The sequence below is a fragment of the Schistocerca nitens genome, chromosome 5 (genome assembly GCF_023898315.1).
Source record: "Schistocerca nitens isolate TAMUIC-IGC-003100 chromosome 5, iqSchNite1.1, whole genome shotgun sequence".
NCBI lineage: Eukaryota > Metazoa > Arthropoda > Insecta > Orthoptera > Acrididae > Schistocerca > Schistocerca nitens.
Genome location: NC_064618.1, coordinates 351628237 through 351772415, shown reverse-complemented (window position 1 = coordinate 351772415; position 144179 = coordinate 351628237). Strand labels below are relative to the sequence as shown.

The 144179-nt window shown below is 41.4% G+C and overlaps 1 protein-coding gene across 1 annotated transcript; it reads left to right on the top strand.

Annotated features, from left to right (window-relative positions):
• The first annotated feature begins 78089 nt into the window (after window positions 1–78089).
• LOC126259918 (trypsin-1-like) lies at window positions 78090–139431 on the top strand. Its single transcript, XM_049957009.1, has 7 exons — window positions 78090–78187; window positions 90235–90308; window positions 98135–98223; window positions 106187–106325; window positions 122666–122779; window positions 131135–131284; window positions 138151–139431. The coding sequence occupies exons 1-7, from the start codon at window positions 78133–78135 to the stop codon at window positions 138301–138303; spliced, it is 774 nt and encodes a 257-aa protein (XP_049812966.1). The 5' UTR covers window positions 78090–78132; the 3' UTR covers window positions 138304–139431.
• Window positions 139432–144179: the final 4748 nt, after the last annotated feature.

Genomic DNA, 144179 nt, shown 5'->3' with positions numbered 1-144179 from the left:
TCTTATTTACTGCTCATTTAAATGCCTTTAAATCTGTCTCGAAATAATAAACTTCATTACTATATCAATACTAAGGTTATCTTTCGACTTCGTTAGACCTTTGCTATTCATTTACTGGTTCATTAACAAAACATTTCTTTAAATTCCTATTTAATATGGCTAGTTCCGCAAATAATTATTATTAACACAATTTTTAATTTTCATTTCGGGACACTCGGATTGCACAACGTTTGGAAAGGACCCTGTCTACGTTGGTTGTCAGGATAATTAAATGATGGAAAAGTTCTGGTAAAATTTAGGTTATTATTACACCAAACAAACTCTGATCACACCCTGATCCAAACGAATACAGTACTAAAAGTTTCAACCTGCTAGTATCGATGCGGCTGTTGGCGGGCGACAAGACGGCGAGACACAGAGCACACATACAACCTCAGCTATGGTTCTTGACGTATCGGCACTTTAATTCTACTTAGCGTCCCAATACTTTTCCATTTAGTGCCTAAGGAATTTTGCCATGCTGTGTGGGCGTTGGAACGGCATACCCGAGGCTCAGTGAAGCTATGTCTTCCAGGAGAGCCTCCTCGCTCCAGAAGGTGTTGCTCAAACCAGTGCCAAACTCCAACTACTAGTTTGCCCGTTGTGCCGTGCACTGCCCGAGACATTTTCCCACGCTCGCCTGCCATCCACCTTTTACTGCTCCCTGTCAGACCGGGTATTCACCCGAGGTTTTGCATTCTACGTATCCTAACACATTGCCTACGTATGAACCAGACGCAGAGTTACAATTTTAAACATCTTACAACAGTTTCAACATTTGTTAAGTTTCAATTCTATTATAATATTACTTGACATTTGGCATAAACATTAATATTCACATTGAAACTTATTTACAGTTTTCTTAACATAATGGCATAAAACAGAAAATTGAAATCAGAACATCAATTACACTAGTTTATTGTAAAATCAGATGAAATGAATTCCTTATATGTACAATAGTACAGAGTCGTTGTTGTTAGACATGCCCGATTCCAGTAAATTTCACTAAGTGCAAATTTGATGAAAACTCTAAACTTTACTTTTATAAAGGGGTTCTGAATCTTTGTGTGGATGTACCATCATAAAATTTTATATCACCAAACTTCCTTTCATTCACATTATATATATCTATACCTTTTAATATATCAAGAAAATTTACCTATCATATACTTAAGTTCCTCACAAGCGACTTCTGACTAAACTGCGTGCTTCTGAAGTGTCGTCTCAGCTTTGTGACTGGATTCGTATTTCCTGTCAGAAAGGAAATTCGTAATAATTGACGGAAAGTCATTAATGACTGGCGTTACTCAAGGAAGTGTTATGGCCCTCTGTTATTTCTTACCTACATAAACGATTTAAGAGGCAATCTGAGTAGCCGTCTAACATTGTTTGCAGATGATGCTAACATTTGCCGTCATCGGTTGCTCAAAATGAATTGTAAAATGATGTAGACAAGATAGCTGTATGGCGCAAAAAGTGTCAATTGACTCCAAATCATAAAATGTGTGATATCATCCAGATGAGAATTAAAAAGAATCTGTTAAATTTCAGTTTCACGATAAATCGTACAAATCTACACGTTGTAAACCCAACTAAATATTCAGGGATTATAATTACGAATAACTTAAGCTGGATCTATCACATTGAAAATGTTACGAGGAAAGCGAACTGAAGACGGCGATTTATTGGCAGAACCCTTAGAAAATGTAACAAGTTTATTAAAAAGACTGCCTACACTACGCTTTTTCGCCCTCTGCTGGAGTGCTGCCGTGCGGTTTGGGATCCACATCTGAAAAGATTGACGGAGAACTTAGAAGAAGTTATCATGAAATAGGGGAGAGTGCCACGGACATGATACATGAATTAATGTGGCAGTCATTAAAACAAAGTCGTTTTTTGGTGCGGCAGGAACTTCTCATGAAATGTCAATCCCCAACTTTCTCTTCAGAGTGTGAAAATATATTTTGGCCCCAACCTATATGGGGAGAAATGATCAGCATAATAAAATAAGAAAAATCAGTTCTAGAACGGAAAGCTTTAATTGTTCGATTTTCTCGCGCTTGGTTCGAGAGTGGAACGGTAGAGAAGTAGCTTAGAGGTGGTTCTGTAAACACACTTCCGGGCACTTAACTATGGATTGCAGAGTAATCATTTAGATTCAAGTGTGGTGGAGGTTTTCGTGCAGATGCCTTTTCTAATAATTACAGTGTATCCTATGCTTCAAGTAAATAGTTGTATTACGTTAACTGATCCTTAAAATTCTTTGATTGTGTTTCGTTACTATTACTGCTAGAAAGATTTGTCGGCTGAAACCTCCACTGAAAATTTCATCATTATTTTACGTTTCATTTCTGACAGAGTGCTCAAATACTCTGGATTATTTCCTACCGCTCTTCTTCCTTACTAGATAATGACAAACGCTTCTCATTGCATGCAAAAATCTGTACAACTTAAGTTGTTCTCCGGTTCAAATTGTCGGTGTCTGTACATCGTTACAGCCACTATATTCTTAAATGTGGTTCACTTTATCAAATTTGGGAAACTAATGAAAAACGTAATGAGTAACTTTAATTTGATAATCATGTAGATATAATCATATTGTTTCAGTAATACGTTCCACAGATCAGTTTCAGAATGGTTACGTATCAATGCTTTGTAATCTATTGTTTAATTGACTTTCTCTGCTCCCATTCTTGTGGCTGTCCTTTTGTTTTGTATTTTTTGTTTTTACCATTTTATTCGCTATTAATGTACCTAATCGTACTTTTTAATGCGTTGTCATTTGAAACCGCTGAAGTCAATTCGCCTGAAGAGATTACGAATTCTTTGAGTGTTTTCCAAGTGATATGAAGAGCAGAGATCCAGACGTGTTGTGATACTCTTGAGAGATAGGGTCTTTTTTATGTGAAAGTAGAATATGGTTATTTAAAACGAATATGGTTATTTAAAAAGTCTGTATGATATCAAGAGCTTAATTTTATCTTCATAATGAAAATCCAAAGCAGGACGTGTGCAAAACAATCTAATACCACTTCAGGATATGGAAAATTTAAACGGCAACCAGTGTCCAAAGTTCGGTTGGAGCACAACTACTAAAGAATGTCACTATATTCACACTATATGTCATAGGCTCAAGTAGCTTCCTCAGTGCGACCATTACTAAATGTTTCATTGTTGTAATAACTTCTCCGCTGTATGTTAATATAAGTAAGGGTAAGTATTTTAAAAAAGAACCGTTGTAGGATGACTTTGTAGTCCCTTTGGTTGTCTGACCGACTGTTAAGACCACCTTTCCTCAGGAGCGGTAGAGGTTCCAAGTTGAAATTTATGTGATATACTAAGGTTTCTTATCGTTTGGAGGTGTGCAAAATTTAAGTTTCTGGACAATACAATAAAAGATAAGACCATTTTTCAGATATTTTGAAACTCACAAACAAACAAATCAAATCGTCCCAGTTCACATAGAATCATAAAATTTGGCAAGATGTATGGTTTCATATTCGAAATTTGTTAATATTCTGGAAACATCCTTCAGGCTCCGGCTAGGCCATGTCTCCGCATTACCGTTTCTTCTAGGAGTGCTTGCCCCGTAAATTCCGCAGCGTAACATCTATGAAGTTTGGAAGGTAGGAGACGAGGTACTGGCGTAAATAAAACTGTTAGGGCGCGTCGTGAGTTGTACTTGGATATCTCGGATGGTAATACACTTGCCTGCGAAAGGCAAAGATCCTGACTTCGGGTTTCGGTGTGGCACATACTTTTAATCTGCAAGGAAGTTTCATTATTAATATGTATTTATATGACTTTATTCTTTTTCCGTCTGTCTGCCCGTCTGTCAAGACCCCTATTCATCAGGAACAAGGAGAGATATCAAGTTAAATATTAAGACATACGGTTCCTAAGTCTATGCAATCAAACGATGCGGCCACACAAGTCAGCAGTTTATTGCAGTTTTTGAACTGAAAGCCTATAACGCAGCTCTTAACGTCATTTACTTAATTGTATACAATTTTAGTACATAGTTAATGAGATGAGGAATCAAAAATGAAAACCATTTTAAATTATTCTGTCTTTCTATGGTGATCAGTTGGTCTACAAATAATAGACTGCAAGGAAAATTATAAAAACAATTATTCACCTGTGGTAGCCTGGGAAGTTCCCTGTTGTATTTGATGGGTGCTCGGAGAGAGATTTCTCGGAGCGAGGTAAGCCATTGCAGACGTGAAATGCCGGTGCTTTAATAACCATTGTAACCACCAGTATGTTGAACGCAAGCATGCAAACGTGTACGCATTGTCTTATACAGTATCTGGATGTCAGTTTGTAGTATAGAGTTTAATGCGTTTCGCACTTGGTTAGCCAATACATGGACGATTAATGCTGACTGTGGATGACGCTGGAGTTTTCGTCCGATAATGTCCCATACGTGCTCGATTGGAGACAGATCTGTTGATCGAACAGACCAAAGGCAACATGTCAACGCTCAGTATACGATGTTGGAATTATTTGAAACCGGTCTTGATTGTAGTCAGTGTTAACTTCTGACCGGTTTCGGTCTTTTATTTACAGGACATCATCAGAGTTTGCACCATATGAATGACGGCGATGGCGCCTAAAGGCCGAAACCGGTCAGAAGTTAACATCGACTGAGATCAAGACTGCTTTTAATTAATTTTATCATAGTAAGGTTGCTGTTCTCCAACAATGTTATATAAAATTATGAATGTCTTACCAAGTCAGGTTTTGTGAGAAGTTAACAGAACGAAAATAATGAAATTAGATTCCGAAGTTACTTTTAATAAACAATGTTAGAATTTTAGAGTTACTCCTAAATATGCAGCAGCAATGTTCAATACGAAATCTCAGGTTAGCACTGTTGTACAACGGAAAAGCAGTATCATCTATGTGAAGCATAAAATTAGAGACGCTTATAGAAAGAAAGATGCTTTAAATTCTCAAATGTATAAATTACACCTCGCATGAGCAACATATGTCCCCCCCCCCCACCTGTCCTTTTTTTTTCAATTTACTTAGTGTAATTGGTGACAAAATTAATTACACACAGGAATGTGTGGAAAACAGACATAACAGGAAAATTAATAAGTTGTTTGCACTACAACTTGGAGCTCACAATGAAATAGCTTCACAGGTACATAAATTATATCCACGAATTGTTAACAGAGATTCAATTTTCCTCTTCTGAAACAACCCTCCTTAGTAAGAGATTAAAATATCAATAGCTCCCATATTAAATGATATCAATGTAAAACGTATCATAGCTGATGTAAGGGTTGCCACCTAACGTGCCAAATTAAACAAACAAGACACATAAAAGATTGCTATTAGTGCTAAGAAAATAATAAAAGGTGAGAGGGAAAATGAAAAATAAAGATTATAGGGATTTATCATTAATAAAACGTATTAATAACAAGCTGACATTACACCACTCAATTGTCACCAAAGCAGGCAAAGATAATACTATTCTCATTATCAAAGAAGAGGAGTACGTTTCTAAAACAGTACAATTCTTCAGTGAGAATGAAATAGTTGAAGTAGCAAAAGATCCAACGTATAAATTTCAAACTACCACCAGAAAATTAATTGCTTAGAGTAATAGATTTTCACCGAAAGATGAAGTACAACTAAAGGTCATAAATCCACAACTGTCTAGACTTCCAGCACAAATTAAATTACGTGAGCTTGGTTTACCAATACGTCCAATTGCCAATAATATTAATTGTCCTTCATTGTGGCTCAACAAGAAACTTAATGAAGTTTTAAAAGAATTTTATATTTTTGAGGAGAACTATAATATAAAATATAATTATGAGTTAGCAACAAACATTTTTAATGTAGATATTCCACCTAGGTATAAAAATTTACATACTAATATTCCAATAATAGAAACAATCGAAATTGTGAGAAACAACTTAGCGAAGCATAAGTTGATGAAGTGTGAAGAAATTGTTAAATTAACAACACTCCTGAAAACCACTGTAAATTTTAATAGTTTTATATTTAATGGTTGATATTACACTCAGCTACGAGTAATTCTCTAAGGAGTACAATTGCCGATATTCTTGTCAACAATTCTGAAACAAATTTTTTTAAGACAATCCACAAATAAACAATAAAGTCATTTATTATAAACGTTATGCAGATGGCGCGTTATTGCTATACAATGGTTCTGAAGAAGATCTTAATTTTGTAACCAGTTCTCTGAATAACTTGCATCCAAATTTGATATTCACATCGAACATGAAAAACCAGGAACCATTAACTTTTTAGATCTATTTATAACAGAAATGGAAAACACTGTTATAGTATTTTAGGACACCAACCATGACTAATGCCATTATCAACCATAATTCGTGTCACCTCATGAAATACAAGACAGCTTTCATCTTAATCATGTTGAGTAGAATGATCAAACTTCCTTTAGCCACAGATCAAATACAGAAAGAACTCGAAATTTTAAAATAAATTGCATCTGCTAACGACTACAATTCTAGAATAGTTGATGATCTTTTGGAAAAGGTACAATCAGAACAACCACAGGCTGCTACAAAATAGACATTTCCTATAATCATGTGTATGGGAACAGTGTCTAACAGATTATTCTTTAGAAATTCCATTTTAACCATTGCTTTTTCAACCATGAACATGCTTTTCAACAAACTCACACACATTACTGGCAAATCTGATAAACAATACTGTGGATCAGGAGTGTATAAGTTAACTTGTAACGATTGTGACAAAATATATATTGGCCAGGCTGGTCGTAATTTCGAAACTCTCTTCAAAGGACACTTCTCACGTACATCATGTGACAAATCAGTTTTTGGGCAACATCTTACTAACATCAAACGTTCAGGTTATGCACACCAGCCCTAAAGGTTTACTCTTAAATATGTTGGAGGAATTGGAATTTTTGTTGGTTATAGGAAAAGTCCGCTGGTTCTGTTAAATGTATAGTTAGATTTTCGTGAAAAAAAAATATTTTATGAATTATTTGAAATCTTTTCGAATACATGATGCTTGCTCCTCCAACTATCTATTGTTCTATTTGATTTTCAAGCTTCTATGTTACAGCCAGTTTTAGGACTTTTAGCATCAAATAAACAACAAATCTTACAAATGTACCTCATTATCTAATAGTCGTAACTCTCGAATGATATAAAACGTGGAACAGTCACAGAAACTGTAATTTATAATAACAGTAACGTCACTGATTTTTACAAATGATATTTACACATTTTTTCTGCTCGTCTTAAGATATTTTTATTCTAAGCTCGAGATGTTTCTAAATTGTTAAAAAAGGGGCCATCGTCGTCATTCAGATGGTGCAAACTCTTTTGCTGGTCTGTAATTAAAAGGCCAAAACCTGTCTAAGGTTAACATCGACTGCGATCAAGACGGCTTTTAAGTAATTTTGTCATAGTAAGATCGCTGTTCTCCGATAACGTTATATAAAAAGAGACCATGTTGGGTTACAGCCGCGGTATGTGGTCGAACGTTATTCTGTTGAAACGCACCCCCTGGAATGCTCTTCATGAATGACAGCATAACAGGTCGAATCACAACATCAGCTAACAATTTTGCAGTCAGGGTGCTTGGGATAACAACGAGAGCGTTCCTGCTGTCATACGAAACGGGCATCCAAAACCATAACTCCTGGTGTAGGTCCAGTGTGTCTAGCACTCAGACAGGCTGATTGAATGCCCTCAACTGGCGTCCTTGCCATCAACACTGGCAGAGGCAGAACCAGTTTTCATCAGAAAACAAAACAGATCTCCACCCTTCCCTCTAATGAGCTCTCGCCTAACACCACTGACGTCGCAAATGGCGGTGGTTTGCGGTCACTGAATGGCACAGTGCAGGGCGTCTGGCTCGGAGCTGTCCTTGAAGTAACCGATTTGTAAGAGTTCATTGTGTCACTGCAGTGCCAACGGCGTCTCAAATTGCTGCTGCAGATGCAGTACGATGCGCCAGAGCCATACGCCGAACACCATGGTCTTCCCTCTCGGTGAACATGTGGCTGTCCGGAGCCCGGTCTTCTTGCGACGGTGTACTCTTGTGACCACCGCTGCCAGCAGCCATGTGCATTGTCTATATTCCTGCCAAGCCTTCCAGCAATGTCGCAGAAGGAACATGCAGTTGCCCTTAGTCCTTTCGCACGGTCTCGTTCAAACTCAGTGAACTGCTGATACTGGCTTCTTTGTCGCCTTAACGTTTTCTTGGCTAACATTAAGTCACCACGTCCAATCTCAAACGTAATAAAGGTACACGACCGTAACACCGTGTGTTTAAATCAAACCTGATTGCATCCGCATAGTGGAGTTACTAGTGCCACTCTTATCCTACTGGTGTGAAATTTGAATAGACATCATCTTTCAGATGTAGAAACATGTCTTCCAAGTTTCGTTTAAGTCGCACACTTCGTTCTTGGTTCATTGTATATTCTTGCGCCGCATACACTGTCGAAACATTCCATACAAAAACTGTCTGTGATTATGATTTGGTTATTGCGTCAATCAATAGAAATTGTTTGACAGTTCAAAGCCGATTCTCCGCCAGACTTCATGTCTCACAGACTCTCCCTCCCACGACGTAGTCCATCGTCTGGAGTGCCTTGCTCCGTTCGATCATTCCGAACTGTCTATGCTATCAGACACATTGGAGATAACAGTTAAACTTTAAATGAAACGCACGTTGAACAGAAATTACAGATTCATTCTTTGCAAACTACAGAATACAAAACACTTCACTCTCACGAGTCGCCAATTTGCACATGTGTCGTGTGTGACACTGTAATAGGAAAAGGTAGAAAACAGTACTTGCGCATGCGCTGATGTAAAAATGTTTGAGTTCCTCTTTAATTTTGACTTTGAACCAACACAATATAACGCTTACAACTGACACAATTAAAATTTGTAGCTGAGACATTCTTTAATGAACGCCCTGCATATGTCAGGAATGTGTTGGTTCACAAACCGTTGCCCACGTATGCTTCTTTGAGACTAGGCGCATTGTCATACTGATACAAAAAAAAACCATTGTCCCCGAACTTTTCCTTATATTTCTTTTTTCTCCTCAAATAAAAGTTTATAACATAATTACTTGATTTCTGGTAATAAGGAAAGCGAAGTTATTTCAGTGAGTTGAGCAAAGGGATAAATCAACATAATCAGTGATCGCTGATTCGTTATTAAAGGGGTCATCATGACATTGGATCAGTATTTCAGAGCCCGGATGGACTCTGCAATTCAGTCATTATTTGTAAGGCTTCTGACTTCGCGTGATAAATTTGCAATGAAGGCAGGTTCTATTACTCACCATGCGATATGCGTTTAAGGGTGCTGTAACGGTGGCCAATCAATGACAATTACTTTATTGGCACTGTCCAGCTTAGCTCTTTGCTGTCACAAAAATCTGCAAAATAATTTAAAAATCAATGTTAGGACAAGGAATCGTCATAATATTAAATAAAAATAGCTTTCTAGACTGTTTTATTAAACTAAGAAGTACAAGAACTAACCATCTTATATTACCTGTTGTGACAGGAGGGGCACAAGAAAGAGAAGTGACACATGGAACTGCCTTTTAAACAAAACACAAATGGTTGTCCATAGTTTCCACACTCGTACTTCACAAATGTTTATATGTTTATAATGTTATCTGAGCATTCCTAAGGCTGTGTAGGATATATTGTTCTATTATACCTCCACTGTACGCAGAACACAATACTGCAAAACACCTTTTCGTCCTACCGCTTTTAGCAATTTCTTAAGTGCAGTAAGGAGACCACATCCTAATCACGAAACACACACCATATTGTAAGACCACCTCTTCCGTACTTCAGTATTGACTTTACACCTGACGGCATGTAAGGTTCTTCAGGCATTCAGCAAACCCAAACTCTTCCGTCAGACTGCCACAGGGTGTAGCGTGATTCATCGCTCCAAATCACTCGTTTGCAGTCATCTAATGCCCACAGTTTACGCCACCTAAACGGTCACTTAGCACTGACTACACAAATGTCTGGCTCATAAGCAGCTACTTGGTGCATTCCTTTTAACTCCCCGTACACAGTAGTTGTGCTAGCTGGGCTTATGGTAGCACAAGTGATACCTTCCACTCATTTCATACGATTTCTTACAACCATTCACAGCTTTCAGTACATGAGATGTGTGGTCTTGATTTAGCTGGGGTTTTCCTTCGTTCACTACCAGCATTCGACTTGGGCGGCTTCAGAAGGGCCCTCTCGTGGATTTGTTACTCAATTGACATCCAGTGAGTTGTCCACATTCCAAGTCACTAAGCTCTCCTGACCAACCTATTAAAAAATTAATATTTTGGAAAAGAACACATTCCGTTTGCTTTTGTGGTGGTTGGCGTATTGTAAGCTATTATTTTTTGCACAGTCATTTTTTATGATAGAATTGTATGTTGTTTCGGCCTTCAAAGGATATCTGAAAATGATGTGGGCAGTATTTGTGAGTTATGAGCTACAACAATAGTTCACAACGCATGTATATTCGTTCTTCAAATGCCGCTCATAGCACCCGAAGATGGCCTATGAAGGCCAAAACCGCTTATAATCGTTTAATAAATAAGTGGTTATGTCAAAAATAAATATAATGCCTTAAAATAAATACTTTATCTTCAAAATTTTAAAGTATAAAGTACCAGACTAGATTACAATATTTAATAAAGTTTGGCATAAAGTACCTACAATCCCCCCCCCCCCACCCTCCCACCCTCCAACCACCTTGGTATAGCGAGGATTAAGTCCAATAGCCTTCTGTTGTTGATAGCTATTGTCTCTGAAAGTGAGACAGAAGGCTGGAGTTAGACAGCGCACTTTCTCCAGTTATCTGCTTTCTAGTTAAGATACCGCTTATTCACATCCGTCATAGTGTAAACACTTCACATCGATCAATGTCAGCTACAAGTGTCTTATTATGGATACGGTCAGTTAATGACATATAAGGTACTTGACGCGTGTTAAAATACGGAGAGTATTTACACTTCCAAGCACTCCAGGAGACACTGGTGAGAAATGTCAGATTTAGCCCAGGACACTCCTTCACAGTGCCGTGACCATGAACTTGATGCCACTACCTTTGCCTCTTTTCCCGCAGATATTTATAGTGAGGGATAACACGATGATTCCATCTCCCGGTAAAATAAAAGGCTATTTATTTCATGCGTAGACAGCCGAGAAATAAATGTACGCTTTTATTCGTTGCAAAGTCCGTAACGGCCAAGGAAGCCAGCAAAGAGCAATTATCAGAACTGGTAAAAATTTCTTGCATGATCCGAAGTGGCAACCCATATGTTTAGTGTCATATTACCCTAGTGTGAATATAGGAAGAGTAGGCTCAAATGACGCTTCGACGACGGATTTATTAGAGACGAACTGGGGAAGAAGAGCGACCATATCACTTGGAAAGAAACTATCCGGTTACGAAAACTGATAACGTCCGGAAGAGCGGTCTGCTGAGCACATGCCCCATCCGTATTCACATCCTGTGACGCCTAAGGTCTGAATATGACACGGCGGCCGGTCGGTGCCGATGGACATTCAAGGCCTGTTCGGAGGGTGTTTGTTTTATTTCCTTTTTCTGCTTTTTTTATCGTGGCATTTGAAAACATCGGTAACTAGACGAGAATCTGAACAGCGGTTCTCGTGTCACGTCGCTCGCTATTATCCTCATTTAATGGCCCCAAGGTGATGAACCAGATGTGGTACTTATTTACCTATTGCTGGAGATGGCGAAAGTGTCGCTTTCAGTATGTTCAAGGCATGTAAAGAATAAGCTTTTTGCCCATGCTTTCTCGTGCGTACACATGTCACATATACTTCACACGTATCGTCCACATCACATACATTTAACATATTTCATCCGTAATGCTAGCGAAATTTGTCTGCAATCCCAGCTGAATTCTGAGGACACTTGTGAGTCTGCCAGTAAGTGGTCGTCGTTTCGAGACAAAGGATTGCCACTGACATTTTTTATGACGTTTCTACATGTCACCACATCCCATCCTGATGCTCACCACTAGCGGGTGCAGTGATACCTTACTCCTGCAGTATTTTTACACAAGTAACGAGTTGCGTGTATGCCAAATTTGCTCTAAATTGATGCATACGTTCCTGAGCTATGCTTTTACGTCACGCTTTCTCACCCCAAACCCTTGGTCTTAAGGATGCTAGGTGAGTCCTATTGTCATAGTAATTTTATCTAGATTATTGCGTATCATCACGAATACGGAGATTACCGGCCACAAGGCAGTTGCTGCTAAGCTGAATACCGTAACATCTACAACCATCAAAAAGAAACGCAAAGTATATCTATTCAAAAAATCTGATAAAAATTCTCTTAAGGCCTTTTTAAGAGACATTCTCCATTTCTTCCGATCTGATCACGTAAGCGTAGAAAAGATGTGGAATGATTTGAAAGAGATAGTATCGACGGCAATTGCGAGATATATACCACATAAATTAATAAGTGATGGCACTGATCCCCCATGGTACACAAAACGGGTCAGATGGCTGTTGCAGAAGCAACGAAAACAGCATGCCAAATTTAAAAGAGCGCAAAATTCCCAAGATTGGCGAGGTTTTGCAGAACTTCGATATATAGCGCGTACTTCAATGCGAGATGCTTTTACTAATTTCCACAAAGAAACTCTGTCTCGGAATCTGGCAGAAAACCCAAAGAGATTCTGGTCATACATAAGGCACACCAGTGGCAAGACGCAATCAATACCTTCACTGCGCAGTAACAACGGTGAAGTCACTAAAGCAGAGTTATTAAACACGGTTTTCCTAAACTCATTCACCAAAGAAGATGAAGTAAACATTCCTGAATTCCAATCAAGAACAACTGCGAAGATGAGAAACATAGAAGTAGATATCCTCGGTATAGCAGTGCAGTTTAAATCACTTAATAAAGGCGAGGCCTCCGGTCCTGATTGTATACCAGATTGTATACTCCTTTCAGAGTATGCTGATGCGATAGCTCCATATTTAGCAATTATACACAAGCGCTCGCTCACAGAAAGTTCCGTACCTAAAGACTGGAAAATTGCTCAAGTCACACCAATACCCAAAAAGGGAAATAGGAGTAATCTCCTGAATTACAGGTTCATATGACTAACGTCGATTCTCAGTAGGGTTTTGGAACATATACTGTATTCGAACATTATGAATTACCTCCAAGAAAACAATTTACTGGCACATAACATGGATTCAGGAAACATCGTTCTTATGAAACACAACTAGCTTTTTATACTCATGAAGTAATGAGTGCTATCGACAGGGGATGTCAAGTTGATTCCATATTTTTACAGAAGGCGTTCGACACCGTTCCTCACAAGCGTCTTCTAACCAAACTGCGTGCCTGCGGAGTATCGCCTCAGCTCTGCGATTGATTTCGTGATTTCCTGTCAGAAAGGTCACAGTTCGTAGTAATAGACGGAAAGTTATTGAGTAGAACAGAAGTAGTATCCGGCATTTCCCATGGAAGTGTTATACGCCCAGTATTGTTCCTGGTCAATATTAACGACATAGGACGACAATCTGAGTAGCGCTCTTAGATTATTTGCATATGATACTGTCATTTACCATCTTGTAAAGTCATCATATGACCAAAACAAATTGCTAAATGATTTAGATAAGATATCTCTGTGGTGCGAAAAGTGTCAATTGACACTGAATAAAGAAATGTGTGAGTACTAAAAGAAACCCGCTAAATTTAGATTACGCGAAAAGTCACACAAATCTGAAGGCTTTAAATTCAACTAAATACTTAGGGATTACAATTCCAAGTAACCTAAATTGGAACGATCACGTAGATAATGTTGTGGGTAGAGTAAATCGAAAACTGCGATTCATTGGCAGAACACTTAGAAGGTGCAACAGATCTACCAAAGAGAATGCTTACACATACCACACTTGTCCGTCCTATTCTGATGTATTGCTGTGCAATGTGGGATCCGTATCAGGTGGGACAGACGGATGACATCGAAAAAGCTCAAAGAAGGGCGACTCGTTTTGTATTATCGCGAGATAGGGGAGATAGTGCCATAGACATGATAGGTGAACTGGAGTGCCAATCATTAAAACAAAGGCGTTTTTCGTTGCGACGGGATCTTCTCATGAAATTTCAATCACCAGTTTTCTCCTCCTATTGCGAAAACTTTCTGTTGGCACCTACCTGCATAGGGAGAAATGATCATCACGATAAAATAAGAGAATCAGGGTTCGCACAGAGAAATTTAAATGCTCGTTTTTCCCGCGGGCCGTTCGAGAGTGGAACTGTAGAGACAGCTTGAAGGTAGTTCACTGAACCCTCTGTCAGACACTTAATTGTGAATAGCAGAGTAATAACGTAGATGTGGATGTAGTTATCAAGTGATACATGTGTCAATTTTGGTAGAAATTCTTTCAGGGTTTACAGTGTTATACGATATATGTATTTGCATCTCCTCCCCCTACGCAAAATATAGATGTGAACCATCATTATGAGTGTCTAGTGACCCCGAAACTGTGGATTCGATACTAATATCGGTCGTTATTGAATAGTTTTACAAATCTCCTCTGTCTCATTCCCACCCATGTGTTGGTTAGGGTATCTTACCCTGAAAAAATTTTTATAGAAATAATTGCTCATCCACCGAATTGAAGAAACTCCTACAAGTGCCTAATATCGTGTAGAGGCCCCACGATCACGCAGAAGTGCCGCAACACGACGTGGCATGAACTCGATTAATGTATGAAGTAGTGCTGGAGAGAAATGACGCCGCCCGCGGTGGTCTCGCTGTTCTAGGCGCGCAGTCCGGAACCGCGCGACTGCTACGGTCGCAGGTTCGAATCCTGCCTCGGGCATGGATGTGTGTGATGTCCTTAGGTTAGTTAGGTTTAACTAGTTCTAAGTTCTAGGGGACTGATGACCTAAGATGTTAAGTTCCATAGTGCTCAGAGCCATTTGAACCATTTTTTAGAGAAATGACACCATGAATCCTGCAGGGCTGTCCACAGATCGGTAAGAGAACGATGGGGTGGAGGTCACTTCTGAACAGTCTGTTGCTAGGCATCCCAGATATGCTCAATAATGTTCTTGTCTGGGGAGTATGGTGGCCACATGAAGTGTTTAAACTCAGAAGAGTGTTCCTGGAGCCACTCTGTAGCAATTTGGTACGTGTGGAGTTGTCGCATTGTCCTGCTGAAATTGCTCAAGTCCGTCGGAATGAACAATGGGCATGAATTGATGAAGGTGATCAGTCAGGATGCTTACGTACGTGTCACCCATAAGAGTCGTATCAGGGGTCCCATATCAATCCAGCTGCACACGTCCCATACCATTACAGAGCCTCCACTAGCTTGAACACTCCGCCGCTGACATGCAGGATCCAAGGCTACATTGGGTTGTCCCTATACCCGTACATGTCCATCCGCTCGATATAATTTGGAACCAGACTCGTCCGATCAGACAACAAGCTTCCATTCATCAACAGTCCAATTTGGGTGTTGACGGACCCAGACGAGTGGTAAAGTTATGTGTCGTGCAGTCATCAAGGGTAAGCGAGTGGGCCTTCGGCTCCCAATGTCCATATCGATGAAGTTTAGTTGAACGGCTCGCACGCTGACACTTGATGGTCCAGCATTGACATCTGCAGCAATTTGCGAAAGGGTTGCACTTTTGTCACGTTGAATCACTCTCTTCAGTCGTCGCTGGTCCCGTTCCTGCAGCACCTTTTCCTGTCCCAGAGGTGTCGGAGATTTGATGTTTACCGGATTCCTGATATTCTACATCTACATCTACATCCATACTCCGCTAGCCACCTGACGGTGTGTGGCGGAGGGTATTTTGAGTACCTCTATCGGTTCTCCCTTTCTATTCCAGTCTGCGTCGGCTCTAATCTCTCTGATTTTATCCTCATGGTCTCATCGCGAGAGATACGTAGGAGGAAGCAATATACTGCTTGACTCCTGGGTGAAGGTATGTTCTCGAAACTTCAACGAAAGCCCGTACCGAGCTACTGAGCGTCTCTCCTGCAGAGTCTTCCACTGGAGTTTATCTATCATCTCCGTAACGCTTTCGCGATTATTAAATGATCCTGTGACGAAGCGCGCTGCTCTCCGTTGGATCTTCTCAATCTCTTCTATCACCCCTATCTGGTACAGATCCCACACTGGTGAGCAGTATTCAAGCAGTGGGCGAACAAGTGTACTTCCTTTGCTTTCGGATTGCATTTTCTCAGGATTCTTCCAAAGAATCTCAGTCTGGCATCTGCTTTACCGCAACTTTATATAACCATTCCATTTTAAATCACTCCTAATGCCTACTCCCAGATAATTTATGGAATTAACTGCTTTCAGTTGCTGACCATCTATATTGTAGCTAAACGATAAAGGATCTTTCTTTCTATGTATTCGCAGCACATTACACTTGTCCACATTGAGATTCAATTGACATTCCCTGCACCATGCTTCAATTCGTTTCAGATCCTACTGCATTTCAGTACAATTTTCCATTGTTACAACCTCTCGATATACTACAGCATCATCCGCAAATAGCCTCAGTGAACTTCCGATGTTATCCACAAGGTCATTTATGTATCTTGTGAATAGAAACGGTCCTACGACACTCCCCTGCGGCACATCACTCTTACTTCGGAAGACTTCTCTCCATTGAGAATGACATGCTGCGTTCTGTTATCTAGGAACTCTTCAATCTAATCACACAAGTGGTCTGATAGTCCATATGCTCTCACTTTGTGGGGAACTGTATCGAAAGCCTTGCGGAAGTCAAGAAACACGGCATCTACCTGGGAACCCGTGTCTATGACCCTCTGAGTCTCGTGGACGATTAGCGCGAGCTGGATTTCACACGATCGTCTTTTTCGAAACCCATGCTGATTCCTACAGAGTAGTTTTCTAGTCTCCAAAAAAGTCATTATACTGAGTCTGAGTTTCGTTCAAAAATTCTACAACTGATCGACGTTAGAGATATAGGTCTATAGTTCTGCACATCTGTTCGACTTCCCTTCTTGAAAACGGGGATGACCTGTGCCCTTTTCCAATCCTTTGGAACGCTACGCTCTTCTAGAGACCTAAGGTACACCGCTGCAAGAAGGGGGTCAAGTTCCTTCGCGTACTCTGTGTAAAATCGAACTGGGATACCATCAGGTCCAGCGGCGTTTCCTCCTTTGAGCGATTTTAATTGTTTTCTATCCGTCTGTCATCTATTTCGATATCTACCATTTTATCATCTGTGTGACAATCTAGAGAAGGAACTACAGTGCAGCTTCCTCTGTGAAACAGCTTTGGAAAAAGACATTTAATATTTCGGTCTTTAGTTTGTCATCCTCTGTGTCAGTACCATTTTGGTTACAGATTGTCTGGACATTTTGTTTTGATCCACCTACCGCTTTGACATATGTATGTGTATGTGACGGTATACTCGGGAAATGATCGTACGGGAAAATGTCCACTTCATCGCTACCTGTGTCCCATCGCTCGTGCGCCGAAGGTGAAACAAAGTTCAAACTCACTTAAATCTTGGTCACCTGCCACTGTAGCAGCAGTAACCGATCTAACAACTGCGCCAGACACTTGTTGTGTTAAGTATGTGTTGCCGACTGCAGTGCTGTATTCTCCCTGTTTATATATCTCTATACGCATGCCTACACGGGTCTCTTTGGCTCTTGAGTGTGTAACGAGTCACTAGTAAATAAAATTTGTTTGAAACTGCTATTGGCGTTCCTCAGTTAAGCTTCTATATTACCTCGTTTTCACTCCCAGCCCTACTGGTTGTAGGTGCTTCTTTTCCCCGCGACTCACCATCTTTCATTGTATTCGTATGAATGGTTCATGGACGCATTGAAGACAAACAAACGATAATTCATTTCTATATATTCTATAACTGTGTGTGTATTAATGGGTGTCTACAGTAGTCTCCTTCTTATAAATGTCAGTTTCTACAGTGATTATGTGTATGTGAAGTAATATTTGCCCATGTAACATTTTTTACTTTTTTGTACATTCTAGTGGTGAGTTCGCCAATGTCTTTATGAGTTAGATGTTGTTTTATGAAGTTAAATAAAATCATCAACACAATCGTCACCCGCACGACATTAAACGATTCACATGGACCGCGCTCGGCAAGAAGGGCCAAGCGTTTATAAAACAGTGCACAATTTTATCCTGATTTATATAGAACGTAGCTTCTCCCTTTGCAAGGAATCCTTAAGCGATATTTTCAGCTTCCTCATAACAGAACTAGTATTCTGTGTGTCAAGTGGGCAGTGGGCATTAATATCAATCACCGTGTGATCAGCTGTAAATTTCAATATATGAAAGAATTTTTTAAACATGGTTTCAGGTCATAGCTCTTATCCATGAAGACGGTGTGTCAGTTTACTCTACTATGTTCTTTTCCGAATGTAGCCGCCAAATATTCTCCTACTTCAGTAAAGTTTCCTGATTCTGTTTTAGTACAAGGATTAGATGAAGTTAAGCATCTATTTTGCATTTTGTAACCTTTGTCTTCTTTTGCACCTCTTCACTGCTCTCCTGTATTTTCAATTTCAGTATGTGTTCGGCTGCAATTTCCTGTGAAGCTGCCAATGGCATATCTAGGGATGTTTGTTTTTGCTGAATGTCTTAGCAGCAGGAGACATGCTGCTGACCCTGTCATGTTTGAAGATTCGTTGGACAACCTTCCAAAATTATCAGTCGGAACAATAAACGACAGTACATTTTATGATTCATATACAAATATCTGAAAAACAGTACATATCATTGTAACCAAAGAGTACAATATTTCTGAAAAACGGTCTGAGTTCAGAAAATGGCACACATGAAGGCCACCGCAAATTGAAACAGAGAACCTTTAATCAAAAGACTTTACTGGCCTGTGGCGTTTGTGAATCTCTGTTTCGAGCTACAAAAATATACAACACAATCAATCAGGCGAGAGTACAGGTTCTTAAATGGTGTGATTTTACAGTTTTTGTGCTTTGAGCAATAGGCCTGAGAAAGAGATCCCAATCACACGAAGACACAGAAACTTGAATATCTTTACCATGAGGTGAGTTTCCCTGAACTGTACATCTTCTACAGTTAACAATTCCTAGTAAAGTAGGTCGCTGATGTGAACGAGGAAGAATATATGCCTCGGTTATGAATCGAAGAAGCATATTTCAGGCTTCACCGAAATATCTTTTCGTAAGTACTGCGGGAAAAGACGCGACTGTTACATGTACCTCCAATATCCTTTAACTGATTGAGGCTAGGCGAACAAGACGAGCTCTTTCCAGTTCAAACTTGACAGTTCCTGTTTGCCATTAATCTGTCACATACACGTCTCATAGATTTTCATAGGCTTCCATTTGTCACAGCATCTCTTTAACGTTATATAACACTACATTTCACCTGCTTCCAGATTTTCTGATTTCCCCGTGACGGAAAGATTTTCTTCCAGAGATAAACATTTAGTAGTATCTTTCTCACCATATGATAAAATTTGGTCTCAGCAAACCTCTTTTGCTGCTGAGATTTATTTAGGCTGTGCCTGTCTGTGGTCGATGTCGCCCCGTTGGAACAGCTATCTTCTGAATAATGCTTCTTAATAACATTAGAATTATTCTACCTCGTGCATGCTTTCTTTCCTAACCTTGATAAGTAAACCGTTATTTTTCCATCAGTCTTCATCACTTTCATCTTTTATTCTATTCTGCCATAACCCACATTGTCCATACTGCCTTTGTTGTGCATCTAGCATTGTATGCTGTATGTGAACCTTAGCACTATTTACTCTTTCACGTATATTTCTTATACTTTGTTAAAAATTTCTTTCCTGTGCGTTTTTTTGAACTTAACTGAGATTGATATTAGGAAAAATCAGTGATTGGAGCATTATAAATAAACATCAAACGACTCTTTCTCTCTGCAGTTGGGTGTACGCTGTCTTGGAACTTCCTGTCATAGTATCACTGTGTGCCGGTCCAAAAGCTGAAACCACAACCTTGCCTTTTGCGGGCAGTGACGTTGTCAGCTGAGAAACCCAGGCACAACGCATCATCATAGATTGACTTCGCGCAATACATCTTATATATTACGGCGTAAAGTTAAGCGCCGGCACGCCAGTCAGGAACGAGAGCGCAAAGAGGCCTGCGAAGAAGACGTCAGCCAACTGCACGCTGACTGACTCCTCTCGAGGACGGCAACGCGAACGCAGCGGCCTCTATGCGAAGAGAACATAAGCGCCGCGCCTGACTAGCCGCGGGCCAGTTCTACGAGAAGCTTCAAGAATAGCGACCTGAATAGAAGTGTCAAAGCTCATTTCCTTGCTCGTACATTCTATTTAACACAATCTAAGAACTGTATATACTGAAGAGGTTTGTTATTGTGTATGTCTCCTGTTGTGTACATAGTTCCGCGTAGTCAGCGCGTACACAACTTTCCCACTAGAGCGCGCCCCGCTAAGCACAACAACGCAGGCGCAGCGCTCGTCCGTCTCCGCACTACGAGATGTCGCTGCCATAGAGATGGACCAAATTCTGCTTCCGCCGATCCGCGTATTAATACGTAACGCAGCCAATGAGATTGCTGCTAACGTAGAACCTTTTCTCCTCACGGATCACACTCGCGCAGTGATACATGAACGTGCGAGGTATTATAACGAGTGTACAGACCTCCGATTAGTCAGTCTGCATTTTTCTGCACCAGTCTGTACCAGTCTGCATTAGTCTGCAAACAGTCTGTACGAGATCTACATTTGTCTGTACCAGCCTATAGTCAAGTTTCAGTCTGCGCCTAATAAGATTACCATATTCCTGTAGATAGCCATGAAGATAAATGTATAGACACTTTTGGCAAGTATCAGAGATATATGTGAGAATAAGATTAACATACCAATACCAAAGGAACTTCAGATTGTCAATTGTAAATAGCATCCAGAACCAAGTTAAGTAATTTTTAAGCTTGTTATTATTTTAATAAATGTGTGTGAAAATTAATCAAGTTCTGTTTAAAGTTGGTCACCGTCAATCTGCTACACTAAGCGGGCAAGTGGCATTTCTATCGTCTGACCTAACGGCAGAAGATAAACACGCCACGATAAGACCATGAGACATATTGCTGACACTCGCCTGTTTCAATAGAGCGACAGGTCAAATAATCTGATTGTGTGTGTACTGAAGGTCTTACAGTACGCACACCACATCTCCCTTTGCTTGCCACACCTGTTTAACACAAAGTTAGGTATTGTATTTTTTCCTTTTGTAATATAACTCAATTAATAGGATTTGCTTGAATTGTTGCCTAACGATCCGAGAAAGCAGGTTTCCTAGACACCCCATATTAGACGACTAGGTACGATTCAGCATTATATTTAATGAAAAAATGCAACGAGTTTAGACATCTATATGTGCAAAGATAGCCCCAATTACGACGGCGGCTGTAATGTTAGTGGAGCAAGGAAGGTGACTCTTGATATTACGAAACTATTTACATTTATACTCCAAAAGGGAAGGTCGTAAACATCGTTAGAATCGCCAGCAGCCTGACGTCACGGTGATACACATCTACGAACTGTAGATCGGTTACTGATTATAAAAGACCATCGCAACAGCTACCACGGCAAAAGCAAGGGTTAAGGTATCCTAATACGCTGAGAGCGAAGGACTAGACAATAATCCACATTACCATGGATGGAAAAAATCTCGGTATCTCGCAGAATATATGTGTCATAGCGAGAGGCCATTAACAAATGGTATGAGTCACTGAGGTGCTATGCCGTTGTGCTGTCATGCTGAAAAGTATCCTAACGACCTGAAATGAGTTCCACCTCACTTGAATTGAATTAACCTAACGCAGGTTTCTTGCAGGTCCTATAATCTCTTTTCGTTATGGTCTTTTAACTATACAAAATGACTTGTCTAACAGTCCACTAAATAACGTTATTCTGTCTGATTACCAAGTTTCAACCTACCGTGATTCGAACCTGAAAACTGTTGCCATCGTTTTCTACCTTCGAAGAGACGTTAAATGTCATTTTGATTCACCAGGAGCGAGACGTGCCCAACAACAAACTAAAAATAACATTACGAAATGTTCTCCGCTGACTGGGTGTCTGACCCCGAAAATAATGTTGCTTGTTACGTTAAAAAAGACGTCAACTTTGGAAATCGTTTACACCAGTAGCTACGACTGGCATCTCTGAAAATTACACGATGTGATGAAATTTCTGTGTTTCACTCAGAATCGAAATAGGTACGTATCATTAGTGTTGACAACACACGAAGAATCGTTAGGAATCATAAACATGTTTCACCTGTAATTTAGTGTGCACATCCTATAGCCTGAAATGGCGGGAGAAAAATTGTTTTGCCGGCTCAGGATTAGCAACCAGACACAAACGTTTCGTGCGAGCCTTGAGGAGTCTGGAATCTTAAGAAAACAGCAAAGCGATGAAACTATATCGTCCCAGAAATGAAATACCGCCGAAGGGGAGATCTAAGATGAAATCCAAGTCCAGCATCAATATTTTCTACATTTCAAGTTCAAATGCAACATGATTTAAGACACCTGCAACCTTACATAACTATTGGTGTAAGAAAGCCTACTGGTGAAAGACTTTCTACTCCTCAGTACTCAGCACTTCTACCTGTCGCACAGCCCAGTGTACACCAACTCTCCTGCAGTCGATAGCAAACGGACATGATGTTTCATGTCCAACTCTACTCTTTTCAGAAGGCGTTGCCAGAAGTGACGATGGTCGGTTTTTTCTTGTTAAAAACGATCACCTGGAATGTGATACGAACACAGACCTTAAGCACAAGCAGCTAGAATGATTCCAACAAACCACCGAACCACATACATGGCTGGCTAATGATTTTGCCATAACGAAGGATGATCCACACTGAATGAGCATTTTGAATCCCTGAGAGTGGATTCCAGCCTATTCAAAATATTCATTCCCTTGTTCCTCCCCATTTCCATTCACCAGCTGCTTCTGGTACCGAACACGTAATCTCTGTTTCATTTTGCAATAACTGAAATAAAATCACATAACGATCGTCTCCAAGATCAGGCTCCGAACTATAATGCGGAAATATTGTAGGGAATGCTGCTTTAAACTCAATCTGCTGCGGTATTTTATGTATTTATGGGTAGTGATAATCCAGTGCAATGTAAATGGTATGCCGAGATACTGAGCACACTCTTCACTTCACTCTTGTAAACCGCTTTATGTCTCGTATAACTGCGTACGCAGCCGTCCTGTGGCCTTCTCTCATTTAGCGTGTAATGTGAAGAATATTGTAGTATGAAATCCACCAGGGTATAATTTACATGCAGGAAAGTAGTTTGGTGCATAAGTACCTAACGATACTGTGTGGTATGCTGATACACTGGTTGGTATCAGGATATTTACCAACTGTCAATTTTTACTTGAGGTAGTAGAGGTGTACTTGCTTTGACTTAGTGGACGTTGCATATTTGGAAGTTTTGATAATTGTTGTTTAAGCGTTATAAAAAGAGCCATAAAACAGAAAAGAAGTCTATCACTTGTGACAATATGTTTCTCTTTGCACTTAATAGAGGGTAGCAGACAGCAGGGGCAGCTGGCAACATTTGCGCCATGTGTGGCGCTAATTCATCGAAGAAATCACTGTACAAACAAGTTTTCTCGTTTCAGATAGAATCGTTTCAACATGAATTATTCGCCTCGTTCAAGAAAAATTACGCGCTTTGTTGAATGCCGTTTTTAAAGTTTAGCGTTATGGTCCACCTGAATATAGGCGAATGTGGTGAAATGCGACCATACACCGTTATTGAAACTCTCGAATTAAGTGGGTGATGTGCGTGGTGATTAGGGCTTAACATCCTGTTGACTACAATGTCATTAGAAGCAACTAAGAAGCTAGGATTTTGAAAGGTGAGGTATGACGTCGATTGTGCCCTTCAAAATGAAAGATCTCTTGATATGTCTCAATCGATTTACGTTAATAATGGAAAACTTGAAGTAATAATGGTCCGACAGAATTTGGGATCGTGTGTTCATTTCATAAAAATAAAACAATGGTTAGTCCTAATAAAATATACCTGAAATAACGGCGAATGTGAGTCCACCAACTATAATGCCATACATCTGGTGGATTTAGGAAAGTGTTTCGTGCATCTCAGAGTTGTGTCCATGGCAGTCGGCATCTGTAGCGAACAAGTGAGACACCTTGCGGTTGCCATCTAAGGAAACAGAGAACACCTGTCTGCACTCTGCTGAGTTCACTAAGGAACATATCCAGGAATTCTGCTGGAAAGCCATCCCCACTGTACTTATTCTTCTACTCTTGTGCCCTCTGACATGTACCTTTCTCTCGCCTTACCGATCAACATTAAGAGAATATCTTTTTGAACGAAGAAGGCACTTTAAACTAGGACTGACAACATCTTAATCTCCGAATCAGCTACTTTCCACAGGTGTGGAATCTATAAGCTACTTGACCATGATGAAACTGTTTTACTTAATGTGAACAAATATATTGGTAATGATTAATTTATCTCTTACGTTTTCCTATTATATTCAGTAAACCAACAAGAAGTGCTATAAAATTATACACAGCCCTAATAAAAATGAATTACAAATTACAATGATAACTCTTCATGAAAAAATTATGAATTAATAATATAAATAATATCCATAATAACAGCCTGCCATAACTTTATGCATTAGCAAAGATATCATCCACTTTTGAGCTCAGTGTTGTTTGTCTTTAGATGAAGCCATGTGTCAGACCCAAGAAGCATTTCCGGATTACCACGGAAATGTGTAAATATGGCAGTTTTAGCAAACACAAAAATAAACCCAGCTAACAAATTATTTAGTGCCACACTTAAATTATTATAACTACCTACTGACTAAAAACTAAGAATTATATTGGTATAAGCAGAAAAAGTAAGTTTTAACAAGATAATAAAGGTACATTGTATCCCATCACAATCTATGGGGCATTAAACCAAAGCTTCGAGAGGTATTAAGATGGAGATTTTACGAGGTCCCTACAGATTTTCGATCTGGAAGGTTGTATCTCGGTACGAGAAGAAGAAAAAATATGATACGTTGTATACGTCTATGGCGAGATAGAAGACAGGAGCTAATGATCTTCCATTTCTCAAAGTGGATTGTTTCCACGTAGCTAGGCAAGCTAGTGCTGCTCTCAGGACAGCGTTATTATTATTGTGGTTCAAACAAACTTAAATTCGAAACATAAAATATGAGATTAGTTGTAAATCTTGCTGTAACAAACTTCCTCGAATCAAATCATAAATTTGACAACTCAACGTTAGAACTTAAGCGGAAGAAATTCATATCATTTGCTGAAAGCAACAAGAAAAATTCGAGTGAATTTATCAGGACGGTTCTGAACAACTCAAGAAAGTAATACATTACTCACATAGTTGTCAAACATATCCCACAATGTTGTCAATTATCCATTAACCTAGTGGCAGGAAGAATACCTTTACACAGCTGATGCGTTTCTTACTGTTGGCTAGCTAGTACTTGGAAATCCTACTCTTCGAAGACGTGGCAGTGCCAGTTGTGACGTAACTCATTAGCAGCTGGAAACCCAAAGTGTAGGCCAATGAGTTTTATTCATAATTTCTTACCGATTATTTGGGTACAAAGCGCATTTACAATAAAGTCCAGATTCACTGAGTGCAATTTTATATTATAAACAAAGAGCAGTAGAAATTTTTTGGGTGGCTCTTTTATTCTATTGTTGCAGTAACTATGATTAAATAAAGAAACACTGTTTTTGCCTTGTTTCACAAATTTTATTATTGTTACAAATTTTATGGTTGTTACAGATGTTATTATTGTTACCTAGGCTTCGGATTATAAGACAATTTTTAAGTATTGAACTTGAAAATAGGCTTATAACCCGAAACCTAGGTAACAATAACGAAATTTGTAACAATAATAAAATTTGTGAAACAAGGCAAAAAGCAGTGTCTGTTTATTTAATTTACGATATTTCATCAGGAACCCACAGTTCATTCAATTAAAATGTAGTAACTGTATTTCTATTTCTGTCTTAAGTGTACTGCTAACTAAAATGTTCATTCACCGTAAGCGATTCAGTTTATCAGCATCACCAGGCACCATTAACTTTGTGAATAAACAGTATTTTTCTAATATTATACATTTAATAAATAGTTTTCGTTAACAATGCTTTCACGGACACGACTTTTAACAGATAATAAACAAATGTAAAAATAATATAGCTCTGATTAATAACTCTCGAACATCCACAAAGAAGTTCAGGCGTGCAGCTGCATAAATTCCACTTCTTCTAATATTTCAGCTGTGTACCATTCAGCTGTATGCAGAGTGAGCCAGACGAATGTCCTACGGCTGACGTTGAAGACAGACGAACGGTATTAGGAAAATAAGTAGAATTTATGTGGCTGCACACACAAAATTTAATTGCCTCGCAAAAACATGAAGATTCACATGCATAAACATATTTCATAAGCTGTGAGTAGCATATGCTTCAAATAAAAATATCAAACTGTGCAAGGAAATCTTGCACGGTGAACGAAAAACAGGACTCAAAAAGTTGTGAGGAAAATGAAGCATGTAAATGAATGTAGTGAAAGTTCGGTCCCAGCAACAGGTAACATGAAATAAGAAGCACCTGCGTTAAGAATGTGGAACTAGAAACACAAAACTCTGACAGTGGCTAGAATATGTCATTCCTAACTGAAACTCTCAGTCTAGGACAGCCAAAGGATCGAGAAGTGTCATCAGTTTGTAATGATTACTGTGTAACTGCTGAAGATGCTTTGGCAGTAAAAGAGAAAAATTGAAATTTATTCCTAAAATACAAATTAATTGTGATAGATACAGATGTACTGCCTAACGCAACATATTAAAATTTGTATCACATCAGGTCTCGAAACCGGATTTACCGCTTATCCCGGGAGGTTGCCTTACCGTTTATGGAATCCAAGCACGCTCCCCGGCCCGTTTCATGCTTCCATATGTCACACATGTGTCTATTTCTTCTCACAGATTATTAATTCATTTACCCACACTCCCATATCTAGATTCCTGTACAGAGTTTTAGAACCAAGACCACGAGAAGTCATTGACTGTTGCTGTAAATTTCTATATTTGTAACTATAATTCATCACCAAACATAAATACATATGTATGTAAGATGAATACTGGCCTGTGACGAACATGACAACGACAGTCTATGATGTCTCTTTGTCTCGATTCTAAAACCTGTATGGAAATCACGAGATTTGCGAGTGTGTATGAATGAATGATAAATTTATGAGAAGAAATAGATAAGTGTGTGAAATATGGAAGTTTGAGTCGGGCAAAGGAGCGTGCTCCGATAGCCTAAGTAGTAATGTGACCGCTAGCAGGAAGTGGAAAATCCGGGTTCGGGCCCTGGTCCGGCAAAATTTCATATGTCTCTTTAGGTAGTACATCTATACCTATTATAGCTATATTTAATTTCGGAATAAATCTCAGTGTTTGACTCTGTGGTTCGTGATCAAACGTAAATAAAGAGAAAAGTGCCTAATGAATGAGCATTTCAATTTTCTCACAGCTTAAGACACAGAAACGCAAGTAGCGGGAAAACATTCAGCTAGGTGAATGTGGTAAGGAATTTCTATGCAACGTCTCGCAGTTGACGAATTTTGCTCGTAGTTCATTATCTGACTTCCTCAGACTAACGTCAGCTGTAGGCTGTCAGAACATTCATATGAGAACTGTCGAAGGGTAATTGTTAGAACTGAAAATTACCTTAAATTCTGGACTGGGATTTGAACTCAGATCGCCCCTTTCTCGGTATTTGGCCCCTTTTGCATGATACAGTTCCATTGTTTCATTGCTCTCCCAAGACCTCAAGGTCTCCACCAAAGGTAAATGTCTGTGTCTGAAACCTGTTGTCCGCAGCGCATAGTTTAACGGCTAGCGTTGCTGCCTCTGGATGACGGGGTCCTGGGTTCGATTCCCGACCGTGTTGGGGATTTCCTCTGCCTGGGGACTGGGTGTTTGTGTGGTCCTCATCATTTCATCATCATTCGTGAAAGTGTATAGATTGGACTGTGTTCAGATTGGGAATCTGTTCGGGCGCTGATGTTCGCGCAGTTCAGCGCCCCACAAACAAAACATCATCATCATCATCATCATGAATCCTGTTTTGACACAAAACATTATATCATGTCGTTTGAAGGTTTTGCAAGCACACATCTAACTACAGGTGAAAAATAATATTCTTCACATCTCGCTGTGCATTATGAGCAATAATGTTTAATTATTGGTGTTGGACTTTCACTGCCAGTCAGCCACAGAGCTGATCATCATAACTTTTGAGGTTCAGAGATGCCAGTGACAGCAACTGGTGAAAAGGAATTGGATAGCGAACGTCTTTGTGTGTGTAGTCAAAAACGATATGTTATGTGTGCCTTGTACTCCCAAACACCTGAGGGCTTTTCGTCACGTTGTTCCCAGGTCTCACACACCTACGTATGTCCTTACCGGTGATATGAAGAGATATTTAACGTCTGTTCTTCGCCAGAAAAGAACAGCGGTAATTCCGAATTCGAAACTTGGTAAGGTAAAATTACTTAGTCTCGACATTTCACTTTCGGTCACGTCGCTTCTGGTGAAAAATTTCGATTTTTAATATTTTACTGTGACATTTCACAATAGATTAGGTAGTGGGTTCCAATCTTCTTCCACTACCCAACATTACGCCACGTCATTTCAAGTTCAGGCATTCGCACAGTTTGTTATTTGTGAATGAAACTATTTTTAAGATCTCTAATGATCAGTTTGCAGGGACCATAGGTCCTGGGTGGGAGTCCTAGTTCCCAGTCCAGTAAGAAAATTATCAACGTGTGATTTCAAGCTGAAACTTGCTTTTTCAAACGTCACTTATTGTAATAAATTTGAATTTACAAGCTATGTAGATTGTCTCATCTCTAACAACGGTTTTCCTGATATCTGCAGTATCGTAGTATTAAATTACAGTTGGGTTGATTATCATGTTGATCAGTGTTCCGTAGTGGTCTCTTGTGGTAAACCAGTTTATGTAGTCATATCTCTGTAACGAAAAGATATTAGAGGACCTGCACGACAGTTACGTTATGTGGGCTGCATGAATATGAGACGGAAAGCAATTCAGGCACTGATCACACTGAACGGTGCAAGTCGCCCGAGTTTGGGCAGCTACGGGACATTTATGCTCGTTGTCAACCTTAGCTACGTAGCAATGTTGTATCCTGTACCAATAAGCAGCCATTGTGAAACTAGTGTGCAGGGTTTTGCACAGAGGGAAAATGAGCGATGGGTTTTTACCTTGTGCTTCTAGCTGCTCTCCATCAAATACGCATTAATTAGTTACATGTAGATTTCTTTTATAAGTTATAAGTTGGCTACCCTGGGAGGAGAAGGCGAGTTTTGTCTCAGCGGCCAATGTGCCACGAGTCGATAGCAAGCACTCGTACCCTGCAACCTCCTCAAAAAGATCGCCTTAAAGTGTAGAATAAGAAGTTCGGATACATTTGAGCATGATAGTACCTCTAGTTGTTGACTTATAACGGTCTAGAGAAGTAATTGTGAAAATATTTACAAAAAATATAGTATAGAATTTCACGTTCTGGTAATCTTCGTGTTTGAAACGTTTACAGCCAAATAATATAACATAGTCGTTACACTATTTTCCACGTTCAGAAAGGAAGCTGCTAATTTCTAACCGTTGCCATTCTTTGGCTGAAGACATCTTTGGTTCCACTGCTATGCCTCAGTTCTCTGGACTTTGTACACTCCTATACACTGTATCTTCCGCTCATCTTTCAACCTCCCCCAGTAGGCCGTCGACACTGCCTTCCTAACAATGTGTTCCACGGTCCGGAAATCCTATAACTCAGTCTCAACCATATTACCTCGAGGTGCAACCAATGGCTTCAGTTTGATATAATTAAAGGGTGAACCTCCCGAAGCTTTCACCCCATCCATTTAACTAAGACACTTAATTACCCAGGACTAAACTTCGAACGTTAACTAACGGGGAAACCGCGCCTACTAACTGTGCAAGAAAAAACCCACAATGGATTAAAGCAACTAACAATCCGAATTGTTTCTTTCCATCATACTCCACACCTGCTAGGCCACTATTAGACTACTCTTCTCGTATGTCAATGACACCAGAATTTCCGCACCAATAAAATTATTTCACTCTCTCCACATCACTAAACACAATGCACTCCGTCCAGCCTTCAGTGTCCATTTACTCTTCCCTCTCTAATCCTGATTCATTGATTTCACCCCTGTCCTCAATCACATTGAATGTCTTTGAATTTCCATCACGTCCTGACACCAACCACTCTACAGTTTAATCCGTGATTATGAAACCTCGTATTCCACTCCGGTTGTAAAAACACCCCCCGCCCTTCCCCCAACGTCACGATAATATCCCAACGAAACTTAGCCACATCCCCACACATCAAAACGAAACATACCTACATAAATGTACATTCTTTCGCTGTTGACATAACAGAATACCCCTTTTCCTTCTCAAATCAGGCCTAAAGCCCCGTCTTTCCAGTCCCACGTTTTTCTCGGATCAGTCTCTTTTTATAGCCCTTTTCAGTTACTGCTGATATAATATTAAAGTGTCAACTCAATCACCTTTTTTCCGTCATCAATCTTCTGACTGGTTTGATACGCCCACCAAGAGTTCCTCACCCCTGTGCTGACCTCTTCATCTCAGAGCAGCACTTGCAACCTACTTTCTCAATTACTTGCTGGATATTCTCCAATCTCTATCTTCCTGTACAGTTTATTTCGTGATGTTTTGAGGGATGTTCTACCATCCTGTCCCTTCTTATGTGTTCTCATTTATTCCTTTCATTGCCGATTCCCCTGAGAACCTCCTCATTCATTGCCTTATCAGTCCACCTTATTTTCAGCCAGCCGCCGGCCTCTGTGACCGAGCGGTTCTAGGCGCTTGAGCCCGAAACCGCGCTACTGCTGCGGTCGCAGGTTCGAATCCTACCTCGGGCATGGATGTGTGTGATGTCCTTAGGTTAGTTAGGTTTAAGTAGTTCTAAGTTCTAGGGGACTGATGACCTCAGAAGTTGAGTCCCGTATTGCTCAGAGCCATTTGAACCATTTTTGAACCAAGAGGGAATAATAAGAGTGTTTCCCCTCGAAAAGGCCTTCAGTGTACACTTTCCACCTATTTCCTCTCTCCACTGCTCTTAACAGTGGAATTCCCATCCCGGTCTTAATGTTACCACTCTTGCATTTAATTTCACCGAAGGTTGTTTTGACTTTTCTATATGCCGAGTCATTCCATCCTCCAATAATTTCTCTAAATATCCTTTACTTTACATCCATGATCGAAATTTTTTGTCATCAGACTACCAGTTTCGGTATATAATGACTATCTTCAGATCTGTTTTATAAAAACTTGTCCTAATGTACTGCAGCTATAGTGGCATCGTCAACATTAGGACATGTTTTTATATAACAGATCTGAAGATGGCCGTTATAGACCGAAACCGTAGTCTGATCACAAAAACGTTGTGACCATAGACGTAAAGTAAAGGAAATTTATTCTCTATTCGAGTCACTGTTTTATTCGCGACCATGGAGCAACTTGTGAATTATTTCTTTTTCGATTTCTTCGCTTTTTACTGCAGCCATTCCGTTTTGGATTCTCTGCACTTCCTATTTATTTCATTCCTAAATGACTTGATTGCCTGTATTCCTGAATTTCCCTGCACTTTTTTGTACTTCCTTCTTTCATCGATTAATTGAAGCTTTTCTTCTGTGACCCATGGTTTCTTGGCAGTTACCTTCCTTTTACCTACTGTTTTCTGTCCAACTTGAGTGACTGCCCTTTTTACAGATGTCCATTCCCCTCTAACTGAGCTGCCTACTGAGCTCTTCCTTATAGCATTGTCTGTAGCCTCAGAAAACTTCAAGCCTACCCCCTGATTCCTTAGTATTTCCGCATCCGACATCTTTATGCACTGATTTTTCGGACTAATCTGTTAAACTTCAGCCTATTATTCATCACTAGTAAATTATGAGCTTAGTCTATATCTGCTGCTGAGTACGACTAACAATTCAATATCCGATTTCGGAATCTATGTCTCACCACCTAATCTAACTAAAGCCTTCCAGTATCTCACGGCATTTTCCAAGTACACCTCCTCCTCTTCTAATTGTTGAATGGAGTATTCGCTGCTGCTACTATCTGAAATTTATGGCGGAACTTAATTATTCTTTCTCCTCTCTTGTACATACTAACATGTCCATATTATCCCGAAACCCTTTCATCTACTCCTTCATGTGAAACCGCTTTCCAATCCTCTATGACAATAAGATTTTCATCCCCCTTTACGTATTAAATTACCGGTTCAGTATCCTCATATACTTTTTCAATCCTTTCATCTTCGTCTTGTGGTATACCTGAACTATTGTCGACGGTGTTGGTTTGCTGTCGAATCTAATGAGAACAACTTTATCACTGCACTGTGCATATTTTCCTATTCATAAGGAATCTTACTCCCATTACACTATTTTGTGGTGCTGTTGGTATTACCTTATACTTATCTGACCATAAATCCTTCTCCTCTTACCGTTACACTTCACTGGCCCTCCCCTATATCTAGATTGAGCATTACCATTCCAATTTTCAAATTTTCTATTTTCCCTACTATCGTCTGACTTCTGATATTCCGCGCACCGACTCTTTGTGTATTATCCTTTCGTTGGTTATTCAGTCTTTTTGTCATGGTCACCTTCCCATTGGCAGTCACCTCACGGAGATCCGAATGGGGGACTAGTCCGGAATCTGTTGCCAAAGTAGAGATCATAATGACACTTTTTCAATTACAGGCCACATGTCCTGCCCACACGTAGTATGTCTCTTTAATGTAGTGGTTTCCAATGCGTTCGGCTTCCTCATGCCGTTGATCATTGCTAATTCTTCGGCCTTTAGGACTAGAGAGTGCCCTCCGTTCTCTTCGACCAGACCGTCAGCAGAATGCGGGCGACTTCTAATCCCGGAACTTTTACGCCGCCATTCCTGAAGATTTTTATTCAGAATTTAAGCGGTGGTGGGAGTCAAAGCCTGGATCCAAAATACACTCCTGGAAATGGAAAAAAGAACACATTGACACCGGTGTGTCAGACCCACCATACTTGCTCCGGACACTGCGAGAGGGCTGTACAAGCAATGATCACACGCACGGCACAGCGGACACACCAGGAACCGCGGTGTTGGCCGTCGAATGGCGCTAGCTGCGCAGCATTTGTGCACCGCCGCCGTCAGTGTCAGCCAGTTTGCCGTGGCATACGGAGCTCCATCGCAGTCTTTAACACTGGTAGCATGCCGCGACAGCGTGGACGTGAACCGTATGTGCAGTTGACGGACTTTGAGCGAGGGCGTATAGTGGGCATGCGGGAGGCCGGGTGGACGTACCGCCGAATTGCTCAACACGTGGGGCGTGAGGTCTCCACAGTACATCGATGTTGTCGCCAGTGGTCGGCGGAAGGTGCACGTGCCCGTCGACCTGGGACCGGACCGCAGCGACGCACGGATGCACGCCAAGACCGTAGGATCCTACGCAGTGCCGTAGGGGACCACACCGCCACTTCCCAGCAAATTAGGGACACTGTTGCTCCTGGGGTATCGGCGAGGACCATTCGCAACCGTCTCCATGAAGCTGGGCTACGGTCCCGCTCACCGTTAGGCCGTCTTCCGCTCACGCCCCAACATCGTGCAGCCCGCCTCCAGTGGTGTCGCGACAGGCGTGAATGGAGGGACGAATGGAGACGTGTCGTCTTCAGCGATGAGAGTCGCTTCTGCCTTGGTGCCAATGATGGTCGTATGCGTGTTTGGCGCCGTGCAGGTGAGCGCCACAATCAGGACTGCATACGACCGAGGCACACAGGGCCAACACCCGGCATCATGGTGTGGGGAGCGATCTCCTACACAGGCCGTACACCACTGGTGATCGTCGAGGGGACACTGAATAGTGCACGGTACATCCAAATCGTCATCGAACCCATCGTTCTACCATTCCTAGACCGGCAAGGGAACTTGCTGTTCCAACAGGACAATGCACGTCCGCATGTATCCCGTGCCACCCAACGTGCTCTAGAAGGTGTAAGTCAACTACCCTGGCCAGCAAGATCTCCGGATCTGTCCCCCATTGAGCATGTTTGGGACTGGATGAAGCGTCGTCTCACGCGGTCTGCACGTCCAGCACGAACGCTGGTCCAACTGAGGCGCCAGGTGGAAATGGCATGGCAAGCCGTTCCACAGGACTACATCCAGCATCTCTACGATCGTCTCCATGGGAGAATAGCAGCCTGCATTGCTGCGAAAGGTGGATATACACTGTACTAGTGCCGACATTGTGCATGCTCTGTTGCCTGTGTCTATGTGTCTGTGGTTCTGTCAGTGTGATCATGTAATGTATCTGACCCCAGGAATGTGTCAATAAAGTTTCCCCTTCCTGGGACAATGAATTCACGGTGTTCTTATTTCAATTTCCAGGAGTGTATTTCGACTGGTAATCAAAGACATTACCCCTAAACTAGTGCTGCAGCTATGTTGTTGTTGTGGTCTTCAGTCCAGACACTGGTTTGATGCAGCTCTCCATGCTACTGCGTCCTGTGCAAGCCTCTTCATCTCCCAGTACCTACTGCAACCTACATCCTTCTGAATCTCTTGGTATCCCTCTACAACTTTTATCCTCCACGCTGCCCCCTAATACTAAATTGGTGATCCCTTGATGACTCAGAACATGTCCTACCAACTGATCCCTTCTTCAAGGTGTTCAAATTGGATCTGAGCATTATGAGACTTAACTTCTGAGGTCATCAGTTCCCTAGAACTTAGAACTACTTAAACCTAACTAACCTAAGTACACCACACACATCCATGCCCGAGGCAGGACACGAACCTGCGACCGTAGCGGTCGCGCGGTTCCAGACTGTTGCGCCTAGAACCGCTCGGCCACCTCGGCCGGCAGGCAAGGTGTGCCACAAATTTCTTTTCTCCCTAATTCTATTCAATACCTCCTCATTAGTTACTTGATCTACCCCTCTGATCTTCAGCATTCTTCTGTAGCACCACATTCTCTTCTTGTATAAACTATTTATCGTCCACGTTCCACTTTAATACATGGGCACACTCCATACAAATACTTTCAGAAACAACTTCCTGACACTTAAATCTGTACTCGATGTTAACAAATTTCTCTTCTTCAGAAAAGTTTTCCTTGCCATTGCCAGTCTACATTTTATATCCTCTCTACTTCGACCGTCATCAGTTATTTTGCTCCCCAAATAGCAGAACTCATTTACTACTTTAAGCGTCTCATTTCCTATTCTAATACCCTCAGCATGACCCGATTTAATTCGACTACATTCCATTATCCTCGTTTTGCTTTTGTTGATGTTCATCTTATATCCATCCTCCTTTCAAGAAACTGTCCATTCCGTTCAGCTGCTCTTCCAGGCCTTTGCTGTCTCTGACAGAATTACAATGTAATCGGCGAACCTCAAAGTTCTTATTTCTTCTTCGTGGAGTTTAATCCTTACTCAGAATTCTTCTTTTATTTCCTTTACTGCTTGCTCAATACACAGATTGAATAACATCGGGGATAGGCTACAACCCTGTCATACTCCCTTCCCAACCACTGCTTCCCTTTCATGCCTCTCGACTCTTATAACTGCCATCTGGTTTCTGTACAAATTGTAAATAGCCTTTCGCTCCCTGTATTTTACCCCTGCCACCTTCAGAATTCGGAACCGAGTATTCCAGTCAATATTGTCAAAAACTTACTCTAAGCCTACAAATGCTAGAAACGTCGGTCTGGCTTTCCTTAATCTATTTTCTAAGATATGTCGTTGGGTTAGTATTGCCTCACGTGTTCCAACAATTCTACGGAATCCAAACTGATCTTCCCTGAGGTCGGCTTCTTCCAGTTTTTCCATTCGTCTGCAAAGAATTCTTCTGCTGCTGTATGCAGTGTGAAAAACAATGAAATACACATTTAAGTGGTCAAATATGCATCTGAATTGTTATACAGGAATATCTAAAATAGCAATTCTGATGATGAAGGCTTTACCTTCGAAACGAGTATTTTAGTGTTGTTTACACTGTAAATAGCGGCTTATCTGATATTTTAACGTTGATTGTGACAAGCATGAGCCCATACTCATTATGAATTAAGTGAAACTGCCCATATCCTACAACAAAGGGCAATGAATTGTGTCGTCTTCTAAAGGTTAATTTTTACATCTGAAAATAGAAATGAAAATCTTCAATATAAAAACTACTGTTTTAATAATTTTTAAGAATTGTAAATATTTTTTTTTTATTTTATGAACCAGACAACACACTGTGCCAGTATGTTTTATAAGCGCTCTCAGCTAAAGAGCTGAACTGTTCCACTTCCGAACCACACTCGCCGTGACGAGGGACGAAATGATATAACGATAGCCTAAACAGAAATGTTAGTTTGAAGATTACGATTGCATACCAGTCCCAGAAGATTGTGCGACCGACGATATTGTGACAGCAGTTCACAATTCCCTTATCAACTATCGCCCTCTGAAATTATGCGATCTTGCTGACATTGTAAAGATTCCGCGTCCAAAATATTTTACACGAAGCTTTGTGTGGGATTAAGTCTACCCCTCAACGGGTGCTACGTCTTCTGACAGTAAACCAAATACCCATCCGAATTAGCACTGTCCACGAACGCTTGTCTAATCTCATTCTGAGGAATATTTGCAATGTTTTATAACACTGTATGAAACATGGAGTCATCCTTATTCGTCAGAGGTAAAGGATCAGTAATTGGTGGATAACAGAAATTAAAAGTGCACAGAAAATTATCCTCGCATAAACTAAGCTACAGTTCGACGCGAATCTCTTGATGTGTCATTCGCAGACCCACCGTCGACTATTACACTTCACAACCAGACAAACTGCAAAATGTTATTCACACTAATTGCTCACTTACTAACGAAAAGAGGTTTCGGTCCGTCAGCATAATGCGACGTAGTTTCTGATAAACTCACTGGTCGTCGAAGTACATTTACAGTCAGCATGTTTGGTTGCCGCTGATTAAATTTGCTTCTAAAACGTAGAAAAATGACTGAGTGAACAAAAATTCCGATAACGTGATGAGGATAAAGTTAAGATAGAGGGTTTTTATATAAATGGACAAATTTCTATATTTTGCAGGTATAAAAAGTTTGGTAATGCTTTAAAATTAATATATTATTTTAGAAAGGGACAAAAAGCGAATATCAGTATTTTGTATCGTTTATTTCTTTTTTCATACAGAAGCTTATCGAATGACCTCTGTTTAACCGCAGTCAAATCATTCCTTATGTTCTTGTCACCCATCACCTTGATTACCATGCAGAATATTTACGATACAGGCGCTTGAACAATGCCCTGTGAAGTGTTACACGAATTCATTTTAAAAAATTATACATATTTTATTATTTTAAGAACCAGACAAAATATTGTTTTTGTATATTTTATAAATACTGTCAGCTGAAGAGTTGAACAGTTGCACTTCTGGATGAACTGGGAATAAGTCTAACAAAGAGATCCTGAAATTGAAAGCAGCTCCACGATTGTGTAAAGAGTCTCCTGCATGTTTTTCGTTCAAATCGACAAATTGAAGTACTGCACCAACATATTATAAGTCTGCTACATCAGTTTTAGTAGTTCAGAAACACATGTTTGGCATCTCATGAAAATGACCCACATGAAGTACGTCTCGAAACTGCATACTCGGATGAAACCATCGAGAGATTCCTCGATACGGAATTAAGATATCGGTGATAATAGATGTTTGAAGTAGTTAAGCTAACGAGCATGTCACAATAAGAATTACTGTATGCACCTTCCGTATAATGTATTAGTTACAAAGAATCATTGTGCAAGTTAGTGCTCGAGTTGTTGGGTACTATGAGCAACGTGAAAATCAATTTTAGAACAATTTTTACACATTTTTACGGTCGTGGTTAGTCTATCACTTCGCATTGGGAACGAAGCAGATTTCAGCTCCCGAAAAAACCTGACCTTTTATTTATGGGATGCGGAAGCGGTTGTTTTTACTGATGACGTTGGGAAGGATAAACCCAAAATACATGAAATACAACGCAAGACTTACGGGCGAACTGCATGGAGAAAATGTGATTAAGAGGCATGCATTGAAAATAGAATATATACCCACAAATTATTGGCATTAAACGTCTATGGTCGATAGATCACATCATGGTGACGCTTTCTGGTGACGCTAATCGCCTTTTATTATTGAGTATGTCCTGAGAGGCAGCAGGGCATAGGCACTCTGCGACGTGGGTACGTGATGTGCTTGCCTGTGACCCAGTCATATACTCCGTGTGAAAGGGCGCATGCTGAGTGAAATTAAAGCTCTGATTCTTCTCTGAAATATCTTAATTCGCTTAAGGGCACTCATCAGTCTCAATGTTTTCAATTGAAAGTCACTCGATCAGTTTACTGAGGTAAGTAGTAAGCAGAACACCTAGGTAGTAGACTCGGCGGGTTCAGTGAAATGTCGTCGTTCCACATCTGACGAATTCTAAAGGAGAGTCTAACGTGACAGAGAAGCGTCAGCGAACATTTGCACTCTATCAAAAGTTGTTCCTCATTAGGTGATCTGTCACCCACAGACGCTTGCTACATAAACTTTGAAGGACTCTGTACTTACGGAGTGTCTGCCCTGGGAGTCGTCAGGCGCATTTTCTATGGCAGACTGGTCCAAACTATGCCCCTGGGGCGGTAGCGCCCGCGATCGCCCGCGGCCAGCGCTCCGGGCGAATTTGTGCCGAGCCGTGTCGCTCAGCTGGCCGTGCGGACCGCCCAACCGCCATGCCCCTGTACGCGCGCTTCTTACGGACGACACACCGCGGCGCCATGCACTCACACGTCGCCAATTTAAAGAATTTCTGGATGATATCGAAGCAGAATACCCGGACATCCCCTACCACACCGAAGTAAGATGGTTGAGCAGAGGAAAGGTGCTTTATCGGTTTTTCTCCTCGAGGGGGGAAATAAATACGTTTTTGGGAATGAAAGGACGTCCAGAAAAATTACTTTGTGATCCTAAGTGGGTGGCGAATTTGTTTCTTTTGAGTGACCTTACTGGTCATTTAAATACTTTGAACATTTCATTCCAAGGCGAAAATCACTCTGTTGTTGATTTAGTGCAGACGATTCAAGCATTAAAAAAAAAACTTATTTTGTAGGAAAAACAGTTGCTCGAGAAGAATTGCGGTCACTTTCCTGCACTAGACAGTGTTAAAGAATATGTGGATTTTTCAGATTATGTTCAAATCATTTGCGAATTACAAGAACAGTTTGAAAACAGATTTTTGGAGATAAGTGAGCTTCAGCCAGTCTTAGATATAATTGTTCGCCCGTTTTCCCTTCGGGCAAAGGACGCGTCACAAGTGCCTCAACTAGAGCTGATTGACCTGCAGCGTGCTATCCGCCTGAAGGACCGCTTTCTTACGTGTAAAACTTTGAATGACTTTTACAGCTCTCTTCCACGAGAGAAATATCCTCTTTTGCACAAGCACGCGGCCGAAGTTCTCTCAACGTTTGGTTCCACGTATATTTGTGAGCGCTTTTTCTCTCTTTTAAAGCTTGCTAAAACTAACAACCGTTCATTACTTGGAGATAAAAATTTGACTAATTCTTTGAGGTTAGCAGTCTCACGGAATATCGTACCAAACCTAGACAAAATCGTTTCCTCGAAAAAGAAAAACGTGAAAAATGATAATTCTCTTCTTTATCAATGTTGACTGTAAGAATTAAAGAGCTTTATAACCTTAATTCTTTTTTTATAAGTTTTCAAACTTGGTCAGTTAAAATTATTACCTACGAAACAGCAAACTAAGTATACGATATCTAAACACGGAAAAGGGATACAAAAAGCTGTACCACGAAGTATAACAAAAAATATTTATTTGTAACTACTAACAGTAAGAATGAGACTCTATATCCCTTACATAAAATTATTTCCAAAATAGAATTACGTTTGATCTAACTGCGGGACAGTCCAGTGTAGAGCAGTGGTGTGCCGTCTCACTCGCTCCGTAGCGCTCTCTCTCGCTGCTATGCCGACACCAGCACACGGTCGCGGACGCGGCGCTGAACTACACTGCAATGCGCCCGCGGGGCGCGGGCGCGCCCGCCGGGCGCAATTCTTGGATGTGCCTGTCCTATGGTGTTATTCAGATATACGCTGCTTAGCTTTTGCAGTGTGTAGCTAGAGTCAATCCAAAGAAATATTGCTCGTCATGTCTTTTTCATGCGACGCCTGGGTCGACATTTTCCCTTTACAACGAAAATGATTTAATCAAAATTTTACGTACCCATTAGATACGACGGTCCCAGATTAGTCTACTATGATATTCCCTTTAAACATACATGTTAACAGGAAAGTAAAACACGAAAGATAATCAGTACTTCAGCTGCCACAGTGTAGCTAAGTCGCTGCTGCATTACTGGTTACCTTTCGTGTTTTGCGTTCCCTGTTAATGTTTACCACTGAATTGAATATCGCACTAAATTAATTTGGAACCACACTATAAAATGTGCACGTCAAATATCAGCTTAAGAATCACTTTATTTGTAACGGGAAACAAACCAACGCTTTTCGTCGACGCTGCGAGTTACATGACTCTCATTGGGAAAGTGAAACTGCAAATACCTGTCAAACATCAGATAAAATGCCTGGCGCACACACGCACACAAATTGTGCTTGATTTGTGACCGCACGCATCGGTATACCGTACTTAAAAACGATGTGAAACAAACGTTCAATTCACACTTTTTAAATGCAGAGAAAAGAGTTTAACTGACGTTTTAAGAAGTCTAATTTCAACACCCTCTGCAAGGACACAGTATCGTAACCTCATTTTTTACAAATCAAGCATCAGTTTCTCCGTAACTAAGTTCCAGTTTCGAAGCTCCGTAGTTTAACAACCACTGCTCAGAATGTCTCGAGGGTCATGTTTGTGTAGTGCGTACATTCAAATCAACTGAACTGCTGAACACATCTTTCAGATAATCCTACAGCCACAAGTCACACGGATTAAGATCAAGTAATCCGGATGGCCATGTTGTAGGGAAATGACGGCCGACCATTCTAGCATTTCTGAAATTCCTCTGCAATGCTCTGGCTGTGCAATGCGCGAACGCTCACCATCTTCCATAAAAATGATCCTGCCCGCACATAAGCGCTGTTGAAGGGTTGGAATGACGTTGGTGCGGAAACGACTCACATAGCGTTTACCAGCGGTTGTAGAGTTAACAGGATCCACAGGACTCATGTCCTCGAAGAAACACGGCCCTACAATAAACAATGCCGTCAACCCGCACCACACACTCACCTTTACAGAATGAAGTGGTACCCGATGATGTACGGATTTTCCTTTGCTCTTATTCTGCAATTCTGAGAATCGACATGTCCTTGGAGATGAGAAATGGCTTCGTCTGTCTATAGGACGTTCCATAGCCATTTACTGTCATTTTCCATGCGAGCGAAAAATTCTAAACCTAACATTTGTCTTCCGGCCAAGTCAGCTGGAAGCAGCTGCTGAACATGAGTAATTTTGTGTAGATAGGAATGCAAAATGTTTCGTATGAATCTGTGCACCGTGCTGGCATGCGTGTCTATATTTCGGGCAATTCGACGTGTGCTGACTGGGCATCTTCGCTCGACCACTCCTGTAAAGCTGTGGCCACGTCTTTGGCATCGGGTCAGATCAACTCTTTCCTCTCATTGCCACACTGCGCTTCGAACGAACCTGTCTTTTCAAATTTTGTAATCATTTTCTCCCAGCCGTCAGCAGACACCGGAGCAGTGCCTTTTTTCAAACCCTTGTTTGTCCGTAACTACTTCAGGGTTACTGGGGCACAGTCAGTGTTCGTGTAAAAGAGCTTTACCAGTAGCATACTATCCTTCATGGAGACAATCATATTGTAAACATAGGAGACAAACTCAGGAACAGCCGTGTGGCATACGTCTGTTGCTGTGCATACTGTGACGCTTACAGCGCTATCTATTAGTCCAACTTCCGTTAGTTTTTTCGTGGTGTTTCCCCCTGCGAAAGTAATGTTATGTTCAGATTTGACCTCAGCAGTGGTCCTCTCTCAACAGCATTTTGTAAGTGGAGCTTCAATTATCAGTCCCCTGTCTGTTAGCGTGTCTCTGTCTTTTTGTCATACTGACTGAAGTAGAAAACATTTACTTTCTGTCTTCGATGATTGCCTCTTATAAAATTACGTGTATGATTTATTATTCCTTCCAGATGGACACAAATCTTTGTAAACGTCGTATACGAGTTAAATAAAAGAAATAGGCCATATAAAATTAAGTGGCTCAAACATAATAAGTATTTTTTACCTTCAAACAACCATATTTAACAACTTATTTATAGCTGATTAACAGAGAGCCCACTGTTGTCAGCATGGCACTTCAGTTCGTGATGCCATTTAACGCAACGGAAGGACCAGATTTTTCCCCAAATAACTACTAATGTCATGAGGAACTGAACATAAACACATAAATGACAACTCCAAATGGATACCACCAGGTTTAACTAGGCGACAGCCTCTCCGTCTGAAAGAACAGGATGGAAACATTGCTGGTGAATTTGGTGTAGGATATGTCAGTGTCAAATTGGTAGAATAACCATGAATTAATTGAAGACTTTTGTTTCAAAATGATGTCAAAGAACAGTTTAGAGACCATTAGGCAACCCGTTAATGAATAAATGGATAACTAAACGATGAACATTTCATCTGATTTAGTGCGGCGAAGGAGACTAGGGACCGATTTCAAGACAAGTATTGCAGGAGAAAGAAATAGGTATCAATAAGAAGTTTTGAAAAATTAATTCTAACTTCATGCCGGTCAAATTAAGCCACAAAGGTAGGAAGACCTTAACGAATATATCAGCTATCAATGAATGGTGAAATTCTTTCAGGAGACACAGAAGTTGATGAAAATTTCAATTACAATTAGAATTTTTGTTTTCTTTCACAAGTTTCCTGAATTTCCAAATTATCTAAATGGTTCAAATGGCTCTGAGCACTATGGGACTCAACTGCTGAGGTCATTAGTCCCCTAGAACTTAGAGCTAGTTAAACCTAACTAACCTAAGGACATCACAAACATCCATGCCCGAGGCAGGATTCGAACCTGCGACCGTAGCGGTCTTGCGGTTCCAGACTGCAGCGCCTTTAACCGCACGGCCACTTCGGCCGGCCCCAAATTATCTCATGGTGTCATTTGGACCAAATAAAGGAGATTGCACTGTAATTTTAATGCCTTATTTATGCAGAAGCGTAGCATCTCTCTTCAATACTTGCTTAAGAAAAACTTTTTCGCTACTATTGTTAATTCTAAAGATGTAGCTTTCGCTGTATAATGGGTAGGCTCCATAAAACGGAAATTACAAATTGTCTTCTCTTTTCTTGTGTTCAAGTCAATATAGAGACGTTGTAATATGGTTTTCCCGATTACTCATAAAAGTAATAAAAACTGACACAGATGATGCTCAGTGTCCTAAAATTTCTTTTTTCGACTATCCATCTTTTAAGAGTTGAACGAATATGGATCAACAACAATAAGCTTTGTGGTTATCAGGCTTAACAGTACAAAACATCTTGCTGACGTGGGGAACTCTAAAATTCTGTGTTAATTTTTCACTTAGATTTTCGTTTTAATTTTTTGTGTTTGTAGTTCGAATGAGGCAAACGACGTTGCGCCTATCTTCAGACTACCGTGAGGCAGCAGAGTTTGCAGGGAAGAGGAACTTGCAGTCGCACACAACTTGAAATACGCTTCGTGACAAAAGCAGTGAAGCGCCAAGAAAACAAGATCGAATGTCAGTGTAATTTCGCACAAGAACACAAAATCGGTGCGGTTTATAGATGATAAGAGTTACAACTCTCTGTGACAGAGCATTATTTTCTTTCGATCTTAATGTTGCTATCAGGCCTGGTAGACTGTGCAAGGGATGTAAACAGCATCAGATGCTGAGTGATCATCGTGAAGCACACGAAGATGGCACGTACTTGTGTGAGAACTTATAGAATTTGAAAGTCACCTCATTGTGGGTCACCATTTCGTGGTCTGGTCAAATCGTTCAGCAAAACGATTTATGAGGTATTGGTATTCGACGGTGGTCCGATGATGGACTACATGGAAATGTGATGTCTGGCATGATCGACGTAAAGGTTCCAGTTGAGCACGTCTGATAACCACAAGGAAGGATCGCTGCAATGAGCACCGAGCACTTCGTAACCCCTCCACATCTGCTCCTGGCATCGAAGTAATGGACTTCCTGCCGCATTCTTTGTCATCGCACCATTGGTGAGAGACTAGCAACAGCCATACTAGGGAATTAACGTTCATGTGAAGGCTGCCGTTAAAACCACAGCATAGAAGGTTGCGTTAGGAGTTTGGCAATTAACCGCGGTTCTGCAAAACCCTGGATGTTCATCATTGGTGATCGTGGTGGTGACCTAGAGAGACGTTGCATTCATCTATAAAGGTACAGCGGAGTTAACGCTGACATCTTTGTGTGAGGAGTCGTCAATTATGACTTCAGGTCATGGTTGCTAATGATAGAAGAAATGTGAGAACCTTCGTTTACTCCTTGAATATACGAACAGAACATTCACTGACTCCCTTCAGCCGTAGTGGAAATGGTATGCTGCAGAGGGACTGTATTCCATGGCCGTACAGAAAGACTCTAATTCTTCACTGGTGAACTGGGTACAATTTTCCTTAACGATGGCTGTAGGCAGACCCTCCACGTCGAAAAGCTATTACAGAACATGGGCCATTTGTTGTGTTCCTGTGCTGTTCATCCTGATGACGTAAGAGTAGCTTGACGGGGTGTTCATGAGAATTAGTCAGTTTGTACCCAGGAAAGGTCCAGTGGAATAGAGATGGAGCCTACTGCAGGGCTATGTTGATTCAGACCAAAGCAAAGGAGGTACAACGGTGCTCAGTTCACATTTTCACCTGTGATCTGGATGTGTTTACCTGAACCTTGGATCACGAAGCTCAGCTGCCGGAAAATATACAATCCCATGAGGTTAACGATTGTATGTAATTCGTTACTAGAAGCAGAGCCTGAACTTTTTTTGTTTTTGTACTTGACAGTCACAAGACAAAGACTTTTGATTTGAATTACCTAATCATTAAAGCTCGTTAGCTTGCCTTGAAAAGTGGATAGTTGTGGAAGACCAACAAAAGCATATGTACCACTGTTTATGATACTTTTCGAAGAATTAGTGTCAATTTGACATTCAATGTTGCGCCCATACTAAAGTGCTGTATTGCCTTGAGAAAGAACTTCGTGTGAATTCCTAAGGGACCAAACTGCTGAGGTCATCGGTCTGAGAAAGAACTCTGGAAACATTGTTTTCAAAGTTTGATTCAAACACATCCATCATACGGTCATCTTAGTGTCAAGTGAAACTAACTCTCAAAATAGTAAGACAATACATCCTTCTTTACCTATATCCTTATCCAGCAAGAGTTGCTCCACCATCCTACATACCAGAGAACCAGCACTTCGTAATAGGAAAACATGTTTCGTTACATCACATCAACAATTTCCAGTCCCAATATTTAATAAGCAAAGCCTTTTATGAAGATTTGAGAGTTTACTTAGTTTACTCAGCTTTTCATGTTGAGATGGATCAAGTTCTTCTTGTCTAGGGTCTGTTTCTCGAAGCTGAAAATCTCACATCAAGTCCTTATGGCTGATTTTAACTAAATAAATTTGAAGATTGTTGTTGCAGCATTTTTAATGTAAATATATTTTCTCGCATTTTAGCATATCATACAGTATTTTCATACAAAAATACAGCAATACGTTTTATTACATCGTACGCATGCCTACGACTCAAATACTCTCCGGAAATCACATTATCCCAAAGGGTTTACAAATTTTATTAACAACTGAATTTCTACTAGTTTCCGCTACATTATAAATTTCGATTACTATTTCATAAGTGAATCCAGAAATAAAGATAGTACAGGATTCCGTAATTAATAACAAAAATTTTAAGTGTGCCAATAATTCGTAATTTCAAATGTCTTTAAGAAAATATTTTAACTGTATATTCAGAACTAGTACTTATCGAGTATAACATCGAAACTAAAATATTTTATAAAGTAATTCATTTTCATAAATTTTAGCTTGAATATAACATACTGTGTATAAAATTGTATGAAATTTTCAGAAAAGCAACTGAGGTAATATTGACCTGTCCAAAATTTGAAAAATAATACTGGCATAGACAAGTGCCGTTGAGGGAAAGTAATGCTAGAGGAGGATGTCCCGTTAAAAGTTGTACCTATTTTTATGGGTAGCACACAACTTTTCATTTTATTATCAGTAATGGAGTGGAGTACGTTCCATACTGGCAATGAAAAATTGGTCTGCTGCACCATATGGAATGTATTATCAACAAACTGTTTTTCTGTCAACTTAATAGCGTAATGAGGTAAGGCATTACTGAAATTTCCAACAAGATAAATTCCAACAGAAATGTTCCAACAAGAAAAGTTCAAAAAAATATCCATATGTCCAGTTATTACCTCCAGAAGTAAATAACCGTTCAGGGACAATCATTTACCATGTGGCTGCTCAGCATGTGGTGGTTCCTGTCCTCAGGGGCAGTTCACTTGCGGACGGTAGATTCTGGGCCACTGGCATCTCTTTTCCGACTGCTGCTAATTTGAGTTTCAGCCTGCGTAGATGATGATATATGAACGGGAACTGGCTGCCAGCGATAAACTACTGATTTCTGAGGAAAATTGAACACATTGCTACACCGATGATGAACTGTGCTGAATTGACAATGAACTTCGCCGATGAACAGTCACTGACTTGCTGGGTTACGAGTTACTAAGCCGCACACATTACTACATAGAATCCATGCGACTGGCTGGTGCTGCAGGCAATCACGTGAACGTGGACCCCGTAAGAGGGATGGTATCATATTTGTCATATTTGTGTGCGATTGTCGCAAGGGGAGTGGTAAAGTAGTGCGGTCGCTGCTGGTAGGCACAAGAGCAGAAGTCCTCAACGGTGTTGGCCCACCTCGATGTAGCCAAACTGGCACACAACTGTGTCAGAATGATGGGCTACCCGGCGGAGGTATTGACATGGGATGCAAGAAGGTGTAATTGTTTATAGAGATTGTTAGCACCACAATCTCTCTCTCTCTCTCTCTCTCTCTCTCTATATATATATATATATATATATATATATATATATATATATATATATATATATATATATATATATCACGGTTATAACTTTATGAATCCTACCGTATGTGAAAATAACAACAGCTAGAAAGAATGGCGTAACTGCGTGTATGTTGAGCATTTTACAAGTCGCAGGTGTATCCGAATGTAACAGTGGGATGCATGATGTGTGTCTCATTCTCAGTGAAGAGCCGTCAAACGAACTTAAAAACAAAGCTTGCCTCGTCGACCTCAAAGACTGCAGTATCATCATATGAGTGGATTTCTATCCCAAAAATCTGTTATGTCGTACTATGACATTTCTGTCGGGCAAGGTTAGGATGCAGTAACAGTGATGCATACGACGGTTCATAAAAAAGTTAAAGAGAGCAACAGCCCACTGCTGGATCATGTGACAAGCACAGACCGTGCTGGAATGGTTATCACCTGTAGATATGCCATTGAAATCATTGAAATCCATATGAGTTTGTTTTCATCCATTAGTTCTATAAAAGCTGCTACCTGCTGGATCATGTGACAAGCGCAGACCGTGCTGGAATGGTTATCACCTGTAGATATGCCATTGAAATCATTGCAGTCCATATGAGTTTGTTTTCATCCATTAGTTCTATAAAAGCTGCTACCTGCTGGATCATGTGACAAGCGCAGACCGTGCTGGAATGGTTATCACCTGTAGATATGCCATTGAAATCATTGCAGTCCATATGAGTTTGTTTTCATCCATTAGTTCTATAAAAGCTGCTACACACTGGATTGGTGCCACTCGTGTCGTGGCTTCTACCTACCGTTACTGGCGAGCCACAAACATCTCAGATTAAAATACACTCCTGGAAATGGAAAAAAGAACACATTGACACCGGTGTGTCAGACCCACCATACTTGCTCCGGACACTGCGAGAGGGCTGTACAAGCAATGATCACACGCACGGCACAGCGGACACACCAGGAACCGCGGTGTTGGCCGTCGAATGGCGCTAGCTGCGCAGCATTTGTGCACCGCCGCCGTCAGTGTCAGCCAGTTTGCCGTGGCATACGGAGCTCCATCGCAGTCTTTAACACTGGTAGCATGCCGCGACAGCGTGGACGTGAACCGTATGTGCAGTTGACGGACTTTGAGCGAGGGCGTATAGTGGGCATGCGGGAGGCCGGGTGGACGTACCGCCGAATTGCTCAACACGTGGGGCGTGAGGTCTCCACAGTACATCGATGTTGTCGCCAGTGGTCGGCGGAAGGTGCACGTGCCCGTCGACCTGGGACCGGACGGCAGCGACGCACGGATGCACGCCAAGACCGTAGGATCCTACGCAGTGCCGTAGGGGACCGCACCGCCACTTCCCAGCAAATTAGGGACACTGTTGCTCCTGGGGTATCGGCGAGGACCATTCGCAACCGTCTCCATGAAGCTGGGCTACGGTCCCGCACACCGTTAGGCCGTCTTCCGCTCACGCCCCAACATCGTGCAGCCCGCCTCCAGTGGTGTCGCGACAGGCGTGAATGGAGGGACGAATGGAGACGTGTCGTCTTCAGCGATGAGAGTCGCTTCTGCCTTGGTGCCAATGATGGTCGTATGCGTGTTTGGCGCCGTGCAGGTGAGCACCACAATCAGGACTGCATACGACAGAGGCACACAGGGCCAACACCCGGCATCATGGTGTGGGGAGCGATCTCCTACACTGGCCGTACACCACTGGTGATCGTCGAGGGGACACTGAATAGTGCACGGTACATCCAAACCGTCATCGAACCCATCGTTCTACCATTCCTAGACCGGCAAGGGAACTTGCTGTTCCAACAGGACAATGCACGTCCGCATGTATCCCGTGCCACCCAACGTGCTCTAGAAGGTGTAAGTCAACTACCCTGGCCAGCAAGATCTCCGGATCTGTCCCCCATTGAGCATGTTTGGGACTGGATGAAGCGTCGTCTCACGCGGTCTGCACGTCCAGCACGAACGCTGGTCCAACTGAGGCGCCAGGTGGAAATGGCATGGCAAGCTGTTCCACAGGACTACATCCAGCATCTCTACGATCGTCTTCATGGGAGAATAGCAGCCTGCATTGCTGCGAAAGGTGGATATACACTGTACTAGTGCCGACATTGTGCATGCTCTGTTGCCTGTGTCTATGTGCCTGTGGTTCTGTCAGTGTGATCATGTGATGTATCTGACCCCAGGAATGTGTCAATAAAGTTTCCCCTTCCTGGGACAATGAATTCACGGTGTTCTTATTTCAATTTCCAGGAGTGTAGATTCATGAATGCTCTCTCAGATGTCGCGAGTAGAGAGACATGCGGTTCAGAGGAGCCCCCATTCAGCTGGATCTACTCGAAATACCTGACACGTGTGTACTCTATCCTTGATTTGGCAGCAACATAAAAATCAAAGGCAGCCATGGTACAGAGGAACAGTGGACACACTGTGTGGTTGGCTGCAATGTACTCTGCAAAATCTTAAAAGCGCCAAATGCCGTTTTTCAGCAGGATAATGCTCAGACGCCCGCTGCTGTGGCCGAGCGGTTCTAGGCGCTTCAGTCCGGAACAGCGTTTCTGCTACGGTCGCAGGTTCGAATCCTACCTCCGGCAAGGATGTGTGTGATGTCCTTAGGTTATTTAGGTTTAAGTAGTTCTAAGTCTAGGGGACTGATGACCTCAGATGTTAAGTCCCATAGTGCTTAGAGCCATTTGAACCACTGATAATGCTCAGACACTCTTGGCGAAGAATCTGAACGTTAGTATAATTCTTATGGAGGAATATTCCCTATAAAAATCTCTAGGACATTTACGATATTGCTGCTGCACGATCATTAGGGGTCGTGTTTACAGTACGTGGCGTTTTCACAACACACGGAATGGTCATATTTAGAGTTCGTATGTAGCATATCCCAAACTATGAAGGCCAAAATTATGCAAGTGATTTGCATTCTGAACTGAGTACTTCCAAATGAGAAATGAACGTTTTAGTGGGTCAATTTCTTCAATGAACAATTCAAATAAGGACATGGGAGGAAACTGGTTATGTTTCAGAATAAACAACTGAATGCTATATTGGAATATAATCGGGTATGAAGTGTTCACGGCGTTTACATATCATGGCTGGTTATCGAAAATGTAGCATTACGTGTTACAGTAGCTTGCAGGCATGCATTCAGCTACTGGCGCAGCAGGATTTAGTGTCAGAATCCAATTTAAAGGGGAAAGTTTCGTAATCGGGCGCAGTAGTCACTAAGTGGCATTGTTGGGGTCCTAACTGATGTGTCGTTGCACACAAGATAACAGGAATATTTGATGAAATTCAGCGAAATTTTATGCATTGAGATTGAAGATCGTCATTTAATAAAATATTATGAGCTTATATTGTTTTGTGGACTGGAAGGAAGAAAGTGCTAGTCTGTCACGGCATGTAGGAGTCCTGTAAAGCTTCGAGTGTAGAAGAGATACCAGTAGAAGTAAGGCCATGAAGACGGCTTGTGAGTCTTGATTGGATAGTTCAAAGGGCAAGACGCTTGCCCACAGACGGGAAGGTTCCGTGTTCGAGTCTAGCATACAGTTTTAACCTGCGAGAAAGTTTCATGTTTTCACTACTCGTGTCTGCATCTATACTACAGTCTGAGGCTACAACAATGCTTGTCTGAATGTATCACTAAAACACTGAGTTTGGTCCTTTGAATATTGTCAGACTTTTTGAGCTAATGATTGATTTCGATTGAGTGGGCACACCAGCCCTATAACTCCAAAGAAAGACATTATTTCCAACAGACTATTTGTCTGAAATACATACTATATGTTTCGTTACAGGCTTCTTTCTGACTTAGCTTGATTTGAAATGCATAAATCAATGTGGATACTTCCTCCTCATAAATTTTTTTATCAGAAACGAAATACTACAGTAATTCACACACGGTATGGCAATCGAAGGACATTACTCAGAACTGTGGTCAACCATAAAACGAAAACATACAAATTTTTCTCTGTTACTCCTATACGCATCTAGGACCAATAACTCTGTATTCTGCTTATATTTCTGTGGCCTGTTGATTTTAGAGAACGCAGCGAGCACTTCATTCTGTCAACCTCACATTTGTATCCCCAAATTTAACGCATATGGGCAGTATTTACTCTGTCAAATAGTTAATCAAATATCCCCCGTCTTCTCTCAGCTACATGTCTTTCTTCTTTCATTTTTTCTGTCAGTCACGCCACATTCTTTTCGTGTGTCTTCATTACCTTTTTCTGTTTCTAGTGCCTTTGTCCTGCGTTTGTGTAAGGTGGCATTGTTATTAACGGATTTCGTATGGGTAGTTTGAGGGACAACCGGACAACCTTGATGTCGCCACCGTATAATCCCCCGGGTACAGAATACGTGTACCTCAGCTATCTGCATGCAGTGATGTTCATGTGAAAGTGGGTGGAAGTTGTCTAAATGTATGCGGATCGTGTAACTGGGACGGGACCTGGGTGCCAGCCCGGTATTCACCTACTGCGATGTGGGAAACCTCCTAAAAACCTCATCCAGGCTGGTCGGCTAACGGTCACTCATTAATACTTCGCTGGCGGATTCGATCAGGGACTGGTACACTTATGCATCCCGGAAATGAAGCTTTAGCTGGCACGGCTATCCGGGCATGTCGTTTGCCTTCTTTACATATGTTTCAATCACATTACCGTTTCTCTCCATCTTTCACTCCTCTCCTCGTGGTCATTTCTGATAGAACCTATACTTTAAATATATTTGCCTGCAGTTTGTCTTCACTCCTGTCGTAAATGAAAATAAACTGTTTGAAGTGTGCCTCGGATGCTATGCCGAGGTGTTTTTTCCATTTTATGAACAACATTTCGAAGATCGAGAGCCGCCTACCAACTAGTGTGGTTGGAGTGAAGCCAAGAAGTACATGTAACAGCATAATTCGCAGCTCCGAAAGATGACGGCTGCCGGTCCTCAAATATAGAGCACAAAACTGAAACAACAATTCGGTACAACATACCGAAGTATGCTATTAATAAATCCCCCGAAGAAACCTGAGAAATCGAGAGTAAACTGTGTTTTTTTTCCCCTGCAATGTTTATGTCAAGGGACTTTCTAACTGCTAGATTCCGCATTAATTGTAACATACAGTATAGTTGTCATAGTGAAAGTAAGATTAAATATTTGGAATGCCTGGTTAGATGTGAGATGGGCTGGAGATCCTAATCTTACTTTAGGTAACTCAATAGATACACAAACAAAAGAAATCAATAAATAGATTGATTTCTTCGGCTATCTTTTCATGTATAAATGTGCGCAGCATGTGACTTTCGATGGATAGTTACGAGAAGGAATTACCCATCTGTGCTCTTGAAACTGAGCTGAGGTTGCAGAGTGGGTAAAAAGGGTAGTGCTAAGGTAAGCTCTTTTTGTGAAAGAAAATATTCTCCATAGTAGGCTGCATAGCTGTCCTTTATTTATATGTAAATTGAAGGGGGGTCACTGCTCTCGGCTGCAGCGGGACATATCCGAAAGAAGAGACACCATGCATTCATATATTTTCCTTTATTCACTCTGCGACTTGCGAATTTCGACTTAAATTACTTTCTAGCACTTATTCATAAGCAGTACGCCATATTCCCTACGTTTTGTGGCATATAAGCAAAGAAAACATTCCATGCATTCATCCAGCACTGTCCGTTACAGTGTAGTCACAAAGAACGCCTGGGAACACACCTCTCTGCAGCACAGCTACGACAGAATGGTTGTCGGCCTGCCTGTCTAAACATTTCACACACAGGGTCGTGCACAGTGCATGTAAATAAGGTGGATCGCTTTCGCAAACAAACTATTTGTTTCCTGCAGTATCATCATTATTGCCGACTGGAAGCTTATAAATGCTATTCTTCTAAATTGTGGAGTTGTTCAGGTTGATCAATTTGAGCTTGTCTGCGGTTTTCCAAGGCGCTGAGGCGTTTGCCATCCAGTAAAGTCTGCAGAGAAGGAAATTGGTGAAAGTCGGAAGGGGCAATATCTGGCGAATACGCTGATGGGATTTATACGTTCCACTCAAAAGAACACAGCTTTTGATAGATCACCAAAGAGGTATGTGGTCAGGCGCTGTCGTGGTGAAAGATGACAGCGTGTCCAAAATCCAGTAGTTTCTCATCAGTTGGAGCCTTGAGATGATCCAACAGTGAACAGTATGTCTCGGATCTTGGAATCCAACCAGATACGCAGCAGAACGTTTCTCGGATGCAGCCCTGGCTTAGGAACCGATAATGGTAGTTGCCCTGTCTTGCGACATGATATACTCTTCTGAGTGTTGTTGCTCAGGATCCACTTCTATCTCCATTTACCAACCGTTCCATAAAGGGACTATCTTACTGTGTGTCAATAAGGAATCACAGATGATCATGCACTGAATCAAATTCGCTTCACTAAGCTCATCAGGAACCCATGCATTACGAATATTTAAATATCCGAGCTTCTTCTAATTCCTGGCTAGAGTAGCACGAGCGACATTGACCTCCAGTGCGAATACCAGCGTTGTCATTCATGGGTTATTGACTATCAAGTTATTAAGCCGTTCCACGTCCCTTATCGCTGGGCGTCCATATCGAGGTTTGGCTGTTAGGGCGAAATTTCCAACAATAAATCAACTAAACCTCTTTTGACATGCTGTAGCCGAATATCGCGTACGATAGTAGGCAGCATAAGGTGTTGGAAATGTTCCTTCTTGCTTTCCATAGCTTGTAAACAAACGTTCGCATTGTTCCATCCAACGCCAGGCACAAACATACAATGACATATCAAATGGCTTGTCAGGTCGTTTATGTCCGTCTAAAATGTGTCTGACATTGGATTTTTCCGCGCGAAATAGAGACGATAGCGTGGCGCCACTGTGCACAGTAAAGGAAGAGACCTTTATGCGCATCCGTGAATTTTGTCCCCGCCTTCCAGCTCGTCAGTCGCAGCCAGTTGGTCGCTGAGTGAGGTGCTACATAATGTGTTCGTCGGATTACCGTTTCTCTGAAGATGACTGAACGTGTTGAGCAAAGACACTGCATCAAATTTTGTCAAAAGCTTAGTGATTTCTAAGTGAAAGAAGTCGTAAGATTCAGCAAGTGTTTGGTGAAGATGCGATAGGTATAAGACAAATTAAGGAGTGGGTCAACCGATTCAAAAATGGCCGCAAATCAGCGGAGAGTGACCAAAGTTCTGGTAGGCCCCAAAGTGCTCGTAGTGCAGCCGTCATTGAGAGGGTGCAAAATGTGATGATAACAGTGACAAAGGAGTACTATCAAGAAGTTCTCCGGCGACTCCGTGACGCTGTTCGGCGCAAAAGACTAGACATGTGGACGGCGAAAAACTGGCAACTGCATCACGACAACGCTCCCGCACATTCATTCTTCTTGGTCCAAAATTTCTTGGCCAAACATGGAATTACAGCCTTTCGCCAACGTCCCGAATCTCCAGACATGGCTCCTTGCGACTTCTAGTTGTTTTAAAAATTGAAGACCCCACTGAAAGGGTCTCGTTTTGGGAATAGAGAAGAGATAATGCGAAACACGACGACGGAGCTGAACACCATTCCAAAAAGAAGACATCCACCGGTGTTTCCAGCAGTGGAAGGATCGGTGGACTAAGTGTGTGGATGCACATGGAGGCCTACTTTGAAGGGGATTTGGATCCCAACCATGTCAGGTATTCGAAATATTTTTTTCTGACCAAAGGTCTGATACTCTTTAGACAGGCCTCGTACGTCGTAGGGGCGGTTAGGCAACTCTGTTACCCTGGGGAGCACAGCGGGTGCAGGGTTTGCAAGTGGTATAGATGGAACGTGTGAGTAAAACGAACTAATTTATGAGACAGCTCAGTTCATCTGCTTTGCTGACTGAGATCGAAAACAACGCATTAGAAGCAGATAACTTTTTCATATTATGTGTTAACTACAATATTAACATTCAGACTGTGTCAGTCGCCCAACAAATGAAGGATAGCTACATAGCCTACAATGGACAATGTTTTCTTTCACAAAATTCTTGGAGGCTGTGGGCCCACATTTAAACTAAAGAAAGTGCTTCTTTTAGCAAGACAGCCAAGTGTAAATGGTATCTTTGTTTGAATTATGTTGTAATTGTAGTCTATTTTACTAAACATTTATATTTTTATTTATTTCAGGGAGATGTAGGGAATCCAATGTTGGTGAACGACGCACAGATAGTCTCGTGGCCTAGGAAGCCGGCGTATCCAAGACCTCTTCTGGCGGGTGAGGTGAAGTTCACTGTTATGTCGAAGGGATGGAAGAGAAGACTGTTAGGAGTTAAAAAATTCTCACCATTGGCTGAAATTGTCATCTGCTTTGCCGTAGTAGACCGCTTCGGTCGCAGGTTCGAAACCCGCCTCGGGCATTAATGTGTGTGATGTCCTTAGGTTTAAATAATTCTACGTTCTAGAGGTCTGATGACCTCAGATGGTAAGTCCCATAGTGCTCAGAGCCATTTTAACCATTTGCCGTAGTAAACACTGATACCTGTACCAGTGTTCAGCTTAATTAGCTGCTTAGGACACCGGATTTAATCACCACAAAAATCAGCATCCGTTTTTATACTACTATTATAGGGTTTATATATGCTTAAGGACCCAGTAAAAAACTATTGGAATAATCGATTTAAACATAAATGATCACTTTAACATTTTTTAGGTGGTTGACTGGAGTTTAATGTCAAATGATTGACACGTTCTCTGTTGTGTCAGGATCCTAGTAACTACTTCCCTGTCAGCATTTTGCAGTCTGTCATATCGTCGTCTACCACTAGGTCCAGTGCAGGCTAGACTAATTGAACTACATTAAACAGTACATTTAACCGTATGGAATGGAAATGTCTCTTCGATTTGTCAGTCTCAAACCTTTCCCTGAGCAATATCAATTTGTATACATCTATATTCATGCACCGAAAATGTAGCCATTCAAATCGTCGTGGTTATCGTGTCTGATATATTTAATCTCTACCAGCCGCGGAGACCCGTATGTTACGAAGTCACGTTCAGAGATCTTAATTTTATTTTGTAGCCAACAAGTTCCATGCCCGGCTCAGATGGTGGCGAATGTTTAATGTGATACACAATACGGAGGCGACTGAAACATATGGAATATTTCATCAAATCCGCTATATTCGCCGGCCGGGGTGACCGAGCGGCTCTAGGCTCTAGAGTCTGGAACCGCGCGACCGCTACGGTCGCAGGTTCGAATCCTGCCTCGAGCATCGATGTGTATGATGTCCTTAGGTTAGTTAGGTCTAATTAGTTCTAAGTTATAGGCGACTGATGACCTCAGACGTTAAGTCGCATAGTGCTCAGAGCCATTTGAACCATTTTCGTTATATTCGCAGCAAAGGTGCTTCAGATTGTAGAATTAACCTTAAACTGAACCATTTGACAATTATAAAATGACATATCTCGTCCTGGATTTACTATGACAAACAGATATATAGTCATGTACACTCCTGGAAATTGAAATAAGAACACCGTGAATTCATTGTCCCAGGAAGGGGAAACTTTATTGACACATTCCTGGGGTCAGATACATCACATGATCACACTGACAGAACCACAGGCACATAGACACAGGCAACAGAGCATGCACAATGTCGGCACTAGTACAGTGTATATCCACCTTTCGCAGCAATGCAGGCTGCTATTCTCCCATGAAGACGATCGTAGAGATGCTGGATGTAGTCCTGTGGAACAGCTTGCCATGCCATTTCCACCTGGCGCCTCAGTTGGACCAGCGTTCGTGCTGGACGTGCAGACCGCGTGAGACGACGCTTCATCCAGTCCCAAACATGCTCAATGGGGGACAGATCCGGAGATCTTGCTGGCCAGGGTAGTTGACTTACACCTTCTAGAGCACGTTGGGTGGCACGGGATACATGCGGACGTGCATTGTCCTGTTGGAACAGCAAGTTCCCTTGCCGGTCTAGGAATGGTAGAACGATGGGTTCGATGACGGTTTGGATGTACCGTGCACTATTCAGTGTCCCCTCGACGATCACCAGTGGTGTACGGCCAGTGTAGGAGATCGCTCCCCACACCATGATGCCGGGTGTTGGCCCTGTGTGCCTCTGTCGTATGCAGTCCTGATTGTGGTGCTCACCTGCACGGCGCCAAACACGCATACGACCATCATTGGCACCAAGGCAGAAGCGACTCTCATCGCTGAAGACGACACGTCTCCATTCGTCCCTCCATTCACGCCTGTCGCGACACCACTGGAGGCGGGCTGCACGATGTTGGGGCGTGAGCGGAAGACGGCCTAACGGTGTGCGGGACCGTAGCCCAGCTTCATGGAGACGGTTGCGAATGGTCCTCGCCGATACCCCAGGAGCAACAGTGTCCCTAATTTGCTGGGAAGTGGCGGTGCGGTCCCCTACGGCACTGCGTAGGATCCTACGGTCTTGGCGTGCATCCGTGCGTCGCTGCCGTCCGGTCCCAGGTCGACGGGCACGTGCACCTTCCGCCGACCACTGGCGACAACATCGATGTACTGTGGAGACCTCACGCCCCACGTGTTGAGCAATTCGGCGGTACGTCCACCCGGCCTCCCGCATGCCCACTATACGCCCTCGCTCAAAGTCCGTCAACTGCACATACGGTTCACGTCCACGCTGTCGCGGCATGCTACCAGTGTTAAAGACTGCGATGGAGCTCCGTATGCCACGGCAAACTGGCTGACACTGACGGCGGCGGTGCACAAATGCTGCGCAGCTAGCGCCATTCGACGGCCAACACCGCGGTTCCTGGTGTGTCCGCTGTGCCGTGCGTGTGATCATTGCTTGTACAGCCCTCTCGCAGTGTCCGGAGCAAGTATGGTGGGTCTGACACACCGGTGTCAATGTGTTCTTTTTTCCATTTCCAGGAGTGTAGATCTGCAAAACATTGGTTTTCATATTGCGTATTAACGTTACTATTAACAGAAATGTTTACTGCTAGTATTAGTGTTAATAAATGAAGTGGAGGTTTTGATTCCATATTGATGAAGCAAAATTTGGACGTACATCCACCAAGATCTCCTGGGGTGGAAAAATAATGGAAACAATAAAAACACACTACATTGTCATATCCAATACGGTGTAGGAAAACCGTTGGCATTCAAAACGGCTTGAAATCGTATTGCAATGGATAAATACTGGTTCCGTATGGTTATTAAGGGAATCTTATCTCATTCTTCGTGCAAAATAGTGACAAGTTCGAGAGTTCGAGCAACGATGATGCAAGCGGATAGCGGTCACGCAACCTCCTCTCCAAACTAGAGCACTAAGATCTGATGCCCGTGGTGCTCAAAGGAGATGTGACAATTCAGCATGCTCATGAACCAAGTAATGGAATATTGCTGTGGGAATAGCGGCTCTGTCGTCTTAGATCAAAAACATCACCTCTTGAGAACAAACATCGTATCGTGGGATGGATAGAGTCACATGTACCTTGGCAGTAATTCGAATTTGTTGAATAACTATGGGACCCATGAAATTCCACGATATGCCTACCCAAAACAGCAACGAACCCTCGCCGTGTTTTACTCTTGGGACGCAAACTAGGCCTGGAGTTGGAAACCTTATAAAACAAGACTCATCCGACAAAATGACGTTCTTCCATTGCTCCGTAGCTTAGGTTTTATGGCTTCGGCACCATGTTCTCCTGTTACTGGCATTTGCGTCACTGATACTTGGCAGTAATTTGAATTTGTCGAATAACTATGGGACCCGTAGGAGATGCGACAATATTGCGAAAATATTTTGTTGACACTCACCTACGCAGGGAGGAATAATCACCATAGCAAAATAAGAGAAATCAGAGCTCTAACGGAAAGATTTAGTTGTTCCTTTTCCCCACGCGCTATTCGAGAGTGGAATGGTAGAGAAGAAGTATGAAAATGGTTCGATGAACCCTCTGCCACGCACTTAAGTGTGAATTGGAGAGTAACCATGTAGATATAGATGTAGATAATTGGTTTTGGAATTCCGGCTATTCCCAGCACGTGGAGCTCCCTTCATGTTGTTTTGAGGCTGACAGTTCGTGAGTGCAACATTCAGTTCTGCAAGGACTTTTGCCACTGTCGTCCTCTCATTTTTCGTCATAACCTTCTTCAATGATCGCCCGTCACTATCACTCAACGCACACTTTCGTCCACGCTGTGACTTAGCGGATGATGTTTTCCGTTTTCCTTGTGTGCGGCATAATTATTCGATATGGTACCTCTTGAAACAGCAAACACTTCGGCCCCCTGGGTTACGGAGGCACTCACCAGACGAGCATCAACAATTTTCTTACTTTACAATTCACTTATCTCCGACATAATCCACTCACAACGACACATAACACTGTTCTTACCACGACCCACACTTGAAACGTACTGAGGACACTGCACAGTTACAGTTCGTGGTCAGACACAATACCGTAACTTACAGGCATTTACGTTCAAACATTCAAACATTGATTTCTCTCGGTGTTTTCACGATTTTGTCCAACCACTGGAATGATATAACATTAGCAATAAACGCTAGTACTAGAAATAAATAATATGTTTATGTGGACTCTAAATGACTTATTTTATGCGATTTCGAAAATAATTCCCTTCTTCGTCAGCATATCCATTTCGTTTTAATGATCAACAGTAGTCTGATTGGTCTGGAACAACAGTATAGATGATTTTGTTTTCTTAAGGATCGCCGCCCAGTGTGGCCGAGCGGTTCTAGGCACTTCACTCTGGAACCGCGCGACCGCCACGGTCGCAGGTTTGAATCCTGCCTCGGTCATGGATGTGTGTGATATCCTTAGGTTGGATAGGTTTAAGTAGTTCCAAGTTCTAGGGGACTGATGACCTCAAATGTTAAGTCCCATAGTGCTCAGAGCCATTTGAACCTTTTTTTTTCTTAAGGATCAAGGAACTCTCATTATATTTGAACCAAATATTTGATGAAACAAGCAGTTGAATGGCAGTCGAAGGGCAAGAATACGACAAAACTTTTCATCTATGTGCAAAATGATACAAGTTTTGCACTCAGTGTAGAATCAGATTTAACTACCAACAGATATTGGGTATTACGAAATTGATTACAGAAATTATGCGTAATCTCCAGTTCCCACTGCTGCAGAATTTCGGAAATGTGAATTCATTTATAAAAGCATTCTAAGCTCAAAAATGAAATATTTCGAAAATGTATATAACATCTACTTGATATCTGTAATTAATCTAGTCGTTCTGAAAAATTCCTGAGTATACAGAACACTACGATGCCCTTCAAGCCGTTAACATACGATACCGCAATCATGATCTCAGCCAGGCACCGAAGACGAAGACGTCACGACTTTCCTCTCTTTATTGTCGTTTCGTTCCGGCAAAGCAGGACAGGCTTGCACCAATGCGTAACTGATTTTAGCCATACAACTATTTTATAAATTCGGTAGATTGAAATAAAGATTCAAGTGTGCCATTGCTGATGTGCAAGAGTGCGATTACAGTGCTTCTGCGGATTGACTGGAACATGATGATAAATGGATTTATGACCAATTGTTACAGTGTTATCCTTAAAACTTGGGTAGAAAAAAACTGAACGGGGAGCTGATACTACGATTGATGCCTTGGACAATGCAATATGTCAGGTGAGTGTTTGCAATTATTTGGGTAATAGGATATGACTTTTATTTTGTGAAGGGGTTAGTTGTAATAGGATTTAAAGATGCTGCACATGGTAGGATTAGCGACAATTGTTTAAAGGTCTCGGGAATGGTGGAAGTGAAATACGAGTATGCAGCATTGGCAACCCAGTGAAGCGCACTTTCGGTAGCCTGTGTGATTTGGTGACAGACTTTATAAAGAAGGTCAGAAAAGAGGATAGCTGGATCGCATCCTCCGCACTGTGGATTCTATTGTCTGACAGGCGAAGGTTTGTATGCAGTGTTGGGTCATTAGGACAGATGGGGACAGTCATTTTATGTTTTTAGGATCGGAGTTTTAGTTCGGGTGGGTTAAGTTGAAAGTATTACTTTGTAACCGGATTACAAGTTAGGATATTGTTTTAGGAATGAGGTTAGTTGGGCAGTTCCTCCAATTCTTGTTTTTAGCCGTCATATGTCCCGACTATAGTGAACGTCTCTTAAGCACTGAGGCTGCCTTCAATGATGCTGTGTACGTTACCAACAGGCGCTATACAAATGATACCATTTGTCAGAAAAACAATAGTGTTCTTACATAATTTAGGGTACGGCGAATTTCTTTCTATTTCTACAAATCAGAATGTAGTTCCACCATAATACAAGACAAGAAAACGGCGCATCACGAAGGAATAATTCAAATGGGACAAAATTCTATAGATGTGATTTACGTCTACAGACCAAAAAATGAGTAAAATATGAGGAAAACTGGGCGACTAATGCAGGAGAAAGAGCTTGGTAGATTGAGAAAGTCAGTAACACGTTGGTCCATCTCTGGCCCTTATGCAAGCAGTTAGTCGGCTTGCCATTCACTGATAGAGTTGTGAATATCCTCCTGAGGGATATTGTGCCAAAAGACGAAGAACACTAATTGATGTGGAAAAATTTGTTTCATTTTGTTAAAAATGTTTCTTCATTCAAAATGAAGCAAATTAGTTGTAGTTTGTAACATCTGAGACCTCAAACCCGAAACGAGTTTATTTACACTGTGAGTTGCCTAAAATGGTAACGAACGTGCAAATATGCAGGTAAGTTGGAAGACAGTTGGATGATGTTATCTGTAGGTGATCATATAATTAAAAAATTTAACCATTTCTGTTAAAGGGCCTGAAAACAAAATCTTAGATCATTGTAATAGTTGGTTTTGTGCTTTCTTTTGTTTTCCAAATTACTACACAAAGATAAATAAATGGAAGGGTTAAGTATAAGACTGAGAGATTTATAGTGGGATTTATCCAGAGGTTCAGAAGCGATGGATTCACAGAATAAAATTTTGTCTGCGTTTTCACTGAGCACTGCTCGTTGGGTATCATTGAAAACCTCAAAAGATTCGGAAAATAAGAGGTAACATTGTGATTGTTCAACAAGAACAGCAAGTACATACCTTGCTTCCAAATGGGTGTCATATCCTCACTTTTATGACTTATTTTAGTTTCTGTTCCTGCTCCCCTTCTTCTCAGCAGCCTAATCACTCTGTAGTAACTCATACAGTGGATAGTTTCTGTGATGAAGAGAGATTATTTCACATTTGTCTTCCCCCCAAGGGGCTCACGGTTTTTTCGTGAGTTCATGCGTGGTGCACACGGGGGCCTAAGTTATTGCAGCCCAGTCTTCTTTCCCTGGCTGCATCTGCTTCATCCTGCCCTCCCCCCATTCTCACTCCTTCCCCGTTGCCCCCTCCTTCCCCTCTCTCGGCGTTCTGATTTATATCGATCTGGCTATCCACCTGGTTCATTGTATTGCTTGCAATTTTGTTCCTTCTGCCTGTTGTTTCATCCTTTTTGACGTTTAGGTCCCCACTTGACGTTATTTTCTGTTTTCAGTATGAGCCATTCAGAGAAGAATCCCTCCGTAGCATCTATGGTGTTGATTTCTCTCCCACCTTCCTTTCCTCTCCCTGCCCCACTGTAGCCCCCTTCCACTCTGACAGGTCACCAGCGTGTGTAGCTAGTCCGTGTGGTGGGGCTGTTACATATCCATCTGGATGAGCTCCCTCGGAACACATGGATCACGCTATTGACACCTGAACTGTTCCCTCCAAATGTATGCCAAGGACAGGTTGCTTGTCTTCATGGAGCATAGGAATTCCCGACAATGGCTGCTGTGCCAGATGGCCCTTGCTGTTGTTGGGTAGTGCCCATGGGGAGAATCCTTGATCGGAACAGGTGGTATCAGGGTGGATGCTTGGCACATGAAGGGTATCAAGCTGCAAAATTCTGGCCATTCTCAAACGGCCATCTCTTCAACAAGAACAGCAAGTTACACCATGGGAGGAGGGCCAGGCTCACCCTCTTTGAATGAAACACTTTCACCGCTATCTCATCTGTACCAGCACGGATGGGGACACATTCACCGCCATGAAGCCACCGTTTCCTTTTTTTTTTTTTTTTTTTTTTTTTTTTTGGAAAACATTGAGCATAAGTCTGGTCAAGTAGAGTCTCTTACTAATATGTAGTTTGGCTCCCTGTTAATCAACTCCTCTTCTACCGCCCAATCTGCAGCTTTTCATGCTTGTGATCCTCTTGACAATGTCCCAGTGCCTATTACTTCTCACCAATCTCTGAGTATAATCCAGGGAGTGATTTTTCATAGGGACCTCATCCTGCAAACTGATGGGGAACTCCAGGCTAATCTGGAGCGATGTGGCGTTCATTTTGTTAGGCATGTGCAAAAGGGTCGCAAAGCCAAATGCTTCGATACTGGTGCCTTCATTCTGGCTTTTGAGGGGGGTATCCTTCTAAAGAAGATCAAGGTTACGTGCTACAAATGTGATGTAAAGCCATATGTCCCACCACCCAGGAGGTGCTTTCAGTGCTTTGGGCATATGTCTTTCCACTGTACAGTGTGGTGACTGGACACCCTCTCTGTGAAGGAAGCCTCCACATTGCGCCACCTGTGTATGTCAATTGTCGTGACCGCTACTCCCCTCACTCACCGGATTTCCTGAATTGGAAGAGAGAAGATCCTACAGTACAAGTCCCTGCATCACCTGTCATATGCTGAGGCTTGCCAATGGTATGAGGGACTCCATCCAGTGTCACTATCTTCATCTTTTGCCTCTGTTACACTGTTACATCCTTTCCCCTCTTCCTCACGCCAGCCCCGTATTCTCTGCCCTGCCCCTCCCCCCCCCCCCAGCTATGCAGTACCCTGTAGGTGATGACCACTGACTGGGTCACATGACCACCTCTCGGCTTCTTTACTCTCCCATCCAGGCGCCACTCACCATCCCTGGCTGAAGAAGTGCCTGCATTCATTGGCACCTGCCAGTGATGGGACTCGCCTCCCTGGGACCCCTCTCCCTGGCGTTTCCAAGGCCAGAAGCTTCCTACCACAATTTAGCCACGAGATGCACGATCTGTGTGCCCCAAGATCGCATGCTCTCTTTCGGTTCTGAATCTTGCAGACACCTGTACACCCTCTCTGCACTGCGCTCCTCTACGTCTTCAAGAGAAGAAGAAGAAAAGTGTTCCCAGGCAAGGTCTTACCCTCCCCCCCCTCACTGGCCCCAGAGGTGCCACCTGCTCCCCTCATAACCTGACATCTTATTTGTGGACGTCACCCTGTCCTTGTTGATGATGACCTCTGACCGAGCTACAAGACCTCCTCTCAGCTTCTTTATTCTAACCTGTACTCTCGCCACATGATCATCCAGTGGAACTGCAACGGATATTGTCGTCACGTACCGGAAATACAGCGTCTTGTCTCCTCCTATTCTGTGTTCTGTCTTGATCTTCAAATGGTTCAAATGGCTCTGAGCATTATGGGACTTAACATCTGAGGTCATCAGTCCCCTAGAACTTAGAACTACTTAAACCTAACTAACGTAAGGACAACACACACATCCATGCCCGAGGCAGGATTCGAACCTGCGACCGTACCAGTCACGTGGTTCCAGACTGAAGCGCCTAGAACCGCTCAGCCACACCGGCCAGCTCATTATGTTGAATTGGCTACCTTAATACACCCCTGTTTCCCCTCCTTGGGGACTTCATTGTCCATCACCCACTCTGGGGAAGTGCCACTTCAGTGGGTACGGGTCTCCTAAGTGACCAGCTTATTACAGACTTAGATTTGTGTCTCCTCAGTGATAAGTCTCCTACCCACTTCAGTGCTGGTCATTGCACCTTTACTGCTATCAATGTCATGATCTCCTCCCCTGATCTCGTTGCTTCCCTACATTGGTCATTCCATGATGACATTTGTGACAGTGACCACTTTCCAGTGATTCTATCGTTCTCCTGCTGCCGCCAGGAGGCAGACCACCACGTTGGGCATTCCAAATAGCCAGTTGGCCTTTATATATGTCTGCCATGCACTTCGACACCTTACTCTCGAATTCCATTGATGCGGTCATGCAAAGCGTCTCTGCCACTACTCTTCATGCTGCTGGCACTGCTGTCCCATTATTCACAAGTCTCCCTCGTTGTAGACTGGTAACGTGGTGGACCGAGGATGTAGCTGTCGGGCTGCAGCGATTTAAACGACACTCTTCACTTACCAGTCTCCTCGTTTTTAAGCGTCTCCTTGCTAAGGCTCGTTACATTATGAAGCAGAGTAAAAAAGGAATGCCGGAGCAGTATGTTTTCTCTGTGGGGACGTATGCCTCTTCATTGCAGGTTTGCTCCAATCTCTGCAGTCATCTGGGTCGACAGCGACAGTAACTGTCCACAGTCTTAACCTCCAAGGTGCACTGTGCACTGATCCAGTGGTCCTTGCAGAACACCTCGCGACACACTTTGCGATAACATCAGTATCCACTTTCTATCCTGCTACATTTCTTCGGCAGAAACGCCGAGTTGAATAGACCCCCTCCCCCCCTCTGTTTCAACCTGCACCATCCTGAGCCAAATGAACCCTTCACCCCGGGTTCCCGGGTTCGATTCCCGGCGGGGTCAGGGATTTTCTCTGCCTCGTGATGACTGGGTGTTGTGTGATGTCCTTAGGTTAGTTAGGTTTAAGTAGTTCTAAGTTCTAGGGGACTGATGACCAAAGATGTTAAGTCCCATAGTGCTCAGAGCCATTTGAGCCATTTTTTTTTTTTTTGAACCCTTCACTGACTGGCAATCCTCGCCGGTTCTTACCTCTTCACGAGACACAGCCCCAGGCCTGGGTTCCATCCACAACCAGATGATCCAACATTGGACGTTCCCCAGAGGCAACATCTCCTCAGAGTCTTCAGCCGCACTTGGTTTACGGGTGATTTCCCACCGCAATGGTGAGGTAGTATAGTTATTCCCACCCTTAAGCCCAAGAAGTACCCAATGTCTGCTGACAGCTACTGCCCGATTAGCTTGACAAATGTACTTTGTAAACTGCTTGAGAGGATGGTCAGCTCCAGATTATACTGAGTACTCGAATCTCTGGGCCTTTTGTCCCTGTATCAGTGTGGATTCTCGGCAGGAGGATCTCCAGCTGACCATTTACTCATATTGCAAACAGGAATTCCACAGGATTTTACTAACTGCCGGCACCTTGTCGCGGTCGTCTTTGACCTAACTGAGGTACGACACGGCTTGGTGCAATCACATTTTAGTTACCCTCCATGACTGGGGCTTCTTCGGCCCACTTCGAATTTTTATCCGCGAGTTTTTATCTCACCGGCTCTTCTGGGTTGGAGTTGGCACTTCACTCAGCGTCTCTCAGATTCAGGAGAATAGTTTCCCACAGGATTCTGTGCAAAGTGCTGCACCCTTCTTCATCGCCATCAATGGGCTTTTAACCTCTGTTGCGACTGTAGTTATCCCGGTATTGTATGTCAAATCTCTCTTTGTGCAAACGTGGAGTGACATCTGGTGCGGTATTGCTCCTAGTTATAAACTCCGGACAGTCAAGGAGTGTACTGCAGTTTGGCATTCTTCCTGCCGCTGCTTTCGGAAGGAGTTCGCTGTTTTATGCCGTCTACGCATTGGTTGTACTATGCTTACCGATTGATTCCTACTGAGTAACAAACTACCCGCACAATGTGGTTGTGGAGCCAGACTGATGGTATCCCACATAGTGGTGAATGTCCTCTTCTTTTTGCGCTTTATGCTATCGTCTTCCAGATTCCTTAAATTTAATATTTGCAGATGATTCACGGATGGTTGAACTGGTTCTCAGTTTCCTTGCTGAAAGTGGTTTTTATTTCCAGGTATAAGGTTTTGCTTTACTCCCGGAGCAGGGGCAGGGTGGTTGTAGTTGGAACCTTTCTTCATGTCTTCTCGGTCTGGGACCCCATTACCACTCCCCCAAGGAAACACCTTCCTTTTTCCCATTTTTTAGATTTGGTCTCACCTTTTATACCTTCTACTGTGTGTGTTTTAGCTTCAGTATTTTATAATTTAACGCCCCTGACTGGGTCCGTCCACTTTTAGCAGACCTTATTTCTTCTGTGAGTAACTTCGGAATCGCGGGACCGATGACCTCGCCGTTTATCCCATGCACCTTCTCAATTAATTAATCAGTCAATCACTGTTATGTCATATAATTATTTGAAGACCTGAATAACTAAGAGCAGAGCGCTAGCACATGTTATTACACTTTTGTGTAATCTTTGATGTGGTTTTGTAATTAACACTAGTTATCACATGGTTGCTTACAAGTCGTGTGCCTACGTACCGAAAAATATTTCTCTGTACACCTGAAGATGCTCAGTTATGGCTGAAATCATAGTTTTTGTAAATTAAATTATGATTGTGCGAGTATCCGAACATCTTAGAGTGTAAGTTTTATTGATAAAGAGTGGGCGGTTGCATTTTCAAGTGTCGAAAGTTAAAGTGTTTTAAAGAAAAGTGCAATATGCGTTTTATCGTAGTGTACATAATCTTAAAACTAAGTTTATCAGGCAGAAGATTTAAATAGGATTCTCCTCAAAACTTTCATTAAGCACATGTGTTTCGAGATATAAATTGCGGAAAATGAGTTTCAAGTTACCTAACGTGAAATTCTTCAGAAAATTTATGTCATCTTCAATAACTGGTTGCAAACATAAATGGTTTTGACTATAAGAATAAAAATGAATTCTAGGCATTTTGTTGTTACTAATTTCATTTTAATTTTGCAGCTTATTACTAGTTTGTTTTGTTTCTCCAACTCCCATTCATATTAGTTGGTAGCTTGCCGTCGCTATAAACATGATACTTTTACAAGAGAAATACCTAAGGCTTCAGTACCGAACTATTATCATTCTGATTTTAAAAAGATAACACATTAGGGATGAAATCTGCCCGGAATAATTTTTATACAGCAGATCTTTCAAAAGTGTCATCTAGTGAGGCCGTAAAGATTATTATACATCTTTATATAACTTTGTGTTCGTAGTTGTTCTCTGTTCAGTAATTAGATGAGCTGTTACACGACAACGTATAGGTAAAAAATAAATGATACATAGACTTGATGAATATTTCATTTAATAACAATACTTAAATATCAGAATCTTTGTTTCTCAACTGAAACAACATTTTATTTGATGAAATAGGGCTCTTGGTTCCATCGGCCTGGATCTTCAGCCACTGGTTCGTGTCACTGTGAATCAGACATGAAACATGAAACCACAGGCTGAAGCGGAATCAGTCGGAATAAAAAAAAATTGCTAACGGGTATCGTTTGTTTAGTAGTTTCTACCAGTTTTTGAACGCAAAAGCCACAACAGCAACAGCAGTTCCTTTCTACTGCAACGCTGTAATGGTTGAAGGTCACTAGAATTTATTGTTAACACGAATATCTTTCGTTGTAAGTTAGACTAAACGTGATGTGGAACGTGTTTACTAATAATACTACATTATCCGAGACGAAAAAAGCAGTTTTGGAGACAGTATACAGAAGACTGGCACAGATAAAATACATTATATGCTGTTCTGTCTTTAAAAAGTACTAAACCTAAAATTAGTGCTTTTGAGTTTACATGCGTACGTGTTAATCGCACCATTAAAAGACGTATATCAGCGGCGTTAAATTAATACATACATACGATTGACAACTTACAGAATAATTTCTGTCACTGTAGCAAATATTCCTACGAGCTAGCTGTTAAAGCAGAGCTGGGATAAAAGTTTTACAAATATCTGTGTAGTTCTAATACACGTCAAGTATTAAATAGTGACTGAATTTTTTCCAATTTAGTGATCGCCGCAGAAGTTATCATAACAGTACCAAAGATGTAGAATTAATGATAGTACAAGGTATTACATTTGAATTTGACATATTGTAAGTAGGCTGTTTATGTTTTCTTATTGGCAACGTTACGTAGCGCTCTGTATGAAAATCACTGGCTGTGCTGTGTGCAGTCTGTGGCTAGTTTGCATTGTTGTCTGCCATTGTAGTGTTGGACAGCGGCAGCTGGATGTGAACAGCGCATAGCGTTGCGCAGTTGGAGGTGAGCCGCCAGCAGTGGTGGATGTGGGGAGAGAAATGGCGGAGTTTGGAAATTTGTAAGACTGGATGTCATGAACTGCTATGTATATTATGATTTTTCAACACTATTAAGGTAAATACATTGTTTGTTCTCTGTTAAAGTCTTTCATTTACTAACTATGCCTATCAGTAGTTAGTACCTTCTGTAGTTTGAATCTTTTATTTAGCTGGCAGTAGTGGCGCTCGCTGTATTGCAGTAGTTCGAGTAACGAAGATTTTTGTGAGGTAAGTGATTTGTGAAAGGTATAGGTTAATGTTAGTCAGGGCCATTCTTTTGTAGGGATTATTGAAAGTCAGATTGCGTTGCGCTAAAAATATTGTGTGTCAGTTTAAGCACAATCATGTACAATTGTTCAAAGGGGACCTTTCATATGTCGACCCTTAGCCGAGGATACCTCACTGGAATCTTCTGATATTTTCTTGTAGTTTGTTTAATTAGTGCAGCCTTTGTTTATTCCTAGCGCGTAATTGTAGAGAGAATTTCCTTTGTAGTTGTAGTTTTTCATTCTTGTACAGTAAAACAGTTGTGGCATGCATGTAGATTTGCACCAAGTATTTCACAGCTGCGCTTGCAATTAACGAGATATTATTTTTAATGCTATGTTAATGTGTTTTCTTATTTTGCTCTTCAAATTGTGCTTTCCTGTGTTGTCGTGTGAAATATTGTGACAATAATGGCGTGTGAAAAACGTAATACTAGGCTCCAAAGTAAACTGAGAAATGACAGTGAAGACGAAAGGAGTGTGTTAGCACCACCGTGTAATGAATTAACTAATGTTCAAAGTAGTAATTTGGTAATTGTGCATAGAGAAATGGAGCGGACTGCGAATAATGGTGTAGGCAGTGAAACAATTAGTGAACAGGGAAGCATTATCGATCGATCGGTCGGCAACAGCTCGCCTCAGGAATCCGAAATGACAGAACACAATATTGCAAATACTGTAGATTCAAGTTTTGCATCCTCACCGTTTTCTCAAATAAGTCAAGACACATTTCCTGCTTTTCAAAATGCGAATATTGCCGGTTCAAATGCATTGCCGAATAGCACTGAGGAACATGTTTCGGACACCAGTGCATTGTTATTACAATTAATGCAACAAATGGTACAAAAGCTTCAAAAGTTAGACACAGTGGAACAACACCAGAGACAAACACAGCAACAGTTAGACACAATGGAACAAAATCTTCAAAAGTTTGACACAATGGAACAAAATCAGAGACAAAAACAGCAAAAGCTTCAAAAGTTAAACACAATGGAACAAAATCTTCGAAAGTTAGACACCACGCTTGAACAAACACGTGAAGATTTAAGTACTGAGTTACATAAAATCGAAGCGAAATGTCAAAAAGTCTATAATGACGTAAAAACACAAATTTGTGAGCATTTCCAAATTATTTTTTAGCATCATGAAAATACATTACAGAATCACGAAGCAGCCATAATGGAACTACAAACTATTGTCATGAAAATCACGACACCTTGCAAGCTAAAATTGACTCAGTTGCATCTACCGATTCGGTTACGCAACTTGCAAAATCTCAGGAAAACTTAAAGGACACAGTAGATCCTCTGAAAATTGGTTCAGAAAGACACATGGAGGAAATTAGTTCATTATCAGAGAAAGTAGTTGAACTTTCGGATCAGCTAAATAATTTATCTACGAAGGTAGATGATAATCTGAATGACACAAAACCGGTAGTCTTTAATGACACAGAAGAGTGAGAACAAATTAGGAAGTTCAAACAAAATCAGAATCAAGTTAATACACAACACCAAACAGAAATCCGGGAAGTACAAGATCAGTTGACACAGGTAATACAAGAATTACATATTTTAGAGGACACTCGCGCTCCAATACGGGAAGAGGGACACAGAAATACGGAACAGCCACTAAATAATAACACAGCGCATTTCGGAAATTATGAAAGAAATTGGCAAGGTGCACCGAATTTTGAAATGGAACCGCCGAAACGACGTAACAATGACCGACATGTGACTCGCCGACATGATGATTTTGACTATAAGCTGTTCATTACTACACGTAAATTCAAAACATTTAAGAATTCTGGCAATGACATTCATCCACAAGCATGGCTCCATCAATTCTCTCATTGTTTTCCTCCCAACTGGTCATTAGAACACAAATTAGAATTTATGTGTGGCTACTTGGAGAATGAACCAGCTGTAAGAATGCGATCGGTCATTCCGAATGTCACAGTGAAGGAGAATTTTATCATGCCTTCCTCTCAGCGTATTGGTCTCAAGCTACAGAAGACCGTGTAAAACATAGCATCATGATGATGAACAATCTGAATTTTCCAGTCTTGTCAAATATCTTGAAGAAATGTTGCATAAGAATCAACATCTTTCAAACCCATATAGCCCTTCAGAACTCATCCGCATTTGCTTCATGAAATTTCCTGAACATTTAAGAAATATTATTTTTGCAGGACGTTGCAAAGACGACATTGAAGCTTTTCAGGGACTCTTACAAGAATTATAAATTGACACAGAGAGTCGCGGGACGCGAAAACAGGAAAACAATCACTACAGGTCACATCCGTCACAATTCCGTGACGACAGAAACAATAACTGGACTCAACAAGTCTATTCTTACAATGCAGATCGTGACCAAAACAGACACCACCCATATGACAACCACTGGCAGAGTAATAATAGTTACAGAGAAAGATGGCATTTCCGTAGTAATGAATATGACAGAGATTACCATAGAAACAGACAATATGGGAACAAAAACAATTATTATCAAGGGAGACAGAATAACTTCAGATGCAACAGTTCAGCGCGCAGTTACGATTCCGGAAGAAATTCTCCACCACATGATTGACAAACAAGAAACTATGTAAACTACCGACAAAACGACAGACCTGAATTACATCAGAACTGGCGCGCTTCAAACAGGGCAGGGCCTTATCGTCAAGGTGAATTTGTAGAAGTTAGGTCTCGTAATCCCAATAACGACGCACGCCAACAAAGGGATAGCAGACAATGACTCACACCGCATGCAGCCACGTGCGCCGGCTGGCTCAGAGAAAAATAACGTAGACGCTAACCTTCAGAAAAATGTGAGCATTCTTTACCGACGTACCATATACCACATGGTTACTCCGTTGAAGCTGGAGCTCTGCATAGTAGGAAGAGTAAAGGGTTGCACTGCATTTCACATGTAAAACCGTTTATTGAAAGATAATCTGCTTTATAACTTTGTCTTTGCCATATAACTTTTCACTTTAAATTACTAGTATGCTTTGTCAGACTTAGAATCTGCTAACATGCAACAATGTTTGAAGTTAAATATCCACTCAAGAACCAAGAGAACTTATTTAAACAGAAATTACGAATGCATTGTTATTGCGAACAGACGACACAGTGTTATTGTGTGTGTACATTCTTGCTTGTTAGTTGCACGATTATGTAACGACTATTAGGCTCACATACTTAGAACATTTACCAGTACTGCTAATGAGATTTTAATGCAACATTTTGGTTTACTTGAAAATACATTCTGGATTTAAAGTACTTTCTGTGAGATACCAGATGACACAGTGGTTAGTTTATGTGAAGACTACACGGTTTTATTACGACGCTAGTAATGAGTGACAGTTTATAATGTTGCTTTTGCGGTGTTTCTGTTTTACAGTATATCTGCACAGTTTTTCTGCATTATTCTGGAAAGTAAAACATGTTTTAGTAGTAACTTTTGTGGTATAGCAACAATGAGACAGCCTTTTTCGTGGCACAATAATATGTTACTGTACAGTACTTTCTTCATCACGCCAATAAGCATAATAACTACGATATCTATACGCAAAGCATTTCACTTTTGTTTATCATGAGGTAATTACATTGACTTCTGCAGAACTTAGCTTTCGGAGGACAATAACTACGACACTTCCACAGAGATTATGATGCAACAAGACACACAGTTTAGCGCTACAGTACACGTATTTGAGTGATTAATTTTATACTTAAAACATTTATTTTTAAAGATTTTTGAATTACAAAGAAAGTTTTCCGTGATATATTTCATTCCATTGCTGTAATCTGTAACACCTGAGGGTATAATTACATTAATCCTCAGGGGGGTACACGCCTACTTGGTGTACCATGTGTTTGGCGAGCACAAGGAGCCCTAGCTAATATGGTATTTGCTTATACAACTTTACACATCGGTACCATATTTCTCTAACACACAAATTACACAGCTATCTGATCATTTAACTGAGAGACAAACATTTTTTTTTACTACATCAGTGACACATGTTTACGCAATTACACAGTTGGGTAACTTCACACTTATGAAATTGTATTTTGTCTGTACTTTGTGAACTGTTCATATTTTTTCGGAACCATTGTGATACTATGAGAGCTTTGAATGATGTGTTTGGTATGGGATCATGATATTTAAAGTACGTTTGAGGTAGATGACACTATTTAAATGAGCATAGAATTTCTTTAAGTTTTGAAATTATTGCAGAAAGCTACGACGTTTTGAGATTTGACTGAGGTGTTATGACATTATTATGACGACGATGTGTATTATGCTGTTGAGGTATGTTTATGATCAATGAGCTGATGCTATATGAGGAATTTGATTATGCTACGTATCTGTTATGATGAAATATTGTCGAAGTGTCGACGATATGTATATGTATAATAAGGTAAGGAATAATGAGTAGTGGTTAGGGACTCTGATTTGTGGAAAAGGTTGTTGGAAACCAAGAATCGTACGTTTAAGAGTTATGAAATGTATGTAAATGTGTGAGTGTATTACAATGCCGTGGAAAATTTTTTGGACACTGTTATATCAATAGGATTTTGTTTCTACACATTTGTAACCAAATTCTCAACCTGTGAATTTTTTTATATGAGACTGCCACTGTAGCGCAAACTGGTAAATATTTCAGTAAGAAAGTTAAGTGACCTTCACGTAATGCGTCGTGGGCACGACGCATTACGTGGGCAGCTGCGCAACAGTCGCCTGGAAAAAAGCCATTAGTGTGTGCCTTTCAGAGGCACAGGTGGAGAAAAAAGGAGGCCATTATCCCCGCTATTGACATTTCTTTGTAGAAAGCATCGCAAATATGACACGCTCAAACTTGAGAACATATGATTACACTGTGGAGCTCGTAATTTATGATGTTTACTAAAATGCCTAATGAAATGGTGAGAAACATTTCACATCTATTGCCTTGCTAGTTGAAAGATTGTTTACTGCATTATGAAATGCCATATGGCAAGTGAATGACGTTTCACGCCTTGCTTTGCCTATTTTGTTTAATATCTAGTTTCTGGCTGCACTGCAGCATTGGTTAAAGTAAAATTTTATAGATGTACTAATATAAATATTTCCTGTCTACAGATCGAGTAAATAATAATTTTTTTCAAAAAAATGAGGGAGCACAAAAAGACATTTACCTTGACAGGAACTGCATTCATAATTTTCTTTTCAAGTACTTGGTAATTTATTTTGTAGAATAAGTTGTGGTGCACCACTTTAATGACATAGATATTAAGATGTGAATATACATTTCCCTTATCTGCATTGTTGTCTTTAGTGGACTATTTTTCTGCTTGAGCTATGTCATGTTTAGATATAAGTTATTGCATTTGCTGCTGCTGTTTGCCAGGCATAGTGCTACTAAATTTTACTTTGCACTACTCTGTTAAGCCAGTTATACTACTGATTTATTTTTCTTGTTTGCTGCTCATTGCCTTATATTAGTTGTACTATTGCTGCTTGCTTTGCCAATTTGAATATTTTGTCATTGCTGTTTGTGTTAATTGTTTTGTGCTGCTGCATTGCCTCATCCCTTAGTTTAGCATCTGAGCTCAGTAGATTTAAGTTAGCTTAAGATGGGGTAGTCTATATGTGAGAACGAGTTGTGATAAATCGGAAGAAATGTATTGAGAAGTTATATGAAAACGATTTGGGCCAAAATGAGTATTGTACAATGAACCATAATTATTTTGAAAGAAATATGGTTAGAATACAGAAAAGAGGTATAGATAGGACTTTTTGGGAATAATGATGAATGAAGGGAGATCTCCAAGAACCAAAAAGGTTTTTGGTCGCAAAATACTGCAGTACCAAATGTTACACTGAAAACGAACCCTGTCCTTTCCATTGTGTTATCCCCCTATGTGTTTGTGTACCCTTGTGTATTTGTTTTCTTCCTGTCTCTGTGTACTGTTTCATAGAATTTTTTTCTCTTCTAATACTAAGCTACATTCACTATGTTGAGGAATACTGTTATCCTCAAATATAATTGGCATTAATAATATGTTATTTACTTTGTAAAGATGTTTAGACATTATTTATTCTGTTTTGTTTTAATGCTCATGTGTGAAGTTGATGTTTCAAAAGTTATTCTGACCTTTCATATATTTACTTATGTCATAATTCCTGTAACACTGATATATATGTCTGTTTCTATTCTTTTGTAAAGCCTGTTTTACTACAAATGTTATCTGTATTGTTATGTTCTTTAATGATGTATTTTGTACCTTTGTAATTGTATTCTCATGTTATAAAATTGTAATTGACACCAGTTCATCAAATTAAGTAACTTGTAAGTTCCATTTCACTGCACACGTTTCTGTCGGTCATAGTATATGGACAATATGTGAGAAGTAGGGACTGATAGTGTTTGCGCGTGTGTTAATAATTCAGCAAGCGACTGGATAACAGCATTGCTGGTTCTAAGGACATTTCAAACAAATTTTTTGTGAGTGCACAAGTGGTGGTTTATGGACTTGCTATATTCTCCGCAAGACTCTTCGATGGTGATTGTGCACCTGCACAGTCGCAACAGATGGCTGCTGGCCGTCTCTACATGGACTACAGTGGGTCTGCATCTTTGATGGCCCACCAATACCATTATTTCTACAAGGACTGCGGTGGGTCTGTACCTCTGGTGGCCCACCAATACCATTATTTCTACAAGGACTACAGTGGGTCTACACCTTTGATGACTCACCAATACCACTATCTCTACAAGGACTGTAGTGGGTCTGCATCTTTGATGGCCCACCAATACCGTAATCTCTACCAGGACTACAGTGGGTCTACTCTGTGATGACCTACCTACCAGTATTCTTCAAAACTTCGACTGATTCTGCGGTGGGTTTGCTTTGTTGTGGCCCATTACCTGTCAGCATGTCAAGAGTCAGCACTGTCTTTCCGTTGGAAGGACAACACTACTTCTTCAAGACTGCATGGAAATCCACTACTTCCGTGTGCATTGTCTTTTACTGCTCAGACTTTGAGAAAACAAGCTGCAGTTTTACCGTGATGAATGATCTGCACTGTCTTTATGGACTGTGAGAAAATTTTAGCTTTTGACCAACATCGTATCAATAAGCGTGTGCATTTGATATCTTTTTTATTGTAATTATGAAAAATGTTTTCAAATCATTATTGGCCACTGCCCAAAACAATTTGTAAAATTTTTTTGTGGGGAGCATAGGGGCTATGTAAGTAGGCTGTTTATGTTTTCTTATTGGCAACGTTACGTAGCGCTCTGTATGAAAATCACTGGCTGTGCTGTGTGCAGTCTGTGGCTAGTTTCCATTGTTGTCTGCCATTGTAGTGTTGGACAGCGGCAGCTGGATTTGAACAGCGCGTAGCGTTGCGCAGTTGGAGGTGAGCCGCCTGCAGTGGTGGATGTGGGGAGAGAAATGGCGGAGTTTGGAAATTTGTAAGACCGGATGTCATGAACTGCTATGTATATTATGATTTTTCAACACTATTAAGGTAAATACATTGTTTGTTCTCTATTAAAATCTTTCATTTGCTAACTATGCCTATCAGTAGTTAGTGTCTTCCGTAGTTCGAATCTTTTATTTAGCTGGCAGTAGTGGCGCTCGCTGTATTGCAGTGGTCCGAGTAACGAAGATTTTTATGAGGTAAGTGATTTGTGAAAGGTATAGGTTAATGTTAGTCAGGGCCATTCTTTTGTAGGGATTATTGAAAGTCAGATTGCGTTGCGCTAAAAATATTGTGTGTCAGTTTAAGCACAATCATGTACAATTGTTCAAAGGGGACGTTTCAATATAACTCAACAAAGAGTCCCACTTGTAATATGGTACTGTGAAGGCAGTTTCCTTTCCTATTTGTCTCTCTCGTTTTGTGGCATAAATATTTACTTTAAATGACAGTATTTACAGTAGTAAATGAAGAATTCCTTTGCTTTAGTAGAACACTGTCTGTCACATAGAAAATAATCAGTTGAAGCAAATTACAACTCCGTAAATGCGTTTTTACAGTAACGGACGATTAATGTCTTCTTTTGCAATACATACAACATTATACTGTGTTGAAATTCAAGAAAATGTAACATACATATAGCTATAATAGCACTCTCTCAGATCTTTCAAGGTGACACGCAAGTTAAGTTTTCCAACAAGGATTTTGCGAGACGGAATAAGATCTTGTGATTCCCTAGTGGTACGTAATATCATCAGTTTTGATAACAACAGATTAGATTATTTTGTTATCATCAGGAGAAATGTCGGCGGTATTATGTATACGTAGACGGAAAAGTGTCACAGAAGAAGACGCAGTTCCTGGCATTCACTATGATTTGTGTGATTGGGTCCGTGTTACTATTCCTTTCAGCCAACCTTTGTTATGGTATGTACTGTATAGCTACTCCTATTACATAACGCACTCGTGTCACAGCGTTTTGACGATCCTGCGTATCTTTAATGTGTTTGAGCTAATCTGTCCGTACCAACAAGACTGACGTATCAGCAGGTAAACACTCAAATCGTCATCCGCAAAGCAATCCAGTCTGTGCGTACAGGATATTTAATAAGTGAATTAACATTTTGTTGCTTTTCCATGTTTATTAATGATACCATCCGTAATTACGAGGGTGAGTCAATTATTATCGGCAATGTAGTTATATTTTTGTTTATTTTTGTAGTAATGTCGTTTTACGTTGATGACGCATGCTTTGTTTTTTTGTTGTTATATATTTGCAATTTTCAATCTGCTAGGTTAGTTTTGTTATCACTGCCGTGCTGCTAATCATAGTAGCTCCGCTGTCTGTTTCCACCAAAGAAGAGCAACGTCCGGTGAACCTTTTTTTGTGGTTGGGCGGGAACAGTGTTTTGCCACAACAGAGTGTCTACGAATGGATTGAAAAATTCCGAAAAGGTCGCAACAAGTGTTACACACGATGAAGGAGCCGGACTACTGCAAATAAAGAAACCATTGAGCGTTCACGTGAAATGATTCTCTTAGACAGACGATTAACTATTGATGAAGTGGCACAACGTCTCCAAACTAGTCACAGTTGTGCCTACAAAATCATCCACAACAGACTTGGGTTTCATAAAGTTTGTGCAAGATGGGTCCCAAAACAACTCACACAGTTACATAAACAAACGCGCATGGACATCAGCAAACAACATTTGGACCCCCATGGTAACGAAGGGGACAACGTCTTAGAGAGGACCATTACCGGTGACGAAACTTGGATCCATCATTACGAACCGGAGAGCAAACGGCAGAGTATGGAATGGAAACATCCAAATTCGCCGTGCAAGAAAAAGTTCAAGACCCAACAGTCCGCAGCAAAACTCGTGCTTACGGTTTTTTTAAGGGTCACAAGATCCAGTACTGGAACAGTGTGGAGAAAGGGGCACAGCAATAAACAGTGCACGTTACAGCGAGATGCTTATTGCCAGGCTAAAGCCTGCATTCGAAGCAAACCCCGATGATTGCTGTCAAAAGGTGTTGTACTGTTGCACGACAATGCTCGTTCGCATACTGCTGCCCACACTGCTGAAACGCTCCACAAACTCAAATTTGAAGTACTGGATCATCCTCCATATAGTCCCAATCCTTCCCCATCTATCACTTGTTTGGCCCACTCAAACAGGCATTAAGGGGCCATCGATTTGCCTCGGACGAAGCAGTGAAAGAAACGGTGCATTCCTGGCTCGCAGCTCAACCTAGAACCTTCTTGTATGAGGGCCTCAAGAAGCTTGTACAACGATGGACCAAGTGTGTTGAAACGCAAGGAGACTATGTCGAAAAATGATGTTCTTGTAAGTTTCCTACTTGATTACAATAAAATTTTATAACTACTCTGCGGATAATAATTGACTTACCCTCGTACTTTCAAGTTTATGTTATACATGTATTCTTCGCTGCAGTCGTAGAGGCAAATAATATTCTTACACTCATACCTCCAGATGTCAGACACTCAGATCGGTACCAAACGTTGTATGTCGATAGATTATCAACCGAAAGACCTATTTACTTCGTGCTATGTGCTGTCGTTTTGTAGAATATTCGTAAACGGCAATTAAAAGTAACACCAGAACTACGAAGCACAGAAAAAGCGTATTTGTGAGAAGTCATTTTGTAGATCTCTCGTAAGTGAGTTGGTTGAGCTTCATACCAAATGTCCTCTGCAGACGACAACTTTTTTCAACAGTTTACGCGCGAAACTGTTGTATGGGAGAACACTTTATTGGCATGTAAAGGAACTTTCGGAGTTTGTAGCAGTGTTCATTTGGCAGTCTGCTTTCACTTCGTTAGTTGAATGCAGCAAACCTGTAGAGTAAATTTGTATAGATAGGTGTGATGTTCTGTCGGACTTGTGCGACAGAACAGACACCATTCATGATGAAGCAAGTAGTGCATTTGCAGTTTCACGGAATAAACGTAAGGAATCGGAAAATTAGAAAAAGTTGCATCACACGTGCAGAAGTATGAATAATAATAATAATAGTAATAGTAATAATAAAAGACTGGAGATGGGATCGCCACCGTACATCAGATGCGCACGTTATGGCTAGAGTCTCGTGTTTGTGCACTCACAGAGAAATGGGTCTGCAGTTGCTATCCAGTCTGCACGCAACAGCTACAGTTGTTGTGCGACATGAATCCATGGAACGTTATTGACAGTCCGGTCGAACTGTTACATAGCAACTGTTAGGTATGTTAGACAACGGAAATGACTCAAGATGAGAGAAACTGAGCAGCATTCCTACTGGGCGTAGATGATCAACGAATGCGTCGAACGTCATCGAGGAGGAAACATTAGATACTGAGGAGCCCACACCAGGTAAAGGGGAAACGTTCATTTGTGACCAAGTGAACGGACTACAGTTGATGTCTTGGATATTGTCACTAGAAGGCTCCTCAGGCGATGGAAATGATGAAATACCACAGAAGGAGAAAATGGTAGTGTCTTACTCAAGAAACGATGAAGTTGAAATGCTCAGATATTGGCTTAACATCAAAATGCAGTCGAAGCCAAGCCAGAAATTGGCACATCACACGATTCTGCAATGAAAAGAAGATTTCGCAAAAGATTTCCTTGCACGGTGTATGTTGTATGAATGGGAACAGCAGTGAGCAAGCGGACAATTAATGTGTGTGAAGGAGAAGTGCAAACATTTTACAATGCATGTGATGGAGACCTTCGAACACCGTCGCCTGGTGGATCGACGAGTTACGATGTAGACATCAAACTGCGGGCTAATACAGAAGCAAGCCATTTACATTTCACAAGATTTGACACGCGTGACATTTGTGTCTTGAGCTGGAACGGTGAAAACAATATTGTAAGCCGTAAAGTCAAATCTTTTTCCGCAGTGAACATGTGTCACAACTGAAACCACATGCAGAAAACGGTAGAGACATGGCAACAAGAATCTCGTGCACTCATGACTGCCTATACAGAGGCAAATATCTACAACGCCGAAGAAAGTGGATTCAAAAATGAGATGGCTGTTGGCCGCACTCTTGCAACTAGAGGTTCTACAGATACTGTACGAGTAGGTGTTGTACAGTCCGTTCACAAGAAAACGCATACGTACACAATTATTCATTGCTTCCACAGACGGGTAAAATTGCTCCAAAGTTGTTTTCGGTCCTTCACGAGTCTCGTTCTTTGAGTACTCATACACATCAGTCCATGTTCCCAGCACCAGATTTAATCGTCGACTCTCTCTCCTCCGGAAAAATGACGAAAAAACTGTTCAGGACATTTCTGCAAGAAGTGATAGTGGAACAAACCAGTGGAGAGAAACTTCTGCAAATGCTGGATTCTTACAGGGTACACACATACTCAAGTGTTCTTCAGGACCTGCACGCACAAAATTACCTACATAATTTCAGCAAACAAAACTTCCATTTTTCAACCACTTGATCTTCATGTCTTCAGAATGTACAAGCATATGACTCGTAAAATGTCCGTTGCTGCTCGAGATTCTTCGGAAAAGATTTGTGTATAACAATGGAATAACGTTCTTAAGCTACAGTCCCTCACATACAATCAGTAGTCTTCTCCAAGTTTCTATAACTGTCACCGTCACGGTTAATTGTGGCTAAATCCGTTGATGAACTCAGAGCCTCTGAAACTTTGACTAAGTTCCATTTCAGACACGAGCTTTCACTCTGCAGCCTACAGGATGGATGCCCAAATGTGGAATTCATCAAATGTGTTTGGTGTACGAAAGTAATTTGTTTCATACACTTCTTCGTATGCAACCATTATTGTGAAGCTTTTGTTGGTGAGTGAATGACAGTGTGTGTGAGTGTATTTGTCTGGTAGTGTTTGCATTGATTTTTGAACCTTATGTTCTTATTATTCATCTTATTAGTTTGTTTATTATTACGACTATTAGTTTTATTATGTGCATTGTTGGTTCAAATGGTTCTGAGGACTATGGGACTTAACATCTGAGGTCATCAGTCCCCTAGAACTTAGAACTACTTAAACCTAACCTAAGGACGTCACACACATCCATGCCCGAGGCAGGATTCGAAACTGCGACCGTAGCAGTCGCGCAGTTCCGGACTAAAGCGCCTAGAACCTCTCGGCCACAGCGGCCGCCCTTTATGTGCATTATTATTAGTGTTATTATTACTATTACTTCCAGACAGCCGACCGCTGTCACCGAGCGGTTATAGGCGCTTCAGTGCGGAAACGCGCTGCTGCTACGGTCGCAGGCTCTAATCCTGCCTCGGACATGGATGTGTGTGATGTCCTTAGGTTAGTTAGGTTTAAGTAGTTCTAAGTGTAGGGAACTGATGACCTCAGGTGTTGAGTCCCATAATGCTTAGAGCCATTTGAACCATTTGAACTTCCGAACATAAGATGCAATTGTTTTCTTATTTTTCTGTTCTGATTGTATATTGTGTGAAACTGCAAATGTAGCCTATAGATCTTCTACTTTCAAGGAACGGAGCGAAAGCACACTGCCAAGAGAACATCGTCGCAAACTACAAACAGCCCTTTTACATGTCTTAAGCATGTTGTACCAAATAACGCTTTCATGCACAATACAGTAAACAAAATTTTTTTCACAGGGATTTGAACTTAGCACCCCTGGTAGGACGATCTAACGCTCTACGAACTTCCCTACGAAGGCCCTACAGTTCAGTAATTCACAGATTCACAGATATTGGAAAACTGATTATTCTGTTGATATCTGTTGTTGGGATTTGCACAATAGTATCCTATTTTCCTAATGTGATCTCCTGCTTATAGACTAGAAATTCTGTCCGTTACTGTCTCTGTATCTATTTCACGAGTAAAATTCCTCACCGTCAACTTAGAATTCTTGCAGTACATTTTGAAAAGCCTCAATGTCACCTTTACAGCAGTCAGCCAAAATAATGGGTCGCAAGCGTGTCGGTAGTTTAGTCAAACGAATTGTTATTAATTATTTTGCATCATGTGCTGAAAATAGTCTGCCAGTTTACAAAAGTCCGATTGTTCAAAATCCTGTAGCGCAATAATACTCTTTTTGACTCTGTCTTGTGTTGTTTCAGATCGGTATGCCGACAAGAATGCGTGATAAAATTCACCTTTCGTTTGGCCTACTTGTACGACTGCTCTCGTTCTTGTGACTGGTACAGATTCTAAAAAGCAACATACATAATCAAGTTTATGACCAATTGACCATGAAGTTGGGAGTCAATACTGGAACTGATGTAGCCATTCTTTGGCCTGCATGTCATTAGGACAATTTCGAAAAATTTTAAACTTTCTAACTGCAAGAAATAATTTGTAATCAAATGAATCATTCTGGTGTGAGGATAAGATATTTTTCGCTCTGTGTGAGGTATCCGCACTATCTTGTCATAGGCGGAGGTTCGAGTCCTCCCTCGGGCATGGGTGTGTGTATTAGTCCTTAGGATAATTTAGGTTAAGTAGTGTGTAAGCTTAGGAACCGATGACCTAGGCAGTTAAGTCCCATAAGATTTCACACACATTTGAACAGTTTCTTTATCTTGTCGTAACGCACTGTGTTTACTTCACAGATCATCTACATAGCACAAATCAGAAAGTTCGTCAGGAGTATTGAAACACAAAGCATGGCAATCGGTATCATCATTCCCGTCACTGATTTTCCGTTCAGTGGGCGATAATCGGCCATCGAGTTTCTTTACAACAGACTTGTGCTCTTGATTAATGGTCATCTGTCACTGTTTAAAACGTTGAAGAGAAAGCCATTCTTCTGAATCGGCTAACGGAACAGGCAGTGTGACATCAGAATTTTTGTCCGCAGCTGTCTAGTTGGGTCACGGTTACAGAAAGTTCGCCTACCTGTTTGGTAACTGTATTTACAGAGTGACCGTTATTTAACTACATGAAATAAAATCTTCGTAACTTTTGAACGGCTTGCGTTAGGAATTTCAAACTGCACCGTTGGCCGAGGGGTATGATGGGAATTAGTATGAGCTGTACGGTTTGGTTTAGCGACGAAGCTGACTTTCATTTGGACGGGTTCGTCAATAAGCAAAACTGGTGCGTTTGTGGCGCTGAGAACCTGCATTTCGTGATCGAGGTGTGCAATGTCCAGTCACGAAATAATCGGTGCGATATTCCTCGATGGTACGGTGACTACCCAACGATACGTGAAGGTTTTGGAAGATGATCTCATCCCCATTGTCCAAAGTAACTCTGATTTCAACACGATGTGGTTCGTACAAGACGGAACTCGATCCTGTCGAAGCGGGAGAGTGATGTCCTGGAGGAGCACTCTGACGACCGAATTTCTGCTCTAGGGTTCCCAGAGGCCACTGGCTTGGGCCTCGATTGTCCGCCACATTCTCCGTGACTCCTTTTTTTGAAGCTGTATTAAAGACAAGATGTGCAGCAATAACCTCAAAACCGTTGCTGAGCTGAAAAGAGACATTCAGGAGGTCATCGACAGCTTCGATGTTCCGACTCTGATAATACCTTCAGAATACCTTGCAAAAGATCACTGTTCCCATCTGTAGTATTACGTCAACAATGGGGGAGATTGGATCCGTTTGGTCAATACAAAACCTAACTCTTTAACTCTCAGTTAGAAAGGTGGATTCTATACCACCAACACAAAGGTGAGGTGCAGTACAGTACACACCAATGCCTACATCTATCCTGCTTCATTGATGTTCCGTACAAGACCACTACTACTTCGTTGTATTACGTTTCGTTTCTTTTTCTCACTTTATTTTAGCTTTAGAACATTTTACAATGCACAAATTAGGTATTTTGACAACGTTTTACAATGAACAAGTTATGTATCTTTACAACATTTGACAATGAACACATTAGCGCTTACATAATAAAACCAACACACACTAAACATCCAAGAATTAGAGAATTAGAGAGGAAGGTTTGGCCGATTTAAACGAGAAAACTAAACAGGTTAAGCAAGATGTTCGTGAGGAGTTCAACCCTGTCAAGAGACGAACTCACTGAAACGGCCGAAATTCCACAGTTGTAACGGCAAGACACTCAGTTTGAAACTCACATACAATGTCTAGAAGAGCAGTGTCCATCGCTTAAGGCTAGAGAGGCAGAATTTGCTACCCAGGAACACTTACTGGGTGACAATTATTGAACTATACGAAAAAACAGATCTGTGTTCGTCCTTCGCAACAGTCCTGCTGTCAGTTGGCATGTGCTTCAGCTTCAAGGACGCAGTAATAACAAAGGAAGATCATGTGTTCGGCGAGACAAATGTATTGACTACAGGTTTTGCATACATAGTTCGTCTTTCTGTCCTTCTTGCGGGCGCACATCCCACACCTTGATTGAATTCTTCTTCACCATATTTGGGGGAGGAGGTGTGACGGCTTGGTTGCTGGAACTAGGAAAGAAGTCCCAGTCCCTGAAGCGCTGCTGTAACGTTTTATAAGGTGCCTGGATGCATCCTGGTCCTTGTAAAGCTGCCCTCGAAGAAGGGTGAGGGCGAGGGTTTTGAGGAATTGAGGACGTGTAAGGGTTGCCCGAGGCGAGTTTCAGAGATGGATTACTTGCGCATTGATTCCATTGCCGTTGAGTATCGAGAAGAACGTCCTGAGTGGCCATCTTCTGCAAAGTTTGGCTCACCTCGAGAGTTCCGCACAACTGTCGATACTGCCTTTGGTCTTATTTTAGTGGGCAGTCACCTCAGGCTTCTTCTTATCCCCAGCCGATTCATCTATATGATCATCGTGGTGAAAGGTGGAGAGAACAATCACAACCTTCTCCTTTTTTAGAAAGTAGGACGCCAAGATATCTGATTACTGAATCCGAACGTGCTGCAGCAGACTGGGCGGCCAGTGGGGTTCCTTTTTTGTTTTTCCTAACCGCTCCAACCAGAGTCATCTTGTGCTTGCATAGCAGTGTACTTCCAGATCCAGGTATTTTGGTTATGAAGTGTTCACACATCAGATGGGGAGTCGCTCTCTTGGAAATCTCCGTCAGGTTGCTCTCCGATGTACACCTCCATGCATGAGGTGCAAAACATCTCTTACTCCCACAGGGCCTTGATGCCGTACTTGGCCGGCTTTGTCAGGAGGTATTAAATGAATAAGCGTCGGCCACGGAACCTCTCCAGTTTCTCATCGATCGTAATGTTGCTAGTGAGGATGTAACTGTCCTGATAGTTCCTCTTGAATTGGTAGAAGACTTCACGCATTGGACAGAGCTTATACTGTTCCCTCCGAGTCTGATCGTGAAACCTGAGACATCACAGGAGGAATCTGACTCGAGTCACCGTCATCGTCAGGGGGAAGATGTCAACACCATTTCCATCGGTGGTTCAGAAGCTTTCAAGCTCCTTTCGTCCAGCTTTGAATCCCCCAATTACATCGAGAAGCAGTAGGAGAACCATGACCTCAGGTTTGCCCGTCTCCCCACACAGGCTATCTAGTTTTCGATACGCATCGCTATTTTCTTTTTGGTACAGTCGACGATGATCCGCAGAATAACTGGTGTAATTGAAAGTCTTCGCCCTCCTTGCGTTTCTCGTCGGTCCAGGAGCTTCTTTGTGGTGTTCCAACATCTGGTCCTAACCTTCTGTGGGCCTGGGAGATTCTTCATCACTTGGTGGCCCCATCCGTTCCGACATAGAAGTCGTCACATTTGATATGGCAGTCGATGCCACCGTCGCTGGCATCCTCATGTGAGTCAGTGTCGTGTTCACTCTCTGCAGTTTCACCGTCAGACTCCTCGCACCCATCAACAGGTAGCGGTTCTTGTAGTTGGTGACGCTCCACTTTTTCGGCTTCTTCCTGCCCTTCCTCCACGTTTCGCAGTAGCCTCTTAAGCCTAGCTCTTTCCCATCCATATGACGGCATCCAAAATACATATCTTGTAATACACTATAATAAAATAATTATAATATAATATTATACAACAGTGGCCCAGTTACAAAACAACAATTGTTATTTTCATCGGGAAGTATAAGACTGTTGCAATAATGTATTATAGTATTACAGGTCTGTAGAGTATCTGTCACTTATTCTAAGCACAATATAACACTAAAAATGCATAAAAAGAAAGAATATCACTTGCATTACACTCTGTAGTATTTTACTAGTTCACAATTGAGAATAAAGTACTTTCCGTAACATTGGTGTTCAAAGATGCACAGAATACACAGTAGTTCTATTCCTTCTCACCAAAACTTTAATTGTTCTTCAGAAAACTTAACTAAAGTTTGCCTGGTAATAAATATGCAAGGTGAACTGTGTTGTTGTAAAGGCACACAGTGTATAATTACATCAGTTGTCTCACATATCTTGGAAGTAACTGCTAAGTCAAAGCATATAATTGAAATTTTAGTATGTATAGTTGCAAAATAAAACTTTATCCGACTAAAAAAATCAGCAGACTAACATGTAATTATGCATCCTGATCGGGTCAGCAGGTGAAGATTTCTTACATATTTTTAAGATGCGTGTTCATAAGTATCAAACTGGTATCTGAGGAACGCGTGAAATTTATTTTGAGAATTCAAATACGTAAATCTCGGTGCAGGGCAGAAGACCTATGTGAAAATTTAATTTTAGGAGGAAATATGTCAACTCATGCTACATGATGCGAAATCCTGACTAGCCGATATATCAAACAATTCCTCTGTGAGAAAGAAATCCATTTTTAATGTAATTTGTATGTGCCATCTACCTGCAAAAAATGACTCAGATTAAAATGTTGGCCCTGATTATTGCTAATCTCTATCTTTAGTCCTGCAAACAATCACTGTATCACGACTGTTAGCGTTATTGCGTAGCAAATGAACGTAAAATTTAATCCCTCTGACTTTCTGATAAAGCTCCTTAAAAATTCACAAGGTTGCACGTTCCTGAAATCTTCTACTGTATTAAGCATCTGAATAATATGATACTTTTTTCACAAATACACTCCGACAGTCACTGTGCCCTACAGTGGACCTGAACTTTGATGATAAATTTATTGGTCTACGTCTGCGCACCGAAAGCTCCTCTGCTCTGTAACTCGTTGCCATTAGAAACAATGAGGTGACCATCAAACAATTAAATTTTATTTACCGTAGTTCCCAAGTGCAATGCGAGACGGTATCTTACCAATTTTCATAAAATGCTTCTCATTACACAACCCGCGAAGTGCAATGCGAGTGCGCAAACAGAATCATGAAACTAAAAACGAAAATGGGAACTAATCTTAACGACTTATAAATGAGAATAAGGACTCCAAGTTAAACTATGCTTCATGAAGCTATGAGAACAGTACACCTTTTCACAAAGTTCTCACACCTAGACAAGTTAGCAAAAATTTCTAAATAACTCTCCTGTGTGTAACTGCTTTCCTTGACACTTGTTTCAACTAAATGACAACGCCATATGCTACGTTACAGAATTTCTACACCAAACTTCAATCATCCACAATGTTCTAACAATAAGAAGCTACACAGTTACAAATATTAAAAAAAACTGGATTATCTTAAAAGCTGACATTTATCATACTTCCATTAACATAACCTCATTTGCTGAATACCTTACCTCAAAACTATTATTACGAAATTCATTTTAAATATTGCTGTCTCCGCTACATGGCATGCCAGCTTCCATACTTTCCCAGACTGTCCAACACACACTGCAGCTGTTCTCTGACCAACATCGTTGTCGCAAACACAGGCTTACTAAGAATATGGTTATATCGATACTACAGAGACTGAGTACATTATCAAATTCGCAACTTCATTCTCCTTTATGAGCAAAACTTCCTGAACATCGTCGTGGCAAACAGGACAGCCCCCTTTCAAACTGTACTTCGATCCTGCGACAGAGGATAGCATCCTGTGGCTGGGAAATAGCAGAGTGATCTCCGTGAAAAAAATTAATTCTTTTGTCTCAGAAACCTCCATTCTTTGCCTTGTCCGCTCGTGTGTTTTCTGAGTTAGAAAGTGTAATATATGCAAAGATTTTTAATGGAATCCATGGACATTGCAGCAGCAAGGATAAACGTTTTGGGTAAATATTCTTACTGCCTGCTGAGAGTAGTAGTCTTGTATACTTCAGTAAACCTACGGTTTCTGATAATCACACGCAAAAATATTATTGCTTGACTTGAACGGAAGTAATGGCCTCAAACTGCTTACAGTTACTTTTTTATAACGTATCTGGGTGATTTTGGCGATGGACGCAATGACGAACAATCGGTAATAGCTGAAAATAAAAGAATTCGGGAGGCAGAGAATATTCTCGGTTGTTACATCCTGACGGCGGGATACAAGTTCTCGCGCGCTATTACCCACGGAACCTATCGTAAATAAAGTGTGTTCATACGTCACAGGATAGAGTAATGATTTCTCAGATGTTACCCAAAGTAACTTCGTAGTTTTCTTAACATCTTTCTCGTTGGAAGTTTCTACAAGTTCCAACACAATGCAAATTCATAAGTGACGATATTTTTCGTTCCACAAGCAGAATAATTTCAATCCTCTTACGGTATTTTATTTTTTACCTCGGAATGCTTTCACCTTTTCACGATAAAATATGTATCTCACCGATCTACAAAGTTGGAGAAATATTTTTCTTCAAACTTGCTTGCAAAGTTAGTTTTTCTCATTTTTGGTAGCTACTGGCTAGACTGTTCTTTTGTAAAATTCTTCATCATATTCTAGACTAAACATACAGGTGTCTAGCATTCTTTACGCGATATTTACTAACAGTTGAATTAGTACTAACTGAGAATGCTGTAGGACGATGAAATGATCTCGAGGTGACAGCAGCTAGAGTAGTAGTACAAGGTGCCTTCCACGATGCACCATACGGTTGCTTGCAGAGTGTGTACGTAGACGTAGAGTCTCAGATCCCGTTTTATAACATGTAACTATCCCCGGAATATTATATTAATAATGCAAGAATTATGTTACGTATATGATTCTCCATATATGTTTCTTCTGTTGCAGGTGCACCTCCAGGACACACTGTCTCAAGAGTTGTGAACGGCACAGAGGCTGGAGATAATGAATTTCCTTTCATGGTAAAATGTCAGCGTTAATGGGCTATTTATTGCCTTCATTTTAGCGTTCAAATGCAAATCCCAAATGGCTGTACTTACAAAGCTACTGAGAGAGCATCCTGCAAGTGGCTAATTTAAACGTGATGGTCTGCTCACGTGACATTAGTGACAATCAAAATCACAGGGCAAGGTTAGAAGACTAGTCAGTCAGCAGAGTATCATCCTCTCAAACGACGACACTGCAGGAGTGACTGCAGCTATCATAATTACATAGCCCATGAGATAGAAATTGAACGTCAGCACTATAATAATAACCCACATTTGACAGTTGGTACTAGAGGCGAACGTGCTATAATCAGTCATTACTACGATCGTTCAAACTGTATTTACTCTCTCTATAAATTGTGTAATCACGGGTCCGTGCATTTACTACGCTCTGACACACCATCTCCATAAACACTAACTCCCGATTCTTCATAATATTTCTCACATTACCTGGTGTAATTATTGAATTGCGCTTATCCTGAGTGTCAGACCACCGTTTCCGAGACAGGGAGGTGCACCGGCCCTGGATAGAATCCGCCTGGCGGACTAACCACGAGCGTCACTGAGCTGATCAGATTGGATGCGGTTTTTGAGGGGTTACTCGCAACCCCCAAAAGGTGATTACCTGGCTGGTACCTATGCCCTGCTTCAGTTACGCGAATAGCAAACATTTCGAAAACATTTGCTCACATACCCACGAATTACACTACATGCAAACAGTTTGGGTACATATATTTCATCCCGCGGAGTACAAGGGTGACGACAGGAAGGACATATAGTCACCCATTAAACTAACCATGCCAGACCCGTTAATAATCACGCAGATCCTGCCCCAACGTGGGACAATGGCGAAAGAAAAGTAAATCTATGAACCTATAGGAGTGGCATTCAATAAGTAATGCAACACATTTTGTCCTGAAAGCAGGTCTGTTTTATTCAGGATTCCAATACACCATACGATTTCTAGCTCTTTTGGCTGCAAAACCCTATTTTTCAACACAATTTCCATCCAGTGCGACAGACTTACGCCACCTTGCTATGAGGGCCTGTACGCCCGCATGGTACCACTCCTGATTGATGTCGGAGCCAACGCGTTGCTGCTTCAATAACTTCCCCATCATTCACGTACGGCTTCCAACAGAGTGCATCCTTCATTGCACCAAACATATGGAACTTCTTCAGAAATAAAACTCTCAAATTGGCATGTCACGTATTAAACTATTTAATCGTTTGATTTTTAGTTTAATACGTGACATGCCTATTTGAGAATTCTATTTCTGAAAAAGGCATTCACAGCAGTGCCGAAACCTGGCTCAAAAGACTCCTTTTCGCAACCGAGGGTTTCTGTTGCTGTTAATTTCACAGTACTCTTCTTCACTGTCAGGTCTCCGCACACAGTCTGCAAGTGCCTATGAATATCTGCGATGCTCTGGTTTTGCGCCAAAAGAAACTCAATGACAGCAGTCTACTTAGAACACACCTCCGTCACAGACACCAATTTGAAGGCTACTCATAGCACCGCTACCTATCAAAATTTCATGAAACTATAGAGGCCGAAGCGAAAATATTCCACGATGTCCCACAATAAATTCTGCATTTCTTAACGAAACTCGTCATGAAAAAAATGTTTTGATTTACATATTGAACGCCCTTTGTATCCGCATGTACTTCCGTCAGTGCTTATTCATTATAAACTTCAGTTTGCTGCTTAACATTTCTCTTCAGTGGTTTCTTCTACTTTGCTCCTTTTTCTAGGATTTCTTGCCCTTCGATAGACCTTGGTGATTCCTTTCCTTGGGTTTCACGTATTAGGCCGTTGTGTGATTTTGTCGACTTGCCTGCTCGAGGCAGGAGTGACTGATGACCTCGTAGTTTAGTCATTAAGTCAATTAATCAATTTTCGGTCGACTCACATTTCATTTCCATCCAGTTCCTGTTTTGCTGTTATCGATTGGCTTCAATGTCTTGCTGTGTTCCAGGATTATGCGAGGTAAAAAGCGTGAGTCCCCCTCTACATATTCGCCGTTCAATAGGACAAATTTTCCTCGATGAACGATGACTTGGTGGAAATCTTGGTGGTCGATGGATGCATTTCCGCTCCTCAGTAAACGTTTTACTACAGAAAAGTCACCTGTCGTCATTTTGAAATTGTGGCACGTCAGGACTGTCATACCGTAGCCAAGGTAGCCTCTGAGGGCCGGCAACCCATGTAACACCACAGAGGATGAGGTTGTCTATGCCCAAAGGCGTACCCAAAACAATCATGGTAAACACCGGCTACTTACTCACTAGTTAATGGAAACAAACATTCCGAGCACTACTTCCTGCAGGGGGAGCTCGAGCCACAGCCTGCAGGAAGTATCACTACACCGAAATCTGATTGGCTGGAGACAGCTATTTAAGGGCTAGAACCAGGCCTGAAGTTCAGTTCACTCAGGATGCCGGCCTCGAGTACTGCAACCGTCGAAGATTACGTCTTCGTCTCGGAATTGGACGGTTACTAGTGTGTGAGCGTGTTACCACCAACCTTTGTGGAAAGTAAGAAGTGAACTTCTGTTTGCCTCAATTAGGAGACATTTTTCTTTATTGTTACCTATCGTTTGTATGTTCAGTCATCAACCTTGTAAACTTACATCAATAAAAGTTGTGTTGTGAAAAATTGCGAAATGTCAGTCACGACAAGGACAATACGGGAATGGGCGAAATTTGATATCCCAAACAAGTATACTATGACATCGTATCCTCTACAGAATGAAGTGGGGCGTTATCGTGGAGCAAATCCATCCCATATGACGGCCTTCGTGTTTACAGCCAACCGTTACTACCTTGTTAGTAGATTTACAGAGTTTTCTCCTGTGATAGTTCGTCACTTGAATGCATTATCTGTTAGCATCATACCGTGTCAATCCTCATCTTCGTACTAAAAAAAAAGAAACAGAAATCACATTATCAACTTGTCCGGAGATTATTGCGCTTTCACGCTTTTAGGCAGTGATGAATAAACATGTTTTTACTCCTTGCTTTTTTCCTTTGTCTCGGGTCACAGTGACGCACGCAGCACTAAGGCGGTTAACGACGGCATCTGCACTGATGTCACGCAGCTGCAACGTTTCTGCTGCCGCTTCGATTAGCCGGCGTTTTGGGTGGATGTGAAAATGGCAGCAGGAGTGATCCCCGATTTGTTTGACGCATGGGAGAGTGTCATGACGGTCCAGAAGAGACTGAACTGACATACGCATGAAGACAGTCGCAAACTACCACATTAAAATCTAGTTGCAAAGTGCAAAGAACCACCATTAAACCGTGAATCTATGTTTATGCTACAGCTTCTATTTTTGCTCTGTAGGTATCGTGAGGACAAGATTAGTATAATTACAGCGCACACAGAGGCATTTCAGCAAACATTCGCGTACTCCGTATACGGTTGGAAAGGAAAAAAGAGCTAATTCGACAGCATTCAATAAATACTGTAACATTTCTTGCTCTTGGCCAGTTGCAATTGAAACAACGCGCAATTCGCTGTACGACATCGTCGGAAAGTCCCGCTTCAGCATGTAGTTTAATGAAGCGCCGATAGGTGGCAGCGCCGTCAAAGCGGCGTCTGAAACGGAGGTGCGTTCCAAGCCGAGAGCTGATCTTCATAGATGCTTTCAGACTGTCTACGGAAATCTGTCAGTGAACAAAAGCTCGGTGAATCGTTAGGTGAGGCGCCTGTCACCATCCCGACAAGTTCGCCAAAGTCTGTCCGATCTCCCGCGTGCCAGCAGGCTGCATGCAGCTGGGACTCCTCAAATGCTGGAACGTGTGAACCGTTTCATTCCAGGTAATCGACGGATCACGATGAAACACCTCCTTGCACAAATGGACGTCTCTGTTGGTTCTGGAGATACACTCTTCCACAATTTGGGGTAATCGAAGGCGTACACCCGCTGGGTTCCTGGCCGTCAAGCAGAGGACCATAAAGAGCAAAAAAGGAATATCTACGTGGAATTGCTTGCACGTTTCGAGGTGGATCGTGATAATTTTTTGTCTAATGTTGTCACAGGCGATGGGTTCACCACTTCGGAACGGAAACAAAACAGCACTCCGTGGAGAGTCGCCACATTACACTCCTCGAAGTTCAAAACCCTTACCCTTAGCCGGTATAGTCATACCACCGTCTGCTGTCCTCCATCATGGAACAACGATCAGCTGGAAAGTGTATTGTGCTGTCCTCAGGAAACTGAAGAAACGACTTCAGCATCTTCGTCGCCACAAAAATAAACCGACCTTCACCTTCTCCATGACAAGGCAAGGCCTCACACAAGTCTGAGCACCCGAGAAGACCTCACAGAACTTCATTGGACTGCTTTTCTTCGCCCACCCTGCGGCCCGGATTTCGCACTTTCCGACTACCATCTATTTGGCCCAATGAAGGTTGAACTATGCGGCGAGCAGTACGTTGATGATTTAGAGGTTATTGATGCACCAAGACGTTGGCTCCAACGTCTAGCAGAAGAGCAGAACTATGTGGACATACACCCCCTCCCAGTAAGATGGCGTAAGGCCACTACTTTGAACGGAAATTATGTTGAAAAATAGGGTTTTGTAGCCAAAAGGGTGAGGAATAATACGATGTATTAGAATCTGAATAAAACCAACCTGCCTTCAGAAAAGAATATGTTGCATTACTTGTTGAACGCCCCTTGTAGTTTGTAAAGTGGGAAGTAACCTTTGTTATGGACTTCACGATGGTTAACGGAATATGTACGTAGATGAAGACGTCGTTGTAGATCAGTAGTTGCGGAAAGTAGTGTGTGGCGACCTTTATTGTCTTTAGAATGCCGTAAAAGTGGTTGAAAATGACCCTTGACTGATTTTCACTTTCTCAACTATCACCTCGATTGTGATACATTGATCTAAGGGCTTAATGGCCTCCACTTCTCTCGCGACTCCATGTTCTCTATGGAGGGACGGCCTGCCGTTTCGTTCTTCGTTGTTCACATTTGCCTGACAACACTGGGATGGTCTGCACAAGTTAACCACCGTGTCATATGATGATGCATTACTGCCACACTCTTATATCAGCTCAGCATGGGTCGATGCACCGTTGTTCCCCTTCAAATGCAGGAAACCAATTACCACACTGTAGCGCACTTTATTAGTGAGATGTGCCCTTTTTTCTTCTCTAACGCCATGCTACCGTCCTGTAGCGTGGGGATTTTAGTGCATACCAGGACCGCAGATACGTATCAAAGAATAATTATTAACTTCATTTTATTCTTTCGATAATTAGACCTTTATTACTTATCACTTGCATCGGTAGTCACCTGATGTTGGAAAACCATCGAAAACGTAAATCTGTTTGACCAAACGACGATTCGAACCCTTGTCCTGCTGAATGCATGCACAGCGCCGTAAGCTGTGCGTCACCGCGTTCAGCCACACTCCCTTTGTGAGAGTACAGGATCGATATCAATACATTTCTGAAAGTTTAAATCTCGATTCTACGCTCATTTCTGAAGAACTAATGGCGCTTTCACTCATTACAACAAAGTTTTGTTTATTATATATGACGACCTGATTCATACGATAATTTTCGAAGGTGTGTCCCTAATTTCCGAGAGTTGCATTGCTAATATCGAAGTCTAATACCACCTGACAAAGATTACAAAATGATTCACGTCTACCTCTCCTGCCGATGCTGTTACTTCCTCTTCGAATTTGGTAATGATTCACTAGAAACTGACATGTACGATGATCTGTCACGTTAATCATGCGGCCATAGAGATAAGTGTAAATGTTGTCAAGGATTTAAAATAGTGATAAACAGCTGTATGTGTCAAGTGCACAATTTAAAATCAGCAATGGAGTGTAGGGTATGGCATACATTTCAACGACTGCAATACGAAGGAGCAGAACGGGATACTTAATGTTTAACAATTTTTATTAAATAAAGGAGCACAAGCAAACACTTCTTAAAGGTATAAAAATCACCTTGTACTCTAACCTAACGCATCTTACTTGAAAAGCACATAAAACAGCATCTTGTGAACTTTTTACATTTTTTCAAAGAAATGTTTGCATATTTCCCGATATGTCACACCCATGGAACAGAATGGAGTAACGAAAGTTTTTGTGAAATTGTTGAATAACTGGTGAAATATTAGGAATATCATTTTAATACTAAGATATGAATTTGTTTAATGACCTGTTTCGACTAAGCAATATGGAATCTTAAAAAAATCATTAACAATAATAAAATATTGTAAATTCATTTTAAAAATGCACAATATTTTAATGTTTAATAGCAAGTTACTGTTATTGTTACTTTATTTAATATTTATTTTGTAGCTTACGTTTAGCGATGTAGGACCCCTAGTAATAGATCCTACTATCCAGTCCTGCCCAACTAGAGAAGTTTCGTTGACAAATCTGTGTGGTAAATTATTTCTTTCTTCTAGATGATAGGCCAATCATCTGCCAATGAGAACGTTCACTGTTGGACTAATGAATCTGCTCCCCATTGACTACAGGTGTGCTAGCAGCTTGTCTTCCTGTTCTGCACTGAACACATTTTTAAATTTTCCACCTGATTCGTGAAGTCTGTAGTTGGCACTAGTCTTACCTTTCCGAACGTATCTTTCCATCGTTGATTTGAGTATGTTAAACTCCTTAAGCGCCTTTAAAACTCCCATTTCAGAAGATGAAAAGGCTGAAACTCTCATTTTCATTGATTTAATCTGTCATTTCTGTTTATCAGTATTTTTAATGTAAGTCTACACCATCTGGAAAAACAAGAAAAGAAAAGAGATACGTAGTTCGAAATCTACTCGCATCAAAACAGGCTGGGCAGGACGGAACACTATTTTATTCTGCACCCTCCTGTTCTGCCGCAGGACCATATTTCAGGTAAACAGCTGTTATGGAGCATAATAACTGATGCATTTAACCGTATTATTTAACTACCGAATGGTACATACTTTAAGGTTACATTTTATTTAAGCGAGTTGCGTCGAGATTCACCAAAAGTTATAGAAATACAACTGGCAATATGAACGATAACCCTTCTCTCAGTAGCTGCACTCCAGACCGTCAAAATGGCTGTCACACCTTTCCATCAACTCGTAGACGTAGTTGTATATCACTACAATAGGCTGCAGCACCCTTCAGTTTATAAAGCAGTATGATCCCGGTGTGTCCCGCTATCCCGTTCTGCCCTGAGTTCCATATCTATCGTGTGGTTTTAAAACCACACAAAAGTATCTACAATCACATGGAAATGTCCGAATTTGATAACCAATCTCGAGCACTTGGAGTCGACATAGAGCCCACCCAGCTACCGTCAAACACTCGAAATGGTCACTTCATAACAATGTGATCTACTTAAGACATCTCCGCCCCACAGTCGCAGTCAGCAAATGGAGGGAAACTCCGTTCCTTTATGGTGCAATCATTTCTCCCTTGGCCGTCCTATTGCGGTTCGACTTAGACCAGATTTGGCAACGTACTCTGAATGCCTCAGTCTTATCTATTGCATCTTGGAGCACGTGACCATTGTTCAATGGTTCGTTCCAACTTTGTCACCGTTTTAAGCCACATTGAAAGAAGTGATACTTTTTGAGTCAATCGAGGGTGGTTTCCTTGATATCAGACAGGTTATTAATGGCTCTTGCAGGGCAACGTACAAGGAAGAATTCTCATAAGAAGTGGTCTTCTTGAGCAAGTTTAACCTATCTGCTTAGCAATTTTAGCTAGGACATGGTAGTAGATCTGATACTGATTCTCATAGCTTCACTAAACTCCTGTTTTATTTGTTCCAGGCTCAATATGTTCGTTACGGTGTACCAGAATGCAGCGCTACAATCATCAACGAATACTGGGTCATGACTGCTGGCCACTGTGTGGATGGGTGAGTAAAACTAGAATACATCACCAGCATAAAAGAAATTATGCACATGTGATTATTTTTACGTAGCTGTATTGAATAAAACATTGCTGTAATTCGAAACAAAGTTTTGAAACTGTTTGTTTACATGTTTTAAATACAACTGAGAAGTGATTATTAGGTTACGAGTAAGTTTCACTGTGTTTATGCCTGTAGCTTCACATTTGATCGATTTTTGAGTAGTGCAATATTTCAATCATGTGAGAATTACATACGACAAGAAGCAAGGATAGAAAGCTAATATTTTGTCCAATCATTTCACTTGGAGTAATATATTAGAAGAATAGCTATGAGGGTAAAAACATCCATTGTCTATTTCAGGAACCATCTTGATATGCCTGACGGATGGCCGGACGTTACTGAATCTCACTTCTTCAAAACACGAGTTTAACGTTCCGTTTGCGACAGATTGAATTAGAGCTTGGATGATCTAGAAATAAGGCAGAAAAGCGACAAAGGCTTTCTCAAACGATTCATTCCAGAATTCGCCTTTATCTGTCGAAGGAAACAACAAACAACTTACATCCCAATGGCCAGATGGAACATTGAACTCTTTCGAAATGGATTCTATTAGTTCACTTTGACCAAGAGTAAACATGTACCACTGACCCGTGTTCCAGCCTGTCGTCCACAAGCACGTTCTTTTATCTCTGCAGATACACTGTGAACTGTCATAAACGGTACAATAACATCTAAAGCGAAATTTAAGAACATAAGCATAGTCGATAATGGCAGACAGTCATGTTGCAAACTACTACACTTCATAGACGGCAGCGATCTACTCTGACGGCCGTGGTGCTAGGGTACTGAATGGGGCTGGATCCAACCATTTCATGTGCATGTTTCGGTCCTAGCGAGAAGAGGGAGCGCCACCTGCACGAGTCGATATATTTACAGTGTTTACGCTCTCCACAGAACGCGCATCCATATCAATTTTTGACGGGTATACAAGACAAATGAGTACCGAACTTGTGACACTGTAAGACTGACAGTCATTCTTTCATTTCCTAAGCAGCGTGTCCTGAATGTGCTACTCTGATTACAAGTTGAGCCTCAGACATTGTCTCGCTGTCACCGCTGATGGCTGTATTTCCTATGGCTATGAATACATACTTAGCTTAAAAACGTTAAGAGTATAATAAAGCATCAATATAGAATTTAACGACACATACTCTCTTACATGTCCTCTTACATACTGTTGCACCGCAGGCAAATGAACTGAGATGTTCTGGCTGCTGCTCAGTTCTGATAAATATGTATCCTCCTCCTTAGTATGCATGTATGGATCACGGACGGCTGTGTACAGTTCATTACATCCTGCACTTCATAACGTGATTACTAATTTTTCGAAAGTTGAGGGATGTGCAAGAGCTGGTAACACCTACCATTAACTACAGATGAGATTAACTTGATAGTTCATTATTTACCTCTGTCCTATCATCCTTTATCCTCAGTATCTCTAATGCCAATCAGATGTTTCATTTCAAATATTTACGTTTCTCGTAGAGGTCAATTGAAAATGAACATGACAATTAGTTAGCTCGTTACATGTCTACAGATCATCTGAATGATACTTTTACCAAAATAACCCGGAAAACGAGGGTATTCGACAAATGTGCACATGATTAATGTTAATCTTAATGAACATGCCATTTTTTAGTCCTACTCATTCAAATACACTTAAAAAAGTTATTAAATTTCTTTATATACAGACTACCAGTTTTTAAATACAAATTCTTCCACGGAGTAGAAATAGTTGTTCAAGAGAAATGATTTTAAGCTAAATTTAAAATGTGTCTTGACATTTGTCGATTATATTATGTAAATGGGCAAATGATCAAAAAATTTTGTTGCCATATATTGAACTCTCTTATGAGCCACTGACAGTATTAGCAATGGGAAATAAAGGTCACTTTTATCTCTACGGTTGTAGGTAAGGACAGCACTGTTCTTCTCAAATGGATGAATTACGTATGCCGAATTTAACTAGCATATGTATGTACTGTGACGGTACATCTAAAATGCCTACTCCTTGAAGAGTTACCTACGTGACTACTGCGGGTGAACAGCTATTATTCTTACGGCCCGCATTTGTACAATCAATAATTTTTTTTCCAACTGATGAGTTAGCCCAGAAAATTGTTCCATAAGACATTATTGAGTATAAATATGCAGAATATGTCTGGAGGTTGATTCGTTTGTTTCCAAGCCTAGCAGTTATAGGAAGGACAATAGCAGCTGTATTTGATGGGTTGAGGAGCTCAGTAATATGCTTCTTCCTGTTCAAGGTATCAACAATACAAATTTGAAACATTCTACACCATTTACTAACTCCTGTTCATGTGCTGCATCAACTTTCGGTATGGCTCCGTTTGTTGTAGAGTACTTAATACAGTGTGCTTTTTCGAAATTATTGGAGAATTCATTTTCAGAGAACCACTTAGTAATTATTTCAGACACATCAATAACAATCTCTTTTGTCCCTGTCTGTCTAATGGAATTTATTAGAACAATAGTATCGTCTGCAAAAAGTACCAATTCTGTTTGTTGAATGTTAAGTGGAAGCTGATTCACATATATAAGGAATGGGAGTGGTCCAGAAATTGAAGCCTATGGGATTCCCTTCGTGTTTTCCCCCAGTCACTAAAATTTTCTACGTTCCCAAGATTTTCGGAATTATTCAACACCAATTTCAGCATTTTGTTGGTTAAGTATGACTCAAACCAGCTGTGTGTAAAGTTACGAATTACAAATTTTTCCTAAAAGTATAATGGTCTGCACAATAAAACGCCTTGAAGACGTCACCAAAAAATAACAGCTGGTGATATTTTATTATTTAAGGCTTCTAATATCTGATGAGTGAAGGAGTAAATAGGATCATCTGCCGAGCAACCATTTTGGATTCCGAACTGTTATAAGCTATGTAATTATTTCTACTTAAATGTGAGACTTCTCTCGAGTACGCTACTTCTTAGAGTATTTTGTAAAACGATGTCAGTACGGAATTTTTTTTATGAAAACGTTTCAGAATTGCATATTTCGAACTGTTGGGAAAAGTTCCATGTGCCAGTATTACATTATATTCACTAAGGACATTATTTATTACGTTAGAAAAATTTTTCAAAGTTATGTTTGCAATTCCATCAACACCATAGCAGCACCTTTCGTTTTTCAGAGTTTTTGTAATTCTGTTAATTTCAGTAATGGATGCTGGTGATATGTCTAGCTGTTTAAAGTTCTGTGCAATGACATTTTCAATATATTCTCTGTCTCCTTCAACTGAACCATGTATTTTTGCTGCTACATTTAGAAAGTATTTTTTAAAAGCACTCACAACTTGTGAATTGTCAGTGGCAACATTGTCATTTAGTTTAACTGTTACGGTGTCTTATACGCTGATTGGCCGGGCTGTCTCATGTGCTGTCAGTGTGCCACACACTTTCAACCTTCTTATCTGCATTATTTATCTGTCACGATGTGCATACTTCTTGAGGTTTTAACGGCTTTCTTAAAACAGTATAATACATTTTTGAAGCATGCAAGTAACGTCGAAACTTGAATTATTCCGACCCTTATGTGTATTTTCCTCTTTCTGTTACATGAGATTTAATTCCCGTAATCACCCACGACGTACTCGTTTTCTTTATGAATTTTTTGGATAATTTTTAGCAAAGCTACTTTCAAATATGGACACAAATTTACTATGGAATAAACTGAATCTGACATTAGCATCTCTTTCTAAGACAGCTCAGCCTGTAATACCTCTTTTTATCTTACTCTTACAAAATTGTATCCCATTCTCATCAATAAGCCTCACTGATTTTTATGAATCTGCTTCAGGGTTGCATGATGCTATATTGTTTATTTCCTGTAATTGTGCCTCATGTGTGGACAGACCATTAACAACTGGGTGCACATAAATTGTTCCAACTTGAGCAGTCTAGAAAAATATTATCTCAAGAATGCATCTAGATTTCCCATAGCTGAAAGTTCCGTATTGGGGGATATGTAGATTACTGAAATTACCACAGAATAATTCCACGGTAACACCACACAAGCACGTGCTTATAGGTTCTGTTTCGCACAAAAACTATTTCTTTCACTATTTTTAGCTTTTTGTCCAACATTTACAATTCTTGCAACTCTCTTTCCCTCGTCAACTCTACACAAAACTAGTGCTAGTGTTTAATCCCTGATATTTAACTTCTCCATACCTGCGGCTATATGGCGTTCAGAGAGGCACAGAACATTAACACCCCAGAAATTTTCACATCTTCTAGTCGTACAGAAGCTCATCTATCTTGTTTTTTCACCTCCTAATGTTTTGATGAAACAAATAAATTTTAGTTTTCTGGATATTGTTACATATATAATGGTTCTGTTTTACTATAACTTCTTTCAATACTTTATGTCTGTAAGCTAACCCTAACTTAGAAAATATGTCCCTCTGACTCCAGTAAGAACTGGAATTTTTTCTTCTGCACTTGTGGCTCCGTTCACATTTACTTCAAGTTGCTCAGCTAATCTTTCCATCCCTCTGCTTTTCAGGTGCCGGCAATGATTTTTGCATCCAATTGCAGTACTAGACACGATACAAGTACCAGAGTTCCTCTGAAACAATCCACTCAGCTATTTGAAAAAAAGTTCTCGGGTTCCCAGCCGCGTCACGTGATTACAATACACGACCCTTCTGCCAGACACTTCTTTCACGCCATCAAGTGGTATGGCTACCAGTACACCTTCACGTACACTCGCTGCCGGCTGTGACGCCACTGATGTTCGCAGCATCGCTCATGTAGGCATACGCTGACTTGGCGTTCGAAGTATCCGCTGCAACTACGCGATAGCCGGATCCCACGCCGCTTTGAGCTGCAGGCCGCCGTCTCTATTAAGGATGCTATTACTGACTTTTGTTTCAATGGCTTTTTTAACTTCACAGCCCCTAAAGTCGTCAGGGAGTGCCGTTAAATTTCATCCGGTTACCGCTTTCTAAATCATGCTCAGCTAAGGTGGATTTCTCGGCGTAGCGTGGGTGATAAAACCTTTATTGTTTCTTCCTGCGTTGTTCTACAGTGCGTACTGTTTGTCCGATGTTAGACTGACCACATTCTCAAGGTATCTTGTAAATCCCAGCTGTTTTGAGACTTGGTGCATCTTTAGCTGGACTCAATAATTGCACGATTTTTGTCGGAGGTCTGAACATCTACTTGATCTTGTGTCTTTTCATCGAGCGGTTTATACACTCCTGGAAATTGAAATAAGAACACCGTGAATTCATTGTCCCAGGAAGGGGAAACTTTATTGACACATTCCTGGGGTCAGATACATCACATGATCACACTGACAGAACCACAGGCACATAGACACAGGCAACAGAGCATGCACAATGTCGGCATTAGTACAGTGTATATCCACCTTTCGCAGCAATGCAGGCTGCTATTCTCCCATGGAGACGATCGTAGAGATGCTGGATGTAGTCCTGTGGAACGGCTTGCCATGCCATTTCCACCTGGCGCCTCAGTTGGACCAGCGTTCGTGCTGGACGTGCAGACCGCGTGAGACGACGATTCATCCAGTCCCAAACATGCTCAATGGGGAACAGATCCGGAGATCTTGCTGGCCAGGGTAGTTGACTTACACCTTCTAGAGCACGTTGAGTGGCACGCGATACATGCGGACGTGCATTGTTCTGTTGGAACAGCAAGTTCCCTTGCCGGTCTAGGAATGGTAGAACGATGGGTTCGATGACGGTTTGGATGTACCGTGCACTATTCAGTGTCCCCTCGACGATCACCAGTGGTGTACGGCCAGTGTAGGAGATCGCTCCCCACACCATGATGCCGGGTGTTGGCCCTGTGTGCCTCGGTCGTATGCAGTCCTGACTGTGGCGTTCACCTGCACGGTGCCAAACACGCATACGACCATCATTGGCACCAAGGCAGAAGCGACTCTCATCGCTGAAGACGACACGTCTCCATTCGTCCCTCCATTCACGCCTGTCGCGACACCACTGGAGGCGGGCTGCACGATGTTGGGGCGTGAGCGGAAGACGGCCTAACGGTGTGCGGGACCGTAGCCCAGCTTCATGGAGACGGTTGCGAATGGTCCTCGCCGATACCCCAGGAGCAACAGTGTTCGTAATTTGTTGGGAAGTGGTGGTGCGGTCCCCTACGGCACTGCGTAGGATCCTACGGTCTTGGCGTGCATCCGTGCGTCGCTGCGGTCCAGTCCCAGGTCGACGGGCACGTGCACCTTCCGCCGACCACTGGCGACAACATCGATGTACTGTGGAGACCTCACGCCCCACGTGTTGAGCAATTCGGCGGTACGTCCACCCGGCCTCCCGCATGCCCACTATACGCCCTCGCTCAAAGTCCGTCAACTGCACATACGGTTCACGTCCACGCTGTCGCGGCATGCTACCAGTGTTAAAGACTGCGATGGAGCTCCGTATGCCACGGCAAACTGGCTGACACTGACGGCGGCGGTGCACAAATGCTGCGCAGTTAGCGCCATTCGACGGCCAACACCGCGGTTCCTGGTGTGTCCGCTGTGCCGTGCGTGTGATCATTGCTTGTACAGCCCTCTCGCAGTGTCCGGACAAGCATGGTGGGTCTGACACACCGGTGTCAATGTGTTCTTTTTTCCATTTCCAGGAGTGTATTTCCCGACACGGAGCCACAGAACGGTAAGAATGCAAGTTTCTTTTCCTGCTTCTCGTCCGTGGTCGTACTTTGATTCTTGTCTGAAATCACTTCAGTTTTTGGATGAACTTTGTAGCTCTTGATCCTGAAGACCGTGCGTAGGTGTCTCAGCTCAAGGGGCTGGTTATCAACGTCTAATATCATTCTTGAACGATGAACAAGTGTTTTAACAAAGCGCTCTTTTGTGCTGGGTGAGGTTTACTTAACTCCAATACACATAATTACCATTGTTGCACTTTTGTTGGTCATCTTTTAAATTCTATTCAAGACAGTATCAGCTGCGTTCAACTGGTATTCCAAGTTCTTTGCCGTCCCTGACAACATTATCGTTTTGGTTTTTCTCTCTGAAAGTTGTGGTTTTTCTGTCTGAACTTTAATTATTTTCCAAATTTCTGCTCAGTTTCTTTCACAGCTTGCTTAGTGGGTATATGGGTGTAGGAACGCCCATTTTGTTTTTCCTGATGATAACGCCTTCCTCGGGAATGGAAGACATTTTTACTTGCGAAATATTTTACACCACAGCATTCCATCACCATTACAGGAAACAGCTGCACTACTAACCTCGAGGAATATAAAACCTATCGTTTCCCCTACATATAAGCCGTTCCCAGTATTAACGCAGCAAGGTTATATTGGCTAACGTTTCAAGGCCAGGTCAGTCAGGTATCTAAATTGTTGCTCCTGCAATGAAAAGATTGCTGTCGATCTACGGCCACCAAATGTTAACCTGGCCACTTCATTGCCATTTCTTTTATTGGGGGTGTTACTAGTTTTTTATCGTAAATTCCGCTAGTAGAGTTTCGTCCTTATACGTATTCCATACTGATAAATCTTCACTTCGTCTCCAGCATTTTTTAATAGATCGGTAAAGCTATTGTCCATTCCTGTTATTTTCTTGTTTCTCAAGTCTTTCTGCTCAATAACTATTGAATTCTGGTGTGATAACTGCTGTTCCTATGGATTAATTATTACACTTCATATCTAATTTTGTTACGTCCTGTACTATCTCACTATTTATTTGCCTCATCGAGCTACTTTTTCTGCCACAATTGGTGGTTATTTAGGTTTTTATTGGTTTTTATCGGTAAAAATGGAATTTCTAAATTACTCATAGTTCACGGAAGATTAGTAATTATGCGAAGTGACAAAGCACAACAACACCGAGGAACTTTTTCCTATGTAACTGTGAAGTTTCCCGAGAAGTCTTGTTGTTTCCGTTTCAGGAAGGAGATCCGCGTGTCCGATGTTCGAGCCGGTACCAACAGTGTGAGAAATGATACTGGAGTACTCATCCATGTCAGCGAATTCGTCTTCCACGATAATTACCATTACGACTACGTAAACGACGTAGCTCTGATTAAGGTAAATTCCAGAGTCCTGTATTCATATCAAGTGATGATGTATATGTCTGAGTACGGCAGAACATTAGTATGCGGTAATAATCAACAACTGTTATCATTTCAAGAATTTCTTATGTTCAGTGTCGTATGACTTTTCATAGGATGAGGTTATGATACCTAGTAGCACGTATTTCCTCAACAGAAATTGCACTGGCGGAAAAAATAGCTACGCCAAATAATAATTAATATACAGTAATGAAATTTCAGGAATAATTTTCTAGGTAACACAATTAAGTGATTAACATTGCAACATCATAGTTTAAAGTAAGAAAGAGATAATCCATTGCAAACGTGAAAGTCTGGTGTATTAATAACTGGTGTAACCGCCAGAATGTTGAATGGAAACATGCGAACGTGCATATATGGTACGTAATGCTGGTTGAGGGGGATAGTGGAGTTGTCATCCCATAATGTCCCATATGTACTTGACTGGAGACAGATATGTGATGGAGCGGGCTAAGGCAACATGTCGACACCGTGTAGATGATGTTGGGTTGCAACTGCGGTATGAGGGCGAGCATCATCCTGTTGGAAAACATCCCCTGGAATGCTCTTCTCGAACGGCAGCACAACAGATCGAGTCACTAACTGGCCGTATTTCGATACCATACAATGCTGTGCTCCGAACATACATTCTCAATAATTTCATCCTCAAACTAAGGTCTATATTTCATACTAGCACACTCCCTTTTTGCCAGTGCTAGTCTGCTATTTATGTGCTCCTTTCTTCGTTCATCATGGGTTATTTTGCTGTGTAGGTAGCAGAATTCCATAACTTCATTTACTTCGTGGTCGCCAATTATGGTGATAAGATTCTGTTACATCTCATTTCTTTCGTCTTTCTTCGATTTACTCTTAATCCGTATTCTACACTCATTATAATGTTCATTCCATCCAAAAAAACTATAATTCTTCTTTACTTTATTGAATACTTCTTTTTTTAAGTAAAATCTAGACCAAAATTTTCCTACCACAATTACAGTGCGACAGATAGCTTCAGTTGCTATCTGCGAGCATCTTCAGATTTGTAACACATGGAGGAAATGTAGCGTAAGAAAATTATGCACAGTCAAGCAGAATACAAAAACACTGTATAACAGCTAAGCAAAAATATGAATGTGGAGGCATTTCTAAAGTGAGTGTGAACATTTCACAAATCTATTTAACAGAGTAATACAAAATTTGTTAATGTTTATAAGATAACATGCCATTCAAAATGTGGTAAAGCGGGAATATGCACTGTAAAACATTATTACGTGCAGTCATGTAAGGGCACAAAGTTAAAAATGTAAGCCAAAGATCTGTATTACATCCTTGAGTGGCAACAAGCCGTTTGCAGGAGGAAAATTCTACATAACAGGCATTAATTGAAGACTAAAATTCAAGAAGATTGTGCCTAAGTCCACCTAATTTTAAAATCATAAAAATGACTGGAGAATATAGTTGAAAACTATCAGACAGGGAAGCTGCCTTTATAGCTAACTGGCAACGTGCCATATGTTAAAGACGGATCATACGTGAGCGCTTGCACTTTCAAACATATAAGTAGCGCTAAGTAGGTCAATAAGAGGATAAAAAACATGTCATACGCGAGAGTCAAATGATAAAAACATCGAAGTACAGAGTAGCGCCAAAAATAAGAAAAAACGTCATCTCGCAAACTGACAATAATATAGGAAAATTTGCAGTTGTATGAGTAGAAGTTGCATCAAAAAATCATTATTTGCGATAGTTCAGCCGGTATTTTCTCGAGGAAAGTATATGCAACTGGTGCAAAAATTGTCAGCAGTTCCGTACCTGTAAATATACAAGCCAAAGAGGTCACTGTAATTTTATAGAGAAGATATGTGATCAACAGTTGTAGAATGAGAGGGTACTGTCATACCGCACCTTAAAGAAGAATGTTCCTGCATGGTGTTCGATGTCATCATCATTATAAATTGTGTACAGGGTGAAGGATAAAAGTAAAATACTGTCCGCCCTCCAACCTGACAAGACACTTGAAAACTAACTGAGTTATGCAAGGACTCCTATTGGCCAGTCGAAGTACTCGAAACGGGAGACAGGTGGCGCGGGAGTGCTTGCACTTTCAAAGATTGACACTATTGTTTCGCATGTGTACTGCAAAGGAACATAGCAATGACGGCTAAAAATTACGTAATGTCTAATTTATACCTAACGTAATAATGCAAGTGAATAATAAACGACCAGAGATCGAATAGACATATAAAATATAGAGCATCCAAAACAGCAGGGACTTCAGTGTTGTTAATCATGGAATTTTGAGATGAAAGATGAGGCGACAGCTGATGGTGAAGCAGGAGGAATTCCGCTAGCAGTATTACAGGCAGGCGCAGCTAGATGGCATATAGCGGCATATGGTCTGAGAGACGTGCGGTCGCAGATAAGCGACGGCTGATCGCTCTATAACATTTTATGGAACATTTTGAAGAAATAATTCTGACTCAGTTCTTTCTGGTCCTTCGAAACTTTATCTGAGGCCTTCTTCACGGTGGAACAAATCCCTAACTCTTCGAGTAAATAAAGTCATCTTACCACTGGAGCATAATGTAATATCTCTAGCCCTTGATCAATGTCCTACAACGTACGTGATTCAGAGGTAATACGCGAGCCAAAAGCTGTTAAATTATGATAACAGTTATGCTCTCTGAAACGTAAATCAAAAGATCGGCCTGTATGGCCAATATAGTAACTGTCGCAGTCGACAGAACTGAGTTTGTACTCACACAATTTAAGCTTTGGCTCTACCCGGTATCGTATGCATGCCTTCAGGGATTTTGTAGTTTGCATACCAATCCTAACATCCGTTCTGCGGAAGCACTTCTCAATATTTTGTGACGCAAGACTATTGTGGGTCATTGCCGTAAATTTAATTTTATTTGTAAATTTACTATTGGCATAAGGAACGGTCTTATTCTGGCCTGGTTTAAGTATGTCAGCTTCACACTGCTGTAAAGGAAGCCGTAGTAGGCAATGAATCATGCAACGGAAAATTGATAATTTATACCACTGAGGGTGTGACGAGTGGGCGTTAATAATTACATCAGATCATGTAGGTATGTTGTAAATACCGAATATATGCTTATTGTTTTGTGTAGTAATAGGAATGTCTAAGTAATTGATAGCACAGTTCTGCTCCAGTTCCAATATAAAACCGGTTTTCGGGTAAATAGTATTTATTAATGATGCGAAGTTATTTATGTCGGCATCGTCCTCATTAAATAAAATAAGGACGTCATCCACGTGTCACTTGTAGTATACTGTTTTTCTCTTATAGTACAGTCCCGGCTAAGCTATTGTCCACTGCAGGCTCATCTTCGTCATAATAAATTTTTCCATTAAGGGCAAAGTAGTTGCAGAATAACTACATCTCTAGCAGCTCGATTATAATTTCACCTAGATGCACTTTCTCATGTTAGTAAATTATTTTTATAATATCAATGCACTCTTTTACCGAAGAAGTTGCTGTATTCAGCAATGCATGTTTGGCGTTATTAGGTATTTTAACATGTTAGCAAATTCAGAACTGTTATCTATGAGATCTCAAAAATCAAGGCCTCTTTCAGTTTTCTCATTCAATACACGATTCATCTCGTAATTTGGGGATGTAGTATTTCTAACTACAGGCCTAGAAGATTTTTCCATTTTGGGCACCTTAATTTGTGAACGTATTGTGGAGTAGTACTATTTACAGATCTTTTTCCTGGATCCGAAAATAGGAAGATAGAACTTTGGGTTCCTTTTTAATGTTTGTGTGACACGTCTTTACCTCAATGACACAACTGACTGCGACATTATCCTTGTATGCCCTACTGACTATAACTTTTCGGTTGTAAGTTTCCTTACTCGATGAGGTGTTTGACTTTATCTGCGTAGCCAACGAATTTTTCGTTTTGATAGCAACACTAATGGCGTTAAACTTGTTCATTTTAGCTAGCTCAGTGACCATTTCAGTCTCCACAGTTATTTCTTTTACCTTATTCCGCCTAAGTTCAGGGAGACATTGAAATTCAGAACTTCATCTAGCAATTCCTGTACATATTTATAAAAAGCTATGTCGATTAAATTAACTACTCTATCATGAAATTTGAGTACGTTTTGGGAATCCTGTTGCTTAACAAATTTCTGTTCCATGCAGATATTATAAATCTTTTTATCACGCTTATTAGGAACAGGATGTTGGTTTCCCTCACAACGTTGACCTATATTAAGAATAACAAGACTGAAATTGCAACATGATATAGTGTTCTGTTATCGGAGTTCTAAATGTTTGTCTTTCTTGTTTAAGGTGTCTTCAATTCAATTCCTTATTTTCACTCAGGATAGCAATTTCATTAGTGAATTTTATTATTGATATCCTTTAATCTTGAATTTTAACCACACTCTTGAAACTTTCTTTCGTTTACGTCATTTTTTTTTTCGTTGCGTAGGTTGAACAGTAGCGGCGAAAGGCTACGTCCTTGTCTTACACCCTTTTTAATCCGAGCACTTCGTTCTTGTTCTTCCACTCTTAATCTTTCCTCTTGACTCTTGTCAATATTATAGATTACCCGTCTTTTCCAGAAAGATTACCCCTATTGTTCACAGACATTCAAACCTCTTGGAGCATTTTACATTGTTGAATACTTTTTCCAGATGGACACCTCCTAAGAACATGTCTTGATTATTTTTTAGTCTTGCTGTCATTATCAACCGCAACGCGAGAACTGCCTTTTTGGTGGCTTCACCTTTCCTAAAACCATAGTGATCGTCGTCTATCAGAGATCTTCACTTCTCTTTTCAGTTTTTCTATATATTATTCTTGTCAGCAATTTTGATGCATGAGCTGTTAAGTTATTCGTACGATAATTCTCGAACTTGTTGGCTTCTACAGTTTTGGGAATTGTGTGGATGATGTTTCGTCGAAGGTCAGATTGTGTATCGCAAGATTCATATATTCTACCCACCAACCTGAATAGTTGTTCTGTTTTCGCTTTCCCAAGCACTTTTAGAAATTGTGATGGAATGTTATCTATTATTTCTGCCTTATTCGATCTTAAGTCTTCCATAGTTCTTTTAATTTCTAATTCTGATACTGCATCCCCTATGTCTTTTATATGGACTCTTATTTCTTCTTCTATCACGTCATCAGACAAGTCTTCTCCCTCATAGAAGCATACAGTGTACTCTTTCCACCCATGCACATTCTCCTCTGCATTTAACAGTGGAATTTAGAGGCGAGCTGCTAGATTTGTTACCATCTGGTTTCAGCGACACGTTAAGTGATACGGAGATGCTTCGGGAACTCAAACAGGAATCCCTGGAGTGAATGCGACGTTCATTTCGAGAAACACTGTTGAAAAAATTTAGAGAACCGGCATTTGAAGCTGACTGCCCAACGATTCTACTGCCACCGACATACATTGTGCGTAAGGACCATGATGATACGATAAGAGAAATTAGGGCTCATACGGAGGCATATAGAGAGTAGTTTTTCCTTCGCTGTATTAGCGAGTGGAACGGAAAGGAATTGACTAGTGGTACAGGGTACCCTCCTCCGCGCACAGTATGGTGGCTTGAGGAGAATCTATGGAGAAGTAGACGTAGATTAGAATTCCCATTGCACGGCGACGCTAATTTCAATTATTCCTGTAGCGATAGCAACTATATTACAGCACTTTTGCGTCTTTGCATACGCCCCTACAAGGAAACGGACTGTTTCGTGTTATAACGGAAGATATTGGCTGTGTGAGATGTTCCAGCACACCGAGTTGGAAGAGGATGTACAATGACAGAAAACAATCGCAACGCCAAATAACAATTAACGTAGAGTAATAACATTTCGGAATATATTTGTCTAGGTAACTTATTTAAGAGATTAACATTGCAAATGTGAAATGCTGGTACATTAAAAACTGGTGTAACCACTGGAATGTTGAATGCGAGCACGCAAACCTGCTTGCATTGCGGCTCCATAAACTTCCCCGGCGTGGTAATTTATGATATTCCTACTGCGTCTCCAGCCGGAACTTAACGTCACCTTGACATTTACGGAGCCGCATAAAGAGCTTCTACGGGGAGGCGATGTTTAAACTTGTAAGGGAATTTGATAAACTTCGTAAGAAGAAGGGGAAGTTTCTGAGCGCCCTCTCTTTTCTGCTGAGATGCCGGAAAGAATGTATAATACCTAATTTTGCCAGAACTGTTCATTACATTGGGACAAAAGTTAACAATAACATTAAGAAGCGTGCTGGTTTTGCCTTAGTAAGGAAGCGCATTCGTTTTACACTCAGACAGCTGGATTTCTTATCGAAGGATTTATTTAGTTTGCATTTGGAAGTATTGGCACTGCTGTCCGCTGCATACTGGGAACAGGTTGACAGTTCGTTTTGGGCAATATCAGACTGGGTTGATACAACGCAGTCAGTAGGCAGTCTTCGAAGGTTCATCGGCTTTCTTCTCAGTCTAACGGATACACCGTCGACATGTTGTGATTAATCTCACAACCAAACAATTAGACGATGCTACGCCGGAAGTATTGGAAAACAGATTAAATTTTGCCTCTACACCCAGGAATTTTCCCACCACTGAATTCATTTCAGAGGGCAGACAAGGAGTGTCAAGGTACCCCTTGGATCTAGATGATGAATTTAGGGAAGAGATCTCGCGTACGTTGCGCCGTGTGCCACCCCCGTGAAGTAACATCTTCTCACTTGAATAAGCCGCGATCCGGTCCACAAGAGATCAAGATTTAGTAATTCTACCAGCGCACAAGGCCAGTGTAATGGCTCTTCTTTCCCGAGACTATTATTTCTATAAAATGTATCATTTACTTGCAGACTCGGCATACCAACAATTACAGAACCATCAAAGTGAGCGTATAAAACGCAAGACGCTTCCACTTTTGAAGAAGAGTTCATTATTTGACGATCTTCTTAAAAAACTTCGATCTGCTGCTGCAGTCACGCCGAAATTATACGATTTACCAAGGTTGACAAGCAAGAGTTTCTTCTACGGCTTATTTGTTAGCAGTTCGGTTGCTTCTAGCTACAACTTGGCCAAGCATTAAGCATCCATTCTCATTCCCCATGTCGGAAAATGCGAACGTCATATTTCCAATTCTCTGGTTTTTACTCAGCCTTTGATGTTTTTGGTATCAGTGCCACTGATTTGCTTGTTAGTTTTGATATTGTGTCACTTTTTACCAGGCTTCCTCTTGAAGATTCGTTTCAGTTAATTGGAGAAAAATCGTACCGAGAAACAACTGAGCTTTGTCGCCATGTGTTGACGTTGGCGTATTTTTTATTTAATGACAAATACTCTGAATAAACTGACGTAGTGGCAATGCGGAGTCCATTATCCCCCGTAGTCACCAATTTGTTTATGGAAGATTTTGAAGACACGCCACTGAAGACGGCGTTCTTAATACTAACATGTACAGGGTGTTTCAAAAATGACCGGTATATTTGAAACGGCAATAAAAACTAAACGAGCAGCGATAGAAATACACCGTTTGTTGCAATATGCTTGGGACAACAGTACATTTTCAGGCGGACAAACTTTCGAAATTACAGTAGTTACAATTTTCAACAACAGATGGCGCTGCAAGTGATGTGAAAGATATAGACGACAACGCAGTCTCTGGGTGCGCCATTCTGTACGTCGTCTTTCTGCTGTAAGCGTGTGCTGTTCACAACGTGCAAGTGTGCTGTGGACAACATGGTTTATTCCTTAGAACAGAGGATTTTTCTGGTGTTGGAATTCCACCGCCTAGAACACAGTGTTGTTGCAACAAGACGAAGTTTTCAACGGAGGTTTAATGTAACCAAAGGACCGAAAAGCGATACAATAAAGGATCTGTTTGAAAAATTTCAACGGACTGGGAACGTGACGGATGAACGTGCTGGAAAGGTAGGGCGACCGCGTACGGCAACCACAGAGCGCAACGCGCAGCTAGTGCAGCAGGTGATCCAACAGCGGCCTCGGGTTTCCGTTCGCCGTGTTGCAGCTGCGGTCCAAATGACGCCAACGTCCACGTATTGTCTCATGCGCCAGAGTTTACACCTCTATCCATACAAAATTCAAACGCGGCAACCCCTCAGCGCCGCTACCATTGCTGCACGTGAGACATTCGCTAACGATATAGTGCACGGGATTGATGACGGCGATATGCATGTGGGCAGCATTTGGTTTACTGACGAAGCTTATTTTTACCTGGACGGCTTCGTCAATAAACAGAACTGGCGCATATGGGGAACCGAAAAGCCCCATGTTGCAGTCCCATCGTCCCTGCATCCTCAAAAAGTACTGGTCTGGGCCGCCATTTCTTCCAAAGGAATCATTGGCCCATTTTTCAGATCCGAAACGATTACTGCATCACGCTATCTGGACATTCTTCGTGAATTTGTGGCGGTACAAACTGCCTTAGACGACACTGCGAACACCTCGTGGTTTATGCAAGATGGTGCCCGGCCACATCGCACGGCCGACGTCTTTAATTTCCTGAATGAATATTTCGATGATCGTGTGATTGCTTTGGGCTATCCGAAACATACAGGAGGCGGCGTGGATTGGCCTCCCTATTCGCCAGACATGAACCCCTGTGACGTCTTTCTGTGGGGACACTTGAAAGACCAGGTGTACCGCCAGAATCCAGAAACAATTGAACAGCTGAAGCAGTACATCTCATCTGCATGTGAAGCCATTCCGCCAGACACGTTGTCAAAGGTTTCGGGTAACTTCATTCAGAGACTACGCCATATTATTGCTACGCATGGTGGATATGTGGAAAATATCGTACTATAGAGTTTCCCAGACCACAGCGCCATCTGTTGTTGAAAATTGTAACTACTGTAATTTCGAAAGTTTGTCTGCCTGAAAATGTACTGTTGTCCCAAGCATATTGCAACAAACGGTGTATTTCTATCGCTGCTCGTTTAGTTTGTATTGCCGTTTCAAATATACCGGTCATTTTTGAAACACCCTGTATTTATATACACGTCGGCGATACGTTTATGGTGTGGACACATGGGAGAGATGCTCTGGATCGTTTCCAAGATCATTTTAATTGTCTGCATCCCAATATTATATTCAAGATGGATGTTGAAAAGGATGGAAAACTTCCATTTTTAGGCGTCTTGGTCTAATTGAGGGTGGTGGGACATTAGGACACAGTGTTTATCGTAAGACCACGCATACGGTCCGATATCTTTATGCAGCGTCATATATGTCACCAACGCAAAGGGGCCCTACGTACACTGGTAAAAAGAGCTTATGCCATCTCAGATGCAATTAGTTTGACACAAGAACTGGATCATCTCAGAGCAGTTCCCTAGAGGGAATCAGCAGAAGATACAAGCAAATCGGCGTGTTCCTACCTTCCGCGGGAAGTGTATCTTCAAAAATAGGAAGAACGTTTAAGAGATTTGATATTAAAAGTGTATTCATTCCAGGAGCTAAAGTAGAACGCTGCTTGCCTCAGGAAAGATGATTTGGGTTTGAGAAGCTCGGTGTCCGTAAAATTCGCTGCTATTGCGGGAAGGCCCATATTGAATTCGTGCGGTCGAGGATCTGTGCGTGGAGCACCGTCGCCACAGAAGGAAAAACCTGCGGTTGCGCAACTTGTCATACTGAAGGATGTAATATGTTGCACGACTGGTTGCCTCTGTGTCGCGTTCTTGGGACTGTGTAGTGAAGGACGCTATTGAAATCCGGATGACAATATTATGAACAGAGATAAGGGATATCCTTTAAGTAAGAGTAGGAACCTTATTTTGTTTGACATTAAAACACAACGGTCCTTGTTTCGGTCCTCAAAAGGTATCAACCGCGTTTGATATCGATTTCTCGTTTCCACGAGTTTTCAGCACCGTTGCGCTGTCGTACTTTTCGCTAGAGGGCAGTTACGTTCGCGCTGTTTGATTTCAGTTCCGGTGAGTTTGTGCGACGCTGTTTTCATCTGAAGATGGCGGCAAGGTGGACTGCCGAAGCGCCGGCCGGTGTGGCCGAACGGTTCTAGGCGCTTCAGCCTGGAACCGCGAGACCGCAACGGTCGCAGGTCGAATCCTGCCTCGGGCATGGGTGTGTGTGATGTCCTTAGGTTAGTTAGGTTTAAGTAGTTCTAGGTTCCAGGGGACTGATGACCTCAGATGTTAAGTCCCGTACTGCTCAGAGACATTCTTTTAGACCGCCGAAATACTGTGTCAAGTTGACGTTATGTTCCGGCTGGAGACTCGATATGAATATCGTGCATGCATTGTGTCGTACAGTTGGCGGTGTCAGTTTGTGGGATGTAGTTCCATGCCTATTGCACTAGTTGGTCAATAGAGTGACGGTTGAAGTTGCTTGTGGATGATAATGGAGTTGTCGCCCCATGATATCCGATATGTGCTCGATTGGATGTGGTGATCGAGCAGGCCAAGCCAACATGTCGAAAATCTGTAGAGCATCCTGAGTTTCAACAGCGATATGTGGGCGAGGGTTATCCTGTTGGAAAACATCCACCGGAATTCTGTTAATGAATGGCAGCACAACAGGTCGAATCTCCAGAGTGACCTACAGTTTTCAGTGAGGGTACGTGAGACAACCGCGAGACTATTCCTGCTGTCATACGAAACTGCACGCCAGACCATAGCTCCAGGTTGAGTTCCAACGTGTCTAAGCACGCAGACAGGTTGGGTGCAGATCCTCAACTGGCCTCCTTCTAATCACCACACGGCCACCACTGGCACCGAGCCACAATCAGCTTCCTTCAGAAAATACAACAGAGCTTACCCTGCCTAGAGATGGGCAAAACTGTTCTTTTCAGAGATTGGATCAGAACTGTTCACTCCCTGAAATGAATTAGCTCTTTTTCATGACTCACCACTCATTTACAAAAGAAAATAAATGAAAGGCACATTGCCCTTTAAACTTGGTTTATTCCAGTACTATACCTGTATTTTGATCTTATTTGATCCTATTTTGAAGTAACACAGATAATGAGTAAGAATTTTGTATTGTTTATTGAAATTTCCACGATATGACAAAGTTTTTGATTATTGATTTATTTTGCACTAGCGTGGTTTTTTGGGTGATCGGAAAATGTTGTAACTTGAGATTTACATTAACAATATATTTGGCTATAATGTATTAAAATTTCATTAACCTCATACAAATACATCGCAAGCCATATATTTTTCCTTTCGAAGACGCCTAAAATCGCAAAATCCGTACCAGAATAAGAAAAAAAAATTTTAATTTGACTGTAAAACGAAAGTGATGCATATAGCCTTACGCAGAATAAAACAAGGAAAATATTGGTGTATCACATTTTGCGATACGTTTATCGGTTCGCTCGTAATTAAAGCGTAAATTCGAGTGTCCATAATAAAAATCCTATAGTAAGAGGAGTCATCAGGAACCTAATCTAATCAGTTTAAACAAATAAAAATAAAATAAAAACAATTGATGTATACATAACATAATAATGTAATATACATAGCGGTATTACTACGAAGAACAATATCCAGTGGGGACAAACTCCGATGCAGAGGCGCTGAGTCGAGCAGGTCGAGCCGCGAGCTTTATTACTGCGTGAGCTGAGACCGCAGAGACCAGAGTGACACCAGAGTCGCTTTGCTCGACGCTCTGGCTAGAGTCGAGACGGTGGGGTGAGCGTTGAGCGGGCGAGTTACGAGGGTGGGGGAAGCGGTGAACTCACCCGCTCGGAGCCAAATCGTCCGTTCCCTTGCGAGCCGGTTTTTGCAAGTAGTTCCAATGTTATCCGCTAGGTGGCTCTCTGTCCTGTTGCTCGCATCAACTGCCCAGAGGGCAGGACGTGCGACTGAAACGATCGCCGACAGAGTGCGATGCGAAGTTAAGCTGCGCCAGACACTGCACAGTGCACACGGCAGACGACGCACAGAGACTGCCCGGCATATGTGAAACACAAAATCCAATGGGGCACTGCACAATGCAGGCAGCCAAGGTAGAAGCAGGGCAGAGGCCGGCGCTGGCTGTGTTGTGTGGCGTGCACTGTGCTCTGACCAGCAGAGGCGCTGCTGATATGCTCCGTCTCTCTCTCTCTCTCTCTCTCTCTCTCTCTCTCTCTCTCTCTCTGCCGTGGGAAACGTTTGGAGCTACCGTTCTTTTTTTCTGAATCACTGATTGTTCACTCCTTTGAAAGATTGAACTCTATGAATTAGTTCAAGAGCGGATCCCCCATCTCTAACCCTGCCTCCAGTGAGCTCTCGCTTTGCACCATTGAAGTCGCAAATGGTGTTGGTTTTCGGTCAGTGAAACGCACGCCTCAGGGCTTCTGGCTCGGAGTTTTCCTTGAAGTAATCGATTTGTAACAATTCGTTGTATCATTGTGGTGCCAACTGCTGTTCAAATTGCTGCTTCAAAAGCAGTACTATGCCCCACAGCCATACGCATAACATGGTGGTTCTTCGCAAACGGTAGTGCCACGTGGCCGTCCGGAGGCCAGTCTTCTTGCGACTGTACATTCTCGTGACCACCGATCCCAGCAGTTATGTACAGTGGCTGCATTCCTGCCACGAATCTCTGAAAAATCGCAGAAAGAACGTGCAGCTTCTTGTAGTCCTATTACACGACCCATTTCAAATTCAATGAGGTGTTGATAATGGCGTCTTTGTCGCCATGTAGTCGTTCTTGACTGACATCGCCTCACCACGTCCGATCTCAAGGGTAACTAATGCTCACGACCGTTCCAACGACATTTAAAGAAAACCTAATTTACATCCTCAGAGGGGTGCTACTAGCACCACTCTTATGCGAGTGGCGCGAAGTCTGAATTGACCTTTCAGGTACAGAAACACGCCTACCAACTTTCGTTTTTGCCACACAACTCCTTCTTGGCGTTGCGATTTTTTTTCGTCAGTGTATTAAAAGTAGTCGGAGCTTTATACAAGTTCTGAACACAGCCCACACAAATATTTTGAGAACCGTCCACGGACAACAAGACCTACCCACCTCATCCGACTTCTCGTGCAGGGTGAAGTTTGGAAGTTGGTTCATACAGCAGTGTGAGGAAAACCACAATTCTTTTGCTTTCGCGTTGTTCTCAGACGAAGCCGTTTTTACAAGACAGGGAAAGTTCTACATTGGAATAGCTATACAGGGTGAACGTCAATAAAGCCGACAAACTGCAAGGACGAATTCCTGACTGGAAATGGAGGAAAAAAGATCCTATGAACATGTTCCCGGAAATGCATCGTTGCACAGTACACGGCGCTCACGAATGAAATTTCCTCTCACCACTTCCTCTTTGTTCCTTGTTTGTTGCAAGCTATTTAACTGACGCAGCGTAATTTAAGCAGAAGAATGGACCTGTATTCATGTCGGAAACAAGCCGAGACGGTTTTTATGTACGGCCAAGCAGATGCAAAGGGTCGAGAGGCAGGACGGCTGCACCAGTATCCTGTAGAACTGGGTCCTCAATATCTGGTGTATGCACAGTCCGCCGCCTCTCTGCTCATTCGTCTGTCTGAAAGGATTCATGATCACACAAACGCCCAAAAAGGACTTGAGATGTTGCATGATGTGGCTGGTGTCTGTTACAGTACTTGTTTTGGTGTAGTCATGCTGCTTCTCGACCGTTTACATCTGCTTGGCCGTACACAAACACTATCTCGGTTTGTTCCGGTCATGCTGCTTACAGTGGGCGGCGTCAGTCACACAGCCTGCAACGCGCAAGTAACACAGGGAAGTGGTCAGAGGAACTTTCGTTCGTCAGTGCCATCTACCGTGGTCACGATTCACTTCCGAACATATGTTGACAGGACATTTTTTACAGGACATTTGTTCTCCATTTCCAGTCAGGAAACCGTTCCTGCAGTTTGTTTTATTAATGTTCACACCGTACATGGCATGACGAAAGCCCACACGCGATCACTATGAACGGTTATGGAAGTGAGCCTCACGTATTTCCCGATAAACGAGACGCAGTCGTGTGTAAAATGTTACTTCAACATTTTATCACTGTTCCTAAAAGAAGTGCGCAGAGATTTTGTGAGTTTGTGTGGTTCAAAAATTAACACATTTCGATCTCTATCTTAAACTTCTTCCGAAACAATTGACATAAACTCTGATTTGTAATCATGTCGTCATAAATTTTGAAGGTGCTCTTGCTGCCGATTGTAATTCATTGGCTAGGTGTATCATACTCCTTATATGCTGATATTTCCAGAATAAATTTAGCAAAGAACCTGAATTGTCAGCTATATCAAGTGCTTGCAATCACCCGATAGGTCTTTTCCGGGATAATGTGATGCGCATGCCGAGCGATACCACAGGTCGTTCTCCTCGAAAACTATCCATTGTGTTGCCGCTTCAACTGGATTGATTATTGGACAACGGCGTTTGCCATTTCTTTTCTAACCCATGTCCTGCTACAGCCATGAACGGTTCATGGGACTGATTCGAATCACACTGAAATAGAGTCATTGTTGACGTTGTGGTTTTCAGTCCGAAGATGGTTTTATACACTCTCACGCTACTCTGTCCAGTCCAACCTTCTTCGTTTCAAACTTCTTCATCTCTGAATAACTGCTGCAACCAACATTCGTTTCCACCTGTTTTCTGTTTTCATCCCTTCGTCTCCCTCTGCCTCCCCTTTCCAAATACACAGTACCCTCGAATACTAAATTAGCGTTTCCCTCATGTCTCAGTAGGTGACCTATCGACCGATCTCCTATGTTTCTTTCCTTCTCAGTTGTCATCAGTACCTCCTCATTGACCGTGGGATCTACCCATCTAATCTTCAGCATTCTTCTGTAGCAGCAAATTACGGATGCTTTTATTCTCTTCTTCTCTGTACCGCTTATCACCCACGTTTCATTTCCGTACAAAACTCAATCCAGACTAATACTTAAATTTATATTCGATGTCAACAAATTTCTCTTCTTCACGAACGTACTTCGTTCCATTGCCAGTGCATGTTTCATACACTCTCTACCACGCCCATCTCCTCTTTTGTACTGTCCAAACAGCAAAATTCAGCTATTTCTTTTAGTGTCTCATTTCCTAATCTAATTCCCTCAACATTGCGTGATCCAGTTCGACTACATTCCATTAACCATTGCTGTTGTTGGTGCTCGTCTTACATCCTCCGTTCAAGACAATGTTCAACCAGTTCAACTGCTACTCCATGTCCTATGCTGTCAGTGAGAGGATTACAATTTCATCGGTAAACTTATTTCTTCTCCAAAATTTCTTTGGTTTTCTTTAATGCTTGCTGGGCGTACAGACTGAATAATATCGGGGGTGGGTTACAACCTTGTTTCACTCCCTTCTCAACCACCGTTTCTCTTTCACGCATTCCGATTGCTTTCATTGTCATCTGGTTTCTGTACGAGTTGTAAATAACATTTCACCGCCGCTGCTTTCGTAATTTCATAGAGCGTATTCCAGTCAGCATTGTCAAAAGGTTTCTCTAAGCCTACAGTTGCCAAAAACGTACGTTTGCCTCTTTTTAACGTGTCTTGTCGGATAATTTGTAGGGTCAGTAAACCCCTAATACCTTTCGTATTACTACAGTTCTCCGGTATCCAAATTGATCTTCCCCGATGATGACCTCTACCAGTTCTTCGACTTTTCTGTAAATAACTGCAAACATGATTTATTTAAGTGATAGTTCGGTAATATTCACATTATTCAGCACCTGTAGAGCTTCCAGGTTAGAAGCAATCCCACAATTTTTTGAGAAGTTAAAGTCGTGAGTGTACGACGTTTCCACAGTTGTGGCACTGAGTAAAAATTTGATGTACCTATCTAGATTGTCCCCAATACATTTCAAAGGCCTATTTTATTTCGCCAATTGCTAAGGTGGGCTTGTGCAGTGACATTCAACTCAGATGTAGCCGGTTAGAACCCTGGTGATAGAAGAAACTATTATTACCAGTATATGGCTGAACACCAAATTTTGTGTCAAATCGTTGCCTGATTTCCACAACTCTGGTCAATGACTCATGGAATGATTCTGCTGTTGGTAACCAGTCCGCCAGATGGGGACTTAAAGCCCAGAGGACCCAAAAGTTCTGTTCAGGACGTGCAGGCTACTTGCCGTTTTGTCATCTTCATCACAATTGAAAACACAAATACTCACTCATCACAATTTGCCCCGCTAAAGGGATTTGAAATGCCTATCTCTCTAATGCCGTCTGTTACAGATTGGCACTAGGTTAACAGCTAAACGAGTTTGTATTTTATGTATTATATTTCAAATATCCGTTTCATCTGATCACCAATTAACAATAAGATGGAAAATGTATTAACAGCGATTCTTTTCACTGATTCCAGCTGGTGCAGCCTCTCACTTTGGGTCCCAGAATACAGCCAGTGCCTCTACCGGAACAGGGACAGCAGACAGCCGGCGGGACCATAGCCACCGTGGTCGGATGGGGAGCTACAGAGGTGAGCCAACGTCAACTCACAACAGCAGAAAAACGCGATTATCAGTGAAAATCCTGTACATAAGAACAACACGGAATGAATTTCTATGAGCTGTACTGTTGCAGCGTATCTCAGCGTGCTGCTCTACAGATTATTATATGCATCAAATACAGTAGTTTCTGTACAAACTGCTCATCAATACTATCACAGCTAATGATGATGACGATGAGCTTAGAGAGTAAACATCTTGGTTATGAGGCCTTAGTTCGACTGGAAACCGGCGTAAAAGACGTGTAAAAGGAAAGGTAAATGGTTAGATCCAGGCTCTCTGACCTTGTCATCGTGGTTGAAAATCTGCATGACCCTAACTTCAGTCAGATGGTTAAAAGCGAGATATGACCCTGGCATCTAGAAATGTGACCAGTCACGACGATCGGATGCCAGTGCGGAAGCAACCGCTACTGAAGGCTCACCAACGGCAGACGTCTGTTGTGAAGAGCGCTCCCTTCCGTCTCCGCCCCCCCCCCCCCAATCATATTCCCCAACCCCTCCCCCCCCACAAACAGACCCACAGAATCCCATACAAACATCAATGAAGCGTACACTGGGAAGCCTCATCAGATTCATTGCGACTAAAATGGGGTGATAAATAAAGATTTATGCGGGCTAGAAAGATTATTAGCTTAAACAGTTAAATTAATATAATTTGTACGTAAAAATTTAAAAGTGCGTGACGATACTGAAAAAAAAAGCAGCTGGAGGCCACTCAGGGTACATACCACAACGAAAACTGTAATCTGATGAAAGGTATACAAGCTCAAAAATACCATGAGAACTCAGTATGCTAAAGTCAACTTCATGTTACAGAAAACAGTTCAATAACACCCACCCTCTATCCGCCTCCCCTCCCCCCCACACACACTCTCTCTCTCTTCAGGACACCGATTTGAGCAAGTGTGCCGAAAAGATCTATGCATCTCAGTACTATGTATGTATATCAGTACTAGCGTAGTGATTTTATTTCTCAAATGGAAAGCGCTATAAATATTCCAACTGAAGAGACAGTAATGAAAGAAATTCTCAGTATAATATAGCAATAAATTACAAGTGTTGTCGTTCCGCTGTATCTGTAGATCTGTAATGTCACAGTATATTATGTTCTTACAACAAATGAGAAAAGACCATCGACAAATTCAGTATCTGGACAAAATTTCCGTGAAGAAGCTGGATTGATATTTCTTTGTGCGCGCTGATACGAAATTGAACTGCAAAAAGCGTAAAGCTGTCGTAGAATATACTAGTGACCCACTTAAGTAGCACATTGGTTGCTTTGGAGTGCTGCGGAAGGTACAGATCTTATACCCGGCACTTATGTGACACTAAACCGCTGACTTAACTCGTGGCGTGTGTGTGACAGTCGGTTGTATGGAGCTACTGGAGTCACATGGGTCGAAGGGAAGACGTGAACTAGAATTAGAGACGCGAACTCCCACAGAGGCTAACCAAAAATCGTTCTTCCTTGGCATCATTCGCGACTGTAATAGGAGACGAGGGACGTGACAGTGGTACATCTACATCTACATTTACATGCATACTCCGCAATCCACCACACGGTGCGTGGCGGAGGGTACCTCTTACCACAACTAGCATCTTCTCTCCCTGATCCACTCTCAAACTGAACGAGGGAAAAATGACTGCCTATATGCCTCTGTACGAGCCCTAATCTCTCTTATCTCATCTTTGTAGTCTTTCCGCGAAATATAAGTTGGCGGCAGTAAAATTGTACTGCAGTCAGCCGCAAATGCTGGTTCTCTAAATTTCCTCAGTAGTGATTCACGAAAAGAACGCCTCCTTTCCTCTAGATACTCCCTCCCACCCGAGTTCCTGAAGCATTTCCGTAACACTCGCGTGGTGATCAAACCTACCAGTAACAAATCTAGCAACCCGCCTCTGAATTGCTTCTATGTCCTCCCTCCATCCGACCTGGTAGGGATCCATAACGCTCGAGCAGTACTCAAGAATAGCTCGTATTAGTGTTTTATAAGCGGTCTCCTTTACAGATGAACCACATCTTCCCAAAATTCTACCAATGAACCGAAGACGACAAACCGCCTTCCTCACAACTGCCATTACATGCTTGTCCCACTTCACATCGCTCTGCAATGTTACGCCCAAATATTTAATCGACGTGACTGTGTCAAGTATTCAAACGTTACAGGATTCTTTTTCCTATTCATCTGCATTAATTTACATTTATCTATATTTAGAGTTAGCTGCCATTCTTTACACCAATCACAAATCCTGTCCAAGTTATCTTGTATCCTCCTACAATCACTCAATGACGACACCTTCCCGTACACCACAGCATCATCAGCAAACAGCCGCACATTGCTATCCACCCTATACAAAATATCATTTATGTAGATAGAAAACAACAGCGGACCTACCACACTTCCCTGGGGCACTCCAGATGATACCCTCACCTCCGATGAACACTCACCATCCAGGACAACGTACTGGGTTCTATTACTTAAGAAGTCTTCGAGCCACTCACATACTTGGGAACCAATCCCATATGCTTGTACCTCAGTTAGGAGTCTGCAGTGGGGCACCGAGTCAAACGCTTTCCGGAAGTCAAGGAATATGGCATCCGTCTGATACCCTTCATCCATGGTTCTCAAGATAACATGTGAAAAAAGGGAGAGTTGCGGTTCGCAGGAGTGATGTTTTCTAAAGCCGTGCCGATGCATGGACAGCAACTTCTCTGTCTCAAGGAAATTCATTATATTGGAACTGAGAATATGTTCGAGAATCCTGCAACAAACCGATGTTAAGGATATTGGTCTGTAATTTAGAGGATCCGTCCTTCTACCCTTCTTATATACAGGCGTCAACTGCGCTTTTTTTCCAGTCGCTCGGGACTTTACGTTGGGCAAGAGATTCGCGATAAATGCAAGCTAAGTAAGGAGCCAATGCAGTAGAGTACTCTCTGTAAAACCGAATTGTAATCCCATCAGGACCTGGCGATTTATTTATTTTCAACCCATTCAGCTGCTTCACAACCCCAGGGATGTCAATCACTACACAAAGTACCCTTCGCCACACACCGTCAGATGGTTTGCGGAGCACAGATGTAGATGACCACATTGTGAAAGGAGATGTCCGATTTGTTGGTGCATCGACACGGACTGTCCTACACCTCTAGCAGAAACTACGTACCATTTGCAGCCATGTAACTTTGTGTACTCGACTTAACCGACAAGGATCGGACACGGGTGTAACACTTCATCAACGACAATCGGTTTCTAACGCGATAGGAATTTTTGCTGTCAGTGATTATAGTTCCATTGCAACTGATCTCCGAGGAAAGTTACGCGGGAAGTGCATTCAGTGGATATTTGAAGTCGGATACCTCGAAAATGTCCGTTGTTCACATTGGCACCAAAAGCTATACGTCTTCAATGGACAGCAGCTGACAGAATTCAAGTTGTGTGATTCTTATAACTGAGATTTTGCCTCTCACAATTAGTGCGAGGTGATATCGCACCAACAGCAGAATGAGCCCTTTGAACCACTGTGTGTAAAGGCTGCAGTTCCAGTTGGAAATGACTCTGTGGTCATATGGAGTAAACCAGGACGTTTATTTCAAATTTCTCATCCTTCAAGTGTTGACCCCCTTCTAACGTGCTGTTGACTCATTCGTCTTCCAAAACAACAGCCTTGTCACAGACGTGCACGCATACGTTCTCACTTTGACGAACACTCAGGCATGTTATCACATCCCAGCTGCTCCGCTACACTGACCGATCTTTACCCCATAAAAATACCTCGGATTGTATGAAATAACTGAGGAAACATAGCGACAGCCTCACAGTTTAGTGGCTCCACGGGATCTGATCAGTTGTGAGTAATTTTGGCTGGATGTAGAACACCTGAAGGGATTTGTGTACCCTCTTCCCCGCGCAATAGAGGACAATATGAGGGTTGCGGTCGGTGCTAGACGGTGTTAGGGTGATATTGTAGTGTGTCGTACAACTTGGTGTTAACAATACTTGTAAGATTACCTTTATATAATAATAAAGGTAATATTGGCTATCAGACTCGTAAAGAAGTGCACGGTCTAACTAGTGTCACTAAACAATCAAGTTCAAAAATGTTCAAATGTGTGTGAAATCTTATGGGACTTAACCGCTAAGGTCATCAGTCCCTAAGCTTACACAGTAGTTAACCTAAATTATCCTAAGGACAAACACACACACACCCATGCCCGAGGGAGGATTCGAAGCACCGTCGGGATCAGCCGCACAGCCCATGACTGCATCGCCTTAGACCGCTTGGCTAATCCCGCGTGGCAACAATCAACTATTTTGTATATTTTACACACTATAATAATCTATATGCACCATTTTGTAAGATGTGCACAATCGGTAACTAACTATTTAAATGCAACTCTAAATAAATTGCAGTAGCTGTGCGTCTCCTGCAGGTGCTGGAAGCTACGAAGTCAGAATAATTCACCCTTTGAAGTTGGAACGTTCTGTCGATCTGAAGTAGGCCTCCCTATGAACCTTTGTGCTTACCATCTCTTGCAGGGACACCTCTGAAGCACAGACTTTGCTACGCTACTAAGATACGTCGAAACCTAAGAAAAAATCACGGAAGAATTTATCAGCAGCCCACAAGCAACAGTCTATTAAAATATGTTTTAAATGTAATTAATTCCTAAGAAAAGATGGGCTCTAAACAGATTGCAAGTCAGAAAAGTAACATCATTGAGATCCGTGTCTGGCATCACATTACAAAGTTATAAGAGTAAGCCGTATCAACGTGTTTTGTAGTACGTTACCAAACCCACTGATATGAGACTTATTCAGCCTTGAATGTTTGCATTTGTGAAAGGATACGGTGCTACACGAGTCGTTAAACCACTGCAGCGAAATTTTTGTAAGCCAGTGCTGAGGTTGTATGCAGGAATGATAGCAGTTAGGTAAATTGTTAGAATAAACAGATCCAGTTAGTAGAGGAGATAACATTATCGGGTACAGCTCCGAGGCGACTTGGAGGAAGAGATAACGCTATCGATTATCTCCATTGGAAACATATGAAATGAACCCGTAACAAAGTGAGAAGTAGCACAACTCCTACGTCGGCAAGCCAGTGTCCAACGAGAGAAAAAGTTCATCCAAGATCGGTGATGGTCGGCTCTTATCGGGTGTTACACCCAATGTAGAACCATGGAGCAGCTGAAACAACTGCCCGCGATGACTCCCGATGATGACTGGCTTTCTCAAAGGCCGCGAGCCAACATACTTCCTGCTGAAGTGGAGGTATACAGTGTGGGAAATTCGGGCATATGACCAACTGACGAAAACATTCCCACATAGGCTGCGCCTCCCGTCGTCGACTCGAACGCCGCAAGTCGGCGAGAGTAGCTTGTGTAGAGATTGCGTACTGTATTTCCATTGATAACAAGCAAGGTTGCTATTGTTGCTTTTCTGCCGGCTTGCTACCCAAAACTGTTGTCATCGTAACTGGGCTGCAGATGCTGGTAGTGGAAGACACCTGAAACTACGCTACCCGAGGAACACGGGTGTGTGTGCGGTTGCAGTCGAAAAGAAACAAGGAAGGTTTGGCTTTATCATCCCGTCGACATCGAGGTCGTTAGATACAAAATACAAGCTTGGATTGTTTCAAGGATGGGGCAGGAATCATCCCAGCATTTGCCTGGAACAACTTAGAGAAATCACAGAAAACCTAAATGTGGATGGTTGGATGTGGATTTCAATAATCATCATCCGGAATGCGAGTCCAGTGTGCTAACCACCGTACCAATTCCCTCAGTGGTTGCGATCCAGTCAGTGTGTAGGTGCAGGTACAACATGCTAGCATCCAAAGATCCTGCGTCCCCTTTCACCTTGGAGAAAGAAGTAGTAAAGTCACTGAGTTCGTGCTACATAGCCTATACTCCCTCCCTCCGCTGGCGAGAGAGAGATGGCAGCACCCACTCGGAGCCAGAAGGTGTGGCATCGATGTATGTTCACACGAGAGTGGTGCATCAACTGGGTGACAAGGAATGTGTCTGCGGTACAGACCCAAGAACCTGAACAGAGGTTGAGAGACAACACCATACAGACGTCGCAGAAGGCACTGTTACGGTGGCGAACAGCAAAGAGGAAGGGAAGGCTCAATTGAAAAGTACGGGGGTTGCCCAGAAAGTAATGCACCGAATTCTGTCTTCAACAATTCTTTATTTGAACATAATGAGAATTACACATACGAAAGAATGGCGTTTTATCTGCACATTCTATTTTTCCACGTAATCTGCATCCCGTTCTATTGCCTTGCTCAATCGCAAAATAAGAGGGTGTATGCCCTGTCGGTACAAATTCTTGTCATGGTGGCGTAGCCAGTGCTTCACTGTGTGAACTACCTTTGCCGACTGACAGATGCAGCGCCAACTGCCGAGTTGTAATGCGTCTATCCTCGCAAATGACAACTCCAGTTCGCTGCAACATGTCAAGTGTGACAGCCGTAGATGGTCTCACAGGCTGCGCAAATCATGGAGCTCCGCCCAACCGCCTTCTGATGGCCTCACCCTCCGTGCCCAGCGACTAACTGTACTTCTGTCGGCAGCATGTGCTCCATAGACTTTGCACAGGCGTTTATGAATATTCCCCACAGTTTCTTTCTCTGCAGTGACAAATTCACTTGTAACGTACATCACCTACAGACACCATTTTGAAACTGCCCTGCAGCTACGCTATCTGTCGGAAGTGACAGAAAGTTGGCGCGCTCACTCAGGAGACCTCAAATAATACATACTAGCGTTTCGCATTCTTAGCACTGTTCCGGATGAGAAAAAATGCGGTGCATTGTTTTATGCGCAATACTCGAAGAAACAAATGAAGGATAGGACATCACGGCAACAGCAATGGCACAGGACAGTCAGAAACAGAAAAGAGCAAGCATTGAATAGGCATTGGAGCACGCATCACGTGTAAAACCATGGAAAATGAAGAATAGGTTTCATGGACGGAAAGAAGAATAGAACGTCCTGGTGGAAACTGGTGGAGCCGGAGAGGCCAGGAGAAAGAGCACAGTGCACATGAGGAGTTGGTTGAGTATGAAATTGCCACAGCTCGCCAAAGCTATGGAGGCAGTCGATGCCAGAGGCCAGACAACCCTTGCGATGGACGACCCCAGAGATAGCCAGGCCAGAAACGGACGATCGCACAAACAGCGTGCCCTGCAGACGGACGTTCTAGCGGCCGCATGACCAAAGACTCAGATCCCGGAAATGGATGACCTCGGAGATTGAAAACCTCAGGAATGGACGTGCCAGTGAAAGGCGCAAGGCGTATGTGAAATTGTGATACGGAGTGACAAAACGGAACCAGAAAGTTTGAGGACAGAATTTCTGAAGAAGAAATATTCACGATGTTGGGAAAACAGTAAGGAACACAGAGACTACAACCACAGTCAAGGAAAGAAGACATACTCAAGGAGACCTGGCCAAAAACAGAGGCTCCATTAAGTACAGATCAAAACCGAAATGTCATAGTAAGGCCAGATCCAACAGGAGGTCCGATGCTAATGACACGACAAGAACGGAAAAAGGTGGTACTGTTGCCAAACAGGAAATAGTGGCAGACCCGAGAGGAAGAATAAGTTTCCCAAGCATGACAGACCGAGAAATGTGGTATCCTGTCAGCGAACCTGAGCTAGAACGAAATTCTGAGATGTAGTGTGATCTTATCGCCAAGTACTTTGCCTGTAGCAGTACCATCTTCGAAAAGAGGGCTTGCTATGACTGCCACTGGCGGATGTAACAGGACGATTCCACTGGTCGACCAGAGGGGGCAGCCGGCTGGTGGTCAAGTTTGTAATTCCTTCCCAGTGCTGGTAGTGGACAACCCCCTGAAGTTAGGCCACCCACATAACGAGCACGTGCGTACGTTTGCATTCCGATCGGTGTGTTGGTGAGCATGCCGCACTTGTTACCCTTAATGTTAAACTCGGGGTTGTTTCACGAGTAGTATGACTAGTGTTAAAGACTAAAATTTTCTTTTCCGCAATAATACCTAAACAATCTTTGTGCTTAACGAAGTGTAAATAGCTAACGTGTCACGAATCTGACAGACAAATCCTGAACACGTAACCTCTATACTGACACATTCCCTATGAGCCAATAGGCCACGGAATATGGAATGAATTGACTAAGGTATTAAGGATATAGGAATTGTACCAAAAATTGGAAAGCATAAAATTTTATTCACAGTTCTGTGATAATGTGAGTGAAGTTGTCGAATTAGGGAGTTTCCAAATGTTATTCGTTTCGATAACCCTTTGTGAAATCGATGCATATTATTGTTCCAGTCTGAATCTTCAGTTGAAACACTGCGTAAGGCTGACATCCCGGTGTGGACTGACGAGGACTGCCAGGAGGCGTATGCAGGCTACGAGTACCAGGTGCTGGAGGAGGACATCTGCGCCGGCATGCCTGAAGGAGGCAGGGGAGAATGCAGTGTGAGTTACGTTCTTCTGTTTATGTACACGTCTGCAGAATTTACTGGCTATTGTCCATGAAATGAAATCTTGCGGGTGATCAGGTCGCGTCATTGTATCCTCCTAATTTCTGAAGAACCTGATTTTTCGACTCCTATGCTGGTATAGTCTTCAGAATCTCTGTGATTCCCACAATTGGTTTAACGCCACAAGACTGAAGAAGACTACTGCAGAAATGTGGAAACGTCGAGTTTTTGAGGGAATACGAGAGCCAATGAAGCCATCTAATTACCCAGTAGATTTTATCTTCGTTCACTTTTATTTCTTTACAGTTTTTGGTTTCCTATGTATTACTTCGCTTTTCGGTTGTACCAACGTTAGTAGTTGAGCGCGTCTGTGAAAAATTTGTTTGCATGACAAGTTACATAAGACAATGTTCAATACTAGTGGGGTTTCGTCTTCTTCCGATATGTTAGATATTTATGTCTGCAGAACCCACAGAATATTTCAAGGATTTTTTTTATATTGTGCCCCACAGATGCAACATGTTTCATATTTATCTACCTGTATCATCAGCTGCCGTGAAAAACATAGTTGCTGTTAGTTGTGGACCAGCTTCCGGCACTGGTCAAAAATACGTACGCTACTTTCTGTCACTAGTCAAAAAATTGGTTATAGCGTTTCGCTTTCTGTTGTGTTATGTAAGTTGCCATAAAATTTAGATACATAGGCAAGCCTCAGTGTTAGTTGCTATTACTGACATCCAATAACATCACTGATGGTAGCCTATTTAACTTGAAGTTTGGGTAACTATATGCAATGCATCAGAAAGCAGATTGCAACAATGAAATTTTTTAAACAGTGCCAGAAGATGAACAAGTGATATGACTGGTGAAGTAGAAGCGTCAGTCGAGGATACACCAAAAACATATTTCGTTTATTTATTTAATGAGACACTCTACCCTGGTAGCATGCATAGAGCAATTAACGAACTAGTGATTTTACGGACAAATTCCGTAATCTGAACAATAATAAGAAATTTCTGGACAGATATTAATTAAATCAAAATTTATTGAAACATTTAAGCAAAATGTGATTATACAAGCAGCGATCAGCATTCTAGATAATAAACAGGTTCAGATCCAATATTTAAACAGAGGCTAATTTAAAGCATATTAAAGCATAATTTAACTTGAAATAACTAAGCAAAATATTTTACAGGCATACTTAGAAATTTGAGTACGAAAACAGACTCAAGTCCAGAAATCTGAATGCCAAAACAGACTCCCATCCAGTGTTAAAACAGAGCTTAATTAAAAAAGAATGTAACTCAAAATTTTCAGTGCGAAAAGGGAGGCAAAAATTTAGATACTTGAAAATTACTCTTAGATACATTCGTAACTTAACTCAGAATTTAGATGGAAGGCAACTTCCTCACCATATAAAAAACAATATATGACACGCTGGTCAAGTGCCATCCCCTTAACTGACCTATGTGCCGGGCTATGCATGAAATATCTTCAGAAATGTTACAGAAATGTGTTAAGTCGATCTAAATAAACTACACAGGAATTAATACAGTCCATTCTACCAATCAACAAGTTAATTTCTGTCATCTGATCAAGACTTATACTTATACTTAACCATTTAACTTTAACATAACCAATAACAAGAGCGCAAGAGAAACGTTAACGTTTGATTTAAACTAATGATTGCAAAGGTCACAATTGAAACTCCTCCCTTTTAAAACGTGCAAAAAATCCTTTCCAAAATCGAGGTAAGAATTATTCTCAGTTACCTTTAAACGGTGGATTAAAATATAAGAATAAATTATCTCGAGACTACTCTAATATTAACAGTTTCTCAGGCTTAAACAATTATCAAGAGAGACTTATTTCTTTAAATGAATGTATACAGTTGAAAATAGTGCGGTTGCAAAGAGCTGTCTTTCAACGGAGATAACAATTTTTCAGACCTTAAACAAACAGTAGGATTACATTGAACCTTTTCGAAACGGTGAACACTTAATCTTCTAGATCCCCCCCTCTGTTCGGGAACAGGAGCTCCACAATTACAGTACCAGCAACCAATTAGCAAGCTGGAAGTTCCGCAGAATGTGAGACGCTGCCTGGGGCTAAGAGGACGGGCACAGCCAAGCCATATTAAATAACAACTACGGTGACGTGGTGGAGGAACACAGTACATCGCGAGTAGCGGAGCTTTAATGGTAACCACTAATGATGAAAACTGACGAACAACTAACAAGCGGTAACATTCAAATAAAGCGGCTCACAAAGAACGGTAATGGCCAGCAGTGCAGCTCGCACCGACTCAGTGCTGCAACAAGCAATTTCGTGACACTGCCCCGCCGAGACTCAGTTGCGCCATACAACGCGAAGCTCCTGTGAAGCGTTGCAGCAGCCACTGGCCGCTCCCAAGTCACCACTCGCGCCTGGGCGCACCCTTGCCCGCGACGCTCCGCCTTAGCCTACTGCTCCTTCACACACGCGACCGTTCCACCGGCAGCCAGCACTGCCCTTCCTGTGTCGCTCGTGAACACAGGCTGACCATCAGCTCTCTCTGCGGACTCTCCTTTCAATTCTTCCATGGGTCCTATTGAAGACCTCAGTCAAACCAAAGACGCCAAAGCCAGAAGAATACCTGTGAGGTAACCTCTGGCCAACGATACTGGGTTCTCGGAATGCACGTATTACCAGATATATAAGTTGAGCTAGAAAAGAAATGATACTGAGAACACTGCGACCTGGCAACGCCGCGTTTTCCTCCTTGTGCAGACCGGTGTGTTCATTTCTTCCAGATGCTCAGTCCGAGTTTCAGCTCCATACAGCCATCACGTGACTTTCGAGAGCTCCATCAGTGAAGCTGTATTTTTATTGTTACTTACGAACATGGAACAGTGGAAATTAAGAACAACGTTATGCCATCAGCTTTTGTGATAAGCTTGGGGAATCTGCGAGTGTAACTTTCGAAAAGTTGAATTAGGCCTATGGGGAACATTATCAAAACCACAAGTTTTTCGCTGGCACAATTTTTGGACGGCCGAGAACACGTTGAAGATTATGCTCACTCAGGGAGACGAAAAGTCTGAAAATGTTCACTCTCTTGTGACATCAGTCTGACATTTAACAATAAGGATGATGGGTGCCTTGTTAAACATATTCACAAAACATCAATTTACGACCGAAATTTCGCACATTCTAAAGCTTTGTGCCAAAACAGTGCCGAGAATCCTCAGAACTGAGGAGAAGGACAATCGATGAAAAGTGTGCTGGACCTTCTTGGTAGAAACGCCAATGACCACGAATGGTTCAGTCGTGTGACCCTGGATTTTTGAGTACGATCCTGATCAAAGCGGCAAAGTTAGGAGTGGCACACTGGGACATCTTCTCGACTAAGAAAAGCTCGAATGTGCAGATCAAAGCCACAAACAATACTGCTTTGCTTTTTTGACAGTAGGGGCATCGTGTATGAGGAACCTGTCCTTTCAGGTAAAGCTGTCAGTCAAGTATTTCACAAATAGGTCCTCAAGTGGCTTCGGAAAAGGGTAAATCGAGTGATACCGGTCATTGCAAACAAGTAGATGCTACATCAAGACAACGTCCCATGTCACACAACCACTTCCATCACGGAACTTTTAACCTCGAAAGACGTTCCTGTGTTTCCGCTGCCACCCTATATACCTGATCTTAGTCCTTTAATATCAATTAAAAATGTCTTAAAGTGATGTCATTTTGGGATTCTGGAAAACATTCAAAGCACGTTAAGAGTCGTACGAGTTGAAGCCTTCCAGCGCTACTACCAAGACTAGTAACAACGCCTCCGTCGGTATATAGCTGTCGAATGGAAATACTTTGAAGCGCACAATATCGCCTTGTGAACAAAATATGTTTAGTAGATAAATAAAACCAGTCTCATTGGTTTTCTCATACATCTCGTACACCGAAAGTAGTACCATCTTAACACAGGTTTTGACTCCAGCTGATGAGATACATAAACAAGCATGTATTTCATCAGTCGCGTAGTCAAAGTACTTACTCACACTATAATCATCCATACAAAACCATAATCTCACCCTGCGCTCTGTCACTTGCTCTGAACAGAGGGTGCACATTCGCACTTCAGGTGCTCACCATTGACACGTTTTTAGGATGTTAGCGAAGGCTAGACAGCAAGGTACTTGACGTAAGTTTATCGTATTCGATTTTACGGCCATAAATTTTAGAAAGGCATACAAATTTTTCACTAGTGATTTACATATTAGCAAAGAACTGACGTATGTATGATCACTTTTGACCGATTTCGGCTCTAAACTATTTTCGAGAGCATGTATTCACCAACATTCATTTTTTCCTCATTTACGCAAATGTATCAGAAGTAACAGTCGACATTTGTGATAAAAGGTAGTTCACAGAATCATTATGACCTGATAAAAACATTTGCGCTCATCAGAAAACAGACTAGCCATTACCGTACGATAAGTAAACGTAACATAATATGTATAATAACAGGAAACTGTTCACATTGCGAGTTAACGCAGCTCGCTTTCCTAAAATGTATCGATACTGACACACAAGCCTCTAAAATGGATCAAGTGCAAATCGTGCGAATGGTACCAGAGTACAAATTACTGTTGAAGCCTTAAATTGTTTTCTGACATCAAGTTTTGCCTTCCTTGAAATAGCGTCAGATATCTCGCTATTGAATATCTAACATAGTAACCCTACATCTGTTTCTTTTAAATTCCTTGTGATTACGTTCCTTCGCAATTCATACAGGTTCCTTTCATTTCGTATCTTCTGCATTCTAGTAGTTGCTTCTTACAGTCATAGACTGATTTATTTCTTTAGTTACCCATTCTCTTCAAAGACAATTTTTTGCATATATAGCATATTAGCTGGTATTAATTGTTTGCTTCTTATGTGCTTATCATGTCAGGTGCAGTGAACACAGGATGCGGAAGCCTGTTGGAGGAGCGGCGGTGACATAGCACGGACAGGACGTGTTTACAGTTTACGTTACACTCCAATTGATTTCGCATTTTCACATTTTAAATTGATAGAAACAGCAGCGCACCACTTTAACGTCTCCGCCACTCGCTGCTTCCGAGCGTCAATCGTGGGTATAAACAACAAATCCCACGGATAACGAAGCAACGTGCCGTGTCGCCACACACCTCTCCTGTGTGTATTGCACCTCAACTACGAGCAATTCTTTTACTTAGCCCATCTGTCTCCACTTTTCAGAATTTCAGTGTGATTTAATCAGTGATATTTTGCTTCATTCCTTTTGCTGCGGCTTATTCTTCATCTTTCTTAAATTGTGATCCAAGATATTCCGCACAACGGTAGCCAAGAGTTATGGCATCTGTCCCTACACATTTGTGTTACTCTTATAGTCTTTTTGTATTTAATCATCTTTCCTAAGTCTTCTCTTGTTGTGGTTTACAAAACTTACGCCTGTTGAAACTTTTATAATTAATCACAAAATTTCTTACCCTTTCTCCTACACAATTCCCTAACTTAATTCTCTTTCCTTACTCCAACTAGGAAGGTGTTCCTAGTTTCAATTACTGTGCAACGTCCACCTCATTTAACGTATTTGTTCCTACCACTAAATTTCATCAAATTTCACTCGTCGTTGTCGCATGTAAACCTGCACAATATTCGATGTAGGTAATTTCTTTATATTCCATATCAGTGGGTTCTGGAAACTCAGTCCCACCTTCTATTAGTTAATCGTATTGATTCCATTACCTATTAATCAAATGCACTTACTGTTTGCGATTACCCCATTGCTCTCCGGTCAGAAGTGTTTACTTGTTAAATTTATTTTTCTCAGTTACGTTCTAAAACTTTTATTTGTGGTGGCTATATCCGGATTACATTGTCCACTCTCAAACCGTAGCCTTCGTTGTAAATGTTAACTTACATTTCCACCAGTGTACACACAGACAATAGCCAAAACTGGTATTTTCACATATGTGGAATAGTAACTCTTATTCAGGATCCAGTAGCTTCACAAAGACAAGTAATGAGAGGACCCTCAAAAAGTGTGTGGTATTATTGACAGCACGTTTCATTGAGCCCTAGCAATTCTGCAACAAGATATTTCGCTTTCAGTATATTTACTGTTCCTAGAAATTAAAACTGCCATTAGGAAATGAGGATTTACTTGCAAGATGTCTGCAAGTTTGCTGCAACATATTGTCACATAAAGGTTTAAAATTACTCCAGATATGTTGCGTTGTTTAGAGTGTGGCCTTTGAACTATAACAATGCCTGTTTTATGACTTGATGCATTGTTAAACGAATGCAGCTTTATGACGCATGAAGAATCAACAGCAGAAAAGAGCACATAAATGAAGCAGAAATTGTTGGCAAGACTGCATGACGAGCTGCAGTCACAATCGGAATGAGAAGGTTTAAAATCGCGGTCCTCTCTCCGGATCAGTTTTCCTTGATTTCCCAAAACTATTCAGACATTGGTCCTCTTTGGAGATATATCCCGACTTATGTTTGTAAAGCACAATGTCCAGCAACATCGACGTCAAGTAATAATAAAAATAAAACCTACATTTTTCTTCAAGTGGTCAAAGAGTTTTAGTTCAATGGATATTTTCTTCGCTGAAACAATAAATAAAGTCATTAACATTTGTCATCAGTCAGGTAATAGTGTTTGTAAAATGTTCCTCATTGATTAGAAGTATCCTAAAAGATAACTAAAATTACAAACTTACCTGAATTTTCTGATTGATCTGCGTGTGAGCGACGTTAAAGCGCTGAAATGGATGCTTCGAATCATATCAAATGTAGCATTACACTTTTTTTGCATGTTCGATTATCCAGTTCTCTTTTTCCCTTTTTCAGGGAGATGGAGGTGGACCGCTGTTAGTGAACGGCACTCAGATCGGTATAGTATCGTGGTCCAGGAAGCCTTGCGTTACAGAGGGCTCTCCTGGGGTGTACGTCGAAGTTTCGTACTACGTAGACTGGATCAAAGAGACGACTGGCAGATCTTAAAGAATTCTCACCACTGAAAAAAAAGGCATCCGCTTTCGTGTGATTAACATGTGACATCTGTACAAATGTAATTTCCGGATTTCTTTATGTGATTACAAAATATGAGCTATATACTATGAAATTGGTATTAGTTTCTCCTGCAGGTTTATGAAATTGCGATCAGCCTCAGCATCTTGTGCACATTAAATCGTTTCAAATGTCCGATCTGAAAGCATTTACAAAAAACGGTATTAGATTGCTGGCTACGTAATTTGAGGTAGAGTAGTGTGTAACACTTGAAAGGAACAACTATCTCTCTCTCTCTCTCTCTCTCTCTCTCTCTTTCCATTCTTCATTCATCGTTAACTAAAGGGTGTATGTGAAAATTGGCGACATATGTACTGTGTAAGAGCTTTTCGTTCTCTAACTTCTTATCATGACAATTAAGGTCATCTTCGCTTCCATAGGGATTGCTATCTGCATCCGACGAGAAACATCTGTTAATTTTTCAAGGAAGTTTATAACACTTTCCGTACAATATGTTTGAATGTTTCTTTCATCATATTCAACAATTTGCATATTTTTGCTTTCAGAACTGCATTGCAAAAGCAATAAAGCTCATACATCAATTACTGTTTCAAGAGAGCATCTACAGATGTTTTTAGACTAATTATATGAACACAATGGTGCTGAGAATGCTACGTCATCACTTGTCAAATGTGTGATATTTTTAGCCCAACATGTTTCGCGACCACGTGATCCAATTAAAAAGTGCTTAATGGTTGGCGTAGCAGCCCTAAGCATTTGATAGTTGGGCAACGTAGTCGCGAAACATTATGTGCTAAAAACATCACACATTTGACAACTGGTGGTGTAGCACTCTCAGCACTGATTCATGAGACAGTTGTATGGAGGCCTCACAACAGATAATATGGACATGGAGGTAACGCCTTAGAAATTTCAGGTATCTGTCTTGTGAACACGTTATGCTTTCACGAGTATGAACTGTTGGTTAAGAGAAGAAGTGCAAAATATTTTTTGACCTGGATGTGTAATACGGAATATCACTGTAAGTTAAAACACTATAGTGTGAAGAATTAATGAAATCTGAGATGTTAACTGTCAATGACACAAGCTGTACAGAATAAACGTACTGCTTCTTCCAATATAAGTCTCATGTAATGTCTGTGGCAGTGAAATGTCAGTTTTTTATTTATCCGCAGATCATTTTACAAATTATATATGTCACATTAGCACAACAACAGGGTACACAGCAGCAAAAGGTGGATAATATTTGTTCTTATTTGCATGTTAAACATAGCAACAATGAAACATAACTGAAATCATGTGTGAGTGTGTGTGTGTGTGTGTGTGTGTGTGTGTGTGTGTGTGTGTGTGTGTAATAACCTGTAGCTCTAGATTCACAAGGATTCACACAGTGAGTACAATGCGGTTTTCTATATACGTATTCTTATATACTTATTTGCAAATAAATTAGTTTATAATGCCAAAACTAGAATTACACTAAAGTCAGTCTAACACTCGGCAGCGGAGCAAGCTGTTTTCGCAACTTTCTCGCAGATTTAAACTCCCCGATGGGTCAGGAAACGGACCCCAAATCCTGCCTTTATATTGGTCATTTCTAATACCCACCAAACTACTTTATTGTTCGATTGTTTTTAGTTTTTGGACGTTATGTTCATCATACCTACCTTTGGGTCAGCATTTCAAATTTTACTTCACCTATTTTCCTTGCCGTAGCCTAATACAGGATGCTCTTCACGTTGTCAATAGAACACTTTGCCCTTAGCGTACGTCGTAGTGTGAATTACGTCCCACGAATAATTCACTGATTAATCCTAAACGAATTCTTTAATGTCTGTGGTAGATAAAAAACATTAGTATGGCTAAAATTAATATTACGTGAAATGCATATCTGATCATCGGCCGATTTATTGAGAACCGAGCATCAACCTTCCCGGACTTAGACCATCATCAACGGATATCTATTTAAAGCTACAAACATCGAAATACGTTAAGAAATTATAAACAGCTAGAAGACAAATGTGAATAGTTAAAAGTTAAGAACAGTTCAAGTAAGTACATTCTCCATGTTATTTTTTACAGTGGATACGTCACAGGTGTTGTAATATCTAATACATTCCAGTATATTAAGTTCTACACAGGACATACAGGGTGTTCTGAGTAGGGATATCAGTTAACAGAACAGTCCCCTAATGAGAAGGCTAGAGAATACGTACTCTTGTGGTAAAAACACTGAAAAATTAGTCAAAGACTTTCACTAAACCTTTCCATCATATGATACAAACATATCGGTCATGAATTAAGTGCTGATTGCCAGAGACTATATCATGTGTGCGAACTTCTTTGCTAGTTTCTCACGTAAACAGAAAGTGAAAAACGAAAAGGTTCAGTTACAAGTATAGAAAAACACCTCTCCCACAGCAAGAAGGTACAGACCTGGGCAAAATCTAGATGCTAAACAGTAGCGTAATTATTGGATAATAATCCATGAGGTGTGTAAAAAGAAACATAATTCACAACATAAACTTAACGTATATGGTGTGCATAATTAAAATTGGTTAAAAAACAAAGTTCATAAGAATGGGTGCAAATTGTCAGTCTCTGGTTTACAACAGTAGTGAAGTATAAGTTTCTTCTTTCTACTGTAATATGTATCAGCAAAAGTTAATGACGTTTTAAATTTTTGATGATACTCTCTCGTATTATATGTGTGTGTTTTATTTTTAACATTATATAAGTCTCTGGAGTACAACAATAGTGTGGTATCAGCCTCTTGTTTTTACAGTAATACATGCGTATCAGAAAAAGTTGGGTTTGTATTGTAAATCTGATTACTTTTATTCAGAAATAGCAAGATTCATGTTATGGTACATAGTCTGAACGTTAATGTGTCATTAGAAGTAGAAGTGTACAGAGTTTTGCAATAATTACGTAACTTCGCTTCTGTTAGTTTACATTAATTATGTCATCTATTTAACAATATTGTTAAAAATTTTCATCTGTATTATTCAGTAGTATGTACATCATCGTAATGACTTGTAAACACTAGCATATACACATGCTAGTAACTGATCACATATTTGCTTTAGAAATTGTGTTAATTTGGCACTTGCTTATTCTTCTAGGACATTGTTTTAACATATTCATTAGCAAACCCTAATTTTTTCATGCAATGTAATATCTGTTGGATAAATCAACTATAGCCCAAGCTCTGCATTCCTTATAGTGTTTTTGGGTTAATGTGCCTACAAGTACATACGTTGTTTGATAATTGTCTAATGGATATTAGATATGATTTCTTACTAGTGTGTTAAATAATCAAGTGGAGAATTATTCAATGTCTTATAGCAACGTTACATTTTTAAAGGAAAATTGTGTGATCATTATTACTGTTATGTACATTGCTACGAGCAGTCCGTAAAGCCAAATTTGATCACTCGTTTGATTATGCTGTGGTTGGTTTCATATTCGTGATGGTCACGTTATTCTGGCTTCTAAAATAAACAATCTAGCTGGTATAAAAGTCACATGTGATGTGGTCCTTCATACGTAATCATTACATTAGGTTTATCGTCGATTAATGTAAGTAGGGTGTACATGAATGGTAGCTGACGATTTGTGTCTGTTTTTAAGGACTTCGATTTTTTTAACCACTTTCATGTTATGGACATGATGTGTTTTACGTTTATGTTGTGACTGGTGTTTGTTTTTACACACCTCATGAATTATTATACAATAATTATCTTACTGTTTAGCATCTAAGTCAGGGGCAGCAAAGATTTTGGCTCGCAGGCCGTGCTTGAGCACGAGTGGCAAAGCACTCAGCCTCGCTGCACTTTTCCCCTAACGCCACGCCACTCTGAGTGCAAGGAGAAGGAAGGGGCGAAAACTGCAAACGCGCAGCCTTTAAATGGCAGTACTCGTTGGACGTCATGTTATCCCCTTATTTGACGGCCGAGGATATGGGCGCCACGAGCTTGTACGTTTGGAGAATGCCTCTCAACATCGACTGTTTGCCTATGTTTCCACGAATGATCTTTATTAATTTCTGAAATGATCCATGTTTTTCTATGACTTATGTGGTGTAGTGACGCACTCCTTGCTTAAGATCAGTCATGTTTCGAGAATGTGTAGGGTTACTTGCAAGAGAATGTCTCATTGTTGCTGTTGTTTTTGCTATAACCAGTCTTATGCATACGCTATTATCGGATAGTTGGACAGGTCCTTTGCATAGATCTACTACCAAGTCAAATAGAACTAAAAGATGTACTAACACCATATGAGACAGACTTTTGCGTAACTGGGAATACCATTTCCAAGATGAGAATTGACGTACTCGCTCCATCATATCGTCCTCGAAGACTACGTGACTTACATCCGTAGGAAGCTGTTATATGTAACGGTTTCTCCTTGAAGTTCATCTTCCTTTACCACCGAACAACTGACCTGCTAATTTCTTGATCACCAGGAAGTTTTCTTGTGTTGATGCTTAGAAAACATGCCATAAGCGTAATGATAAAAATTCAGAGGTCACATATCTAAATTAGTTACATTAAACTTAAAAGCATTATTAATGTAAAAATTTTCCATAGGGGCGGCGGAGGTACTTGCCTCATTTTCAGCACCACTGTAACTATATGTGTTGAATAGGGAGGAGTGGCTTCATTGTGGTATCTACTACAAAATAAACTAAGAAAACTCGCACATGCATGTCCATGGTGCGTTGACACTGGGGTGAAGATCTCCATATAACAATGGATGCTTTAATGATGAGTCTGTGACTTCGGAATCTGTGGCATATGAACACTCTATAAAGGCAATAGACGATTTTTATTCCTAAGTTCTCCAAAAATTTTAATTCTAAATTTCTCCCAGAGAGTTGTAGACCTATTTTTAATGAATTTTTAATCTGTAAAGTTCGTAATTAACGTAATTATGCAAGAAATTGTTTCTTTGTTCACAATAAAGGGCTGTAAAATTATTTTTAATCTTAAGTTTTCCACAGAGATATTTTCTAATCTTTCATTCCTACTAATGACAATCGGTTTAGCTATTATAGATTATAAGCTATTATCGCAGTTGATTTGGAGTAGGGTAAAGCGCCCTAATTGGAAATATTTGGGACGGAATAAATAACCAGCAAGTGCGACAATGCGAGAAACGAATGTGGATTGTAGTGTCGCGTGTAGTCAGAGTAGAGAACATAGAAAAGAATTTAAGAAGAAATTCTTGGAATCGTACTGGAGCTTCTCGGCACATGTTTTTCCGTGGCTAGTAAGAAACACAGTTATGGCGGTCTATTGCTACATAAAGATAATACTTAAGGCTCGCTTCTAGGGTACCTAAATAGCAAAACTGTCTGTTATAGTGTGCTGCCATGAGTTCGCATTTTCCGACACAAACAATGTGCGAACTTTTTAGCGTAAATTTCACTGAACGTTTGTGAAAATACGTAGATTTCTGGGCACTTTGGAACAGGTTACATGTCAGCAACATCTACATCTACATGACCACTCTGCAATTCACATTTAAGTGCTTGGCAGAGAGTTCATCAAACCACAATCATACTATCTCTCTACCATTCCACTCCCGAACAGCGCGCGGGAAAAACCAACACCTAAACCTTTCTGTTCGAGCTCTGATTTCTCTTATTTTATTTTGATGATCATTCCTACCTATGTAGGTTGGGCTCAACAAAATATTTTCGCATTCGGAAGAGAAAGTTGGTGACTGATATTTCGTAAATAGATCTCGCCGCGACGAAAAACGTCTTTGCTTTAATGACTTCCATCCCAATTCGCGTATCATATCTGCCACACTCTCTCCCCTCTTACGTGATAATACAAAACGAG

Coding starts and splice junctions, on each gene's coding strand:
- LOC126259918 (XM_049957009.1), top strand. CDS start 78,133: ATGATTTGTGTGATTGGGTCCGTGTTACTATTCCTTTCAGCCAACCTT. Junction 106,326..122,665: donor ACGACGTAGCTCTGATTAAG/GTAAATTCCAGA, acceptor CACTGATTCCAG/CTGGTGCAGCCTCTCACTTT. Junction 122,780..131,134: donor TCGGATGGGGAGCTACAGAG/GTGAGCCAACGT, acceptor TTATTGTTCCAG/TCTGAATCTTCAGTTGAAAC.